Raw genomic sequence first — 144,179 nt, forward strand, 5'->3', positions numbered from 1 at the left:
AGCGAGAAAGTTCTGACTTTAAAGGGCAAGAGACAAGCTCTTATGATGAGAGGTGATTCTTCCCTCTAACTATTCATTTATTTAAATAGAAACAGGATCAATGGAAATAGCAATGGGACAGAGTCTACCTTCTTTGGTTGAACCTCCCACCTTGTGGCTTTCAAGTGTTAGAGCTCATAGCTGTGATATGGGTGGAGGGCTTGCTGAATTGAAATTGATTTGGAGAAGTAAGGCCATGCATCTATTGCCCATCATTTAGCGATGCACTGGACTCTGAAGGAAGACCACAGTAAGTAATAGTAACGCTACTACTACTACCCTACCCTTCTACCCAGCACTGCTGAGACCATACCTGGAGTCCTTTGTCCAGTTCTGGGCTCCTAAATTCAGTGGAGACACAGACATACTGGAGACAGTCCAACAAAGGGCCACTAAGATTATTAAGGGACTGGAGCATCACTCCTGAGGAATGGCTGAGAGCTGGGACTGTTTAGGCTTGAGAAGAGAAGGCTGGGGCAGGGAGCAGAATCTTATCAAAGTATATCAACACCTGTAGGGAGGGTGCAAAGGGGATGGAGCCAGGCTCTTTTCAGCGGTGTCCAGTAACAGGACCAGAGGCAGTGGGCACAAATTGGAACACAGGAGGCTTGAACTGGCATCAGGAAACACTTTTTCATTGCGAGGGTGACAGAGCACTGGCACAGGTTGCCCATGGAGGTTGTGGAGCCTCCATCCTCAGAGACACTCAAAGGTCAACTGGACTTGGTCCTGGGCAACTGGGTCTGGGTGGCCCTGCTTGAGCAGGGTTGGACAAGACAACCTGCGGAGGTCACTTCCTACAGCAGCCAAAAAGGTGAAAAAGGACTCTAGCACTCTGGATATGCTAACGAAGGATTATGCATGACATATTTGCATACTGATGTAGATGAAAAAACACTGAAAATTAATGACTCTATTCATGTCTTTGTCTCACATATGAAACGTACAGGAAAAGGACAGTAAGGTTGTGAAAGGAAGCACTCAGGAGTCATAAAATGGCAGAATTAAGATTAATGGTCCAAACTTTTTATTTTTTTTTTGTGCATATATATTATGGCACTGATTATTAAATAACATCATACAGTTTCTTCCCCACCCCCTCTGGGACTTTATATGTGAAAAGTACATTGGATTATTTTGCTCCAACTAGTAAAATCTGCTGGTAAAATATGGAACAAGAAAATGTTTTTCAAAGAACAATTATAAATACATAGCTTAGAATACAAGAAATTGTAGAATTGGTCTTGTAAACAGAATAAACATAATTTCCTTAAATACTGTAGCACTTGTTCGGTTTTTATTAACTTGCCAGCTTTTTCCCTTTCGGCTTCATCTCCCGAAATAGCCAGAGAAGTGGGTTCTCTCTGGTTTCCCCTAGAAGCATTAGGTTTTCCCCTGCATTTGTTAAAAGCTGGGTATATTTCACCTTCTGAATGGCTAGATTTGCTCTTCTGTGAAGGAACTGGTGTTTCAGTCCGATATTGTAAAATAAAACTCAAAGTTAAAACACACACTTGGGAAAATTAATGTTGTCCACACCATAAAAAACTGAAAGAGGGAAGAGGGGACAGGTTTTTCCCTTCCTTTTTGATTTTCCTTTAAAGAGCAACAAGATAGACCAAACCAAACCATTAAGCACAAAGAGTGGAAAGAAAAATCAGTATCTTGCTTGATTAGAAATCAAAGATTTATTTCAAGAAGGATGTGTCTGAACAAACCTCTCCCTTTTCTGTAGTACAGGATCTTGTTGGACAAATGGAAGAGTAAATAATGACAATAACCCAGTACTGTAGTAGATGTGAAGTATAAAAAAATGAAACTGTAAAAGCTACAGCATTTTACCTTGAAATGTAAAAGCTTTACAGTTACCTTTAAAACTGTGTGAATAACACCACATCTGAGGATGAGTCGGAGAGAAAAACCTATAGCATGCCCTGAATACAAAGAACACTAATTCTCTCATCAGGGAGACACAGTGGTGTTCTTCTGGAAGATAAGCATAACAAAAAATAAACTACTGAGGTTTTCAATAAAAAATAACGCTTTTGTTCAATGGCAAAATAGCTGATAAATGATGGCTATCTACAACATCATAGCGGCTTCGAGTTTTTATTGAGAATTACAAAGCTGATTTAAGAGTGTTCCCAAAACACAGGAATGAGATAATGCAGTAGCAGCTTCCTCTAAAGCTATAGATGGACAGCATGGCATGAGGTTCTGCCAGAGGAATGTCAGAAGGTCAGCAGAAAAAAGTAAATATCTTAAACCAAATCATAGAATCATAGAATCATAGGGTTGGACGGGACCTCTGGAGATCATCTAGTCCAACCCCCTGCCAGAGCAGGGTCACCCAGAGCAGGTGGCACAGGAACGCCTCCAGGTGGGTTTGGAATGTCTCCAGAGACGGAGACTCCACCACCTCTCTGGGCAGCCTGTGCCAGGGCTCTGCCACCCTCACAGCAAAGAAGTTCCTCCTCATGTTTAGGTGGAACTTCCTATGCTCAGGTTTGTGCCCGTTACCTCTTGTCCTGTCCCCAGGCACCACAGAGAAGAGCCTGGCCCCATCCTCCTGACACCCATCCTTTCAGTATTTATAAGTGTTGATAAGGTCCCCCCTCAGCCATCTTTGTTCCAGACTGAAGAGACCCAATTCCCTCAGCCTTTCTTCATAAGAGAGGTGTTCCAGTCCCCTCACCATCTTGGTAGCCTTTGCTGTCCCCTCTCCAGGAGTACCCTGTCCTTCTTGAACCGGGGAGCCCAGAACTGGACACAGCACTCCAGGTGTGGCCTCACCAAGGCAGAGCAGAGGGGGAGGATGACCTCCCTCCACCTGCTGGCCACACTCTTCTTGATGCCCCCCAGGATGCCATTGGCCTTTTTGGCCACAAGGGCACATTGCTGGCTCATGGTCATCCTGTTGTCCCCCCGGACTCCCAGGTCTCTTTCCACAGAGCTGCTCTCCAGCAGGTCAGCCCCAACCTGTCCTGGTGCAGGGGGTTATTCCTCCCCAGGTGCAGCACCCTGCACTTGCCCTTATTGAATTTCATAAGGTTCCTCTTTGATGATTTCCTCATCAAAGTTTCACTGAAGAAAAATACAAATAACGCTGCAGCCAACGGGGCAGCTGTATTGAAGTCTCTTTTAGTACAGCTAAGATCTAAAGAGAATGTTGCTCTTCCTTTGGTGTAGTGCGATTTTCCCTGAGTGAGCATGCTTAAAAATACATTTGAGGTGTCTGTTATAACACATATTAAATAATTTCAGCAACATTTTCACATTGATTAAACCTGAAATATTGTTTCTTTTCAAAAAGTTAAGTTTTAACTGCCAAAACCAGAAAATTTTTTTGACTTAAATAATAAAATAAATTTTTTGGTGCTAATAGTAGCATACAGATTTATAGCAGTTTATCCAACCTCCTCTTTCTCTTCCTCAGTTATCTCCTTTCTACATACTTTCTCATCCCCTGTGCTCAAAATGTATTCATAAAATCATAGAATCATTTAGTCATTGCTTATTCTCTCCAAATTTCCCTCAGCTAATTTGGAATCCCGAAATATTGAATACTTTACTTTTGTAGGCCACTGTTAGAATTCCTGGCATCATTAGAAAAAACAACTGATGAATGGATCCTTAATTCTTTTCTTCTGATATTGGATAGTAACCCTCAAGAGGATCTAAATATTCTTCAAAGTGGTTTCTCCAAAACTCCAGGACACTTGGGTTTCTTTCCTGTTCTGATAGGTCTAAACCCATCATTATTCAAGTCTTCTCACATACTGATTTCAGGGAATCTAACCTGCCCTCAGACGCACATTTGGGTAGACTTTAGTGTCGTATTTCACTGCAGAGCATTTGAGTGTTTTCACATAAGCTGTTTGGCTATTTTTTTCGTAGTTCAGTTGTACCTGTATCCAATCAGTGACCACAGACGTATAGGTGTTTGCAGTCAAAGAATTCAGATTTTTGAAGGAAAGACTGCGATACAGTAGTTCAGATGGAGCATTTGTACACTTTTCCTTTCAGACAGTACTTTGGGTTGTTTCAATCCCTGCTCTCACAACCTTACTTCCTTTGTTTTTATGTAAATGTTGGACAATTTGACATGTGCAAGAAATATTCATGGCGTATTACCAAGCAGCTTGTATTCTTTGAACGAGAGATGCAACAATCCTCATTTTCAAAAAAACCCAACTGCATAATTATACATTCAGAGGGTGCGATCAATTGTATAACACACATTCTCCGTAGCTTTGAGCCAAACTATATGTGGTTTTCATTACAGCAGACAGAAAAGCGTGTAGTGGATCAGAACCCATTTGAACACACAATTTTGAAACCAGCTTGTGCAAGGGTGGGGCTATGCATTTTTACCTGCAAAGGTTGGAAATGTTTCCTAAAATACATGGAGGCTTTGACATTTTGCTTCACCGCGAGTCAGTATGAAAACCTGTCTTTTTCAAATTCTCGGAGAGAGAAAATTCAAGAACAAGCTTGGGACTGACCAAACCCTTTTGTTCTGACAACATATTTTATTTGCTCTGCAATATGGAAATCAAAAAAGAACCAAACTATTTCAAATGAATACAAACATTCATTAACAAAAGCGACAGAACCTTGAGAGCAGTCAAACCCAGGGGGATTCAGTGTCCACCCTCGGTTACAGAGCACAAAGATAACAAAGTGCTCCCGGAAGCTTTTAAAATGGTTCAATATTGACCATTTTGCTTAACAATGATGTTCCACTGAAATGACACTTAAATTGAGTGGGTCTGTACTGCAACACTCTCAGCAGACTTTGTTCCTTATCTTATCTAAATAGGTGTTAAAGAACGACACTTCCCACCAGTATCTCTTACAGTCACCCTCATCTTCCATTTCTGTGAGTGGAGTGAAACACGCAGTTTCAGAAAGAGATTCTAAAACAGATTGCTTAGAATAGGTCAAAAACCCTACATCTTAAAAAGGCTGAGATAGTCTAGAAACTTGTTTAAATGGAAACATCTATGATACAATCCCACATCAAGTTTATGACTGGGGTGAGCTGTTTTCTCGTAGCTGATCTGGCATTATCCCATATGAGCTTCTTCTACACATTACCATGAATTTTATCTTTTATCTTTGACACTGAATTATAGCAGTGAAAAAATAAACAGTATTTGAAAAATAAGACTTGAAAAGTGCAAGTAGCTTTTAAAAGTGATTATTATGCTCATATGATTTTGTATTAGTTCATGTTTGAAATTCACATATTCCCATTTGCTGTGTATTAACACCTGAGAAATATTACATATATTATTATAAGAATTGTGTTTTCATCATTAAGTAATTTATCACTGAATTCTAAGTTAGAGGAAACAAATTACTCTGACTGTAAGAACGGCACTGCAGTTCTTCGACAGGGATTGCCTCTCCTGCTGTGGTAGGAGCTATGTAGAATTACATGTGACCCAAGAAGATAACTGAAGATTGTTTTTTGTACTTGTTTTCTGTATGCCTGAGAACTTGGAGATACACTTGAGGCTGGTGGTCTGTGCATTGTTTGAATCAGTTCCTTTGCACGCTGAAAGAGCTTTATTGAATGCATTGTGCGTAAACCTGAAGCACTGCATGGATTTTTAAGCAATTGTGTGAATTCTGCCTACATATTCAGCATTATACCAGATAACCCAGGGTGAAGAAATCCTAATACTCTATCCAACTGCATGACAGGCTGAGTGAAATTATTCTGTCTATTTTTCAATCTGACAATCGGAGAGAGATTACGGAAATGTATCAGATACGTCATTATAGTCAATTACACTATTATCTGAAGCGAAACTTTTATAGTATTTCTATGCAGTAAAAACTTCAAATATTTTTTTCCTTCTTTCTTTTCCTCTCCATTGTTTCTTCAACTGATGGTCTTACCATAGTTACAAGAGTATTTAAAAATGTGAGTATGAATGTCGGCATTTAATCCTAGCTGGCACGGTCCAAGCAAACAGCTGCTAAGAGTCATTGCTTACAAATGCAGGGTTTTTCCTCCTGAAGTACACACAAATATCATGAGTGGATATCTGATGACGATTGCTTCTAGTACATGTGTGTGAATATCCACCAAAATCTGGCCAGCAGCCCGTCTATTCTAGCACTGCGTGTCAAATTCTAAAAACATTATAAAAAGGATCTTCCTGAAGACCTGCATGAATTTTAGCCTACATATGACAAGAAGCCAATCTGAATCATTTATTGATTCAAAACTATTAGCGCCGAGCCCCTGACCACTGCTGCTGCCCAATAGGTACTGACCAATTTGACATGGACAGACCTGCTCCTGTGACTGACGCGGTAGGGTTGTGTGCAGCCACTAAAGAGGCAGTTTTCTGTTGTGAGGCTTTTAACAACTTCTATTTGTCAACAATAAGGGTGAGGGTGGTGAGCCCCTGGCCCAGGTTGCCCAGAGAAGCTGTGGCTGCCCCATCCCTGGAGGTGTTCAAGGCCAGGTTGGACGGGGCTTGGAGCAACATTGTCTAGTAGGAGGTGTCCCTGCCTAGGGCAGGGGGTGGCACTGGATGGTCTTTGAGGTCCCTTTCAACTCAAAACATTCTATGATTTTATGATTCTATGAATAATTTGCAAATATACAGTCCTCCAGACACATTCATGCAATTAACAGAACCCACACTCTATGTACAACCTATGCAAATCCTCATATATACTAGGGCATATTTATATAGAGTTCACATACACTAGGAGTTTGTTTATGAGTTTATGTAGGAGTTCATATATACGAAAGTGCATTTCGTTAATGCGTTCTGATTGTTAGCATTATTGCATGTCAGCCTAAAACCCCTGTGATCGGACATTTCCAGGCATTCTCACCTGTTCTTTGTGACGGAAAAAGAATGCCTCGTTAGAGAAAGTTGTGCTTTGGAAACAAATGGTGCTGGCATCCCTCCGCTATTCCAGAAGACCTGGCCTGTCCTTTAGCAGTAGGGCTGATGAAACCTTTTATCAGATTAGAAAAGAAATAATTGCCACAAAAAGGGAAGCAGAAAAGAACCTGGGGGTGTTGGTGGACAGCCGGCTGAATATGAGCCAGCAGTGTGCCCAGGTGGCCAAGAAGGCCAACAGCATCCTGGCCTGTATCAGGAACAGTGTGGTGAGTAGGACTAGGGCAGTGATCGTCCCCCTGTACTGGGCACTGGTGAGGCCCCACCTCGAGCACTGTGTCTAGTTTTGGGCCCCTCACTACAAAAAGACACTGAGGTGCTGGAGCGTGTCCAGAGAAGGGCAACGGAGCTGGTGCGGGCTCTGGAGCTCAGGTCTTGTGAGGAGCGGCTGAGGGAGCTGTGGGTGTTCAGCCTGGAGGAAAGGAGGCTGAGGGGAGACCTTCTCGCTCTCTGCAGCTCCCTGAAAGGAGGGGGTAGCCAGGGGGGGGTCGGGCTCTTCTCCCAAGTGACAGGCGACAGGACAAGAGAAAACTGCCTCAAGTTGTGCCAGGGGAGGTTTAGACTGGATATTAGGAAAATTTTTTCCACTGAAAGGGTTATTCAGCATTGGACCAGGCTGCCCAGGGAAGTGGTTGAGGCACCATCCCTGGAGGTTTTTAAAAGAAGGTAGACATAGTGCTTGGAGATATGGTTTAGGGGTGGTTTTTGTCAGAATTAGGTTGGTGGCTGGACTCAGTGATCTGAGAGGTCCCTTCCAACCTGGGCAGTTCTGTGATTCTCTGATAGATGGGTATGCTCCTGGGAAACGGATGGGTAAACAGTGAGTGTAATTAAACAGGGTAAACAGTGAGTGTAATTAATCAGGAGCCTCAGGCCGCAAGCAATACCTGCCCTGAATCATGAGCTCAGTCCCACGCAAGAGCTGAAAAGCAAAGGAGACAACTTTGCAGACCTGAGAAGATGCTTCTATGACAGCTCTCTCTTGGCCAGCCAGGGGTATGTCTGTGCACCTGCTTTGAAAAACGAGTGTGTTGCTTCATGCGTTTTCACAGAGTTACACTGTGATGGGCATTTATGGCATTTATTTTCTATGAAGTTTTTCCATTGAGTTAGCACGCCTGACCGTCTGCTGTGACTGAAGCAGGGTTTCAGTGAGGAAAATGGTGGAAAGTGACTGCATGGACAATATGCACAGACAACAATATTTACTTGCTGTGACTGGCACCCCCTGCTCCTGACACCGGTGGTGTGGTGAGCGTGACTCACGCCGTTCTACGAGGGAAGCAGCCATCCTCTGTGACCGCGTGGGTCACGCGTTTGTTCCCTTCCCCTCCTTATCAGGCCCTGAAGGTCCCGTGCACCAAGCAGACAAACCAAACAGCTTCTTCCTGCCCTCCCTCAAGGCTCCTGGTGCCAGGCCGGTTACTGCCCTCCTCACCGGCCTTGACGGTCCCCGGCACCCGCCAGCCCGGCGCAGGGGAGGGGAGCGTCACGGCACGGAGCATCGTCCATGAAATGAAGCCGTTGCAAGTCCCAAGGGGGAACCTGGCCCCAAACCACTACTGGAGAGTGAGACCCGGGACCCCCATGGCCAGGGACACCCCCGCCATCCTCGGCTGCCCCCGGATTTTAGGGAGTCTCGTCTGCGGTTGTGGGGTTTTCCAGTCCAGATTGCGATTGCCATATCGCTTCAGCAAAACAAACATTAAGATCCCACCCGATCCGCAGCGGGCCCAGGTGATTACAAATCATAAGTTAAACTATATTATAAATTCTGTATGATGCCATTTACTCTAGGAGAAGGACTTAGGGGTGTTGGTTGACAAGAAGCTCAACATCAGCCAGCACTGTGTGCTCACAACACAGAAACCCCCCGCAGCCTGGGCTGCATCAATGGAAGTGTGGCCAGCGGGGCAAGCGGGTGGATTCTGCCCCTCTGCTCCACTCTGGGGATACCCCACCTGGAGCACTGTGTCCAGCTCTGGGGGCTCCAACATCACAAGGACATGGACCTGTTGGAGAGGGGCCAGAGGAAGCCACAAAGATGGTCCGAGGGCTGGAGCCCCTCTGCTGTGAGGACAGGCTGAGAGAGTTGGGGGGTTCAGCCTGGAGAAGAGAAGGCTCCGGGGAGACCTTAGAGCCCCTTCCAGTCCCTAAAGGGGCTCCAGGAAAGCTGGGGAGGGACTCTGGATCAGGGAGGGGAGCCATGGGACGAGGGGGAATGGCTTAAAATTGAAAGAGGGGGGATTTAGATGAGATACGAGGAAGAAATTCTGTGCTGTGAGGGTGGTGAGCCCCTGGCCCAGGTTGCCCAGAGAAGCTGTGGCTGCCCCATCCCTGGAGGGGTTCAAGGCCGGGTTGGACGGGGCTTGGAGCAACCTGGGCTGGTGGGAGGTGTCCCTGCCCAGGGCAGGGGGTGGCACTGGGTGATCTTTAAGGTCCCTTCCAGCTCAAACCATTCTGTGATTCTGATTCTACTTATAAATAGTACTACATTGATTCTGCTTGCAGAAATCCTGTGCCATTCTAATGACAAATTCTGTGCTATACTAATCATAATATCCTGCCAAGAAAATAAAGCTTTAATTGTAACTACAATTTTGTGCCACTATCTTTCTGATAAGGATCGCTTCAGAAATATGTTGAATTGCTGAGCTAACTTTCCACATTCTTACAAGTTTTCAGTAGTTTTATTAACCTTTTATCTTATGCTGTTGCCTTTTTAAAACAAACAGTTCAGTGAGCAGCAGTTAAAATCAGTTTTTTTCAGGATCTGGACACTAGGGTGTTAGTCTGCAATATTAAATTTCCATAGCAATAATGACTTAGGCGAATGTTAGTACAACTTCTGTCTTCCCACAACCCCTTCTGTGTTGTTTGGGCTTTTTTAGTTGGATGGTTGTTGTTGGTTGTTTTTCTTTTTAAATATAGGAGGTACATCCCTTTCTACCTCTTTTTCTGCATACTTTAAAAACATGCTGTGGAACCACCGTTAGCAGGGTACAGCCTGTCTGCAATACAGGACACATTTGGTTTCAGATGTGCTGTTCTTCGTTTCGAATAAGGAAAACACAAAGGTGGCACAGGTCTTGGGGGCTACCTTTGAACTCAAAAATAATTAGAGCATGGCACAGAGTTAAGGGTAGCTTTTCTTTTGAGGCTGGTTTAATTCATCATTCTACAGCATTCTTAATGTTGAAAGGTATTTTGCTAATCCACGCGACGAAACAGCAAAGGAAACAAGTTGTGTTTCCTCTCCTTCATGAAGGCTAAGAAGACATGACAAAAGATTTACACAAAGACACAAAAATAAAACTAAGAGGATAATGGTTCCCATCTCCCTTCCTCACCCTCTGCTGGCACTGACCAATGCACTGATGGGTTTCATGACACAGCTGAGCAGCCCTCCTTCCAGGCATGGGTCTCTCCGTATTTGAGTTAGACCTTTACCGTACCTCTTCACCTAAGCTAGGATCATGGGTTGTATCAGAACGTATGAAGAAATTAAAGCAAATCCGACTGACCAGATACAGAAAATATTGCCCTTTGTGCAAATTCCTATCACCCAACAGAATGCTGACCTTCCGGGTTTGCTGGAAGGCACACTCACGTATTTAGGAAAGGAAAATGGAGATCGGCACTTCCTACAGCTCTATTATGGAATTTCTTGCTTCTAAAATATGATTTCTTGCATATTGTGTCTGGCTTAAAATTTGGGTTACCACGATTGCTGTTTTTCAATGATTTTCGCCAGTTTAGGAGCTTAAGCAGTTGGTAGCTTGTGAAATACCCCATGTTACACAACAGCAATATGAATTTTTCATATTGCTGCAATATTTTTTAGTAAGCTGAAGAAACACAGATGGGAGTTTCTGCTGAATAAAATAGCCTAAATTAGATGTTAATAAGAAGTAGCTTACTAAGATTTTACTGATAGATAAGTTTTTTTGGATACATCACAGCAATTAACTGAAGTAATTCCTTCCATGATTAAAAACATGCACGTACCTTATAAGCAAATAAGAGTACCTACAGCATTCAACGAACATTATTTCTAAAGCAATCCTCTTTAGCCTTGCTTTCTAAGAATATGTGATCATCCTGTATGTGTGTGTGAAAAACGTCTGCCTCCTCCAACAACCTTTGAACCTAACAGCCCAATGTTGACCAAGTCTTTACCAGGACTCGGGAGTAATTACCTTTCCACAAGTTTTAGGAAAATAAGGTAAGGTGAAAAGACTCTCCTCCCTCCCCACCGAGAGACAGGGCTCAAGTCTGCATGCGGCTTTCAATGAAATAGTCCACAATTGGTTCAGAACCAGCTGCATCTTATGCTTTCTCCTCCTCAGACAGCATTTAGAGAAGAGAAAAGAAGACATGGTGATGATGTGTGAAGATGCAGGAAGCATGGATGCATAGAAATGTACAGTACATATTCATAAGAAATTGCTGCCTATGGAATTGCTTGGTTGTTTTTAACTGTCTTGCTGGCACCCTACTTTCACTATGGTACCGCATAGCAATTCAGCTGAGACCTTGCTTCTCCCCTGTCACGGTACTACTCCCAAAAATGCCATATTTTCTGTATCTGATAAGTCATATTTGCTTTAATTTCTTCCTAGGTTCTGATACAACTCATGATCTTACCTTAGGTGAAGAGGTATAGTAAAGGTCTAACTAAAATAGCGTATTTTCTAGCTATGCTGATATCAAAGCCCCGCCATTCAGGCAAGGAGGTCATGTTGGGCATTTGTGTTGTCCAGGTGCAATAGAGGTGATAGGAATAGGTGGACTGGCTGGTTAGGACAGTAAAGTGGTTGGAAAGGTGAGAAAGCAGAGCAGGAAGGCAAATGCAGAATTGCTAGAAAGTTTGGCACAGACATAACTAAATAAATTTATGTCAATGCAAATTACTCTTCATTCCCATAAGAATAAATTTTCCAGAGGAAATTCACGTTAGAGAAATGTGAGTTATACTTAAGTCGTACTCTGGAACAGCCTCACGTGCACTGCTGTAAATCCCTCACATACAGAAGCCCATAACTTTTTCAATTAGCATCTGCTTTAACGTGGCATGGAATTGCCAGACATATAAAGGCAAGACAATTAAGGGCAGGAGGTAACCGTAGCAGGTGATCTGTCAGTCCACAATTCCCCTACTCGTACACAAAAACTCAGAAACACAAATGCTAAGAAGCATCCCTTGTCAGTGAGAAGGGACACTCTGTCTTCCTGTGCAGACATAACACAAGCTCATCTGTGGCTGAAGAGAGGTCTCCTCCTACAGGGAAAAAAACAGATTTTAAATGATGGCGCAGCAGGCTCAGGATCCTCCATAAATCCTCAAAAACCTGCATCCATGAAGACCCACTCCCACCGCCAGCTCTAATTCCATTAGAAAGGTACCTTTAACCTTGTTTGAAACCTGTCAATCTGACTTTATTCCGTTTGGAATTGCTGACCATCATCTTGCATGAATTTAGACAGAATCCGTAACCCTTTGCTCCCTAGAGAGAAAACAGCTTCTGATTTATTGCAGCTCTGTTGAAAATAGGCTGGTGCTTGTCTCACAAGCCCCGGAGGAAAACCTCCAGTCCCCAGCCTTCCGTATCAGAGAGAGGGCCAGTGTCCGCTGTGTGCTGCACTGGCCCCCTGCTAACCACCGAGTGCGGAGGTACCTTCGGCTCACAGCACTCTTTCAGCTGCACGCTGCTTTTCTCAGAAAGCAAAGCCTCTCAGAAAAACGACTGGACTGCACCAAGATCACCTGCTTCCTCGTCTCTTTGCAGCACCACTAAACTGCCTTCTTGGTGTTAGTGACAGTGGAACATTCCATCGCGTCCCCTCCACACTCCGCTGGTGCAGGGACTGGACACGCTTTTCCCTTGTGTGTGCCAAGGCAGCTCCTTGCTTCACAAACTCCTTCTAACCACGTGCGCTGCAGCTTGCCATTAGCTAGAATAGAAGCATGCGAGGACTCAGCCTTCCCTGATTTTCTGCTTACTGTGCTAGACCCTGCTCCTGTTACAAATTCCATGCATATACTGCGGCAAAACTTTCAGAATACAGCCAAAGCTTTGTGTATTCTTATTATATACTCTGTGATTGACATACTTCTCTAATATATGCAAATAGAAAAATCAATGTGTAATTGCTGATTATGAGGAAATGGCTATCCTTGCAAATTGCGCTACATCAGTGAAGGTTGCAAAGTTATTTGCAGCAGCTGCAAAAGCAGCAGATGAACTAATCACGTACCAGCACACCTTGGAAAATCCCAGATTAAATATAAACACCGTGTGTAAATGATCATTTGAATGTGAAGTGTAACTAATATTATCTATAACTAACTTTTAACTGCTGCTACATTAATTGTCCTCATGTAGCAGATGACATGCACCAGATGCAGCGTGTTTGAACCTCCCATCTTCCTAATCATCCAGAACGGCATGTTGACTTGCACATCTCACACTTATGCCCCTTTCAAAGTAATGAGGTTCAGCAGTGATTTCACTATTACCATTAGATCCTCAGGTATCTCTGACTTAAAATCAAACCGAACAGGGGGATGACAGCTAGTAATTTCCTATTTAATACCTCTTGGCATTTGACCCACAGTTAGTTAAAATCCAGTAGAGTAATCACTGTGTGATTACATTTAGGTTACTCTGGAATGAGTTATACCACACCTTAAATCCATGGACTACTTATGCTCCTATTCCTCATAGTTTCTTACTGTGGAACTGATTTCAAAGTCAACAACGGAAATACAACTAGCTTAACTAAATCACTTTCATACAAGTACATACTATCATAAGCAATAAATAGAATAGTAATGGAAAGAATAATAAGTAGATTATATGAAAAGTATACATTTAGATTAACACGTTAGAAGGCCAAGAAGTTTAGGGGTCTGGGTAATTCCATAACATAAACCACAGCACTTCACCTATTCATTTTTGCAATTAGATTAATACACCATGTCTTAATTAAGTCCTTGTATCCTATAACAAAAATAGCCAAGAATTGGGTTTAGCATATTGGATTTTAACATTTTGTTTCTTCTTTCTAATTTAGAAACATTTCTTAACTGAAAAGATCATCCTAGGACGGAGGACATATAGGAACTAACCTGTAAGCAGAACAGGACACTTAAACTATCCCAGTGTAATGCTTGAAGGAACTTGTTTCACAGGAGTATATACATAAGGAAACAGCAATCTTCATATATAGAATGGATACTTTAGATGCATAAATACGACCTCAGACACAGTTACCAATTTTGCAAATATATTCTATATGCCTCACATGCAAATACTGGTTTCTGTACAGTCCATAAGTGTATACAAATTTTTTTGGCACCGTACGAGCAGCCGTTTTAAAAAATTGCTGGCTGTATGCAGATCTGATGTCCCTGAAATTACATCTAGTTACATCTTAGCTAAACGCACAACTGTTACATGAAACAGTATTTCATTTCCTGATTTTTCAGTTTTCAATGACACCGTTCATGAAGATGTTAATTTAAAATATAGGTCAAAAAGAGGTGATCGTTATTTTCTGGTATCTGGGAACTTATGTGACATTTTAAAATTAAAAATTAAATAATTTCCATTATTATTATTTACGAGCACCACTATACAAATATTCCTTGAAAAGGCCAATATATAGCTATTTGTTACCTATACTACAGCTACATCTAGAAATACTCTTTTAAAATTTTACTCTTGAATTGTTGTATTAAGCAAGGATATAAATTTCTGCTACTAAGGCAGAATATGAGTCTGTTGAGTAATACATGCATTATAGTCTTTTATTGATTTTTATAGGTTATGAATGTAATTTCATTTACAGGAACACCTGTTAGCTATGTCTGACAGAAAATGTCCTTTATTTAAATACAAGATATAGGTAGGTGGCTTATACTAAGTCATTGCAACTCATTACCACAAACTGAGAAATTATTTTATTGAAAGTAATGAGAGTGATACAGCTTTGTTTGTTTGACGATACAGTTTGTTTAAAAGTGTCAGGGTGAACGGCACGAAAAATTGCCCGAGCTTGAAATGAAAGACAGTCCTCCGCACAACGGCTGGGATTACCCTGCATGCGTTACATCACAGGTCTCAGAGGAAGTCTGTAGGTATTATGAGTGTAATCACATTTTCCTGTTTGTTCATTCTTATCAGATTTTTTTCCTTTCCCTAGCTCCTGTGAAAGCACCTATACAAACATCCAAAGGATACCTAACCAGCTGCAAAAATACAAAGATACTTGTCAACGTGTAAATTTTTGTCCACCGACAGTCAGAGATATGCTGCATAAACCTAAAGTCATTCATTACTGAGAACCTTTATAGAAGGTAGCTGTAACAGAGTAAGCAGGGAAAATTATTACATACAGAATACTTCAAAATGGAAAAAAAAAGTTGTTTGTAATTCATTTTTTGCCTCTTCTTATGGAAAAAACTTAATAACTAACTAAATCATCTTCCAAAACTGAGGATACTTTTAGTATTGCTTAAAAAATAAGATAACTGTTGATTATATCTATAAATGGAGTCACTCAGCGCTTACCGGTTCAGGAGACAATCCATATGTGCTTGATGTGAGGGCACAAATTATAAATATACATAAGTATAAACTGACAGGTTTCTCTCACATCTAAATATAGGCAATAATATGGAACTGAAATTGAAGGACCAGAGTCTTTAAGGCTGACAGAGCATTCATGTAGCACTTGTTCCTGTGCTACTGAAGTTAAAGGGGTGTTTTGCCATGGGCTTTCAGGGACACAAACTTCAGCTCTCAGAATAGAGGAAAAATGCTGGTGCTCCTTTGTTAACTATTACACACTAAAAAAGACAGCTAATCTATCGGAGAGGATAGCGATATGGACAAAGACGTATATGAAAAATCACAAATGGAAAATCACAAGCAGTTTTTCAAAGCAAATAACATGAATGTTTTTACATACGCTCCCCCCCCCCCTTCCCCCCCCCCCCCATTTTGTTATTATGATTTGCCTCTTGCAACATTTCCTTTGGAAAAATACACTACTTGCATGGCTGGTCTATTTTCTGGGCCCTGTGTCCACTTACGCCCTTGCAGTTGCTGCTCTGTTTCGGGTAGAACATGCATTGTGGCAGCCACAGCTGTCACGCGGTATTATATGAAAAGCATGCTCCCACTTGCCTCCTATGTGCTCAGCCACCTCTGTGACTGAAACTTACCTCTTCGTCGTTTTTTTCATCTACAACACACTTAACGTTTATAGCTGACAATTATCTAACAACAGCCTTCCTGGGAATGCCAGATATACGACCTGCAGTTTGGGTTCCACTTAGCGATCAGTTTCATCCAGTCTCTGGACTAGTCCTTGAATTTTCAGGTTTGTCTGTAAAATTAAAATGCAACATTGACAATACCAAGTTAGTCTTGACCCAAGGCTGTGTAAGACCACGCTGCACAGTGCAACGCACTGAGAACAAGCCAGCACAGACGCACCTGGGTTTGAATGTGCTATGCCTGAAATAACAAGCCTGATCTCTGAAACACACTGCTTTGTCGATATATTTTGCCAGGTACAAGCTTAAAGTTATTGAGACATAACAATTACAACTAGAAAATCTAAATGTAAGAACCAGTGAAATTTTCATTATCTGTGCCCATTTTTAGAACATCTACTGCAGGAGGTTTACATGGAGTGCTAGGACATCAGCCTAAACCTAGCAGGTAAAATGGATCTGAAAGTCAAACCACAGTGGCTTTTCCAAAGAAACCCTGCAACACCGTAAAAAGCTGTAGCAAGGGGCATCTGTGAGCGTGCATTCTCTCAGACGCCTAAGAAATGACAGAAAAGTATTTGGCCACAGGAAAATACAAGTAAGTAGAACAATCCGAGTATCCCAATGCAGTACACCATTGCTTTTGCTCTACACAATTTAATTTTTCTGCACTCTTACACTATGTGTACTTTTAATGGCACTAGCCTTTAAAGGCACATTTTCATGGCACTTGGTTAGGATTTGTGGAAAGAAACATTGCCTACTTAGTCACTGCAGAAGGTCTGAAAGGCCCTTCGTTTTGAAGGTCTGAAAGAAAAAAAAATTGGGTACTGACTTACCAGGCAAAGGGCAACAGCAAACAAAGCTTCTGACTCTGTGTTAGTACAAGCCAAGGTGTGGCCAGGAGGCTGTGCAACGCCTACAAACAGAGTGCTACTGAATGCTGTTTTCTTGCTTAAAATGTTTGCTTCTGAATAATTCACTCGCTCATACACTGTACGACCTAAGATGACTACTCACTCAGATGAATAAAGTATGTTTCCATCGGCACGTCACAAAACACCATGCTAAACTTCAGGAAAACAGTAAATAGTCTAAAAGTAGAAATGTCTCAAACAAAAATACAGTAGAAAATACACAGTATTTTGAAAATTCATTGAAAATGTGGTAATAATTAGAATAAAATGTACACTGACGTCAGTGTAACACACTCAAAAAAAAATTGATTTTTTTAAAAGTCAACAGTAAAATAATTATTCTTTGATTGAACTACTAAACTCTGCACAACATTTAAATGGTATGGTACAGAAACTGCATGCTCTCTAATTCTCAAGAAAACTGCCACGCAACAGGTTCTGAGCAAATCTGTCAGGACGTACAAATGAAAAAGGAAGGTAAAGCATTTCCATCGATGTTCATGACTGGAACAACTGGGTTGAAGTATGGCCAGACTCAGATCAGCAAGGAAAAAGATTTTCCAAAAAGAAAAGATTTTTGAGCCTCAATGTTTTAACTAACATAAGGCTTCAGGCTCAAAGATGTGTCGTGCTGAGGCTGAGTATCAAGCGGTAACATCAAGTTGTTTCTGAGAGGAAGAAGATTTCCTGCGTGCACTACAGCCTCGTGAAAAGGGACCGAAATAGCACATCTATTTACTCCAGTAAACCCATGAAATATGCAAAATTAGAGGGGGAAGAAAAAAAAAGACTCCTTTTCCAGATGTAACCTGAAGTGAGACAAGCGAAGACCTCTGCCTCTATGTAATGGTGCTGTTCTAAAATTGAAAAGAGAAAGCGAACAATTACAGGCAAAGCCATTTTGGAAGGCAGACAAAAGAAACCAAGAGAAAGTATCACGTACTGATAAAAACCAATTACCTCAAGGTAGTTGTGCACACATATTTTTGCATCTGCTTAAGTGACAAAATTAAAGGTAGTGATTCAGTAGTAATTTCTTTATGAATTTTTAAGTCGTACACATACTGACTCTTAACATAGGATAAAATTTCTATCAGTATGGGGATTATTGTCTTTTATTTGGGTTTAATTCACCTCCAGCTTACACGTTTAACTGAAAGTATATCAAAGTACATGAGAACAAAAAGAGTAGGGACAAAATGTTACGAAAGAGTTCGGAGTTTGCAAGACATTTCTAACGTGATAAAAATGTACTTGAAAATCAATAGTAATCAGGAAGTCACTAAATAAAAATAACATTTGAAAACTGTTGATCTTTTGAAATGAAGGGAAAGATTTTAAAAATAGCTTATCATTAATGATCTATTCAGAGATTTGATACAAACAAAATGCAAACAAAAGTTTCTAATTTGTACCACGAACATGGGAGACTTGACAGCACAGACCCAAAATTAAATATGCAAACAGCAATGATCACTGTTCAATGATTACCTTACAATAATCAGTCTGGGAGCACAGCTTTATTCAATAAAAATAAAAGAAAATACAAATATGATGGAAGAAAGGATTTAAGTTACAGGAAATAAAATTATCAGTATTGAAGTTCTTGCCCTGACTCTGACCACCTTTCCACCACCCCAGCAGTATGTGTGGCCTCCCACAGGGTTATAAGATCTACGCAGGTGGGAAGACTTAGCACTCACTCTGTAGCTGTTTATTATATAGCTGCAGGAGCACAAGGGGAAGCGCTGGAATAGTTGGAGCATTCCGGGTTCCTCATTACAGGAAGGCTGCTGTATCACTCCATCCTGCGACAGAAGGATGGAAAATTCCCCTGCTGCTATTTGTTTCTGAGACAGGATAACACCTTTGGAAAAGTGGAAACTAACTGCCCTCAGGTAAAGGAGAGAAGCAGGTTTTTTGCTGAAATAAGGAATGAACGTGAAGGTTACATGGTGTTTGTATCCATGATCCAAGCAGCACATTCTCTATAAATAACTGAAATACTGTGTCATTTACTTTGTGTGGCTGTTCATCCTTATAAGCATTAATGTTTAACAGCTTTCAAACATTGTAAAAAAACTAATTAATCCTCTGACACATATGTGAAATAGCTTCTTACTTTACTGATGGAGAAAGTGTGGCCCGATTCAAGTGACTTGCCCAAGGCCATGCAAATCAGTGACAAACCCAGCCCAAAAACTTGATTCTTAATCACAAAGTCAGCTGCGTGGAACATCCTCACCACTGTCACCATTCTTAAGGTACATATTATCGTGTTAGTAATGTGTTCAAAGGCCTCAATGCCACTGTAATTCACCGGCCACTACACTGGAAGATAGAACTTCGGATGCCAAAGCCTTTGCAGTATGAACTAGACCTATGAAGGACACTTGTCACTATTAATAAAATAACAGCAATTATGGCTGAATCCACTCCACACGAGTGAATTGAGCACGCGTGGGCTGGTGCTCAGCTGGTACACACTGGTACGTGACTCCAGATGGGAGCTCTCCTGGTCTCCACAGTGGGGTGGCTGCACACTGGCCACCAGCCGGGAAGGATGCTCGCCCTACCTCTGCTGGCGAGCAACACCCAGCTGGTGGTTCGCTCACAGGCATGGCAGGAAGGCTGCTGCGCCCTGGGCCCTTCTGATAATCGTGTTCAAGCGCTGGGGAACACTCCATCTTATTTACGAGCACAGGCACAGACTGTGTTAGTCCTCCACAGGCAGGATCCTGTGCGAAGAATTTTGTTTACCATAAATCAAACAATGAACAGGTAGTTTTAATAGACTTCAATGTGTCAGACTCAGTTTTGGTCTTTAAATTAGGTGTGAAAAAATAATAATCTAACCATGCTGTGACATCAATACTAGACCAAGGGTAAGGGATACCAGGCCCAATAGCCACCGGAGAAGAAAATCCCGTATATCCCCAGATTCACCATCCCCCAAACTGACTCAAGGAAAAAAGCAAATTGTCTTTTCAGACAATCTCACCTAACACCATCCACACAGCAGGGACGAAGGACTCACTGTCCTAGCATCTTTTATACCAGGGACTTCAGAAAAAGGTGTATTTGCAAATGCGCAAGAAGTATCCCAAGAAAAATATCATTACACTTGTTCCTCATCCAAACACATTCACGTAAATAAAGCTGCATGAGGGCTTGTATAACGGGAGTCAACTTAAGAAAGAGGAGACGCAGGGCCGTGTGTGTTACCCACAGCACCAAGAGGCTTGGGACAGACAACTTTGCCTGCAAAATGAACAGAAACGGCATGTCAGGGGCAGCCGTGCAGCAGCTCAGTTGAACTTACCAGAAACCCTCTTTCTGTGGAACCCTTGTCAAATTTGAAATGTCCCTCCCCAAAATAAATCTCCCGGGCGCAGCCACATCCCCCTCTCCTGCAGGAAATTCTTGGCACAGCTGTCTTCCCAGTCCCCGTGCACCCATACGCATGCTGCTGCCCTGGAAGGCACTTAGAAAAGCCTGCCTCGTAATAGGAATTTTATAAATATTTACACTACATTTATATATTTAGGCATATCACTGCTACAATAGCAAAAAGGCTGTTAAAATACTTTTATTTAGAAATCTGTGAGGGAAAGCAAACAGCAGTAAACAGAAACCCACAGAGACAGCAGGCTACATTATTTGAAATTACGTTTATAATACTGAAGCACAGAAATGCGAAGAGTTGTAAGAGATTGCTGTTGAAGCTGTGATTTCTTCAAGAGAAGAACAGCAGGGCACGAACGTGTTACAATGCCGTAAACCCAGGGCTAAGCTTCTCCCTTCACTGACGCCGGGCACAAACCCAGCGTAACTCCCCGGATCCTAGTGGTGTAACTGGAAGCAAACTCTGCCTGTAGAAGGCAAGATACGAAGCTTCATTTCAGCAGATAAAAAGAGGTCGGCTGGGGAGCTGTGAAAGTGGGAGCACTAGTTTGTTTTGGTGGCCTCGGGAAAAATTCATTTAATACTTTTGGGTAATGCAAAGCTTTGAAAACCTGAATGTTTGGATGCCTTCTGAGAACTCTGGAGAGACATGCAAGTGTCAACGTGCTGCTATTTTGTCAGCTTTTAACGGATGGCGGGTAAAAAAAAAAATAAAAAAAATTAAAGATATCTACGTGTTATATCGCCTGGTAAAGTTTGTCGCACAATGCCTTCTTGACGGCAGAGGTACTTACATGACAGGTGAACCCCATGTGCCAGGCAAAACTCACTGAAGTTGGCACAATTATTAACGACAAAGGTAGGGCTGGGGGCGTGAGGGCTTGCGGGCTTGAGTAATAATAAAAAAAAAAAAAAGTACAATTTCAGGAAAGTGCAGAATAAATACCTTTTTAGTAGCCATGGTGCAAGATAAACAGTATCTTGTAGACTCCAGGATGCGGTTTTTTTATTCGAAATGGTAGAACAGCAGGTCTTTGCGACAATATACACGGGCAAGGGTCCTTTTAAAGTCGATTTCTGAGGAAACCGACCCCAGCGAGCAGCTCGGCCGCCCCGTGTGAGGGCAGCCGGGCCTAAACCCGCTGAATATCGGCCGCACGCGGCTTCCCGCCCCGCGGCCCTCGCCCCAGCCCCGACCGGCCTCCCCCGCCCCGGGCAGGCCCCACCTGCGCCCCGGGGTCCGCCAGCGGCCGATCCCCCGCCCCGGGGTCTCCGGGGGGGCCTCCCCAGCCTGCCCACCCGCGCACGCGTGTCCGTGTGTGTGAAGGGAAGGGGGGAAGGCTGGCGCGCAGGCGCGGTGCGGCGCGGCCCGTCTGGCTCCCGCGCCTCGCCGGGCCGGCCGGCGGGAGGGAGGGAGGCGGGGTGAGGTCGCCGCAGCCGCCGCTCCGCTGGCGGCCGCCGCCGTGGCCCTGCGGAGCTGCGCTGCGCGCCCAGCCCCCGCCCAGCCGGGTATTGTTCACAGCCCGTCTCCGCCGGGGAAGTTTTGCCCTCGTCCCGGCTCCGCTCCCCGCCGGGGCGGGGCGGGGGGGCGGGGGGGGCCGGGGCCCCTTTGTCGCCACCTCCCCGGCGTGCGGCGGCGGCCGGCGGAGGGGGGCCCGGGGTGGGGGGGGGGGGCGAGGCTCAACATGATGGCGGCCGAGGCCGGGTGTGAGGAGGGCGGCTCGGTTACCTCAGCCGGGGCGACGGGAGCCGGCGGCGGCGTGGAGCCGGGGCAGTACCCCACCGTGTGCCGGGGCAGGGCGCCGGGGCCGCAGGGCCCCTTCTCAGATGGCTCCGGCAGCCCCGGCGGCGGCAGCAGCCCGGGCGCCGGCCCCTCGGGTGGCCCGGCTTTGTGCTCGGTGCTGGGGCTCCTGGAGCTGGGCGCGGGGCCTGCCCCTCCGGCGGCGGCGGGACCCGAGGCGGCCCGGGCGGCCGATCTCGCCGCCTTCCCCCCGCTGCCGCCGCCGCCGCCCCCCTTGTCCGGTGGACTGGGCACTGTGGATGAAGGCGACTCGCTGGACGGGCCGGAGTACGAAGAGGAGGAGGTGGCCATCCCGCTCAACGCGCCCCCCACCAACCAGTGAGTAGCCGCCGCCCCGCCGGGGCCCGCCACGCCCGGCCGCTCCCCCCGTTCCTTCCCCACCGGCCTCCCGGGGGGGTGGCCGGGGGGGGAAGCAGTGGGGGGGGGACCCGCAGCGGCGGCCGCCACCTTTGCCCGGTGGAAAGTGTGTGTGGAAGCCCCGCAGAAGTTTTGCGGGCCCCCCACCGCCGTTCCCTCCCCCGCCAGGTTCCCCGGTTCCGCTCCAGCAGGAAGGCTGCTCCGCCGGGAGAGCGCCCGGTCGCGGCAGCCCCGGGGCGGCCTGGGGGGCAGCGCTCCTCCGCCTGCTTTCCTCCCTCCTTCTTCCCTTCCTTCCTTCCCTTCCTCCTTCCTTCCCTCTTCCCGGGCGATCAGCGGCAGGAGGGAGGCGAAGTTCCCCTTCCCCTGAAAGCGTTACTCCGGTCATAACTGGGGTCAGTTCCTGGGGAAGAAGGGCAGAGCAGAATTAGTTGGGGCTTGGGTTTTTTTTGCTGTTGGGTTTTTTTCTTTTCGTAAGTTTTCACAGCCATACTGTAGTCTGCCAGGAAGGGTGAGCTATTCCGGTTGTGGTTTAACTACCTGTTGGGGAGACTTTTCCAATCTCCGGTAGTGCTGTGGTCTTTCTCAGTGTAGCCATAAACTACTTTTTTTTTTTTTTTAAATGTTAAATAAAAGCTAACAAAAATGCTGCCCAGGGTATAAAGTAATTTCTATGCCGTATTGTCATTTAGTATTGTATTGCTTTCTGCTAAAAATATTTGTAGTATTTAGCTTTTCCATTTCATATACAACCATAGCTAAAGTAATGTGCACGTGTTTGGTCTTTTTTTTAACTTTAGGCAGTCTTGAAACGTTTATTTAAAATGAATTAAAATTAATTCTGTACTTTATAGTGTTAGCAGAGAGGTTATTTTTATAAATAGAATCACAGAATAATAGAATGGTTTGGATTGGAAGGGACCTTTAAAGGCCATGTAGTCCACCCCCCTGCCATGAGCCGGGACATCTCCAACTAGATCAGGTTGCTCAGAGCCCTGCCCAGCCTGACCTGGGATGTTTCCAGGGATGGGGCATCTCCCACCTCTCTGGGCAACCTGGGCCAGTGTCTCACCATCCTCATTGTAAAAAATATCTTCCTTATACCTAGTCTGAATCTGCCTTCTTACAGTTTAAAACCATTACCCCTTGTCCTAAATAATGTCTAACTGCTTTGCTGCCCAACCAATTTAAAATAAAGTTGTTTTTAATTAGGCTATGTTTGGAGAGAAAAAAAGAAACTGTAAACCTGCAGTTAGGTTTCATTATACTTATCCATCCATTAGGTTAATCAGGATTCCTGCAGTGCTGGTAATAGAAAGAATCTTGCACCAGAGGCAGACCAGTTCTGTGTTTATACTGTGTGAAATATAAGGTCAGATAATGATACATACAGTTTGTGTAATTAGTTAAGTAGTCTAAACAAAACCTTTGGATTTAACTGTAGAAAGTCTGCAGGTTTACATAAAGCTCTTGCAAGGCTTGTATTAGAACAGAAAATAGCCCTCGAGGAGGTACCTTGCTCTCCCCCAAATGAAATTGCTTCCAAGGCTTAAATTACTTTCATTGGTATCTAGAAATATGTTGTTCCTGAAGTTACAGTGAGTATAGTTGACAGTTCTGGCTTTCGAGGTACAAGGTGGCAGAAATAGTCAAGATATAGGTCAGAAAGTTAATCTGAAACCCCTCTAAATTAGTGTTCCTTTTTACATTCTGTCATAACTGCACTGTCAGAAACTTAACTTCTGCTCTATTTCAGGTACTTTCAAGATTTCAGGAGCCATTGTAGTTGCAAGGAGGACATAAAATGTATCATAGGATTTCTTTTAAATTAATGTCTGTAGCCTTGACAAGTTTCCTAGTCATCCTTTATTCTTTTAATTTCTGGACTTCTTATGGAAGTTTGTAAACATTAAGGCCTTGTTTTGTGAAGACAGTGTTTGAATAGTGTTGAACTTGTAGACTTCCCTAACAGCCTAGAAATAGGATTAGGTGGATTTGACAAAAGAATAAGGAGGGAAATGGAAGCACATAAAAGCAAAGTTACTTCTTCAGTGTTGTCTGCCAAGCTGATGAGATACAGAATTATGCTCTTCTGTTTTTCTCTCTGAAAGATCAGACTGCTGCTTCTGTTAAATTCCTCAGAGAACTGAGGAAAAAGCCAAAAAGCAAGCTTTTATGAAATATTTTTAGAAAGTGGGGTAATTATTTGTGAATAATCACCTGTTCGATTCTAAATAATTATTACTACATCAACAGTTCTGAGTGGATTTTGCAGCCAGAATGTTGTCTTGCGGGTCATTTGCAAGCATCATGGTTAACTCTCATGAAAGAGGATGTCAGATTTCTGACAAGGAGTACATGCTAGGGGAAAAGGCCTTGATTTTGTTTCGGTTGACAAGGCTACTTACCTTATTCAGGCAAAGGACCAGGGCATAGCTCTGTAGTTAAACGCTCTTCTCTTCAAGATTCTTTAATGTGGAAACATCTGAGAAATAAAACACACTTAAAAATTAGATTCAGAAGTCCATACCTCCATATATTTATCCTTTTTCTTTGTAATTGTGTCCACGTTGTGTGACTTTTCCATTAAAAAAATTTAAGTTGGCTGATTAAAATAATTAGAAGCCTTTTTCCCTTTCATTCATCTCTTACCTATTTTATACAGCGTCAGTTTTTACCATTCCCGGTTAAGTCATTTAAATTTGCCATATGTCGATAGTAAATTGTATCCTTTCGGTCCTGCTGTTTTATTTTGGAAGTGCCCTTTCTTTGTAGTAAGACCGTCTGCTTCAATGGAGTTGAATTCTTGGTTTGTTACCAAAAACAAAGATCAATATTATCTATCTTTAGTCTTTAGGAGCAGTAATTGATCTTGCAATTTAAACTCGGATTAAATTTCTCCAGTTGAATGTGATTACAAAACTGCGGTTCCATTTGTTTAAATATCACTGCCAGCTCCACCCTTCCCCACTTCCTTCTAATTCATTCAGTTTTTGTAGGAGGCATGCAGGGTTGGCTTGATGGATAATTCCAGGATTCAGTCAAATGGTTTTGTTTCTTTGTCTTAATTGCTTACAATATATTATGTGTACATCAGAAAATTAAGAGTGCTCTTCACTCCTGGCCTTGCTTTATGTGATACAGAATTACTGTTCTCCTGCATAAGAATGAAGAGGCATTACTTCTTTCATAACAGCTACGATTCACTAGGCTTCTTTGCCTTCCCATGGACATGCATCACGCTTCAGGATTTACGGAATGGCTGATTACTGACTCCAAACAAAAATACCTGGGAAAAGTTGCTGCTGGTGTTTCTAAGTTCATACTCCAATCGCAGATTAGACTTATAAGTGTAAAATAAAAAGGCTTATAAGTACTAAATAAAACGGAGCTTTCTGCATAAGCTTTGAAAAAATTTTCTGACGTTTTCATCTCCTAACTTGTTTTGCAAATTTAAAAAAAAAAAAAAAAACAAAATACAAACCAAACATAATCTGAGTGAGTTCCCAGTTTGCAAGTGTTAGGCTGTAAAAGTGTTACAGACCAAACTTTTTTTTAAACATGAATTAGTTTTTAAATACCATGTAGTTGACATTCTGTCTTTCACAGTAACTAACCTGAAGAGATGGGAAGTGAAGCACATGCAAGTTTTGCACTTCCCATCAGGATGCTGTAAATATAGTTTATTCGAGGTAGTCAGGATGTGTTGGTCTTTGCTAGCAAGCACCTAATATACTTGATTTCCTCTCCTCTTTTCCACATACGTAAGGAAAAGGGGAATATGTCTTCTCTTAGTGTGTTTTTTTTGTTTGGTTGTTTTTTTTTTTAACTTTCTAGCAGTGGGAGGAGATTGTTAGCATGTAACAGGTTCTCTTTATTCACAAACTCAAAATCCCCAAGTAGGGTTGGTTTTTATCTTCTTTGATCTGGAGTGAAACTGACTTAAGGCTTTTCTATTCTGTGTGCGTGTGTGTGGTTTTTCATTTTTCTGGAGCACAGCAGTAGCATGTTGATATTGTAGCTTAATGCTAGGTGGGAGGCACAGGATGCTAGAATGGGCATTGTGTTTGTTTTTGTCATTTTTTTTTCCTGTGCTTTCAACCCCACCTGCTAAGCTCACTGACAGAGGCTGAAATAGTCTAAGAAAATGCCTTCAGATTTAATGAATTAATACTATTTAATTCGGTTGTAAACAAGCGGTATGTGGAATAGTTCAGTTATTTATGTGTTTGATTAAAAATCTTAGTTGACAAAATTATTTTAGGTCCTAATGTTGCATTAAGGTGGCAGAAGCCATTCCAGTATATTCAGCAAAACTGACATTTTCATACGGTGTTTTTTGAGCAGTGATTATCAGTTTGAAATGGAAGTCAGTTGAAATTGAAAGCTATCAATCATAGAAAATGAAATAGGCGGTCAAAATACCATCTGGTTAAGACAGATCTTAGCCAAAGCAGATGTATTCTTACGGTCACTCTTGGTGCCTGTTGGGGCAACTTAACAGTGAGAAAAAGAGCTGAAGATAGAGAGATGGATAGAGAAATATTAAATATGCATGGATTGCATAAAAGTAGAACATTTTTCTGCCTGAGTGTAGTGTGAAGTTCTAGTTTCTTCATGTCAGTGTTGAAGGTGGCAAGTCCAGAGTTTTGCAGCATTTGTTTATTTCAGTAACTCATGAAAAGGAATTTTTTTCTGAAAAATGGCGGAGGACTTTTTTCCATACTGATGAATGAATCTGAAAACTGCAGGGAAATAGTATTGGCATGTTCAGTTAGGTACTGTATAAACACAAAAAGTGTGTGGTGTAACTTGGTTCTAGTGTATGAGGTTTCTTTTCTGTTTAACAATTAATATGGTCAGCAGGTAAACTTTTCTTTTTTAGGTAATGAATTTCTTTACTAATTCCTGTTCTCTACTGAAGGGAAACACCTTACTTTTCTAAAGTTGATGAGTATTGTACTGGTTTGGCCACTTACGAAATAGGGCTGAATATAAATCTGGTTTTAGTTCTGGCTGAGTGTGTGGTGTTGGAAGTGCTGTTTTAAATGAATGGTTAAAAGCAGCAGGTCAGAATTGTACCTAGCCATATATAGGAAGTGAAGCAGTAAGCAAGCTGAGTATGTTAGGTACATATATAAATTAAAGTTTCAGATGAAGAAAACCAGAAGTAGAACAGCATTTGGTGCCGGAAAAAGTTTGAGGAGGATTTTTCAGTATTTAAGTCAATATTTCTAGTTAACATCAGATGATGTCATGTTGTTTAAACAGTGAGTAGAGTCTCTTGACCTGCACTTTATCTAGATTTTTATTTTGTGTGTATATTGACTCCCAGAACTTTAGTGTGGGACTTACGCACTTCATCTACTGGCCTGCTCTATTGGGAAGCATAATCTTGTACCGTGTTTCTTCACCTTTTCTTGCCTTAATGTTTTGCAGCTGCGGAGTGGGGAAGAACAAAAATTTTACCAGTGGGGACATGGGGCTCCTCAGTGTAGGACCCCATCTGTTGATTCAGCTAATAGGACTCCCATAGTAGTTTTCCAGTTTCTCACTTATCTTTCTTTCTCCTTTAAGAAAACAACAAAAAAAAAAATCGTGGTATTTGTGTCGCTGGTAGGCACAGCAGGAGGGAGGAGAAGGTATCTTGTTTAACATTCTCGTTGTGCTGCATAGGAGTATTGCAGTGAAATGATTCTGTGTTCCTCTGGAGTTTGGTCAGTATCAATAAAATGTTACCAGTGCGTGACAAGTTTTATATACTATGTAAAGACTGCAGGCAGTATTTCGTATTTTTATTTTTATATATAATATGTGCTCTATCACTCTGGAGCAGATGACAGTTTCTGTTCTTGCATGAGTCTATCTCTGAGTTATGGTTTGTGTTGAAGGTGGTGAGGAGCAGTCAGCATGGATTTATGAAGGGGAAATCATGCTTAACCAACCTAACAGCCTTCCACAATGAGGTCATTGTTTTGGAGAGAAAGGGGGAGAGTTTACCTCAACTTTAGTAAGGCTTTTGACACCATCTCCCAGAGTCTCCTCATAGACAAGCTGGCAGTGTACAGGTTAGATAAATGGACAGTGAGGTGGATTGAAAACCAGCCCAAGTGCTGGCTCCAGAAGGTGGTGATCAGCAGCGCAAAGTCCAGGTGGAGGCAAGTCACTGGTGGTGTTCCCCAGAGTGTACCCGGGGGCCAGTGCTGTTTAACATTTTGATTAATGACCTAGATGCTGGGACAGAGTGCACCCTTAGCAAGTTCGCAGACGATGCAAAACTGAGAGGAGTGTCTGAAATACCAAGTGGGTGCGCTGCCATCCGGAGTGACCTGTGCAGGCTGGAGAATTGGCTGCGAGGGATCTCGTGAAGTTCAACAAAGGAAATGCAAAGCTCTGGCAGAGGGGAGGAATAACCCCAAGCACCCGATAGGGGCTGACCAGCTGGACAGCAGTTCTGCACAGAAGGACATCAGTTTGTCAGTGGACAAAGCCAGCAATGCACCCCCATGTCAAAGGCGGCTACCAGTATCTTGGTCTGCATCGGGAGGACCATTGCCAGCAGCTGAAGGAGGGTGATCCTTCAACACTGGTGAGACACGTGTGTTCAGTGCTGGGCTTGCCAGTACAAGAGAGGCGTGGGCTTACTGAAGTGGGGCCGGTACAGGGCCACGAAGATGATGAAGGAACTGGATCATCTGTCAGATGAGGAGAGGCTGAGAGAGCTGGGACTGTTCAGCCTGGAGAAGAGGAGGCTGTGTTGGGTCTTATCCATGTGTATAAATATTTCATGTGAGGGAATGAAGATCAGGGAGCCAGACTGCCCTTGGTGGTCTCCAGTGACAGGGCAAGAGGCAATGGAAACAAATTAAAAACCCTGAAATTCCATCTGAATATGAAAAAGTTCCTGTTTTTTATCGTGGGGGTGGTCAAACAGTAGCAGAAGTTGCCTGAAGAGGTTGCGGAATGTCGATTGTTGAAGATGTTTATTACCCAACCAAACATGTCCCTGAACAACCAGCTGTAGCTAACCCTGCTTGAGCGGGGTGGTGGGGGAATGCTGAACTGGATGATCCCCAGCGGTCACTTCCAACTTAAGTGATTCTGTATATGTGTAAACATGCTGTTCGTAGTTGAGGATCAGTGTTGTAGACAGGAATAATGTCAGAGGCAGCAGCTAATGGGGAAAACTTTAAAGGAAAAATACAGGAAATCCTTAGATTGGTAAACATATCATTATTTTCTGTGTTGGCAGATCTTGTAATTTCTTCTGTAAAAGCTCAAGAATTTTCCTTTTTAAAAAAATAAATTTTTCTAAGGTAGCTAACAGTGCTGCTTAAATATTTAATAAATTTGCTTGGAATATCTACCTTTTCCTTCTAAGACATGTTTTTATTAAAATTATTAATATGTGCAAATTAATATATACAGACCAATGTTGCTAAATTAACTTGAAAGCTTCATTCATATTTCAGGAATGGAGTATCGAGGTCTCCGGGACACTTAGTGTACCCAGTCAGTGTTCTGGTAAGTTAGCAATATCTGTTAAGATTCTTGTGATGATCATGCCCTAAAAAAAAGTAGTTTTTGTCTTCAGGTTTTGGTATTTTCAGCTGCTTCTCAGGCCAACTTCATACCAAATCAGTTCTTTTTGTTAGATTTTCTTTTTTTGTTAAACTTAAATAGTAATAGTCATTCATTCTCAAGTGCTAATTTATTTTTTTGTAAGTGTACAGTTTCATCAGAGTTGGAATCTATAGAATCATAGAACCATAAAAGAGCACAGGTGGGAGGGACCTTGAAAGATCATCTGGTCCAACCTTTTGTGGGAAGGGGAGCGTAGCTGAGATTATCTAGCACCCTGTCCAACCGCATCTTCAAAACCTCCAGTGAGGTTTTCCTCTCTCCCTGGGGAGGTTGTTCTGATAATGATTTTTCTAACTGTAAAAAAATTTTAACTACTGTAATTCTGTGATGAGGTCTCCCCAAGCTTTCTACAGGTGGAAGAGGCCTGACTCAGTCTTTCCTCATAGGGCAGGTTCTCCAGCCCTCTTATCATCTCGTGGCCCTCCTCTGGACCGTCTCCAGTCTGTCCACATCTTGAATTGTGGGGACCAGAAGCAGACACAGTACTCTATATGTGACCTGACCACTGGGTAGAGTGGGATGATCATGTCTCTATATCTCTGCTAGCAGTGGTCCTGCAGATGCAGACCAGGATCCAAACTGCCGTTGTTGCTGCAGCAGCACACTGCTGACTCAGGTTCATCTTGTCCACCAGGACACCCAGGTCCCCCTCAACAAGGCTCAACGCCCTCAACCGCCCACCAGCCACACAGATCCCAGCCTGGACTGCGCTCTTTTGTTATTCTGATTCAGATGCAGGACCTTGCACTTGTCTTTGCTAAACTTCATACTGTTCTTACTAGCCCATTCTTCCAGCCTGCCCAGGTCTCTCTGCATGTCTACCTCACCATCCATTTTGGTGTCATAGGCAAACTTGGTGCTTTCAGTCTCATTACCCAGCTCATTCGTGAAGATGGTGAACACCACGGGGCCCAATGTCGATCTCCGGGGGACCCCATTTGTGACAGGCTGCCTGCCAGAGTACAGACCACTGATCACCACGCTCTGAACGGCCCGTGAGCCAATTTCATACCGATCTTGCAGACCACCCATCCAGTCTGTTTGTCCAGTTAATGTTAGTGTTGAGATGTTAGCGGTATGTAATTGTATTTGAAGAAGTTGAATATGTAACTGCATGGGAATATTTAAAACCTTAACAGTTTTCTGTTAACGATTACTGTCATTGGCTCAGCAGGGGTGGATATATGATTTTCTTATTAATAGCTACTTACAGATACTTGGACAGGGGTTTCTTCTATGAACTTCCCCATGCAGAGTACGCTGCTTTTTTTTTCCAGAGTAGTTTCCAGAAACCACCTAGGTTTAGCCAACCCTTGATAATCAACTCAGGAACTATATGGTTTTTCTAAAATGTTGGTCTCTTTTTGTTATTTTAAGTCCACCTCTTGCTTTCCATAAAATTATGCATATGTGTGTAAATGTTCACCTGTATGTAGGACATGCACAAAAGGATATTCTGCTTGAGGCTTGCTCATTGGGTTTTGTATGGTTATTTTATAGATAAATTGCATCATCTTTCTCTAAAATTTGAGAGTAACCATAAATCAAACAATTATTCATATTGCCCTCTGTTAGTAGAGTAACACTGGAGACATTACAAGATTCAAGCTTGGATACTTGCTTAATCCTAAAGATTAAGTAATTGCTTGGATTGTCTTTTTCAAACCACATATTTTCCCGAGACTTTTTCTTGCATAGATTTTTGTGCTTTCTAAGCATCTGTGGAGAAATTTTCTTTTTGTTCTTTCCACTCCTTGGCAATAAAAGGGATGCTACAGAAAAGTCCTTATTCCTCCAAAAGCAAAATGTTACCAAGCCTCTGTACTAATCATCTTGTTCTATATTCATGTCTAGAAACAGGGTTGTTTTTTTATTTTCTTGTACGCACAATTCTTTAACATCACGCTGTTGGATTTGTTGTGTATGGATTATGCTCTCTAGGTTGTATTCCCCCACTGTTTTTCCGAGTGCATGTGGGAGGTATTGGACATCTTTTAATTCAGGCATTGTACCTATCTTTTGGTTTGTAGTGTATAACTGTCAGGGTTTTCTCCTTATAGAAGCAGTTCTCTCTCCATGGGCGCAATGCACCTCTCTGAGAGGCATTCCAGCTTGCCAGGGGAGGTGAGAGTGGAGCACAAAACGGAACCCTGTGCTTGGTTAGAGAGGGTGAGGCGCGAGGAGGAAGAGGAAGGTGAAGGAGCCTCTGGTACATGTAATGAAGGTAATGGCAGAGAAGATGAACAACATCTTAGAAATTCCTTAATTATCGCCAAAGAGTATCTGCTGATTTGTGTAGCAGTATTAACATTGTTTCTGTAGTAGTTAACTCTGGGTTCAAACCGAAAAAGGAGTATTTTGGATCTGAGGGCAAAAGTAGGAAGTCCGTAAAAATGGGAGGTTTCTTACTAAAAACTTTAATGAGTTCCAGAATTCCCTTCCTAAGCTGATCCTTCAGTGAGAAAGTGCAAGCTCTTTCAAGAGCTATTTTTCAGCCAGTTTAGCTATACTTTACGTGCTTATTGGTGGCATTTGCAAAAATTAGATAGGCAATCAGTCTTCTTTTCAGTAAATATGTATCAGGTAGGTTTGGAAGAAATCTTTTGGCTATATTATGCTGTTGTCAATCTCTGTCTCTTTTAAAGCTTATAGCATTTTTTTTTACAGCAACTGAAACTTTTAGGACCTTTCTTTCCTTAGTGAACGTATTTAAATGTATTCCTCTTTGACTGTATGCTTATCTCGCTCTTTCATCTTTGCATAATCTTTTTTGTAAGACGTACTGAGGTTTTTGGTCTGTCTGTTTTGTTCTAGCCCAGAGTTGATGTAGACTCTGCTGAAAGCATTTTAATGGCTTCTTTTGGAGGTGCGTGCAAGTCCTGCGGTTAACAGGTTGGCACAGCTGGTGTACTGAGGAGTCTCCATGGCAGACACTTTCCACGTTAGTTGGCTGGTTCCTGGTCTCAAAGTGAGCCGTGGTGGTTCAGTTTCCCACATGCTGTTCCTATGGGGTTTTGGAACAGTCAAATGAGAAAAGGAGAATTATTCTTCATTAGGCTTACATGGGTATGCTTGTCTGCATTGTACCGACTCTTAGAAAAATGCATAGGGATGGAAAAGGGATAAAAACCCCTCTCTCTCCCTTTCCTAGAATAGTGTGTAACACTTATTTTCATGCATTCTGGACAAAGAACACTTACTTGGCTCTGAGTTATTTTCAGTTCTTTTTTCATTATCTTAAAGGTGCATCCAGTGTAGTAGTTGATACATATTTGCAGAGCTTTTTCTGGCAGGAAGTTCTTTGATGTGGAGAGCTGCAAAGAGTTGGTCAAAAATTGCGAAGTACTGAATAGTAACTAACAAGGCAGAAGGAGGATGTGAATTTAGTAAAGTCTGAGTGAAACTTAATTTAAGCTCTACAAATAATGTGCATAAAGGAAGTAATGCAGCCTTACAAATCTTAACAGAGGTGGGGGATAAATTGTTAAAAGGCAGAGTCTGGTTAAAAATGGTAAAACTGAGAATGCATTTTAGGCTGAGAGAAGCTGTAAGACTGAAACAAAACTTGAACAGTGAGTAGGAGCATCAAGTCTTCAGACGGAAAGTTTGAGCAGGGGTGGTTGGTGTTAAGCAGAAATGAGTAAGAATACAGGATATTTTTTGCTGCTTTTTTTTCCCTCCTCTGTCTTCAGGAAACGGTACTTGAGATTTCTTCGTGCCATTTGAAATTGAGGATTTTGTCGGTTCAAGGTAATCACCTCTGCTCTCTTTTGCTTCTAGCGGGAACAGAGCTCATCTAGCCTCAGCCAGTGATAACAAGAATCTGTAACGTGTCAAAGGTACTAAATCAGTGGCTGAACTGATAGGAGGGGAGCTCTGACCCTGACTCCTAGAAGTTCTCTGTTCGTATGGGTTTTGTTGAAGCAGCAAGGTATGATTAAGAAGAGCTTTGAGTGAACTGGTTACAGCATTTGAGGACTGTTTTTTCTGTGCACCGTAACTTTTTTCTAGACGGAGATAGAGAGGTCTGCAGCTGTTACTGACATCTACATTTGTACTAAGTTTGTGAAAAACACTTTTACTCCACTTCGGCACTTTCTCCTGTGTTCCCTCCTCCCTAGCCTACTGTGTTCCTAAGGAAAAATTGTAGCGTACTGGAACAGCAGAAGCCTTTAGTGGAACAGCAAAGCTTCGTAATATTTGCTTTTCCCACGTGTAAAAAGGAAATATGTAAATAAAAGGATTTGGTTGAACAATGTGACATGCTTCCACACACAATAGCAGCTGCCTGCTTCCAGATGGTAAATCCACCATCTGCTGCCCCTTTGTGAACAGCCTGTGCCTTCCATGGACCTTGTGGTGTGTTCATGTTGGAGGCCAGAAGTCCTGCTACCGCACTGTGAGCTTGCTGAGGGATGCGATGTAGTTGCATTCCTGCCCACAGTAGAAAGTTTTAGCTTGGCCTAATGAGGCTGGTGTGACTGGGTGTCTGGTACCCAGTAGCTTCCATGGAGTGGGGGAAAATTGAGGAACTCTTGTTTGTGAGGCAGAGGTAACAGCCCTAACTGCAGCGCAGCTCACTGCATGAGGTTCATGGCTTGGCCTATTGCTGTCAGCTGGGACCATCCTCCTGCACAGCTGTATGTTGCTTCTGTGGATGTATAAGCTGTTTGTGATACTGTTGTGTCTGCATTCTGTCTGTTTGCTGTAATTAAGGTTGTGATACATAGGGTTGGAGTTTCGAACATGCTGCTTTTGATTTAAACTGGCAGATGGGAGTATTTTCTTGCACAGCTTCTGACTGGTTTGTGGAACATGGAAGCCTATTACTGGTATTCTCTTAGAAGCAAAATAAAGGTCACAATTTAGGTATCAAGTTTACAAGTTTGTAACAGCAGTTAACGGGGTTGTCATGGAAACAACCACTTAAATTGAGATCTATAGTTGGTAAGACAATTTATCATTGAATCACTCCATAACATTCTGTTGCAAGGCTACTTGTGTTTTCTCTTTTAATGCATCTCCTAATAGCTATTGTATTGTCAGGGCACTAGCTGTGATTTGGAATGTCATTTAATTATGTTTGTTTAAAACACTGTGAAAATAGTGGATTGTCAGCATTGAAAAATTTGCAAAGTTATAGAAATACAGAAGTGTTTCTATGTAGGACCCGGCAAGTAAGCAGAGGTGACTGACTAGAAATGATAGGGATCTTGTCTTTGGCAGTGATGGAGGATGCACATGTAAGTCGTAGTGAGTTACGGTTTTGAGCGCATGCATTTGATAAAACATAGCCACAGGGACAGCATTATATTTACGAACAGCTAGGCGGGTTTTTTATTTGATACCCTCCTATCCAAACCTCATGAGACTCGTAGTGCACTGTAGGTAGGATTCCCTTTTACATCTGTTCAATAGCTGTATAGGAGGCAAATCAAGATATTTGGTTAAGTGTTGCTTCTAACTGTGAGTGCATTAAACTTGAAGCTCTTAAAAAGTTGTTGATCTTGACCTATAAAACTCAAAATGGCGCAGAGCCTCCGAAGATGGAAAGGTAGTTTTCTTGATATATTTTTGCAGAAACACTGAACTCAAGCTTTTTTGAGATACCTGACTGGGGGTTAAAGCCAGAGGATCTAGGATTTATTTTATTTGAGAATTTGTGATAGCCTGGTCCTATCCTTTAGAGTGGTCTGCACTCTTTTTTCTCTTATGAAATTACAACGAGTAGGGCAGGTTCTGTAGTTCAGTTGTTTCTGTTGTACCTTCTTTGGGTACCACTGAGTATTGGGCGGATCTTCCTTTCTAACTGATTATACAGCATAAATCATCTTAACATTTTTCATTGGTATGAATTTGTGCTCGGTACATTAGCTAATATTCACAGAAAAATTGATCTATAGATGTATTTGAAAGCAAAAGAAAAAAATCCTACAACCTTTTAACAGAAGCATTAAAAAAAGATAATGCCACTCCTTAATTGAGCACTTGATATTCTTAAATAAGATTGAGTACTGCAATTTTGTAAAATAGTCTACAATTTGCTATCAAACTACTTGAAGATAATGATGCAGAGTTGCTGAGTGCATCTTCATATAATATTGAAAACAGGTGATAGCTGGATGAAATACAAGATGCATTTCTAAAAATGAAGTCTTTCAACGCTTACACTGTGTATTGCTTGAATAATGTGGTTTTGTCTAGTGATGAAACTGCTCTCTGGAAAAATGCAGTTATTTCTTGACAAGCATTTTGCATATTCTAATGGTATCTTAAAAGCTGGTACTTAAGTGTGTATCCTGTTTTTTGAAGATGTGTGCTATCTACAGAGGCTTCCTGAGGATATTACTTGAGCTGTTTCCTCATTGCTCAATATTGACTGTTTTACTGCCATTTGTATCTTTATATCAGTGGGTAGTTAAGTTCAGTGTTAATACCTATTTCTGTTGCTAGTGGTATAGAGTAGTTTGTACATTACACTAATACATAGCAAGCTGTAAAACAGTGTATTTTCTAGGAGCTGTTAATATTTCAAATATGTGCTCAGTGGCACTGCATTTAATTGCACTCAGAAGTTGACTACATGTTTGGTTTTTTTTTTTTTTGGAAAACCTTTTCTGAAATGGTGGAGTAAATAATTTTTAACCCTGCTTCTACTTTACCAGGTAATAAATGTCTGCTATTAGGCTTGATATAAAACTGGGAGAGAATATATATATAGCCCATTCAGTGTTACAGGACGTGATCTCCAATATGTGGGATATACCAATGTGTGTGTGTGTATATATATACACACATATATATCTATATATATATCTATATCTATATAGCTGTCATCGGCAAGGAGGGTGTCCTCTTTGTTCAAAGTTTCTGGTCTTAAAATTGAACACCCACATTTGTGCTATGGTCGTAAGAAATCCTGGTCCCTTACAGAAAAGTTGAATGTTTTGTTTCCAAGTAATCCTGCCTTTTTATTTTCCTAGTATATTTTTTATTAGTAATTTGCAGTCTTATTAACACTCACACCTTCCCCATTTGAAAAGCGTGCCTTTGGCATTGTAAGGCAATGTGTCTCTAAGTAGAGTTAAGATTATTTTTCTCAAGTGAGTGATAAATAGGAACAAATAAAAGCTTAGTGAACCTATTGTTAGTTTAAAATAGGCTTAATGGAATGTTGGTTTCAAAGAATTTCTTGATCAGGAAAGTTTCTTATGTCTCTGGGTAGTTTCTTACTTGGTGAAAGTCCGCAAAGCCCAGTTAATTGTGACGTGCTGGGAATGAACAAACTTGGGTTTCATCCACGCTGTGCATGAAGCAGAATATTTCATTCCAGGTACTTCAAAATAGATGGTTTTGTTTCATTTCCTAAAGTGACCCTCTGCAGACCGTCTTTGAGCGACAGGTTTCTTGTCTGGGAGGCTGCGTGGCACTGGGATGGGATGAGAGAGGATCTCGCTAACCGACCTCGGCCGGCAGCAGCATGGGCACAGCAGTACTTTTTCTGGTTTAGCTTGTTTTGATGCGGGTGAGGAGGAGAAGCAAAGGAGAGCTACGCTAGCAGGCATGCAGCTTTGCCAGGGTAACAGTGTCTACGCTGGTGCTGCTTCTGCTGGTATACGTGACGCTTACCGGTTTGGTCTATCTGATTTTCATTCTGATAAAAGCTCTCAAAACTTTTACTTCTATTTTGTCGGGAAAAAAAATGCTTCTGGTCAGATTTTATCAACAGCCCAGCTGTTCTTTTTTTTTTTAACTGTAATTTGTGCAATTTTTTGGTATTCTTGCATGTATTAGTTCAAAAGGTCATTTACATATCTCTTCCAAAATGCATTTTTGTGGCTCTTGCAGGACATATTTGAACTGTTAGAATTAAAAAGGCAAGTGGACTGAAGTGGTAAATGACTTAAATTGTCTCAAACAGTGCCTGTATGGAAGCTGATGTTTTCTTGAGTGTAGAAATTAAAGGTTGAACTAAGCATAGTTAGTTGATGGAGGCAGAGCTAATAAATTATTACAGTATGTAGCTCCAGAACATGCCGTGGCTTTGTGAAGGTGATGAGAACAATGCTTGGCTTTATATTTGAATGGTGCTCTCCTTTGCTACTCTTTTTTTTTTAAAAAAAAAAAAAAAAAACAAAAACGAACTATACTTGATCATTTGGAGTAGGAGGAGTGTTCTGACAAAAGCTATGTAAATAAACTGAGGTAAGGCAAATGAATGCTTGATAGTAACAGTCTTAACCTTTACTTTAGACTGAAGTGTTCCTTGGTCATATTTTGCAGCCTGTGATTTGCTACGCATCTGCACCTGCTTTTAATTGATCGGGTATGCGTTGTGATTAGGAACGACTGTTTTGGGGCTGGGTGTCTGGTGACTGCTGTTGCTCCAACTCAGTGCAGGCTTTGCTACAGCAGAGAAACAGGTTCTTACAATTCGCTTCTCAATTTATGCTTTTGGAAAATCCCGCCTGAACTGAAGCCTGGGTAGGCTTAAAATGCAGCAGTCTTCCAAGTCAGATCAGTCACATCCTGGTTCTGTTTGTTTAAAATAAGCAAATTAGGGAGGAGAGAAAAGGTAATGATATGGATAGAGCCTCCACCTCTTGGTATGGTTTGTTGGGAGATGTAGGTTATCTGAAAAACTATACTATCTTTAAAAATTTTGTTCATTGGAAATAAGTAAACTGGGAGGTTGAACATGGGAAGATGTGATAACTTTGAAACATAGGTTTGGAGTTAGTTACAACAGTTTTGACTGAAAGCTTTTGTTAATTTCATAGGTCTGTTCTGTGAGAATAAACACAAAACTCGAGTTCTAAGGACACCCATTGTTACTCTTTTTTCAGGTGGTATCATGGAAAACTTGACAGAACAATTGCAGAAGAACGTCTTCGACAAGCGGGAAAACCTGGAAGTTACCTTATTCGAGAAAGTGATCGGAGACCAGGTTCATTTGTGCTTTCATTCCTTAGTAAAACAAATGTCAATCATTTTAGGTGAGAATTAAATGTTTTATTTCAAAATACTGTAATATGGTTATTTTTTGTTTTAGAGCACAATACACTACAAACAGAAAACAATCATTGTATTGTAATTGAATATTTTTGACTCTTAATTCTTCCATGGTACAGCTTTTAACTTGTGTTTAATTGTTTTAAAATATGCTGCTTAAAAATTGCTTTATAGGCTAAAGAACAAAAATGCAAGGAAACCAACGATACCTAGACAGACAAACTTGTCTAAAGTGGTTGTGAATAGACTTAAAGCAACATGCAGGTTTCAGTAGTCAGTGAAGGAGATTGTTTTGGCTCTGTTCTGTAGTAGCCATGGTAGGTCACAGGACATACATAAAGTGCTCTCACATGTGGTTGCTTCCTTAATTTTGAGGGAACCACCCCCGAAAACCCAAAAAACAAGAAGAAACAAAGAGACCACACATTTAATAATCCGAAGGTTTACTAGAAACAGTTTTTAGTATGTGTTAGAATTAATTGTTCTAAATACAAGTATCTCTTCATCCAAAGTTGTAACTAGGATTATTTTACCATGGCCAAACTGTGTAGATTAATAAATTCATTTATTCTTAAGTGTAAATGAGATGGATTCTGAGAACAGCTGAAAGGTTAGTCAGCAAGTGAAGTGCCGCAGTGTAATGTTCATCTTTACGAAATAGCAAAGCAAATGTTTCTCCACAAGTAAAAGAAATCTTTATCAGTCGTCTTGATAACAGCAAACAAGTTCAAAGCAAATTTTTCAACTTCTGAAAGTGGGAATTAACCAGAATACCAACATTTGAGCACTATGTGCATGGTTTGCAAATGTTGGGAGTTTCTGGTTGCATCTGCTGTGTGACAAAGTATGCTTCAGAAGTCCTGCCCTGCCATTGACATGAAGGCATAATTCTCTTAAGTGCAGACAATATAGCACATAAATAGTATCTCTTGTTCACATCTTGCCATCTGAGCTATCAATTTCAGCTTCTCACCTATACTGGTACTCGTTTGGGAACTGGTTACTGTGAAGCAGTGGCAGAAAAGTAAACTATGCTAATACTTGCTTTCTAGTGCTGTTTTAGTCCTGGATTATTTTTAATAACTTCTCCTTTTGAAGCCGGTATCAGGCCATTGTCTATTGGTTCATGCCCACCATCAGAGTGTTTCTGGCATCCCAGGTAGAAAACAGTCTAATGATTTCCAATTCCCTAAGGAAAGGGTCCTTAATGATATTTTCAAACCTTAAAGAATCTTTCATTCTGAGATCCGTAAAACACACAAAGATAAATATCCAAGGGAAGTTAATTTGTTAGTTAATACTGTTCTTCAGAGATTGGATGGGTTTTCAGTTTCATTCGTTGACTGCCAAGTGTGTGTTTTTGTTTGGTATTAAATAAGCAAGTGTTATGCTCAAGAATAGTGTCAATCTCAAGAATGGCAGCCTTAAAGTGATTTCAGGCAAATCTAGGGATGGATCCCCTACGTCCCACAGGGTAGAAGTTCCATTTCCACCAAAGCTTGTTCTTTCCCAATTGCAGCCTATCAGGAACGGGTGAAACTTCCATTGCTAAAAAATGTCCCTCATATTTTGTTTCCTGAAAATGTTATTTTTCACGTTAAACCTTTCTCAGATTTCTGTGCAACTGAAATCCCAACATTTTAGATGAAAGTTTCTTAAACTCTTTTAATTCTTTCGGCACCTCATGAAAGTTGCATACAGACATAAATGCTTATGCAGCATATGATTAATTTATAGCATCTGAATCTGTCAAAACGCTCTTTTTTCACTGAAGTGTTACCCTTTTTTGGTGAGTCAGAGTGATGCAAAATATTTTGAAGGAAAATATTTATCTTTTAATCTTGTCCTTCAGAATTTTCTGTGATTACAGAAGTCTTTCTGTATCTGCTAGCTCAGTGTTCAGAAGAAAGTTTTCATTTAAGCTTGATGAAATAATAATCTGAAACAGTAAATTTCATTTTGAACCTAGTTTCTATTGAATAATTTACCAAGGAATCTTACAGAAAATATCTCAAAAAGATCTAGCCTATGTCCTTAAAGTTATATTATTTTCTGACTTCCCTTGCAGTTGCTATATGCTTAAAAACTTTAGATTTCATCTCTGAAGATTCATCTTTGTATACATGTTACATCCCTGTTTGGGAGAAATTATTTAGTTCAGATAACTGAACTGAGAAGCAAAATTTTTGGGCAGCAATGTATTGGAATATTGACCTGCTGAGGAAGAGTAAAAATGGAGGAGACCATTAAATAGCGTACTTATTTGGGATGAAGGATAAGTTGATTCGTAATCAAGTGTTTGGGGGCTTTTCCCCCCCCTTTTGCTTTTGGTTTGTTCACAAGCTTTGTGAAGAGGTCAAACATGAAGTAGAACACTAAGAAGATTCAAGTATGTTTATTCTTGGTACTGTAATTTATTTTGAAATAATCTTAGGATCATTTCTCTCTCTTCTGGAAACTGGAGAGACAATTAACACGAGCTTTTAGATTTTAAGTCCTTTTTCACTTTTCCAAATGACACTTAAGTGTAACGGGGATATTTTAAATGCTGTTAACTCTTTTATCTAAATAAATAATTCCTGACTGCTTCTAGAATTTGTATTGACTAGCAATGTGAACAGACATGGTAATTCCCATTTTTGATGCAGCAATGGATCTCTGTACTTTCAGAAAAACACAACCCTTAAAGAATAAAATGAACAGTTTTGTAAGAATCCTTTGTTGTGTTAAACTACTGAAATGGTTTTGTAAGCTTTTTTGCCATTAGTTAGCAAATTTTGAAATTGAGTATAAAGAGATACTTTGATCATTCCAAAGTAATTTCTCAATTTTTATTACGGATGCTAAACTAACTGTAAGAAAGTGACTGGTTTTTGAAGGTATATGTCTTCTGCATTTTATAATCAAGTGCAGTTATTTGTTGTTAAAATATTTTGATACTTTGTTAAACCTTTTATGACAGGCTTATATAAATTTATGTCCTGCATTATACAAGTAATAATGCTGTTGTCTACTAGTGCATTTTTTCAGTCTTCCATGACACTAACAATTACATTTTTCTGTTTAATTTCATTAGTTCCAATAAATGTACTGGCTTTTTTTTTTTGTGAATCAGCACTTCCTTTAGCCTTAAAATACTGGTGTATCAGGCTATATACATATACAATTTTTGATGAAATATTCATTACCTAAGATTTACTTGATGTTTATAGAAACCTTGTAATACTGCATTTTGCTGAACGTAGACACTGGTTTAAAAATTAAACTATCACAATTTCCTTTTTCTTAAAAGTTAAAAAAATTGGTAGCAAAAAGTTGTCTTAAGTCAAACTTTTTTTTTTTCTTTTAATATTAACAGGATTATTGCCATGTGCGGAGACTATTACATTGGTGGACGTCGTTTTGCTTCACTTTCGGACCTAATCGGTTATTACAGTCATGTGTCCTGTTTGCTGAAAGGGGAAAAGCTCTTATTTCCGGTAGCACCTCCAGAGGCAAGTAGTAAAATTTTTAAGTGTTGTTTACTTAAATGTTAGTAACTTTAATCGCCATACATATTTATTTTTTTTTTTTTTTTGGAAAAAAGCACTGTAGAAAACTTTCTGTAGTTCTGTGTATGCTCAGCATACTTTGAAGTATAAGGAACATAAAAATGCATTCTTACTGATACAAAGTAATGATTTTTTTAAAAAAGCAGCTATTTAATGAAAGTTTGTAGTGAGAAAGCTGCATCAGGCATTGCAGTTATCTCCAAATGTAGTAATAGCATTGTAAGTAAACAGAGACGAAGAAGAAAACGTGCCGTTCTTGCCTAGTAAAGAGCACCATTGTACTGTAACCTCTATACGGAGTTGTGATATTTTTGTCTTTAACAGTGGTTTCAATATATGCATCCTGGAAATAACAAAGGATTCTGAAAATGGTGCTTCTTTCACATGCCCATCCTTAAAACAATATAAGTAATTAAAATGAAAAAAACCCAACTGCGTAATGCCCCCTCCCCCCCAAAAAAACCCCACAACCCAAACAAAAAAACCCCAACAAAACCCAAAACTTCAGTAAAGATGTTTCTGAATGTTGAACTTCTAGAAATTTACACTCTAAATGGAAGAAAATTTAAAAGTATACTTCTATGAGAATTATCGTACTGGTAGTTAATTTTGAAGATGATAAACATACATTATCTGTCCTGCTAGAAGAAAAACAAAATAAGAGCTCTCATAGCTAGCTCTGTGAATTATGCTTTTCTGTCTCTCGGTGGTTTTGAGCTTTGAAAATTTAAAACTGGCAAGGGGGATATAAGTGGCTGTTACCAGTCCTTTGCTTCCAAATAGCCTAATTCTGGGGAGAAGGATTCTACAGTAGAAAGAGGGAAAAAGTATTGTTTGCTCTCTTCTCTTAAATTGTAGCCTGTGGAGGACAGAAGGAGAGTTCGAGCAATTCTACCTTACACCAAAGTGCCAGAAACTGATGAAATAAGGTATGTTTTAATAATAGGAGTAGTTGTGAAATTCTCAAGAGTATTTATGAATGATTTAAGTATGTGTTCATAGGAAAATACTGTCCAGTTATATCTTAAAACAGTTAGGTTAAAGGATGATGCTTCGCTGTTTATGTTGGATATAGCAACAAGACTTTTTATTCTTGGTATGTTTGTTTGTATTAATTGCAAGGGAAGTTACAAGGGAAATTAGATTCATAGAAGTAAAATTAGTAATGTTATAGCTTTGAAGTATGCTTTGTAAAGCTCTACGGTTTTCTCCAAGAGGGTAGATTTGTGTATAAAATAATTCTGTGCAGAAATGCCTCATGTGAGTGTGTGAAAGAAATGAGCTAGGCACTCTTCCTGAACTGCCACATAGCTAATAGCAGATAAATAGTTCAAGCCAAACCATTTCTGACCACTAGAAAGAGAATGTGAGCATTGACTACTCATAAGTGGAAGAGCAGAGTATTTAATGCCTTCTTTGAAGTAAGAAAAAAGAGTAATGCTGAAAAAGTTTTGCCTTTAATGTTCTAGTATTCATTTTCTTACCTGTGCTTAGAAACCTGGTGACCATTTTTTCTAAGTTCTCTTCACTTCTCTATTCATAAAATGGAGCAAGAATGATTCTCCATTCCCTTCTCATACCTCTCTCCTTTTGGAAAGAGTCTGTATTGAACAAATGATACTTTAAAATGTGTAATCTCCCATAATTTTAAAATCTTAAAAAAATTGCGGAATTGCAGGCCTATCTCATATTCACAGACTTTTCTGTTAACTGTTACTCGCTTCCTTTCCAATGTTGGTACCTCAGTAATTTCTTAGGGATTGTCCCCACCTTTCTTGCATTTTCATGAGGTGCTATGTGGAAAGGAAAAAAACCCTAACAGTCCCATATCCAATAGAAGAGCATGTGCTGGTTACTTGGAATTGATGCTGCTTTCTTGAGATGTCAGAATTATTATTTTTTCAGATGGAAACGTAGGAGGATTTGAAAGAGATCTGTAGTGATTTCTAATCTCTCTAACGAAACAGTCTTGGTTTCGTAAGTTGTTTTAACACGCCAGTTGGGAATTGGCTTAGGTTTGGAAGTATTAGCCTAAGCTATAGAGAAAGGTATGTGGAAATTTATCCCCAGGTTCACAGTCCAGTCCTGTCTGACCTCTTTAAAGAATGCGGTGAGGATATTTGTCTTTGAGATTATGTATCTGTCTCTCAGCAGATGAGAAGGGGGTAAGACAGGGAAGGGACTCTCTAATTGCATATTGCAAGTAAGGCTACCTACTATGCGTAAGAATAAAATGATGGCTTTGAGTCCATTAAGTGCCTTATTGCACCTACCAACTTCAGAGGAAAAAGCATTTTATTACTTTGCTATCATAACAAAAATTGTAGAAAACTATACCTTTTCTCCCTCATTTAGGATTCAGCTAAAATACAGTGTTCTGTGCTTGGGTTTTGAGATCCACATGGCTGAAAGGGTTCTGTTCGTGGCTTAGCTGGGACCAAAGTTCTCAGGTTGTTCTAGGTCAAAGGAATATGCTCTTGAAAGACTTCATGCATTTCAGAGAATCTTGACCTTAAATTTTAATATCATAGTTAATACTTATAAAGTTTGAAGTATTGCAGGGTTAACTTCAGCCTGTGTTCCATGCAGTTACTTAATGTATAGTTACGCAGGGGATGTTCTTTCTGTCTGTCAGCCATTCTTAGGATTCGGGTTCATTAGCAGCTGAATTTACTCTGCGTTTACAGTAGTCCTTTGTTATTTTTTGCTCTTTAATTCTTGCTGTTTCTTTGTGCGTGAGTTAATGCCTTTTTTGTTAGCCTACTTCAGATGAGAGAAATGCCATAGAAATTTGCTATGTAATTTTCGACTGAGATAGTAGTTAATGAGTTTCAATACTTTATTGCTATTTTCTGAACCCTGATGCATCATCAAACTTGACTGAGAAGTCTCACTGTGCTACAGTGAAAGGTTTTCATATGACCTGAGTTTGGGATAACACTTAAGGAGTAATTTACACTAACCTTCCAGAAATGAAACTCCCTTAGACATGTTACTGTTTCTTATTTATGCTTTTCTTGTAGCTAATTGCATGGCTTCTCTAACTGTTCTGTACTGTCTTTGTAGCACTTGTCTTCATATGTGAGAACATAAAGAAGAGATATTCCACAGGCTTTTGTTGTACAAGATTAATTTTTGATAAAAGGAATGTTATTTTCTAATAGACTATTAAGGGTATCTCTGGTTATTTTATTTTTGTTTAGTATTTGATCTCTCTTGACAAAAGAACAAAATTACTAACTTTTATTATTTCTGCGGTGTTACTTTTGTTTTATACATCCTCAGCACGCTTTGATGTTGACAGAACTGAAGTATGTATTAGATAGTAAACATAAATCAGCACTATAAATACTCATATATAGTAGCCACTTAACGGTGAGGAAGAATACACGTGATGTGCTTGGAGCATCAGTTCATGCATTTTTCATGAACAGGTTTTCTCAAATATTTTGCAGAAATTATACTCAAGATTTCATTGTGTTCATTAAACTTTATATTATGATTGTATCTCTGATCTAAATCTTGCTGTAACCCTCTTCAGTTTCCTTAAAGGAGACATGTTTATTGTCCATAATGAATTGGAAGATGGCTGGATGTGGGTTACAAACCTACGGACAGATGAGCAAGGTCTTATTGTAGAAGACCTCGTAGAAGAAGTGGTAAGTCATTTTTATATTCAAATTTCTTAAATTAATGAGATTTTTTGGTAAAACAATATTGAAATAAACCAAAACTAGTGACATTTAATTTCCTGTTTTCTAGTTATGTACTTTTCTAAACATAGTAATTGGAGCTGCTTGTTTTAAAATAGTGTAACAAACTTCTAAGCATAATTCAGTATCAAAAAAGTGCTCATTTGCGTGTTGTCCAACGAGAAGTACTAAAGAATGATACTGTGTGTTTACTAGGCAGTTTCCTAAACTTCACTGTCCTGGTAAAGAATCTGGTACTCAATTAATTGCATATTCGTTTTTTTATTTGCCATGAAACGTTCACAAACTGTACAGAATGTAATTTCACATTGTGGTAGGTCTTTATCTTTTTTTAAGGTTGAAGTGTGGGTTAAAAATCTGTTGATGAGTTAATTATACTTAGAAAGTCTTGTGTGGGCTCAAGAAGCTAGCCAGGTGACCTGCAGATAATTCAGTTACTGTAGGGGAACAGAAGGTTTAACATACTTCAGAAGGGGAAAAAAAAAAAGAAAAAAAAAATTATTATTTTTTTTTTAACAAGCTCACCATTGCTTTGGAGTCAAATATTATCAAACGTCTTTGATAATATTTTCCTGCATAGTACGTGTGTTTTGCTAATAGCAGTGTTACCTGCAGATGCTTCTCACAGGTCTGTGGCAGGATGTGAATGGCTAAATTGACGTGGCAGCACTAGATTATTGAACTGCAGACTGATGTATCAGTGATTAAGTTAACCTTAGGAAAGCTGAGATTTAAAAAAGTCACCACCTTTAAAGAAGGACTTGAAAACATGACAGGAGCAATCCTCTGAAATAACATATTTTGGCTGAATTTCCACTTAGTGATTGAAGAGGAAAATTCTTTTCATGGAACTGCAATGAGCCTGTTGGTTCAAGAATGTCTTAGACTTAATGCTACAGAAAGTCTTAAACTATGAAGTTTTTTTTTTTTAAAAAAAAAACTGAGCTGTATTGTTGACATGCACTTAATATGTTAATTTTCTTATTAGGGAAGAGAAGAAGATCCACATGAAGGCAAAATGTAAGGATTTTTGTTTTGTTATTAAAAGCAATCATAACTGTTTCTAAGCGTCAGCTATGATATTTCCCAACTTTTGGGAAGGTGAACCAAAGATACTTAATTTTTCATCTCAAGACTTTTTTCTATACTAGCTGCTGAAATTGCATGATAATTAACATGAAAGAGTCCTGTAATAAGTATACCTATTGCTAATGGGTTTTGCAGTGTTAAAATCTTAGATGAGTCCCTGTATGATCACTTTCAGCCAAAATATGCACAATGGAGTATTTCTTGAACATAGTGTTTGCCTCAGAGGTAACCTTTTTTCAGAGAGAGAGCAAAGTACCATTAGAAACATGATAGTGTGATACTTACAGCTTGTCTCTGTTAAATTTCAAAGAGAAAGCCGGAGGGCTCGTAAGATTTCTTCTATTTGCTTAAATACTTAGATTTCTTTTTTTCTTTTTTTAGATTGACTACAATTTAGAATCAACAATGTATTGATATGTCAGGCTGTTGATAGATTATTTTCAGTAGTAGTGACGAGTGGCATAAGAAAGTTCCAGAAAATTTCTAGTGGCTTGATTATTTCACCTGTCCTCCATCTGCTTGCCATATTTGCACCTGCTGCTTTTTCTCTGTTGCCCAGTTTGCAAGAAGCTGATGGCAGAAAGAGGCATTTCTTGTTACCTTAACGGGAGAAAGAAAATCGCTGGTGTATTTGTTGTTTATTTACTGCTTGCTAGTGTTCTGCTAGTCAATTCGGCCGTAGAGAAGGCCTTCAAATGCCGGGGTTTTTATTTATTTATTTATTTATTTAGTTATTTGCAAAGTAGTTTGTAGCAGATGCATGGAGCTTTGATACTGCCCGTCTACAGTTATTTGTGCCACTCAGAGGAATCCTGGGGAGACAGCGATTCCTTCGAACATTCCGGTAGCCAGAAATTATTCTCTAAAGGTAGTATAGAAAGAAAATTAGAACGGGGACTCTTTTTTGATACATAAAAAAAGCCATATTTTTAGATTTTCATTAAAGGACAGAAAATAAGCTATTAAGTTGTAGCATGTCAAGCTGTTCTGTGCAGTTCTAAGTATCGGGCTGAGACTGGAGGGAGGCTGCTGAACTTCTTTAGGACACTGCTCTGACACTGGTACTCTGGGAAGGTACTAACTGTGAGATCAAAGCAGTTTGTATTCAGTAGTCTAACAAAGCTAGGTTTTATTTCCACAGTTTCTGGCAAAATTCTGTTTTTCTGTACAGTGTTTAACCTCCTTGCATGAGCTTTGGGTTTCTTGATTCAAGTAAATTGCTCTATGAGACTGATGATTCAAATGATGATTCAAATAATGCCTGTCAAATTACCTACTGTTTAGACAATTCATTTTCATCTCTAGTGGGAGTTGGATTTGAACATCAACTCCCAAGTGCTGGACATTTTTACTAAAATTATTTATATACCAGTTCATGTTAGTTTTTTCATGCTGTTGTTAGAACAGAATCATTTAGTAGCATAATCATTGATTATCTCATCTATATGTATTAGGTCTTTTTAAATAAAGATCAATTCATAGGTGCCAGAGCCTTGGATGTCACCACAGCCAAAAAAGAGAGCTGGTAGTCTTGCTTTCTAATTTTTCTCTTCATCTTTGTTAAGATGGTTCCATGGGAAGATCTCCAAACAAGAGGCTTACAATTTGCTGATGACAGGTACTTGTATTTCTGATTGAAATACAGTGGTAGTGAAATGGCACAAAGTGATCCTATTCGTATTAAACTGTGGCAAAACTTCTTTTTATGTGTGAACGTATATGAGCGTCTTAGTCTGACCAGCCCCTGTGGTTGTTACCTCGGTAGAATACTACATTGGAAGAGAACTATTGTGGCTATGAGTATTGAGTATGTTCTGAAGTACAGTTAATAAATGTGTAATAAATTATTTCATTTATTGATGTCTTCATCAAAATGCTGTGGAGAATAGGCTTTTATATACCTAAAGGAAAACGTATTACATACTTTTTTAGCCTTTTCATAGAGCAAATACTTCTTTAAATGAAAGCATCAAGATTTCTGACCCATATTTTAAATAGCACATTTAAACAATTTCTGTTCTAATACTCAATTTTTGAAAACATGCTGTCAAACTCTTTTTTGTAAGCTCTTGTAAAGAAGTAATAATGATGTAGCTAGGTTGCCAGCTACGGCTAAACCATTTTGCATTAATTTTGGCAGTTTAGAACTAGTTCTTCTAGTCTGAGGTCACTATTGGAACTTACTTTATAGACTTTGCATTTCTTCAAGTGTGCAATTCTTGCTAATTTATGAGGAAAAAGATTTGATAAGGGCTCAAATCTAACACTGAGAAAATTAACACTTTTATGGTATCTTTTCAGTTGGTCAGGTGTGCAGTTTTCTTGTGAGGCCTTCAGATAATACACCTGGTGATTATTCACTTTATTTTCGGACCAGTGAAAATATCCAGCGTTTTAAAATATGCCCAACATCAAACAATCAGTTTATGATGGGAGGCAGATACTATAATAGGTAAGTTTTAATGGTAAAAGGAATTGTGCACATTTTATATTTGTGTAAAGAATTTTTGTAACTTGCTCCTGTTAATTATTTACTGCTATAAGACTGTAGTTTTCTTAATAGTATGCTAACCATTTTACTTAACTTTCTTAGTAGTTACTTGTAACTGAGACAGTTCTTAAACCTTACAGAAGGCTAAGCGTAGCTTCTTTCTTTTGAAGTGTTGTCTTTCTTCTGCAAACCAGTTTCTTCACACACTTCTTTCTCTTCCAAAAGCTTGTGGATCGTATGGATCATATGTGGATCTGTAATTGAGACAATGCTGTGTTGTCTTGGAAGCTACTATTTGTATTCTTGTCTATTTGAAAAGGGAAAATGTTAATCTGATCTGAGACACTCGATAGGATTTTCGAATAATACAAATGGATATTTACAGGAACAGGGAAAAAACACCTTCATTATTGGAAAAAGCAATTAAATTCCATTGTAATATGTGTGTAATACTTGGGTCAGAAGTACAGATCACTTCCTTTAGAGTGAGCAAACTTGAGATGTGTTTGTTTTCCCGTTGGTACAAGAAAATAGTAATTTCTACAAGAAGAAAAAGAAATAACAAGAAGTAATTAAGTTTTGTGGGAGAAGCTATCAGTGCAGCTTGATAATGTTGTCTTTAGAGTTGTCGTAGATGCAAGACTTCTCAATAATGAAAACTTGCCTCCTCCTTTTTAACAGAGGTGGTTGCCTGCCTCATAAACTCGGCACTTTTCCAGACTTGCTCACCTAGAACCAGGGCATTCTTCATCCCAATACAGAATTTCTCTCACTTCCAGCTTGGCTTCTGAGTGGTTAGAGATCCAGCAGCTGGTGTGGCTGACAAAATGTCGAGGTCTCCTAACTAAGAAGTTCAGTGGACTTTTTCATATGACTTCAAACGGACAATGGTGTGAGGCTAAACCATGGGAACCTTATGAACCTATGCATATCCCACACCCAGGCTGCTTGAATACCTTCTACATTAATCAGTCTGGCCTCCAGACATCCTCATTGAAAACCAGGCTAGCTGCTGTGTCAGCCTTTCGTGAAGGTAAATGCTCTTTTGCCCATTCTCTAGTTAAGTGGCTTACAAGGAGGATGAGAGGCTTGGAGCCCCCACTGTAGGTGATGTCAAACAAACTAGCAAATTAGCGGAACTGTTATTCATCTCAATTAGTTGAACTCTTATTAGTCTCAAATGGTTTTGCAGCATTAAATGGTATTACCTTCAGAAAATTACTGTGTTAAGTTATTCCTTTAAATTACTTTAGAATACAGTGCTGGATTCACCTGAAGCGTGTATATAAATTAGATTTATCTGAAAAAGATTCTTTGAATGGAAAAAAAGATTGAAGTTAAGCAGCACTAAGTTATGACAAAATGCTTTCAAACTTTTTTTTAATATTTTAGTACCTACTTTGAAGAGAACTTCCTCAGCGTGAAAGAAAATATGAGTAGCTTTAAAAAGCTTAATATTTGTTGCGTGTTTTGGAGAATTACTACTATATTCCTAGGCTCACATTCATTCCAACTTTAGTATGTGCTTCAAATTGTCAAACTTCCTGGAGGTTCAAGTATGCAATGCAAGATAAAAATGCTGCAAAATGATGAAGGTAACTGCCCAAATTCGGTAATGTAAGATCTACTGCAGAAGGCAATAAATAAGTAACAGGAGAGAGGGAATAACCTTGTGGGCTTTTTAATTCTTGTATTAGTTTATTTAATGGGGACACTGTAAGAAAGAAATCTTTAAACATGTGAAGGCTAGTGCGTTTTTGTTGTGTGGAATAATGGAAAGTGTCTGAAAAACAATAAACAAGGCACTGAATCCAGAACACAGATAGACAAAGCATGAATTTATGCAAGATAATGAAAGTATTTATAAGCATTTCTTGGTGCAGAGAGTTCTGTCTCTGCGGATTATCTAAGAATGTAGTGTTTGTCATCTTAAATCTGAAGTTTTCACCTTGGAGTGCTGCTTCTTGTTTTAATGCATCTGTTCAACAGTTTCCATTAACTCTAAGCTTTTTTTATATTAAGCTGTTTCAGTAAATGCTCTCAAGGTATCTCCTTTGAAATCTGGTACTAGTATTAGACTAGGTCTTTACAAAATGGTCCTTCATAGAAGACTATTTTTAATAGTCTCTTAAAGTTTTTGTGATTGTAATTGGGGTAAGAGATAAAATGAAAGCAATCTGCTCTTTGCCTGCAGAGTATCGATTACAGTTATAGTCTCAATAATTTATAGACCAAGATTTTCCATACAAAAGTAAGAAGAGAAAGAATAGTAAGGAAACACAAAGTGAAAGAAGTTTGTTTTATTACGCAGCTATTTTGATTATCCAGGTGTGGGACTGGAACCACGATAACCTGTATAAGGAAGAGTGTGTCTGCTTGTATTCCAGAAGGAGCTACTGCAGGTGATCACAGGGAAAGAGGTCCTGGGTACATCTCAGGAACCTCGTAGTCCGTGCTGCGCAGGAAGACTTATTTTTTTCCACCAGCCTGTTCCTTTTGTATGTGCTTGCACCACTCTGTATGTAAATTGCTTAAAATGTCTGTTGATGAGCATGACCGACGGGCTGTGTTTGCAGTCTGTTATAGGGAGATCTGCTTTCATTATTCGTTCTCTGGTATCATCTCTGCAGAACAGCCAGCCTGCAGTCTTTCAGCTGTCCACGTGAAGGTCCCAGTATATAGCACCTATATTGCATACCTATTGCGGGATTTATGTTGACTGTGTAACAAAGGAGTATTTTCCCATAGACTTTAGGAAAGCGTTTAACTTTTGTGGATTTTTCTGTTTATTCCGTGGATAACAGATTACTCCATTAGTCATCTTTCTACATTTTCATGGAAAAATTAGCAAAGCCGTTTCTTGGTGGTTGTACTGAGTCTCATTGGGGTGAAGATAATTTTCTGTACAGCAGCCAGTATAGCGCCATGATTCTGATTTGTGACTAAAACAGTGTTGATAACACCAGTGTTTTGGCTCCTGCTGAGCAGTGTTTGCTCAGTGTTGAGACTTTCTCTGTTTTCCAGAGATCCAAAGAGATATACTCAGCAGTAAAAACTGGAGGGGATGTTTCGTCTTCCAAGGTGGGTGTTGCTCAGACTGTGTGAGCATCAGTCTGCTTGTGAGAGGTGGTGAGCGATTGCTTTCACATCACTGGCATCCTCCCCCCTCCCTTCACTTATTAAACTGTCTTTATCTTGACCCACGAGTTCTGGCGGATTTGCTTTTCCTGTTTTCTCCCCTGTCCTGAGGGCAGGGCATGAGCAAGCACTGCAGAATGTTGGGCTGCCGACCAGCATCACCCCTCCACAGGTGTTTTAACGTCCCCCCCCCCTTCCTCCTCCTTTTCTTGAGCGTTTACTGCTGAGCGTGACACTATCTGGCAGGGAACGTCCCTTTGGCTGGCTCAGGCCAGCTGTCCCGCTGTGTCCGCTCCCAGATCCCTGCCCACCCCTGTCCTACTTGTGGGGTGGGTGCTGGGGAGCAGGCCGGGGAAAAAGGCAAGGCTCAACGCTGCAAGGATGGCTCAGCAGTAGCCAAAACACCGGTGTGCTATCAGCATTTCGTCGGCCACATATCTAAAATGCGGCACCACGCGGGCTGCTAGGAAGAAAATAAACTCCATGCCAGGCAGACTGTGTACGGTTGTGATTTTAGTAACTGTGTCATGAGGTCGCAAGCCAAAGATGTGCAATTAGTGGTGTACGGCTTTTACTACAAAGGTGAATCGAACACTAAAACAAGTTACCCAGAAAGGTGTGGAGTCTCCTTCCTTGGAGGTGCTCGGGATGGGACTGAACAAGGGCTGGAGCAACCTGCCGTCACTGACCCTGCTTGGAGCTGGGGGCCTGGCCTAGGTGGTCTCCAGAACTGCTTTCTGCCTTCACCCGTTCTGTGAATAACTTCCATGTGTGTTTCACAGTGGTTTTTACGTAAGATGGCATTTATTCCTGTTTCAATTCTGATTTTTGAACGTGTGGTAGGAAAACCATACCAGGCCATTTCTCCTGTCCTTTTCTTCTGTCTGCCTTCTTTCCGAAATTCTACAGGTAGCATTCCAAAAAACCTGTAAAATTAGGTGTTGTTCTTTGTTTCTAGTGATTCTAAGTCAAAAAAAAAGATAAGAAACATTGGACCAATGGTTTGTAGAGTGAACAAGCTTTCGAGTTATCTCAAATTTGAAAGACAGCACAACTTGCAAAGTTAGACAATTGGAAGATAATTATGTTTCAACTGGTAGATTAATCTGTATTGTCATAGGCTGAACAATACTGCTTTAGCATTAATTCTTTGTCTTCATAATTTCACAGTGTATAGGATGGTGGTGCTTAGTTCTGAATAATTCTCAGTTCACTCCAAGTATTAAATTACACTGCTCATGATGGTGAGATACTGTTAAAATCATCCAAGTAGCTGTAACCTGGGGAACCTAACAAGCCTAATGCTGAGCACTTTACAATTACTGAAGTAACTGTACTGTAGTATTGAGATCCATCTTTATTTCTGTATATCAAACCAAGTTTAACTTTTTTGGTGGTTTTGTTTTTTTTTCCCTCCAAATCTATGTTTATGTGTACTTACCTTGATGAGTTTTGTGTAAGTAGGATTGTTGTTGCTGTCAGACATTGAAGAAGGCTTTGTGATTCATTTTCCTGTCCTCTAGATAAGTTTTGTTGACCGTCTGATTTCATGCTTGACTTTTTACATGTTAGATAATGCTGATCACTTGCGGATTCACATTCTGTAGTGTACTTGTCTGGAGATACCGGCTATCTCTGTGTTTGCAGTGTTTGGTTTGTTCAGGCATTTGAGCCGTCGTAGTCGTAAGGCAATATAAAGGTGGCCATCTGAATCACCTTCACTTGAGGGAGGAGAGGGCTGCAGAGCCAAGCCCTTAGTCGCTCCATCAAGGCGTAGAGTCCCGTTCTGTACGGTACTCTAACTAGGAAAGGAGTTTTCAGATACAACTGAGTGTATTCTTCAGCCTGCTTCACACAATTGGAAGAAATCAGGCACCTGCTCCTTCTATTGAGGAACTCCAGCTGGCATTTTTAACTAAGGAAGGAGAGGAGGCATTGACAGGCAAGGTATTCTTGATTTGATGGGTGAAAAAAAATTATATAATGCTGTTTTACTTATTACAAGATGTTGACAGTAACTATTCGACATGCAAAAATATAATGACTGAGTCATTCTTTTCTGTAGTGTGGCAAAGTTTAAATTTTTATGCAGAAAGTGGCATATCCAGATTGCATCTCATTAAAAATTGAAATAAATTATTTGATTTCAGTAATACTGAATGAGAAATTCATGTCATTCTACATACTTGAGAAACAGACGTATTTGTGGCAAGATTAATTACTGTATTAAGTGTGCAGTAGTTCATAGCTTTAGAATGAGAGAGAGAAAAGTGAACCAAGATGTCTTGCTATAGCTTTATTTAAATGTTTTTGAGATTAGTTTTACAGTATCAGATACTGTTCCTGTGTTGGACACAACTGCATCCGGTTGTAACAGGTTGAAGATTTCATTGCTATGTGCCTTGTTGATTATCTCTGCACACACTGCTAAGCATGCATAAAGTGAGAAGACACATGCAGTATATTTTTATTTTCTACTTAACTATTTAGTTCTTTTTTTTAGGTTGATCTTTTGTGTACAAATGATTCATTTCTACTTATGTTCATGTTCCTATTCTTTATTACAGTGTGAATTTCAGTAACCGCAAAAAAATAAGTTACAGCAACTCCAGCGCCTTGAATTTCAGCTTGTATCTGTCACTACTTCGCTCCTAAGCCTTCCAAACGCAAATGTGATCTGAATCTGGTGATTAGAATGAATGCTTCCCTGTGGAGGAGTGCTAGTGATTGAGTATTTAATGTAACAGTATAGCTCAGTGATTCCCAAGTATTATCTGTATAAGCTCTGATACAAACCTTTTCTGTTTTCTATTCCTGTCTTCCTAGAAGGAAATTGCTCTGCACTGTGCTGTCTCCCATTCCCCTTCCCTAGTTACTCCAGGACTTTGAAAATTATTGCCAGTGAAATAGCAATTTTCAGCCTGGTTGGAGAGCTGGTAATGCACATCTGCTACTTGAATGTGGAAAAAGCAGTGTCCTCGATTGGCATTTTAAGCAACTAATTAAAATATTTTGCAGAGTTTAGAATTAATACATTCTGAATACAGTTTTGTGAACTTTCTTGACTTCAATACGTTAGTAAATTCTCATTGCTGCAAATGAGATTATGATGTTTAACACTTGATTTTATTAAAACTTTGTGAAAAAGTTTTCTGTGGTTGTATGGAAAAGCAAATTCTCTAACCTGCTTAACATTTGAATCCTCTTTTTCTTATTGGAACAGTATTGCTGACATCATTGAGCACTATAGAAAAGAACAGATTGTTGAAGGATATTACCTTAAAGATCCCGTTCCAATGCAGGTAAGATTTTGTCTCTGAGCGTTTGTTGTTGAAGACATAGACCTAATCATCATCAAATCAATTTATGAACTGAATCACAGCAGAGATACCAGTGGTAGTTAAACAGCGTCCTCTCCAATTCTGATTTTTTCAGCTCGTGTGTTTCTTTTGTTTTATCCTCAAATGCATTCACTTACCAAAGGTTGGCTTGTAGTCAACAGAAAATACGGTAAGCTCTGTCTGTGCTCTGAGGTGTTCCTCCTCTGCTGTGTGCCCCTGCCTCTGGTCCTTGGTTCAACCATGCTGTGCCTTAGTCCCGTGTTAGGGGGAACCAGGCTGCTGCCCTCCTGTCTTCTGTGTCTGGCGTTTTTCTTCTGCCAGAGGAAACCTGTTTGCACAGAAAAGCTTCAGGGATTATTGCAGGGCTTGTTCTGGAGCTCTCTTGCCCCACAGTAGAAGTTCGTCCTAAAATGCCACCAGTAATAAGCACACATCATCATCATCTAGCTTTTCATAAGCTTATAGCTAGTTATAAAGTACACATGTATATTTTGTTCCCTCTCTGTTCCCTAACTTTCCTGTTTCAATGGTTAGAAATTTGCCCTTAATTCCCTTCCTAAATAGAGTTATGGTCAATTCATGCACCTCTGTGAGATTTGTCATATTAATGTGAGAACATTTCTTGTGTTCTGCCTTAGCTCACTAAGCTGAGCATACCAAAGCTGATCTGTCCTTTTGTAATGTTCTCATAGTTGCCCTGCTGCCACCAATTTTGGTTCAAGCTTGCCTGTCTTGAATGTGGTGACCAGAACAGTTTAGAGTACCATGTCATGGGTAATTCCCTTTCTCTCTGGAAAATACTTAACAGAAATATCCTAGAATAGGTGTTACTTTCTGTGGTGGGTTGACCCTGGTGAGCACCTAAGGACCCCCACCTTTGCTTGCTCACTCCCCCTCCTGCAGGATGAGGGCAAAAGCAAAAACACTCCTGTTTTGAGGTAAATACAGTTTAATAAGTAAAGGAAGGAGTGGGGGGTATGATGCAAAGGCAGTCACTCACCACCTCCTGCAAACAGACTGGTGCCCGGCTGGTCTCTGAGCCGGAGACACACCCCCCCCCAGAGTTTTATTGCTGATCGTGATTTTATGTGGCAGGGAATGTCCCTTTGATCAGCTGTCCGGGCTGTGTCTGCTCCCAGCATCTTGCCCACCCCAGCTGAGGAGGGGGGCAGAGTGTGAAATGAAGAAAGTCTTGAGGTTGTGCGAGCACTGATCAGCAAGAGACAAAACACTGGTGTGTTACGGACACTGTTTTAGTCACAAAACCAAAACACAGTGCCGTGGGGGCTGCAGTGACAGAAGTTAACTCCGTCCCTGCCAGACCCAGTACGTGTTCATAGCCATGTTGTATTATAGCTCACTCCTCCTGTGAGCAACTCAGCTGTTCAAGTTTCTCATTTTGTTTTCTGGTGGTAAGTGCCAGCAGGTGTAACTTTTATGTTGTACTAGTAGACTCACACCTTGTTATTCCAACCTTTCCTATACTGCTAATTGTGTTGTGTCATCAGTGCTTCCCAGTTGTTTGCTGCTGTTAACTTCTGCTCGGTAATGCGGCTCGAACAAAACGCAAATACGAATCCTGAGACTGCTCCTTGAACTTTCCTCATGCTCCATCGTCCCTCTTGAATCATGGCAGTAGTTGTCTTCATTTTAGCTTTTTGCATGTGCACCTTACAGTTCCTGTATTAATAATCTCTGCATTTAATAATTTTCCGTGTGAGGCTAATTCAGATTCTTTTAACCTATTCAGAGATATTTGTGACTTTGTTTAAAAATTTAGTGGTCAGTGTTACAATTTATGTTCAGCTTTGTGTTATCTCCCTTCCACGTACTACTACATTTTATGGTTTTTAGGCGGGGGGGGCGGGAATCCAAGTCTTGCATATTTTTAGGGTCAGTCTGATTGACTTCCTGTGTCTACTGTGAAATTTACTTAAAAATATTTGTCACTAGATCTGTTCTTTTGTGCACCTTTCTTGTGTGGTTGTGGAGATTATCTTGAGCTTGTAAACATCTGGATGTTGCTTCCACTGTAGGTCCGGTGATTCCTGGTAGTAAAATACCGAAGTATTTTTCATCTTGCTTTTGTCATGTTGTTCAAAATCATAATTCTTGTAGATATAGGGGCAGGAAGAAAAGTAGAATGTTTATTATGCACAAGTTCATATGTCACTTTTCATCTCAATTCTGTTCGTACCACTTTACAGTCTTGCTTTTCATGTTTTCTTTCGACTAAAGAACTTTTGCTGATCAGCTTACTTGGTAAGATCAAACTTGGCTTGGCTTTTGGCCATTGTCATTTGTTACTTGCAATTCCAGATCCTTCACACAGTTTTCTGTGTGAATTTATGCTTTTCCTGCTTTCTGTTTCTACTTTCTTCTCTTGTCTTGAGTTCTACTTAATTAGGACATGTGTGAGTTCTAATGAGATTAATGAGGGACTGTGAAACTTTGAGTGAGTTGCTTTTAATTGTGATCTGCGCTATTCCTGTTGCTTCAGAGTTTATCCATCATTACTCAGTCCCAAAAGCTTTGTTAGAAGACCGTTAGAAGCTAGATTAATCTTTAAAGACTTGCATACATTTAACAGAAATCACGGTGAAAGATGCTGCTTTTTATTTAATATGAAAAAGACACAATGTTACTTTGTAGAAGTTGGTCTGTACTGAAAACTTCTGTAATGATTATGGAAATGTGGAAGTAGTTTTATTACATTTCTAGCAAGGGTGTTGTATGAAAAATGATATTGCTTTATTAAAATGCAGGAGAGAACAATAGTAGTGAATTGGTAGCATTCAGTGAGATGATCCTGGTTGCAGCTTCATAGTATGCAATTTTTTACTGGTGATTTCTTAGCTTAAAATATGTTTTTCTTATATGTTTACCAGCACCAAGAGCAAGTACTTAATGATACAGTGGATGGAAAAGAAATCTACAATACAATTCGTCGGAAAACAAAGGATGCTTTTTATAAAAATATTGTCAAAAAAGGTTATCTTCTGAAAAAAAGTGAGTTATGTTTACTTCTATATTTTTTATTTTTTTTTAAATAATGCAGATGTGGTTCATAGTATCATAGAGTATCTCAAGTTGGAAGGGACCCATAAGGATGATCGAGTCCAACTCCCTGCTCCGCACAGGACTACCTAAACCGTACAACTAAGAGTGTTGTCCAGATGCTCCTTGAACCCTGACAGGTTTGGTGCTGTGACCACTTCCCTGGGGAGCCTGTTCCAGGGGCTGACCACCCTCTCAGGAAAGAACCTTTTCCTGATGTCCAGCTTGAACTTCCCCTGATGCAGCTTCATTCCATTTCCTCATGTCCTATTGCTGGTCACCCAGGAGAGGAGATCAGCACCTCCTGCTCTGCTGGACCCCTTGATGGAGGTGTAGACTGTGATGAGGTCACCGCTCAGCTTTCTCTTCGCCAAGCTGAACATGCATATTTAGTGAATTTAGTATAGTAGTGGTACTAAAAGGACAAAACTGAAGTGGGGAGGAGGTTCTAGAACGTGTGTGAAGAGTATGAAAGGTTTCCTTAAGTAGTACATGAATAGAACAACATGATACATAAAATTGCATGCAGTGTGAAAATGCTGATTGGCAGTTTTCTGAAAAAAAACCCAAAACAGAGCACAGCACAAAAACTGGGCATCCTTGTCAAAGGTAGTGTTCAAACTTACTAAATGAAATATATTTTCATAAAACATAAAGTTTGTATTAATAGGAATAGGGAACTCATTAATTCTAGCTGATAGAGTAGGTTAGAGAGAGCTAGAATAGTATAAATGTGGACGTTTGCTGGAGTGTATATTCTGCTGTATGAGATGTATAGCAACTTTTTTAGGGTTCTAACACTGACACAGTCAACATAACATACAATAAGTACATTAAAAGATGACTGCTTGACTCATCTCAGTGTAACCCTGAAGAGCTGACACTGAGCAAGTCTTTGAAGCTCTGAGGAAGGCAGTCACTTCCCCAGTGTTACATTTCTACTTGTTAAAAATCAGCATTAATGGAAACAGAAGAACTATCAATAGTAAAATTTCTGCCAATGACAGAGACCATAACTAGAAGGGTAAGTTACAGACAGTAATCTGGATAGCAACCAAAAGTCAGAAAGTAAGTATGATTTTAAGTATAGCTAGCTATAACAGAGACGTTAAAAACCCCAAGCCACCCCAAACTGTAGACCCTCTGAACAGAACAAGGAATACATCCCTTACATTGAGAAGGCTGATTCTGAGAGAAGATGTAGAGGGGTGTTGTAGAGTGAGGTATCAAATAATGAATTGAAAACCTTTAGGTAAAAGAGATCATGAGATACTTTAAATGTGCAAACTGGAGTACTGAGCAGGTGTCGAGAGGTGGCACACAACTGCATATGGAACAAATTCAACAAAAATCACTCTTCCATCTCGGAGGCAGAGTGTAGTAAGTGGATTTAGATTTGTCTTTTCAAAACAGTGCTAGTATTCATTTATTTGAGGCCCATGGTGGATTTATGATGATCAAAGCATAAAATTAAGGCTGAAAGTTTTTTCTAAATGGTAGTGACTTATGCATTAATTAGTTGCAGAAAGTTCCTAATCCACTGTAGTTCAGAGAATGTTTTCTCCGAAACAATCAGCCAAATTCTCAGACACAGTTCTGTTGGGGCATGTTCTGATTTAGGTTTGTACGTAACATAATCCCATTTCTGTTCTTCAGCCGTACTGTTTTAAGATGTGTAATGCAATGTGTTAAACATGGTTCAGAGTTCAGGAGCAACTTTGTCATGTCAGGAGTCTGTTTCTTAATTAAAACTGTAATAAATGGGATCCAAAGCATCATTATTTGCAAACTGTGTAGATACAGTCTTAACAGTGACAGGAATTCACTGTCCAGGCAGCTCATACACACTTACTCAATCCTGTTGAAATTAGCGAAAATGTTTAGAGAACCTTTTGCAACTCTACCTGCATCTGTGAAGAGGGTCTAGTTATAGCTACATGTTGCATAAAATTGAGTATGTGTGTTGATACTATAACTTCAGTGTGATTACCTGTACATTTTTCTTCTGTTTGCAATTTGACAAAAACTTTACTGCCCTCTTTTGTTATCTTCATTTACAAAGTTTACACTTTATTTTAAACAATATCGTAACTTTTTTTGCTTGACTCTTCGACAGGTAAAGGAAAGAGATGGAAAAACTTGTACTTTATATTAGAGGGAAACGATGCCCAGCTTATTTATTTTGAAAGTGAAAAACGAGCCACAAAACCCAAAGGACTAATAGACCTTAGCGTGTGTTCCGTCTACGGAGTACATGACAGCTTGTTTGGCAGGTAGGACACTGGCTTTTAATTCTCGTATGTGCAGCAGCAGAGTTGGCTGCTAGTTAGAGGCATGTACAAGACGTGGGCAATATGTCACTAGTGAGCAAGTAGCCTTGGCTCGCATCGTGGCTCATACCAAGAGTCTGTCATTGGTGTGGATTGCAAGAGCAGATGTAGTTGATGAATAATAACTTGTTTAGCCGTGGCAACTCCATTGCTAGCAACCATACATAAAACAACTTCTCGTAAGAAATCTTAGAATTGACCGTTAAATTTTTATTGTGAGATGAGATGTGATGATGATTACAGCTTTTTTGCATTATCACTTTTTTCAATATTGAGTGCATTAGTTGCTCCATGTTTCATTTTCCAGACATCAGCATTTAGGAACTGAGGGTTTTAAACCTTTTGAACTAAGAATTGCCAAGATCAAGAACTTGTCAATTCTGAAAGGTCTACATTCTTTTGATAGGTTTTTGAAAGCTAGCTTCGTTAGACAGAGCCTGTAAGTACTTCTCTATTTAAGAAAAAGTACTTTTGTTAGATTAGACCAACTTAGCAGTAAACTAATTCATGTAAGTCGATATTCTCAGAAATTGTTTTTGTAGAGTTACTATGTGCAGAGATAATTTTCACATCAAATCTTATTTACTGTAATACGTTTGATATTCAAAATATGCCAACAGCAAGGAATGTGATTATCAGCAAAGAAGCTGAGAACCTGATATCTGAAGTCTTTCAGATATCATTGGTGCTCAACAAGAAAAAGTTTACATATTTGTTCATTGGTATTTACAAAAAAAAAAAGTCCACTGTTTTGTATGGAAGAAATAGGTACATTTACTCCTACAAACATTAGATGGAAATTCTGGTTATCCCATGGATCTTAATATTTATTAAAAAGTTATATATATAGTCAACTTCTAGTTACCTTTGTGAAAAAACTTCAAGACAAATGCTTAAAATTGTAGCATTTCTTAAGATGCAAAGACTGGTGCTTTTGTTTGATATGTTGTGGTTTTTTAATCTTTTTAATAATTTTGAAAAACCCATTAAACTAATGGAATGGGGAGCCTAGGTACAGGTAGAGTACCAGGACAGTAATAAAAAAATTACTGAAATGTTCCTTCTGTAAGTTGGCAATTATGCAGGAAGCTTTGGTGCGTATTGTAAACAAGGAACATTTTGGTCAACAGTGGCAGTCTCTTAATCAGCTTTTAGGAAGCGGTGCTCTGTGGGCTGAAGCGCAGCGGGGCAGTAAGTGGTACGAACTGTGGGTAGGAGGAGATGCCTGGTTGCACCGGCTTAGGAAGCTGCTAGTGAGGAAGCGTAGCTGAGATAAAGTTCCTCCTGCGTTTTAAGCAGCTGGTAAAAACGCCTTTGCCCCTTTTCTCAGAAGTACAGCGAAGTCTGTAGCTTTGCATAGTTCTCTGGTGGCGATGATTTAATTAGCCCCAGACCTGGCTGCTTCCTGCTCTCCCCGAGCCAGACCGGATGGCTGTTTTCTGCCTCAGCTGTAAGTCAGCATACATTCCTACTCAGTACACGCCATTCTAAAAGTTTCTCAGTATTTTGAAACAACCTAGCTGTACTGAAGTGAGGTTTTATTAAAATGACATAATACATTAAAAAAAAAAAATGCCGTTTTGAAGGACCTGAGAAATTTTCTAGTTGGAGTTCTTCCTCTTTCCATGTGTGATGATGCTACATGTATACAAACAAAAATCGATGCAATGTTCAATGCTCCTTACAGACAAACATCAGAAATGCATTAGTTCAGTGTAAACTTTGTTTTGGCACAGACCAACAAGTGAAGAGGTCTGTTAATATTACGAAGATTAATAAAACTTAACCTTTTTTTTTTTTTTTATTTTTAAGGCCAAACTGTTTTCAGATAGTAGTTCAGCACTTTAGTGAAGAGCATTACATCTTCTACTTCGCAGGCGAAACTCCAGAACAAGCACAGGTGAGAGCTTTTATTGGTAAATATAATTTAAAAAGTAATTTTTTTCATCTTGCGGTGCTTAATGATGTTGCCCTTCTTAAACAGGAAGCAAGTTGTTGTGGTTTTGGCCGGATTGGCCAATCAGAATGACAGATCCCCCCCACACACCAGAAAGGAGAGGAAGAAGTAAGGAGATTTATGAGTTCAGAAAAAGAACTAAACTACTTTAATGAAAATAATAATAAATAAGGAAATAAAAGATAATAAAATTTTTTTTTTAAAAAGTACACAATATATACAAAACCGTGTCCAGCTCCCAGGATGATGATTGCGTCACCAGCAGACACAGGGAAAGTCCCAGACTGGAGTCAGGGATGGACAGGAGCTGAATTCCAGAACTAGAGTCAGGAATGCTCGGATTGGGATCAAAGGCAGACGAACAGACAGGGTCCTTCTCAGACATCGGCCATTGAAGAAAGAGCGAGCCAAAGCAGCCTTGCCCCTTTGATCCCTCAGCTTTTATACTGAGCGTGATGCACATGGGATGGAATACCCTGTTGGTCAGTTTTGGGTCTCCTGTCCCGTCTGCTCCTCCCTGCAGGTGGGACCCCTCTATGCTTCTCCACCTCCAACCCTCCAACGGGGCAAACAGCGAAGTTATCTGACCTTGGTTGTTATAGCGATAAGTATAACCAAGAGCCTCTGTGCATACCGTCCCTTGGTATAATCAGGTCTTACCACTCTGAGAGTGAACAGTTTGTGAACAATGTGCTGTTAATTTCAGAGTTTAGTCAGTTAGAAGAGGCCCAGCTAAAAAGTAAAATTACAAAACAGAAAATTGGTTCTGTTTTACCTCAGACCAGGACACAAAGTCTATCACAAATAGTTAGTGGCTGTGTCTATATTAGCAGGTGTTATAATGGGGTAGTAGTAGATCTACAAGGGGAACGGTTGCTGCTGAGAACCCAGCACCTATGTTACCTGCACTTGGGGTTTTTACTTTGGACAAGCTCCAGTTGGGTGCCGTGGACTGAACTTGCTTTATTTTACACCGTATGTTTGCGGTGTAACGCAACATATTTTTTTGACATAGTACAATGCTGAAGAATAGTTTACGTTCCAAGAGTTTTGCAGGTTATAAACCAGAGCGTGATAAAGTGGGCGTTTTCCTTCAAAGGCGTATTCCTGATACGAACTAAAGTGCTAATGCACCTGTGTGTGCCCAGTGACCAAAGTATACTGAACAGCTGCCTCTGGCAGTTATTTGTCCTGTCCATGAACTGGTGGTTGTTCGTAGTCTTGGGCTCTGATCATGCACAAAAAGTGAGGTTTTCTGGTTTTAGTTGGTATCCTTTAGTTACTAGCTCTCCAGCGTTGATGTTTGCTGATTAAGAATTGAAGGATAGGAGCCTAATTCTCTGAAATTCACTCACCAGCAGAAGCGCATATCTAAGATGAGACAATGTCCTTGTTTATTGAGTTTATAGCTCTGAAAAACCACAGCTCTGAAAAATACATACTGCATCAGAAGTTAAGCTTTGCGTTTGGTTTTATTTGAATGGAATTAAAGCTGATTAGAGCACTTGTAATAGACTGCTGTTCACTAGAGCGTGAAGGCTGAATTAATTTAGTATCCTTCTTGTGCTGTATATAAAGGAAAGCACGAATTTTCCTGTTAAATTAATACAAATTTATGGAAGTCACTGGGATGACATCAGAATGATGCGGTAGCGTTTGCCACACAACTTTTAATGTCTTTGAGAAGCAGCACGCTGTACAGTAATTGAGGATCTATACATTAATTTCCACACGTGTTACTGTACATTCATTGTGTCTGCAGTCGGCATTCATGCAGTGTCTTTTGTGTTCAAGAAATTAAAAGAAGTAAAAATGTGCAGAAGGCAGAATATCCTGTCCTGTTCCCTGAACATTTGGTATAATCTGCTTTTGGGTTTGATCTGCTTAACAGGCTGTTCACTGCATTTATACAGAATACAGGGGGTTCTTATAATATGGCTTTGGCCCAGGAAAATTTCGCTCTGCAACATTTCATGGAAGAATAGTTTTATTTGTATATTGAGGCTCTCCTATAATGTGGCAAATAAAAGATCAGAGCAGTGCCATCCTATGGGCTGTGCGTTGTCTTTATGGTTTGTACAAAACAAAAGCGCATAGTAAAATGCAGCCTTACCTGCCGGTGCCACTGTGCTTGCTGTGCACGTTGTGAGCTGTGGCATTTAACGGGAAGGGTTTTCCTGCTGTGAGTGAGTGTAGAGGCGTACTAGGCATCCAGGAAATATTGCTGTTAAGAGTGTTTAGGAGGCATTTGTTTCTTCGATTGCTGCTCCTTCTGAGAGTAAGGAAACGAGCAGCTGAAACTTTGTGATGCACAGTTGAAAGCTTTTCCTTCTGTGGAAGGTTTTAAAACCTGGAACCCGACTCGCAAAGTGGTCTGTCAGAGAGCGGCTGCAGTAAGAGTTCCTGCATTTCTGAAATGTGGAAGGTATTGTGAAGGATAAGACTGAAGAGCGTCGTGGGTTTTTTAGTGACATAGTGAAATTGTACTTTGGGAATAGATGGCAGATCTTTGAGATACAGACTTAAAAAGGCCGTGGGTCAAAACCTAAGTTTTGTGCTTTGCAAGAGCTATAGAAAACGTGGTGGCTGGGGGACAAAAACTGGCGACGGAGGCTGTAACACATCGTCCACCTTCCGCAGGCCCATTGCAAAGCTCCTCTCTTGGCAACTTTCTCATGCTGCAGTGACTTTTTCAGAGGTGGCCTGTCGAGCTGGCAGTGCCTCTTAGCAGCTTATTTGTTTAAAAAAAAAAAACAGGCACAAAGGTTCCACAGTCAGTTTGATGTTAAACAACCTGTTTATTTCCTTGATCAAAACAGAATCCGTCTGTCCGTTCATCCACTCTGCTTTACGCGTTTGTGAGCAAAGTGGGGAATGTTGTCTGTATTCCTCTGTGTTCCTTTGCTGATGCTGTTTTAGTTTTTGTTTGAAGTATACACAGTATTGCGACTCCCATGCAGAAGTACCGGAGAGAATAATCAGAACAGTTTGGCTTGTTAAGTGTAATTTTCTTAGAAGCAAACAACTTTTGCTTCATTTTATATACCATTTGTAATTTCATGTAATATTACTAGACTGGAAAATTGGTAAAGGTCATGCTGTATATCCATTAGTAATGCTTTATATTTCTAAAGGAGAAAATGGTTCAGATTTGCAAATCCTTTATTAGGTTTTGCTCAGTACAGATAAGGATTTTGCTTTAATATTCAAACTTGCATACTTCGGAATTACAGAAAACTTAGGTTTTGCCGAGCTAATGGGAAAACTTCAGATACTCTTTTTAGATATGTCTGTTCCGCTGCAAGAAGCTGTATCTGACTTTGTTTTATTGCATTATTCTGCGTCCTTCTCTCTTAGGACTGGATGAAAGCTCTGCAGATGTTTTGCAGTTTAAGAAAAACCAGTCCAGGAACATCTAATAAACGTCTGCGTCAGGTGAAGCTGATATTGCGGGGTTGGCGGTGCATGTGGAGGATGTTTTGTCTCCTCATTGCAAAACAATACCGATATATCTCGGAATTTTACTTTCAACAGTAGTAAATCCTGCATGTACTTGCTTTCCTTTTCGAAGCTATGCAGTATCCTTATGAAACCAACCAGAACTGTGTTGTTATATCCGTATACGTAAAACCCAGAATGGCTTTAGGTAATCTGCACGTTCTTTGCTAGGTATTAATTTCTGACCACATTTGAGTAAAAGTGTAAAGAAGTCAACGTCTGTATTGTCCTAACTTTTAAAATTTACCACATTTGGGAAACTTTAAAAATTTGACAGACTTCGGTGGCGTGTAAACAAAATACTTGTTTAACTAATGTTACTTATTTTCAGCAACAAATACATGCAGAACCATGCTTGTGGCTTAATTCTCTTGGCCTCTTGAAAGCGCTGTGTTTGACAGAATATCCTCGGAAGTAGAGGACAGTTAGTCATGAACGGCTGCAAGTCTTTGGAGAATAACAGGGAAATACTTCAAGAATCCCTGATAGTTTTGAATGTTAGGAATATTGAATGCAGTTGTTACAACAGACAGTGGAGAAATGAATAAAATAGGATGTTTTTCATTATGCAGAACTGTTCTGTAGATAACATTAAAGGTGCTTGGATACTTCTGAAAAAATGAGCTAAATTAGGTGAGTTCACAGCTGGAGTGGTAAGCGAAATTGAGGGCGTCAAGCTGCAAAAGCAAAGCAAAAAGAGTGATAAGCTGAAATAATTCTTTACTTTAAAAAGCAAAGAAAATGCTCATCTACGTAAAGAAATAGAATGTGTTGCAGAAGGGAATTTTACATAATCTATTAGGAAAGCACCAAATAAGCCATTGTGTTTGGAATCGTCCGTGGCTCTTATTCAAGGTGCCAGTCTTTGATTTCAGTAAAATTTCCTGTGCATAGAAAAGTTAGTATTTTCAAATCCTAATGCCTCAAAGATAATTTTAAAATAAAATAACAAGATGCCTTAAGAGCATGGGGCTGGAGATTTTTTTTTCAGTAATTATTTGAGTTATTTTGTCACTGGTGCCTCTTAGAATGTTGTTCCATTACTTCTGTTCCTCGATGCTCTTATTAGAAAATTTTTGTTCGTATTCAGAACTCATATATAAACATTAAGCCTCCACACAGAGAATAAAAAATGATTTATTCATGTGTTTCGTGTTTCTATTTCAGGAAAAAAAAGTAAATTTTCTGTATTTTTTTTTTTTAGGTCAGCAGTCTTATTTTGCATGTAGAAGAAGCTCATACTCTCCCAGTGAAGCATTTTACTAATCCGTATTGTAACATCTACCTGAACAGTGTCCAGGTAGCCAAAACACACATCAGGGAAGGGCAGAACCCTGTGTGGTCAGAAGAATTTGTCTTTGAGTAAGTGTGAATCTTCTTCAATTACTGAATTTGACTTGTAAGTTGCATTGCATTTAAGATTCTTAACACTGTGTACTGTTTTGCATATGCTTTTGAAAAATACCGAATGTGTTTTTATACAGCCGCAACCTTTCAGCCAAATTCTGCATGGGCAGAATTGTCCGTAGGCACCTAAATGTCTTTGTTAATACAAGTGTCTTTGGCTGTTAATGAGAACTCAGGATTGAAATGAGTTTAGAATAAGGTTAAATTTCAGCCACATACAGTATTAATTGAGGCTTTCTGTGTTTTCTCCTAGTGATCTTTCATCTGACATTAATAGATTTGAGATAAGTCTTAGTAACAAAACAAAGAAAAGTAAAGATCCAGATATATGTAAGTATTTTTCTGTAAAAGATGCATATATATATATATATATTGCAGCGATGGATACTTTGTGTGGTTTTCATTACTCCTGTCAAACATTGTCACAAGAGAACAAAGTATATTTTCACGCTCACCATACTGCTGTGTTTGTGTGTTTTGGATGTCTGGTGCTGGCCTGCCATTAATGTTTTTACAATGAGAACGTGCATGTTTTTTAGTAGTAAAATGCAGAGTATTCCAGTCCCATGTATCTGATGGCTTTCCTAGCTCTGTGGTAGAATAGCCGTCGCGTTACACAATGACGGCGCTCACCAAAAAGCAAGGGGCAAGAGAAGCTGTCAGCGTTAGTCTGCTCCATATCCACGGAGATTTAAGTCTCCTTGCACTGAATTCTTTTCAGGTTTTTTGTTGCATCCAGTGAGAAAAAGAAAGGGAGGAAAGGTGTACTATTTTCATAATTAATTTTTTTTTTTTAAATTCTTTGTGATCTCTGAAAAAAATTTGCCTCATTTTCTTTCCATTTTACTTCATCCGTCTACTTTCCTTGTACTACTCTTGGGCTTAAACCTGAAGTTACCTCAGTATCACTTTGAATGGGAAAGGATCCATATTTTCTCCTGCCTTTTACAGAAGTTCCCAAGAACTTACTTTCCTCATGTTACCCAGACAGCTGCTGCTTCAACTGTGATTTTGGTTTTGTTCCAGCAAATTAGCAGCAAGCTGGTAAGATCTGTCAGCTTTCTAGGAAAGAAAGCGTGTGAAGAATGTGGATTCTGAGCTCTTAGGAAAAAAAAAATAGAATTTTAATTTCTTTTTTAGTTCTCTTCCCATGCAATGTGTTCTTTTAGGGTTGTTTTGGGGTTTTGTTTTTTTTTTTTGTCTTATTCAAGGTATCTTGTTTCCCACCATACTTGTGGAACAGCTTCAGCCCTCTGCCTCCTCTTTGCTGCCTGCAGGGCAGGACGCCCTCCGCGCGCTCTTCAGATTTGTTCCAAGATTGTTTTATTTTCCGTTGTGTTCAAAGCTGTCTGTTCCAGAGCCTGTCAGAGTATTTATAATCTATTGCAGTTCTTTTCGGTTTGCATGTATTGTATTACTGGCCTGTTACATTTGCCTCCGTGGTAATGTCTTGATTTTTTTTTTTTTGAGATCTGTAACGAAACCTTGACCAAAGCAGAAGAACTACTCCTCATTTTAAATGCTCTTGCAGAACCTAATTCAATTTCAGACCTCTTTCTCCTTTCTCTGACTAGAAAACTTTCTGCATAGCAGGAGGAAAAATACGCTCCCTCTGGGAGACAAAAGGGCTGTAATTGCAGTTGTGACCACCTTCTTGTGGTGTTCTTTTTTGAGCTGGAAAGCTCGTTATCTGTCCACACCAAAGCTCTGTTGGTAAAAGGATCTTTAAAAGGATAATTCTTTAATGGGATATTTTAGCAATGTCTTCAAAAATGTTTTTGTAGTTCCCTCCTGTCTGTCCAGATTAAGGAGGTTGTGTTGGCTTTGGATGTGTCCAGCTGATGGGAGGTGATAGAAGGTTTCCTTACCTAGGTCAGGAGCAGAATGGGTTGAGTTTATTAATTCTGTTAGGTACACTCTTACAGCATAACCCAACAGTCCTTCCGTTGTGGGATAAGGATTAGACTAAGTCAGCTTGAGTGAACACGTATCTTTGCTTACATCCCCGAGCCCTATTTAATATGTTAAGTGGAGGGAGGAGAAAAAAAGAGCTAAACCACACCTTATCTGACTTACCGATGTGCTGTGCTGCCTGCGTAACCCTTGAACTCTTCAAAAGTAAGAGAAATTAGTTCCTTTCCTGAACATTCTCCTTTGCAGCCACAGCTCTTACATGCAGACTGCTATGAAGGGAGCATCACGTGAAGCTGGTACTACTCGTCCTCCCAGTTAATTGGTTAAGTCAGCTTTTCTGATTACTTTTCCTGCCGTGTAATGCAGATTGAAGGCCCAAAATTCTATTATTGGCCTCACTGCTTTATTTCTTTCATCGTAACACACAGAAGCTAAATACCAAAACGATAATAGCATGGAAGCTATTTTTTCAGTATTTTAAAATATTGCCTGAGCTTTCGAGTCTTACACTTTGAAGTTTGCCTGGTATGAGTGTTCCATAATTATTTCAGTATTTTTATTTTTTAAAAGTATTTCAAATATCACACAGTATTGAAATGGAGTGGAAGTTCAGGTTTGGTTTTGCACCACGATAGTTGGTTAATTTCAAATTAATTCACGTTGAAAATGAAACATTTTTATAACGGCAGGGGTCACCTTATCTAGGCAAGCCTGCAGAGCAAAGTGTTAGCCACTGTCTTTCCTTTCAGGCACAGTTACTATTTGCAGAAATGCCAAAGCTTGTTTTTGAAACTGGTATCTGAGATTATAGGAGGGTGGGCTGTGCTAACGTGGCAGTGACTAGTGTCTGCGAAAGGCAGGATTTAGTATGTCCATGTATCGAGCGTTTTCTTCTTTCTCAAGATTTCAAACGGCTTTTATTCTGAATCAGTAATTAGAATTTTTTAGGATTTTTTTGATGGTTCCATTTTGTTCTGGCAGGGTTAGACAAAGTTTTGATGGTAAATTCGGGTTCATTTCCCATCTACAAAGTGGAACAAACCTAAGTTTGAACGACTTTCCACTGTGATTCCCAAATAAGCCATTAAAAGACCTCAGTCTTTTTTTTTTTCTTTCTTTTTTCGTACTAGCGTTCATCATGTAAAACATTGCAATTCTTTTTGGATCAAGATCATTCTAAAGAGAGTTCTACTTGTATCTGGAGAGAAGAGATCAACTATTGTTTTGATGATTTTCTGTATATTTGTTTCTCTTTTAAAATGTGCTGTATTGCAAAGTGTAAATATCCTGAATTTTTCAACTAATAGCATCCTCTTAGTTAAGGTAGCTTACTATTTCAGTGTGAGCTGCTAAATGGGAAACAGTCATGTTCCTTTAAAGTTATTGAATATAAATTATGACAGCAACTGTTCTGCAGTCTCTGTACGTATATTTTTCTTCTGGCTTTTTTTTTTTTTAAATCAAAGCAAGATTATAGTATTTCTATTACAACTATGCAGTGCTGCTATAACCAGAGGGAAAAATTAAATCATCAGTTTATTCTAGAGCCTGTATTTCATTCACCGTTCCTTTCTGCCTTACGTGTGCAAGCGAAATAAGAAGAAAACCACATTGCTCAGTTGCGGGTACAGGAGCTTCGATGCTGGGGAGGAATATTCTGGGAAAGTCAATTGATTATCTGGTCTAAAGACATCGTCCCATCCACACTGGAGATAAGTAGCAGCTGGTGATGAATTGTTTTTCACACTACTGGACTGATTTGAATGCATGAGCTTCTGTCAGGTCATCAGCTCCACATAATATGAATCAGGCAACAGGAGTGTCCTGAAGGAGAGCATTATAAATGGGATGGTTGTCTGTTCCGGTATCAAACGATACCCGGCTGCGTATGGCAACCCTGGGGCCACGGGAAGTCTGCTGGAACTGCTGACGGTTTCTGCAGGCGGTGTGGTGTATGGGCTTTGTAGAAACATGAAAAAAAACCCAAAACTCCTGGTTGTTCTTTTTAATGCGGGGAACTTAAAAGCAGATCTCCCTGAGAGGCACGGAAAGAAAGCTTGCTTGGACAATCCAGACTGACAGGCTAAATGTGAAACTGGAACCGTGGACCCCTCCCGGAGCGTGGGGGGTGTTTTGCAGGCACAGTGTCAGCTCTGACGGTGTCTGAGCACTTTTTGTGTGAAATAACTCGGCTCAGGAGCGCGTCTGCCGGTGGTCCGGCTGCTGCAGCCTGCTAGCCAGACGCGGGGCCAGAACGCAGCTGTGGTCCGGGGCACTGCTGGCGATTGCAAGGTACCAGCACCACTGAAGGATGCGTTAATGGTTTGGCCATTCTTGAGTTGACTTTCATCGTTATCCAGGCAGCAAGCTGCTTGGGAACACTTATTTTACATAATTTGCATAAACTGTTACAGCCTTAACCTGGGAATTAGTATAGAAGAAATACATATTGCAATATTCGGGAAAGCCATAACAACGCTATAATAATGAGTAGTAAGGAGTAACAAAGTGGTCCAGGAGCAAACTCGATGGTGGTGTCAGCCCAAGGCTGGAAAGAGGACAGTGAGCCCTGAACACTTTATCTCATTTTAGTTTCTGGCTGCTGCCTGGATTTGCAGAGTAGCATTTGTTTACTCACTACGTGGATGTTACAAAGAGAACTGTGCCAATATCCGTGTCACTTTTGAACATTTGTTTATACATTCTTTACAGAATGCTTTCTATTTCTTCAGTTTACAGGAGTTTGTTAAACCATTGAAGAGAGAATCTGTCAATATATTGATGGCAAAAATCTTGATTACTCTTAATAAGACTCTTGCTGAAACAAAATGACATATGCTGAAAATAAACTGTTTTTTTTTATTCAATACTAGCACTGTTTTGCTGGAGATAATTTACTTGAACAATGCTTTTTTTCCTTAAGTGTTCATGCGCTGCCAATTAAGCCGATTGCAAAAAGGACATGCAACAGATGAGTGGTTTCAACTCAGTTCCCATGTACCACTAAAGGGTATCGAGCCAGGATCTTTGCGTGTTCGAGCACGGTATTCTGTGGAGAAGATTATGCCAGAAGAGGAGTACAATGAGTTTAAAGAGGTATGAAGTTGTTTAATTTTCCTTGGTTTATCTGTCAAAAATGATTTTGTTGTTTGAGATGGGTCCTAATAACACTGGTTGACATCATTAAATAATATTTATAGTGACATCTATATATCACTACAGATGTATATCAGTTTTTCCACAGCTGTTACATGTTAGGAAAAGCTTCTGAATATCTTAAAATTCTGTTTTTCTTTCAGCTTATACTCCAGAAAGAACTTCACGTAGTCTACGCCCTATCACACGTTTGTGGACAGGATAGAACTCTGTTGGCTGGCATTTTATTGAAGATTTTTCTTCATGAAAAGCTTGAGTCCTTGTTGTTACGAACACTAAATGACAGGGAGATAAGCATGGAAGGTACTGTGCTAAATTACGCTAAAGTTTACTGGAACTCTGGGCAGGTGGGGAGGGAAGGGCTTCGGCGCCTTCCTTTTTTTTTTTTTAACCTCATTCAGTTACAACATATATCAAAGTGTAAAGACAGCACACTTATCCTCTGCTTTTTTCTCAGTTTTCACTTTTTTTTTTTTTTTTCCAGATGAAGCCACTACCTTGTTTCGTGCCACCACTTTAGCAAGTACACTCATGGAGCAGTACATGAAAGCCACAGCAACAAGCTTTGTTCACCACGCACTGAAAGACTCTATATTAAAGATAATGGAGAGCAAGCAGTCCTGTGAGGTGATACCTTCAACTATGCTTTTAAACATTTTGGTTTGTTGGCACAATTAATACTAGCTTCAGAGACATTAATCTCTCAGAGCTAAAATTAGTTTACATAAGAAATAACGGAACTGAATTCATGAGATATTTTTTTTTCCCCCCCTAGATTTTGGCTTTGAACAATATTCATAGTAGAACTTTATAAGGTTTTTAATTAAAATTTCTTTCAATTATCTATTATTTAGCAATTGTCAGCTGTTTTGTAGCAGTTACTGAGTGTCCTAACCTAAGTATCTTCTGGTAAACTCAAGATACTGTAAAGCCAATGTCTGAACTTTAGTTTTAATTTAAAACTTCCTGATATTAAACGATTTCTATTGATCCTGAAACTGTTTTTAAAATGACTCTCGTGACTTCTGTGTTTAACTTAATTGTGGAAAGCATTTGAGTCCTCAGAAATTTGGATTGAGAGAGACAGAAAGGTCATGCAGAGGGATAGTGGCGAATATCTGAGCTGTTAAAAGCCTCATGTATTAGAACTCAAAACCATTGCTGCTTCGCATTTCCTGAGTAGCCATTGAAACAGACTTGTGAGCTTTAAGAGAACTGTACAGCAGCAGAATATTTAATTTACTCTGAAGTAGTATTCAACTACATACATAAGTTGGTTTCTTAATATCTAGTTCTAGTTAGGAGAAGAAACATAATCTTTTTCTCTTTTTTGTTTCAGTTAAATCCCTCAAAGTTAGAAAAAAATGAAGATGTAAACACTAATTTGGCACATCTACTCAGTATACTTTCAGAACTGGTGGAGAAAATATTCATGGCTGCGGAGATACTGCCTCCGTAAGTTTGCACTTTCCTGTTCAGATTTGTATTTGAAAATTCCTGTTTGTGTGAATTACGTTGCACCTTAAAATGATGTTCGTACTGGTTCATCTTCTGCTAATCAGTCATAAGGCCACTGTCATTAGGGTTGGTTGCTGTATGCACACAGAGAATACAGACAGGGGAAAAAAAATAACTCTCAGGAATTAATAGTGCTTTTTCCAAAAGTCTCTGTCTAGCACATGTGCTTTTCTTTAAAGGAGAAGATACTAGACCCAAGAGGTCAGGGGAAGAAGAATAATCTCATATTTCCACAGAAAGGTAGAAGAAGGTAGTAGTTAGCAGATGATTATATGTATGTAAGTTGATTACAAATTATTTCCAGTCCCCCTCCTCTGAGAAAGAGATGGAACTACTAACAGCATATTAAAAATACAAGCAGGCAGTAGTAGAATGGTACCATGGTGTGACTGCTTCTGTCCACTAGGGAAATGCAGAGGTTATGTATTTTTTCTTTTTTTAATTGCTAACATTACTTGTGTCCATCGTTTAGAATTCGAACCATCTAATAAAAAGAGGATAGTACTGCCAGTTTTCTTTTGCTGTGTCATTAGCTTTTAAAGTAAAAACCTTCAGTTTTGAGGTGGCAAAGTAGCAGAAAAGCCTTCTGTGTTACTGCTGGCAAGATTAGCATTAAAGGTTGCGCTTCTTTTAAGTACATGATGCAGCTCTCAACATTTTCTAAAATACACCACAACTTTCCCATTTTTTAATGCAAGAGGACTATTGTTGTGGCTGCTTAACTTTTAAATACCTAACCCTCATTTATGTAAAAAATAGTTGTTTAGTTAAGAAGAAGGAAAAAAATCAAACCCTAAACATTGTCTTTTTTAAAAGGAGATGCTACTTAGGAAACAGACAGTTATAAAACATTTAATGCACATCTGAATAACCACCGAATTGCGTATAGAATTGTGTATTAATGAAGGCGTTCCCTTGCCATTCATAAATTTACTTTTTAATATAGAGATTGACTTGATAAATGTATTAACTTATAAATTAACTCTTAGTTAAAATTAATTTAAAGCTTATAAATGTAGTATTAATAATGGCTCTGCAACAAGTAAGGGGGTTGGTCCAGATCCTTTCTGACCAGCTGTTTTGGTTTTATAAGTTTAATGAAATGAGTAAATGGGTATTACTTTTGCAGGACATTGCGGTATATCTATGGGTGCCTACAGAAATCTGTTCAAAACAAGTGGCCAGCGAATACCACCATGAGAACCAGAGTTGTTAGGTAAGTTACTTGTCACTTTATTCTGACAATAGTCTTCTCAAGTCTTGCTAAAGAGATACTTTAATGTGCTTATCTATGTTTCTTTCAGTGACAAGACTGTATAGTACTAACATAGGTTACAGCAGTATTTAAGATATTTACGATGCTGAGGCATGATATCCCAGTTAATTATGAGCTTGCTAGGTTTTTAATCATCGTCTTAGAGCCTTGCCAAAATAAGATGATGTACTATAGAGGTCGGTATAGCTTTACTTAATAGTTTTAACTCTTAATTTACTTGTGTTCTGTCAAGTTTTACAAACTAATTTAGAATAGCAATTCCCCTTTTTGTGCTGGAAAAGAAGAACTTCTGTGGAAGCAATAGTTAACCTTTGTGATACCTGCAGAGAGCAGTGACCGCTGAAGATCATGTCCCTGTCATATGCCATCTGGGAGGACTGCGCCTTACCCAGGGACTATTATGTAGAGTGCGTTAATTGCTGGAGAAGTCTTAGATGGTTTAAGGTCTGTGCTCTTTAAAATGCAGACCCCACACGGTAAGGAAGCTAGTGCCTTCTCATGAAGACAAGTGGACTGTTGTGAGATTTTGCTGAGGTGCTGAGCGCTTTCTTCCCCAGCTTTCTAGATGTCAGCAATTACTTCATGGAGGAAAGTAGTAGATCCTGTATTATTTTTCTACTGTAGCGTGCCGTCATCAGGATGTGGATCGGCTTAAGCTGACCTAAGGCTGCGTTGCTGCCAGAAGAGAGGTTCCCTTTGCCCTCCTCCTCCATACATTGGCCGGGGGGAGTGGGTGGCTCGGTGGCTCCTGCATCCTGTGGGATGGATGCGTGGGATGGATGCCGTGAGGTGGCAGACAATGGAAAATCTTTGGGAGGTCAGAGACCAAGGGCGGCTACTTTTTGAAGCCAATGTGGTCTGAGATCAGCTTTACAATTGAGTTCTCCCCGCGTGTTTTCAGCGACTCACCTTTAATTGGGAAATCAATATGCCAGGTTTTTTCAGCTTTTATCATAGTTCAAGTCATAGCATGATATTCTTAATTTGTTAACGTATTCACAGAGCGCAGGGCTGGTTGGTTGGTGTCTGTCTCAAAAAGATTCCACGCTAACTTGAATCCTTAAAGACTACACAATATCTACATTAATTCTCTCATTTTATTGAACAAAATACAATTTCCTTCCCGTTTCAGTGGCTTTGTTTTTCTTCGACTGATTTGTCCTGCTATCCTGAACCCAAGGATGTTTAATATCATCTCAGGTGAGTATAGGCTTCAGATTGAATTCATACTTTATATAGTGGTAGGCATGGAATTACTGTAGTGTCTAATGTAGCAAAATACGACGCTTTTTTGAATGCTGTGTCCAAAGTCATCTTATCCACGTCACTTGGCTGACTTCTCCATAAGGCAGCCAGCGTATGCTTTTCACCCTGAAAGGTTAGATTGTGGTTAACCCCAGTGTCATTTTACAGTCCAGAAAAACAGGCATGGTAGTATTTAATAATACAATTTTGAGTTAAAGTCTAGTGTGCTATGTGGAATATATTCTACCAGTGTGAAAAATCTAAGCATGTGATCTTCAGCTGTCACTTTGAGTACAACGTGGTGCCAAAGTTAATGGCTGAAACTCAATGGTATCTCCTAAATAAACAAGATTTATAAAGTTGAAAATGTGTCTGCAGAGCTTGGAATACATTTGTGCACCTAGAAAATTATGCTGGAATATCTTGTTCAAATGTGCTGTTTCCAGCCATTGGGGAAGCCTTTACTTTCACTCATTAAGTATGGTTAATCCCAAAAAAGGAATCTTAGAGATGAGACGGGGGTGGCATTTAGAAAGGGTGCGTTGTGCAGGCTTGAGGTGGTAATCCTGGTTGACTTAAAGGCCATATATGGGAGAGTTCCCATGGGCTTGCCTCAGGGAACGTTTTCACTGTGTCAAGTCCTACCCTGTTTTTTGATGCTCTCTTGGTGGCATCCATAGCAGCTAACTAAAGCAGCGGCAGGGAACGTGCCTGTTTGCAAGACCGGGGTTGCGGAGCTGCTGTGCTGCCCTGCGGCACAGTGCTGGACGGTACCAGATAGCTGCTTTTTTTTTTTTTCCTCCCCTTTGTTCACTTCCTTTTTTAAGACAATGTAGCCTGTTTTCTGTAGTATCTCTTTAAGCTATACATAATGAGAAGGGCTGTGTTGAACAGAAAGTTCCTTTCTCTCACCCAGTAATCATTTCCATCCGTGCTTTGGAGAAAGCAAGCATTTGAGAAGCAAGGGCTGGTACACAGTGACACTTTCTTTAGGATTACCTTATCTTCAGGTAATTTCCAAGTTAGGTACCTCCTAACTTGGGTTGCACTGTGTCTGCAGGTGTAAAAGGTTACCTATGAATTTGAGTAATCCCCTTTAAGCTTGTCTGTCAGTGTTAACGTCTTGTTCTGTATGCAACTATTACACAAAATCAGATGTTCGTATTGATATATTTTTGTGGACGTTACTAAAGCAGTATCAGTTTTACTTCACCAAGTGATATTTTCCACATGCACTTCTGTTATAATATTAAAAATATTTTATTCCTTAAAATTGTGACTTGGAGAAGAGCTTTACTTTAATGTATCTGCTGTTAGTTTTAAATGGAATGGTCAGTAACTCTCTACTTTCTTTTCCTGCCAGATTCTCCTTCCCCCACTGCTGCAAGAACACTGACGCTGGTCGCCAAGTCTGTGCAGAATTTAGCAAATCTGGTTGAATTTGGAGCTAAGGTGAATATAATTTTACACACAGAGAACAGCTCAGAACTACGCTTCCAGCACACTTCAATGTTTCTGTGTAATACAGGCAAAAATCTGTTGCTGTCTTCTCGTGCAAAGCCCAACGTGTGACCTGTTTGTCCTCATCAGCAAGGAGGCCTCGTTACTGCAATGGCTTCTGTCCTCTGCATTTAGAGCTAAACAGGGTGTTGATCTGAACCAGAGCAGTAGCATAAAGCCTGGCCACGTTGGGAAGAAGAGCCATCACCATTTGAGAGGAAGTGATCTAGAAACTCACGTTAATGACTAGGTTGAACCCATGAAGGTTTTGAATCTGGTAGTAGGAACACCAGCAATGGTCTGTTAAAATAACTGATGAACAAATGACCACACCAGTAGGTATGCAGGGTGTGATGCAACCCTATACTGATGCTATGAGAACGCAGCAAGCAGTTTGCTCCAGAGACACCAGTGGAAGTGGCAGCCACCCCTCCACAACAGCAGTGTCCGTGATGGTAAAACGGGCACGTTTTCTTTTGGAATATCCGTATCAAGAAAGACAACTGAGAATCGCTGGAGCAGGAACCTGCGATGGGAAAGAATTAAAAGGATAAATATTCTGCCTTAAATAGATGATGAGAGGGGTTTTTTTGCATTTCCATTGATTATTTGATGGCAAAGGGGAGGCATCTTTCAGTAATATCGGCATGCTTCTCTACACAATCTTGAAATGCATTCCATGCACATATTCTATCTACATAGTAATTAACTTTCAGATTGAGACTAATCTAATTCTCAGTGTGGTATAGATTATCCAATTCTGAAACAAATGAAGAACTGCCAACCTCTGATGCTTCACCCTGCATCCTTCGGTTGGTGTTTTCTGTGGTAGAGCACTTCAAAGCACCCCTTCTATTTGTACTCACTTCCATATTGCTGGACATAATTAATATTGTACATCAAGCGTACATATTGTACTAAAAAGCCCAGCTTTCAATAAAGTTTCTATTATAACATTAAGAGAATGCCAGCAATGGCCTGTCTCAGTTCCCAGGCCGAAACTTGGTTGGAAAGTAAATCTGCTGACTTGAGCATAATGAAAGTGACTTTAGGCTGGCATTATGAAGTTATTTCTCTGACACACGTAACTTGGAATGTAAGCGTTAATGAAAGAACAAGAAAGAGGGCACTTGTTCCTGATCATACCTTTGAAAGCAGAGCATTTGTTCATGGCAGCTTGGTAGCAAGAGACGTTGGTCTTAATGCAAATTCATGTCAGTATGGATGTGTAAGAAAACCTCTGAATCAGAGATTCTGAATGTAAGAAAATACCAAATTCTGTAGTCTTTCGACTGGCTGCACACCAGACATTAGAAATTCATTTGAAAAAATAAAATCACTGCAGATGACATCTGTTTTGCAGTGTCATTTGTCTGACTGCGCATACTTCAGGTATGATAATTATCTTGGCATTGACTTGTTCTAATGAATACTTTTAAAAATTACTAGGAACCATATATGGAAGGGGTAAATCCATTCATCAAGAGCAACAAACATCGCATGATCATGTTCTTGGATGAACTCGGGGTAAGTGGTTAAACAAGTCTTTACTGGAAGTTACATAGCAACATTGAAACTGAAAATTCTTTACACTTACTAACTTGCTCAAAAGTGCATCAGCTGCCGTACAATTTTGAATTCTTCTAACTGAATAAATTTTTCTTACGCGTGCTTAGAAACTGCAGATTGCTGGCCTGCCATACGGAATTAAAACCATCAAATGTCATCTTAGACTTGCTCAAATAAATTTTGTAGCTGAGGATTAGAAATTTTGGCCAAAAAAACACATCTTTAAAAAGATATTTTAAGAGAAGAGTTCTTATATGTAATTCGTTGTATGGTTTTGACCAGAGATTGAAATTATTTTTTGCTTTAAAAAGCATTAGGTTTCATTTCAGGTACGCATTAATGCATCACTCCATGCATTGTAGATATTGCAGTTTGAAAGTGAACTGCAGTTACTATATTCTTTTAAACTGTTAGGGTTTTATGTATGATGGCTACAACAGGACTAAGGTCCTTATGTTATATATGTGTATTTTTAAACCAAGAATTCATTTTAAAAACCAAGATGAAAAAAACGTGCCAAGCTTCCTGAGTTGATCCCTTAAAAATGACCTAGCAGATATCTCAGAATATTTTGATATGATATAAAAATAAGTGTGGCATTTGGGTAGATTAAGTGTCACCTTTTTCTTGTTAAATTGCAACTCCTGCATATGATGATACGTCACTTTTCTTTAAATGACAGATTTTGCATGAGGTCTCTGAAAACTCTTAACTTGAAAGTAACTTTTGCATTAATCTACTGTTTTAATTACAACCTTATTGTTTTATGACCAGTGTAATGAGTTACTTGGTAGTCACAGATTTTGCTGAATTTTCATTGCTGCTGTTCTCTCATTTAGACTGAAAAAAACCCAAACCTATTGGATGGATTCCCCCCCACTTAGGGCAAGGTTATGAGTATCTACATGCGGTAGCTTTCTGGTCCGCTCAATGGTAGTGTAGCAACATCGGATCTTTTAGGAAGAATCCTTCTAGCCAGGAGTAGAAACTGCAGTATACTCATAAAACGCATGCTTCTGGGCGGGAAAAAATGTGTAAATTGTAATAGAGAGATGGATTGGAGACTTAGCTGGAAAGATGAACATTGCAGTACTTGCTCGTGGTATAAAACAATTGTGTCGGCAGAGCTGTAGAGCTGTAATTTATCTTCCTGTGTGCCCGGCTACTCAGCACCCTAAATCTGCTCTCATCCTTTGTGTTGAAGAACGTTCCTGAGCTTCCAGACACTACAGAGCACTCTAGAACTGACCTATCTCGTGATCTGGCGGCCTTGCATGAGATATGTCTGGCACACTCAGATGAACTCCGGACGCTCAGTAATGAGCGAGGTGTAATGCAGGTAAGCAACAAACACAGGTACAGACGGTACGTCTTGAGTTAATCCTTCGTATCAGGATGCTTTGGTAGTATTTCTGGCCTGCAGTGTGGCTGATAAACATTCTAAAATACGTGCATTTTACCAGGAGGTTATTAGCTGTAAAGTAAGTATTTAGTCCATAGTTTTCTTTCTTCATGCAGCAAAACCAAAGAGGTTTTGTAAAGTTTCGAGAGGAAGTTTTAGTTTCTGGAGGAAACCTAGACCCACAACATTGCTGTCTCCTGGCAGGCTCTCTGGGTCGTTAGTTTTATGATCTTGGTTTTTTTTCAGTTGAGAACTAAATTTACTTCCATTAGCTGTCGGTACCTCATTTCTGCTTCCTGATTTCCCAGTCCATTTGTAAACCAACACGACAAACTTTTCTAGCAAAGCCCACCAGCGTTAGCAGCACGCTTTCATAGCTTCCCTGCTAAACCACACAGCGGCAAAAAGACCCATGGGTGGAGAGGCAAAGTTCGTAATGTTGTTTCAGACTTCCCTTTTGAAGGTAATGTTTTATTGATTAGGGAATTGCCCGTTTCCTTTTTTTGGTTTTGCTTTAATATACTTTAAGCTGTGTAGCAGGTGTGATAGGCTAATGCTGAAAAAGCTTCTCAAGCAAGACTGTTCTGTTTAACATATGGTTTTACCGACTGTCTCTCTACAGCATGTTCTTAAGAAGCTTCTGGCTATTACTGAACTGCTTCAACAGAAACAAAATCAGTATTCCGTGTCTAATAGCAACAGGTAGCAGCCCTCTACCTGAATTCTGCATGGATCCAGCATGCCCAACATGGTGACTCACACCAGTATCACTTTCTTCTTGCTCTTGCCAAAAATAGCACACCCTGTCACATTCCCAGTGATGTGTGAACTATGCAAAAAGAAAACAAAGATCCTGTTGGTGAATGATTGTACCAGCAGCTTTTTTTAAGCTATCTGTGCAGGACATTTGCACTTTTTTTTTTCCACTTGGAAACAGTTTTCACAACCTCTGAGCCTTGGTGTACAGTTCACCTTCCGCAAAGAAAATGCTGTGACTCTGTCTTGAACTTTGAAAATTATTTTCAGCACCTCTAGTTGCCAAAGTTCTGCTGTCTTGTTGGAAAAGAATTATCAACTGACATAAAAAGAAATCTGTTGTTTTGACAGCTACATATAACTGGATAACATTTCTTACTGTAATTTCTGACTGGTTACAATAATTACGACTTTTGACTGTTTCAACCACTTTAACTTGTATTTACAGTTTCCAGAATTTGATGTTATGGTAGAAACAATCTTTACTGTACACTTTTTATACCATGCTGTTTCTCTTGCTGGAATCATGTTGAAAGAGAATATGCAGAATGCGTCTTGTCAGCTTTATTTTTTGATGTTCCACTGATTCAGTCTGAATAGTTCTTCCATCAAGAACTGTAATATCCAGATAAATCACAATGCTTTTGTAAAATGTTTACAAAAGTAAATAATTATTGATCGTTGTATCAGACATGCATGCATTCATTAAAACATTTTATAAAATATGTATTGGTTGGTCTCTTGTGTACTGTAAGTCTAGCATAAATATTTTTATAAGTGAAAAAATAAGTTTTTAAAATAAATCAAGCTGCGGATCAACTCTTTACAGAAACTGGCTAACTTTGGCTGCTGTGGAAATTTTTTACAGTGTCTGCACACATGATGTACTTTGAAATGTTCTGTGGCGTCACTTTTTAGCATGAATCCTCCAAATGGCATTACTTTGTCCATATGCCTTAATTTGGTACTTCTGTCTTGTAGGATAAGAAAGTAGATGTTAAAATTGTTTAAAAAAACATTAAAATATGCAGTTGATTCAGAGGGTATTTCAGCATCACCATTCGTAACTTTTCTAGGAGGTGATCTCATAAGGAATACAAGGATGCTGAGATTCACTGACAAGACTAATGTGATAATCCCATAAATAAATGTGTAATATGAACATGGCTGTTACACCCTTAGAACAACTACACAGTCTCTCACGTCCAACAGAACTGCGTTTCCCACTCACTGTCCACTAAATTGTGTAGACTTTATCTTTGGGTCTTTACGGTAATGTAGTAATTTACACATGCAGTGCATGTTGTTTTAGGTTTGCGTTTGGCTCTTGCTGCGCTGCCCTGGTCTCTCCAGTTGGGGCAACTTTCTCAAAGGGGAGTGCCCAGGGCTGTAGTGAGAGGTGTCGTGGCTGCTACACGTAGTAGACAGAGGTGATGCTGTTAATGCAGCCTAGGGAAGACAAACCTGTTTGCAAGACCTTGGTATTACCAAGTTCTTCTTTAGATCGCCGCATAAAACCACTGCTTGACCTGTTGCTGTCAAGCTTGTATTAAACTGTATCTATCTATCTCAGACAAAAAGGTCACTAACAGTCTTTTTTTCAGCCCTATTTAGTTCTCTCTCTGTATAGTGTTAGGTCACGCAAGTCACAGCCCCAGTTTATAACTACTGCGGAATGCTCCACCTACAGTTTCCAACCAGTACACAACTTAACTTAAACCCTGTTAAATCAGACTGTCTTCACTTGATTATGGAGGTGGTGTGCAAATGGTGTCATGCTTTCTGAAGTGGAATTGCGATACCTGCTTTTCTTCCCTGACAAGTCAGCAGCTGACCCTGATATAAAAGGATTTGTCAAAAACAGAGTGGATAAAGTGGGTTATTGTGTAGCTTTAGTTGGCTGGGTGTAGGTAGTATAACATGGTAAAAATACAAACTTTGGAGAATAGATTTGGCTGGCTACATACAAAATGCAGTGATAAGAATGAAACCAGGACGCTCCCAAAGTTGCATTTAGGTGTGCATATTACAGAACTGATTATGTTCTAAAACAGGATATGAAAAGGGCGTACATTTTTGAGCCATCTAACTACTTAGGAAGATTTTTAAAACATTCTTCTCAGTTGTCCCCTGCTAAATTAGTCACAACAATCTAGTCTGCAACCACAGCTGCAGAGTAAGTCAGTCACAAAGGTGCGATTATTACTTTCCATATTGTAAAATATGTTGCTGCAGCCTGTCGGTACGCCTGAGAAGAGCTTCCCCCATGCACCCAGTGTTGTGGGCATGGCTGTATTCTTTTAGCTGCTTCAATGACAAGCTTGGGAAGGGAAGAGAGAGCACATCCTGCTGTAAAGCACACATGGGTTTGTTACCAGATCTGTCTCCTGCTTGCATTTATCCGCTTAATAAATGGCCAGTTTGACATTAAGTGTAGGATGACAGCATGGCAGGAGCTGTTCCTGAACCAAAACTCTTCCCCAGGTGACAAATGTCTTAAAGCAAACATTTCTTATGAATGTTTGACCTTGAATGGATGGGAGTTTAACAAACTTAGCGAAGTCACATACTTTATTGCAAAGATATTAAGAACTGACAGAATAAATACCTCATGATACAGAGCAAGGAACCTACTGCAGACAGGTTCACACTTGACATCGAACAGTAGTTTCCGTAGGGGTAGGATTCCATCTTCCTTCAAAGTTACACCAAATCCATAAGATCATCATCCGTCCACTCTTCCTAATGGAAGGGAAAAATATAATGCCTTGAGCAATGTCTGAATTCGGTGTGTTTTACAGCAAGGTGGGCCAGGCAATACGTGACTCTAGTAGGTACATACCCCTATGCACCTGCTGCCACAGTAACTGCCACTACACATGCCAGCTGAAGAGAATTTAAGTAGCCCATAACTTTTCACATCTCTGCACCGTGTCTGCTATGGGTAATAGACTCAAATAGCAAGTTTAAACTGATTTTAAACATAGTGCTTGTCCACATTACTTGAGAGATGAGCACTTCTGCCAGGACAGTTGACCATGCTTGTCTGGCGCGCTCCACTCATCCACTCTGCTCCTGACAGCCAGGCAGCAGCTGCCAGTCCTGGCTGACTTACAAGGCTAGCTCAACGGGAAATAAGAATTCATGCAAAGCATGCACACAAGTCACTTGATAAAATGCTCGTTTGTTAAGTTTCCCTTCAGACTAACCTTAAAGTCATGGAGGCCCAGCCATTTCAGCCACCCCTTTTTGAGGTTTAGTTCATGCTTATTCATTATGGACAACAATGTAGACACTTCCGTAAGAGCTCCTATTGCAACCTTTTACTAACGTCTTGTGCTTTTTACGGCTGTGCTCAACCAGTACCCTGTGTGTTTGTTTCTTCTATCAATCAGTTCACATTTATGAGCTCTCCATACCAGTTACAGCCTTGCTATTGCGTTTAACTTCAGCTGCAAACTATTAAATCAAGAAAAAAAATACCTTACAAGTAGATTAGAACCAACTCAGCACTTCTACATTACAGCCTTATTACTTAAAGCTATAAATACTGTTAGTATCAGCTAGCTACAGGATTAGTGAGGTCTCAAGGTCTGAGCACTATGCACATACATACTATAAGCTTTTTTCCAAAAAATGAAGCGCACTTTTTCCTTTATGTCCTGGACAGCTCAGATCTACTCTTGTATGTGATAATTACTCAGAATTGAGACTACAGAAGTACAAACTCTTGGCAGTTCATATACATCAGTATCTAAAAAGCCTTAAGTTTCAAAAGCTGTTAAAACTCTGCAAGAGCTTATTGTGAAATGCTGTAGGCTATGTGAATTCATCCAATCAGTTTATTCCTTTGGAAAAAGAATTGTGAATGTAAATTAATAACAAACCCCCAAAATCAGAACTTTCTTAAACCATAGCAGCATAACTAAAATAAGACCATCTTCAAGTTAAAGTGGGGTTGAGAAGAGTTGAGTCTCCAGAGCCTAGGTGGATCTGTTCTCTTAAGTCATTTTATGAGAAAGTAAAAAGTTATGAAAGTGCTAGTTTTACACAGTTGCCAGTTTCAATATGCTTTTTAAGACTGGCATTTGGAGTCAACACTGATCAAGTTTCTACAGCACTGAATAGTTAACATAAAAATATGCTTGAGGTGCCACATTTTGCTAGAACATGCTTTCAACGCTGATTTTATTATAATCTAGTTCAAAACATTTTTTAGATTCTAGTTTGACATCGTAGCATCAACCTACTATGGTAATTTATAAGAGCAAGACCACTTGAATTACAAAAAACCCACACATCCTGCATTTTATGTTAAAGATTTTGACAGACAACCCTCTTCAGCTGCTCGCACGCTTTTCTAAGTGCCACACCTATGGTGTCTTAGACTATTAGGTTATACAATGTCTTCAGTATCAAGAGGAGTCCAGTCAAAAAGGGTTCTTCACAAAGCTGTTCTCCACCAGAATGTATTCTCTACAACTTTCAGTCAATGTTACAAATGAAAGCTCTGAAAAGTATTCAGATTAAGTCTGAAGGATTACCTTAATTCTGTTTTGATTGGTTGAGTCCCCCTCCTCAGTCTATCTATCTGCCTTATTTATACTTGGTCTTACAACCTCAGGTAACAGCTACACATCTCTAATTTATGCATGCCTCGCTAGCAATTTGGCTGATGTAGAAATTTAATCCAGCAGTTGACTTCTCCTTTGTGCAAGAAGACAAAGAAAGTAAATGAAAACAACTCTGGCTCATGTTTTGTTTGTTTTGTTGTTTTGGGTTTTTTTTGTTCTTTTTTTTTTTTTAAAGTAGAAGAAGATTCTGTCTGAGCAACACATAAAAGAACATTAACATACGCAGAAGTTTGTCTCAGTAGCTATGCCACTTTTGTCTCAGCAGTTATGAATGGAAAAGCAACTACTTGTACAGTGCATTTACTGACCTCATCCATTTTAGACTTCTTTGCAACATATTCATCATCTTCATAGCCTTTCCTCTTCTTCCTAACACCCAACCAGGAAAAAAGTGAAATGTTTAGGTATTTTTATAACTCAGAGTCTCCTTATTTGGCGACAAGATTAGATTATGGACATATTTGTCACATAAACTACCAAAGCCTCAACTAGCAGCTTGCTGGCAGTTCGCAGTGGGTACTAAAGGGAAAACTAAAGGGAAAATGGCAGAAAAGAAAAACCAGGAAGTCCTTTGCCATCCACACGTTTCAAGAAAACATTACCCCTTTAATCATGTGATTTTAAAGCCCTTAATTCTCATAGCATATGACATCAAGCAGCCTTAGAAGCCACACAGGATTCCAGTTCTGTGTTACCAAATAATCAGTATTACAGCTTGCAGTGCAAATCAGCACAAAAGAACATATTTGTGTATTACTGAAAGCACTACTTTGAGTCTCGGTTCTCAGCTTCCAGCAGACGCTCACATAGTAAGTGAGCATGTGAACTGACATCCTTGGGTGTACATTTAGATCTTTTCATTTTCAATCACTCGCACAGATCAGAGAAACTTAATGTTTCTATGTAATAAAAAAAGGCAGAAGTTTGACATGTCAAAGAGTAAGTATCTACTTACGGGTTCACATTAAGCGAAAGTTCCGAGCCGTGACACTTCTCTAATTTCTGTTTTAGTGCAGCAACCTCTTCAGGCCTCGGCAGTTCGTATTTCTTTATGAGATTTTTCATGCCTACAGTGGCAACAACACAGCTCTAAGCAAATTGAATCATTTCTGATCTACCTTGTGAATTACACAAGCTTACCAATCAGTAGTACAGCTACTGTTATTGCTTATCCCTCACACTTAAACTTGAGACAACAGTTTACCCTCCCTTCCCTCATTCTAACAGGACAACAGTATACAATTTCAACATTTGTACTAGGGAAAAAAACACCTACACAAAAATAAAAAAAAATCAGAATGTTACACAGAGAAAAAACAGAATGTAAGAAGTTTTCAAGTCCACACCTCTGTAAGGTTTTGAAAGCATCATATCTAGTTTTTAAACAGACTCAAAAGGGCACTACAAGGCAACATACTGCAAACAGTTGAGACAGAAAGCTTAACAAGTAAAATCCTTGTATTTTCAAAGCAGGTATTAGACATTCCAACTCCCAAACTCCCCAAACTGCTTGCTTACAAAAATTCCCATTCCACATAGCACTCAAATTTTAGAGGACCAAAGATCACATGTGTTAAGACTCAACTATCATCTTACATCCAAGGATTAATTCTAAATAATGTCAAGGTACAGCAGAAACTGAGCACAAAGAACTACACCGAAGGTAAATTAGAAGGTAATTACAATACTGTAGAGTTCACATTACTCTTCTAACAAGCTGAAAAATACACGGGGATTTTTTGCTTACAGCATTGTAGCTCAGTCTTAAAAAAAGAAAAGATTGTTTTCAGTCTCTGTTAAGACTGCAAATTGAATTTACCCTGCAAGAAACAAGACTTTTTCCTCTGCCACCAGTTCTCTGTAAAACTAGTCATTTATAGATGCTTCGAAATTTCCTTCCAGCCATCATATGCTTACAGAAGAGCTACCTTTGGGCTAAAGCTACCTTCCAGAATAATGCAAGTGCAGAATAAGTGATCCCAGCTTTCCCTTTGCATCTCAGCAATGGAAACCTGCAGACACTGGATTTGTTAGCAGGAAGAGAAAAGGAAGAGCGTCTTTAAATTTAAATGGAATTTATAAAACTTATTGTAGACGCTGGTGACTTTTATGGTGTATTCACTACTACAGTCAGCTTAGTCAAAGGACTGAATTTTTAATGCTACTATTCTCCCATTTCAAATGTGTGCATTAGTTTAAAGCATTAAATAACTGATTACTTACTGGAAATTTTGTATCCCAGCCTTTTCATGTAATTAAAAAAAAGATAATAATCAGTGTACTACATTCCCCATTTATTTTAGCTAAACCATGCTAGCATTCTTGATATTATATATATATATGTGTTTGTTTATATATATGTTAAAATGTATATATATTTTCTCACACTAGCAAACCTGAACAACTTTTAAAGCATCTGTATAGCTGCAAAACAGAACTGAAGGATAAATCCTGGCCTGTCACCTAACACGAATCATTTAGCTTAGAAAAGGTACCCTCTGGTGGTAGAAATACTTACATGCAGGTTTTTGCCTGAAGCTAATTTTTAAGTCACAGTGACTGAAAAGAGGCGTTTCATCCTGACTTACAAAAACCATCATCTAGTTCCCAAAACAGATTTCTCACTTTTGAGTCAATCAGTAGCACTTAATTGAATGCAACACTATTGTTCTGAGAAGCATCAGGCTCTTTGCCTCTTACTTTAATCTCTTTGTATCATAGGCAAATCTCAGTGTTTTCTCCCCCTGAGTTCACACGCTAGGTAGTTCGTTCTACTGCCCATGTTTTACTTACCTCATGCCAGCCCTGAGGTGAAGAAAACCACTTGAAGCACACCTTTCTGCTTAAAGCTTTTGTTGCTTGGAAAAAAATGGCTTTCTTCCTTTAAAGATAGTATTTATCATATTTTTTCCAATGTTTACTTACATTTCATGCCATCTAGTAGCTTTGCTAAGGATATTCTGTCTTCTTTCAGCATAAGACTTTCTGATAAATAACTGCAAAGAGACACGGAAGAGTAAGTTCTTAAAATGAAGTGTCATAATTATTTGTGACAGCTACCATTAGTTGACAAAACATGTATTACTTATTATTTATATCTGCTAGAGCTTTATGATTAGACTTAGTAAGGACGCTTTGGTTACATAAGTGCTATAAAGAGATAAAAATCTAAATCTGTCACTTGGAACATCCTTCTTCTGTAAAAAAATGACAGAAGTATTCTCTGGCCATCTGAAGAACTGAAGTTCCAATGTTGTAGAATTAAACATTTGTAAGTGAGCCTCACTGAGTTAAGTCAACTTAAGTTTAAAGTTCTGTGAAGTGTCATCACACTAGTGCACAGCATGACTGCTGGAAAAGCAAATACTACAGAAGGGTAGCCTTCCAACAGACCAACAGTCAGCAAAGCTTGCAAGATGGGACTGCTTCTTTTGGCAGCTGGAAGCAAATCCTAAATGCTGTCGAGTCTCTTAGTCCCTCCCTCTTCCCTCAGAGAGTCCAACTTGCTTTTAGTAAGAACATTAACACACACACGCACGACCTGCACAGAATTCCAACGCATATAAGCAACAATCCTCACCAAGACCCAAAACAACCAAGTAGTTTTATCCCTTCCCGGGAATTGCACTCATGGATGAATTACAAAAAAAACCAAAGACTCTAAAGTACATCAGTCTGTTCTAGCTTCAAACTCACTTCATAGACATACACAGCTTTATCAGTTGCAGCTCCCAGACTGAGGCACCAGCCACCACGAAGGTGGTAACTGCTAAGCTAAGAGCTGCTCTGTTAGCACCACTGCTCTTGTAGTGCTCAAGTTTAAGAGTATTATTCAACCTTGTGCTGATACCAGATCTGAAGATTAATTTGGAGCCACCTATTCGCCAGAGCAGTGGCACTTGTTTATTCCCGAAGCTTGAACTTTTTCAAGACTGACCTATACACTGACATCATGGGAGCAACAGGTTTTCACACCTTCCATGTCCCATCCCACCTACTCACAGGTCCATGAGACCCAAGCTGCAGCATTAGTTTCTCTCGTGTCCGGCTGCTCAAACTTACGTAAAACAGTAAGTGACAAGGTTGTAGCAACTGTATGGTGCCAACATGGTGACAAATAACTAAGTTCTTCGTGAATACACAAAGATACATTCATGTAGCTTGATTCACACGCTATCTACAAATTATTCTAGCTCTTTTTGTAAGCATGCTTTTCTGAATTTTGGCACAAGTAGTATACAATATATATTCAGGAACGAGATCAACAAGTTTCAAGTTATAGTAAGCATCTGAGCATTTTTACGCTACTCCGAGAGGGCGTGAACCCTGTAGAGGATACTACCACACTGTCTCATTCTTTTAGGACAGGAGAGATCTGAGATACATTATGGGCAGGTGGAAGGAAAGCTTCTTTAAAGAGAACTATTCGCATTTACCAGTAGCCCTTGTGCCTGTAGGCATTACACTCTAAATGCAAAATGCTCACATGGACTGTCATGCAATTCAAACGCTCCAGATCCAGCTACTTACAACTACTTCAGTTGTTTTTCTGAAGAAAAGAGCATGTTTTGTCCTTAAATAAAACCAAACCAAACAAGCCATGCCTTTCAGCAATGATATCGAAGTGTTTGATAATGCCTTTGCAAACACCAGTAGCTAGACCACAGAAAGGAAAGGAACTGATTTAAAAGAGCACCTTATTATTAGTCCATCAAAACTGAACAGTTTTACCAGCCAAATACATCACTTTGCTTCAGCATGCCTAGTAGCTGTCAGTTCACCGTAATTTCATTTGAGTCTGTAACCTCAGATACCTTAAAAATCTTACTTTTTCTATAATTGATTCTTTAGGTGTTTCATACTCTCAGCTTCTACTGCATTTCAACTTTCTTCGCTCTAATCTCAAGATAAGTCTGAAAATCCTATGCTATTCTAATTAGGGAAAAGTCATTGGTTTGAAATATTATTTTTTTTTCCTTCTTCCGAGGGAATATGAAAAACAGACCCAAACTAAGTGCCTTTATCACCTACGTTTTGAACATGGAGAAAATTTTTTAAAAATGCCACTTCAGTTTTGAAACATAAAGAACATACCAGAGTATTAACAATCTGTAAATTCACGCTTCTACTAGTTAAGAATGTCTGAACAAAACAACTCTATACCAGAAGCAAATGAACTGTTTAAATCATACCCATAACAAAAAAAGACTACCTTTCCATATTAATTCCTGCTCTTGAACCACTAGATAATATAGCAGTGAGAGCTATCTGTGAGGGAGAAAAGAGCAGATACGCATCTGTCAGAGCCACTCGACTGAGGAAGTCATCAGCTGTTTTCCTTAAAACTTCAGGGTTGTCCAGCACTGGATAACGAGTCTAAAAAGTAAGAATTGAGGAAAGTAAGTAGCTGTTCTTCATGCTCTGCTTCATAAGGTCAGAACACACAATTCAACAATATTTTGTAAAACTAAAAAGTAGCAGGCCATCTTCTTATTCCAAAAATAATCTAAAGTACCTAAAGACCACAAGTAAACCGCCTTCCTTTCAGATATTTGCCTATCACTTTAGAACCTAGGTCTTTTAAGATCACAGGCACAAAAGAAAATCAAGTTTTCTAACACAAACCACAACAGATTTGTATTACATTAGAATACGGAGTACACAGCGTATAAAACAATACTACCTTCAAATCAATTAGAAATCCCTCAAATGGCCTGTATGGATTGTGGACAATAAGGTGGAAGTTCAGTTGCTGAATAAGCAGTAGTTCATATTCCAGTATTTGTTCAAGAGCCTTCTCCTGTCCAAGAGGGCTTTCTCGAAGGTTACCAACAAACTGTGCACTGGACACATTAAATTCATCTACTTTACAAGCCAAAAATGCACATGTGAGCCTTGAGGAGGAAAAAAAAAAAAAAAGCAATTGACATTCGCAGCATCAACCTTATTATCAAGAGTTCTGTTCAGAAAATTTGTATCTTCAAAACACCATGTTCTGAACACAGCAAACTTTTCCAGATGCAAACCGGAAGTAACCATACTTTGTCTTTACTAATATTTCTCAGGTGGCCTTTCTCATTTTTTTCAAGTCTTTACAGATATGAAAATTATACTTCCAACGCTCTGCTTGACAGAATAACTCAAGATGCATTGATAACTCACATTATTATCCGAGGATGATACTCCATCACTGAGTTATTGAGGTAAAAACGTTTGAAATACACGCAAGCTGTTCCCTAAATAAAAAAAAAAGGTAGGAGAAAGTAAGTATAGAAACAAAAAGGCATTAAGAAAAATAATTAAAAAAATAACATCACAAAACAGAACCGGAAAGTCTGAATATATACTGTAGACATACAGGATACATTAAGGCACTAAGATGCACACAATACCATATCATTAAATATTTCAAAGTCTAACACATTTATGCCTGCAAAAGCCCTACAAAGTGGCAGTTTAGTTATCTTTTCATCCATTTTTATACATATATTTAGGAAGATAATGCTCAAGAAGTGGTCAAAAATATCTTCCAGAGAAAAACCTGATACTGAAATTAAATTTAAAAACCAAAGACTGAAAAAATTACCCTGAAAGTTGTGAGTAATCCCAGCCAAAATATCTGACTTTTTAAATCAATTTCCCCAATATGTTCAACATTTATGCCTCTCTGTGTGCCTAGAAGTACTGCAGTCTGTCAATGCCACATTTCCAAGTTGATCTGAACGTCATTGGCATGAAAGCAGGTGTTTTCCAAAAACACTACTCAGTGAGTCTGACCCAGCACAGACACTCTACAGGGGCCATTTTTGAAACAGAAGGTCTGGTTCCACAGAGCATACAAAGGCAGCCTACTGCTATGTTTCAAACACGTCTTTAGACAAAGCAGTCTTCATCTCTGTTATTCACCACACCTGCCAGAAAAAGGCAGGACTGACAGGGGACAGTATACACTGAGCAACAAAAGAAGCACAAATTCATTCCCTGCTTCAGCTGTTAAGTCCCCACTGCCTCTCTTCTGAAACACACTCTTAAGTCAGTTCAAAGATTTATTTTTTTCCTTTGTAGGCTAGTTTACTGCCAGTACAGGTGCTTGAAAGAGCTTGCTTTGTGGTCAGACAAGCACCAATGCTTGAGAAACAAATGGACCAGACAGCCCAATTTTGGGACTGCCTTCAGTAGCCACAGCGAGATCATTTTATTGTATCATCAAGCCATACATCTTTAGGTTTGTTTCTACTTTTTCCTTAAGGGAGAGGAAAGAAAAAGGCTAAAAGTCATCCATGCAGGTGTAACAGCCGCAAGAAATCAATGAAGTTGAGAAGTAACTCTGGTTTTGAAATAGCTGCACTGCCCAGAAAACACAAAGAGAAAAAAAGGTGGCAGACCACAGCACTGGAAAACAAAAAACTTGAAAGATATCCGTGGCCTCAAGGACAAGACAAGTAAGCAGCAAGCGAGGGAACAAGAGGCAAGGAGGGGACAAAGCCTACAGCTCCGTTAGCTCTCAAACCGTAAGTGCATCACATTGTCTAGGTTGGAAGGGACCTTTAAGATCATCGAGTCCAACCATCAACCTAAAACTGCCAATTTACCACTAAAACAAGCTGAGCACCACATCTACCCATCTTTTAAATACCTCCAGGGATGGCAACTCCATCACTACCCTGGGCAGCACATTCCAATGCTTGATAACTCTTTTTTGGTGAAGGAATTCTTCCTACCATCCAATCTAAACCTCCCTTGGTGTAACTTGAGGCCGTTTCCTCCTGTCCTATCGCCTGTTACTTGCCAAAGCCACAGCGAGCGGGCACGGCTCCTTACCACCACGGATCTCGGCATGGCAGGCTTGAAGACGGCGCAGAAGTCCACCAACCGCTTTTCGTAGTACTTGCATATCGCTAGCTCCTCGTGGGGCTCCAGAAGGATAGGGTCGTTCTGCTGGACCTTCAAAGGAGCAAAGCGAGCCTGACGGAAGCGCTGGGCTCCCCCGTTCCCCCGCAGCTCTCCCCGTCAGAGGCGCAGGGACCGCCGGCCGGGAGGAGGCCGCAACGCTCCCCGTCCCCCTCCCCGCCGCCCCCTTCCTCACAGCCCCCCCCTCCCCGGCCCCGCACCTTCCCGCTGGACACCGCTTTGAAGCGGAACTTGCGGTTAGCCTCGGCCCGGCAGCGGGCCAGGTCCTCCTCGCTGCTGAAAGTCCAGTGCCGCTTCTGCGTGCTGCTGTGGTACATGATGGCGGCGGCTGACCGACCTCCGCGCTTTACGGCAGCGCGCTTTACGGCGGGCGCGGAGGGTGCCGGGAGTTGTAGTTCGGCGGGAAGCGGGCGATGGGCTGCCTGAGGGCGCGGAGAGGAGGACGGCCGCGATACCGGCCGGGGGCTGCGGGAGTCGGAGGGGCTGGAGACAGCTCTGGTGGCGGGGGTGAAGGTAGCGAGCCCCGCGGGAGGGGGCGGGAAAGGCCCCGGCCGCCATTGGGTGCAGGGAACGGCTGGAATAGGCGGGAGTGATATGCTTCTCCTCAGAGCTGGGATGCTGCTCTTCATGCAAAAACACCGCCATTAATCTGTCGTTGGGCCTTTTAATGTAATGAAAAACTAGCTTGTACGAGTAAGGGAGCTGGGATCCATCCCAGAGGGAGCACATGGTGGAAAACCTTTCGGTGTAGGAAAGCCTGTCAATGAGGAATGCTTTTTTTCTTGTGAAAATGGTGTAGCAAGAGGACTTGCAGCCCAGCATGAAAGCTCTGCGTGGCATGGAGAGACAGAATCCGCGGCACCATAGTGCCAGCAAGGGCAAAGCGTCTGCTCCTCGTACAGGGAGTGCCCTTCACGATCGTCTGGGAGCGCAGCGGCCCCGTGGCCTGTCGTGGATGGGGCAGAGAGCTGGGCTGACAGTGGTCCTTCTCACAGCGTGTTACAGTAATGCACGGCCATAAAATGCGGCTTCACAGTTTTTCAAGCTTCTTGAAAATTCCATGAAGCGTGCGGACCTCAAAAAAGAAGTTCACTGTACAGTTTCCATCCATGTCGCTATGAAACCATTGTAAGAAAGGCAGGTATTGTTTTTGCAGTGGAGAAAAGCCGTTTCCATCAGAGGTGACATGATAAGGGAATGACTACAACAAAGAGGCTCCAGCAAAGGCTTGTAGAACATCTGTTATCACACAGACAGAACTGATTCATACTGGATTAGTGACTAGAAGGCTAGTCAAACATTTAACCAGGGCTAATGACATTGAGCAATTTTACCAAAAGGAAAGAAAGAAACTAGTCAGATAATCCCTTTAGGTGTAGCATAAGGAGAAGTAAACAGAGGCAAGATATCAGGGAAGGATTTTAGGCGCTCTGGACAGACTGTGAACCCTGGAGTACCTAACCAATGGGAAACGGGAGGGAAAATTCGGCTGGGGATTAGGAAATAAAAAGGTGTGTTTCAAGAACCAAAAGTGTGCCTACTTGCTAGGTCACCCGTTCTTGCAAGACTGCTCAAATAAAATGTGCTTCGTATCGTTCACTGCCTGAGCCGTTGTTATTGGATAAGGAGCGTTTCTCAAACCATGTTAATTTATCAACATCAAATAGTAATACTGTTTGAAAAAAAAAACAAAACGGCAGGAAATCCTTTATGTTATACCAAATGAAAACAATCTTGGGGACTTTTCAAATGAATATCTGAGAAGAAATAGTCCTGTAGCAGTTCTTCTAGTCTGTATCCCTATCTCATGTCAGGGTTGATTTCATTACTGTTAATCTTAGGCTGTCAGTTGATGTATGGTTTCCATGAATATCTCTATAAAGGTGATTTAACAACTTGTCGGGGTAGCTTGTCCCATCACTTCACCAATCATATGGTTCTTTCCAGTATTTTGAATATTTTCCTTGTTGCTGCTTTCATTGTTGCTAATTATTGAGCTGTTTTCATAGAGGCACGCCAGTGGCTTTGACATTTAGATACAGACACTCGAGTTTCTGTTCAGTCTAATTTTCTAGACAGTTCCTACCCAGTTGTCGGAACTTTCTTTATTCTGGTCTTACCTTGCAAAATTTTTACCATTCTTATTTCTTACAATATTTTTCACTATTGTTTAAACGAGAAAGTTAAAAAATGAGTTACCAAGTGACTGTGGCCTCACATTCTGCTCCTGCTACAGTGTGGGTTGACCCCAGCTTGTTAGGGTCCACGTAGCCACTTGCTACCCTCTCGTCTGGGATGGAGAGAAAATAGAAGAAGGGCTCGTGGATTATGATCCATGAGTAATGGCACATTAATAGCGAAGGCAAAAGCTGCACATGTGAGCAAAGCAAAAAAAAAAATAATTTAAAATAGAATCATAGAATGTGTTGGGTTGGAAGGGACCTTTAAAGGCCATCTAGTCCAACCCCCCTGCAGTCAGCAGGGACATCTTCAACTAGATCAGGTTGCTCAGAGCCCCATCCAGCCTGGCCTTGAATGTCTCCAGGGATGGGGCCTCCACCACCTCTCTGGGCAACCTGGGCCAGTGTCTCACCACCCTGAGTGTAAAGAACTTCTTCCTAATGTCTAATCTAAACCTGCCCTGCTCTAGTTTAAAACCATTGCCCCTCGTCCTATCGCTACATGCCCTTGCAAACAGCCCCTCCCCAGCTTTCCTGTAGCCCCCTTCAGGTACTGGAAGGGGCTCTGAGGTCTCCCTGGATCCTTCCCTTCTCCAGGCAGAACAACCCCAGCTCTCTCAGCCTGTCAGAGCAGCCTCTGCACAGGAGTCTGTGGGAGTGCCCCGTGCACTGGCGAGTGTTCTGACAGAGGTAACAATCCGGCCTCCTCTTCGGGCGAAGATATGTGACTTTTTATTACACAAAATAAAAGGCACCACGGTACGGGAGGGAGGAGGAACCTCTCCACAGATGGAGAGTGTCTGTTCTGCAGGAGAATCCATCAGAGGTCCGTCTGATGCTGTGTGAACTCGGGGTTCCCAGCGTCTGAAGGGACATTAAGATTGAATCACTGCCATTGCCACTAATTATGCAAAAAGACCCAAACCCATTGATCATGTGTTCCTCTCCCTACTTCACCTACTTCACCAGGAATAAATCTTAAAGTGTGACAACTCTTTCAGAAAGTCAGAGTTATTACCAGTGATGTATTTTCTATATTAGAACTGAGAACGCACAATTAATTAACCTTTCTTTTTTTTTTTTTTTTTTGCCTTTATCTTTTTGCACACATATTCCTGTTTACAGCAGTAAGAAACAAATATCATTTGCAAGAAGCTGGTCAGCATTTTTGTTTATCATTTAGTCCTCTTAGCTTCACAGACAATGAGGGTGTGTTCAGCCAAGCACGGTGTCAACACGCTGTAAGCCACTACACAGCACATAGCTGCGAGCTTTCTTTGCTTAAAGTTGGGAAAGATGTACCATAAAATTCAGCGGGTACAGCTGTGGATTTATCTTCGGCGCATGTAGATATCAAGAAACGCTGGTGTGTTATCAACACTGCTTTAGTCACAAATCCAAAACACAGCACTATACGGGCTGCTGTGAAGAAAGTTAACTCCATCCCAGCCAGACCCAGGGCGTATGGGTAGGGTGATTTAGAGCTGAGATTAGAATTAAAAATTCAAGTCTTACCTGAAAAGTTCCTCAAGGAATAATATGAACCTTGGCAAAGAGCATGTGATAGACTTTTGCGGAATAGCAACACTCTCTCTTTCAGTTTTATCCATGTACACCTACAGGTTCCTACTGCTCCCTTTGGTTTCTTGCTCCCTCAAGATAATCGTTACACAGAAGACCCAATTAAGTTTGGAAGCAGCATGTCATAGCCTCCGTGCTTTAGCAAGTGAATTTTAGATATTACTGCACTTGTATTTGAAGTATATAAGATAAATATGTTAGGCACATGTGGGTGTGTGCAGGGTTGGTAGTTAAAATGCTTTCTTTTAGTCTGAAATGTCAAAGGTCCTTTTCCTAAACTACACAGGAAATAATTTTATTCTCTACGTAGTCTGACTCTATCATTTCTTTGCCTTAATTGCAGCAATTGAATGTCTGTAGTTTGAAATCAGAACAAATCTGATTTTTAAGAATTGCTGATACCAAAAATACCAAGACAGGTACAGGTTTTTTGTTGTGCATCTAATCATAACAGTTCCAGAGCAAATTAGAGAAACCTAGTGAGATAGCAGAGCAAACCTTGTGAAATAATAAAAGTTATCCGGTTGGCTAGACATTTGAAAATGTGCGTAGCAATTTCTCCGAAAAATTACCTGAAAGCATAAATAATGTCCACCACCTAAGTATTATAAACAGAGCATAATTTGTTTCTCCCGTATCTGTTTGTCAAAAGTTAGGAGTTTCCTTGAGGACAACTCTGATGAGCAGTGTGTGACGGGAGGTAAAAGGTCTGAAGCTTGCCTGTGGTTTGATGACAGGGTGGGCTCGTCAATGTGGGTACAATTTGCTGAGCAAATGTGTGTATTTGCTATATATAGTATATAGGGTAGACCTATCACAGCGCATTTATCTTTGATGGACAGGTTTCCCCAAGGCTTCCAGTGCTCGGTTGTATGGCAAGGAGGAGCACTGACTTCTGCAGGAAGAAGTTTTGGAAGGCAAGAAATGGTAATCCTCCAGTCAAAATGAGACAGATCGGCATCCCTGGGACAGCATCTCTTCATTTCTCTTTCTCTGGCCTCTTCCAGGTTTGCAGTGCTCTGCATCCTTGGACTCTTCTTTTGCTTCTGGTTCCTGGGAGCTCTCCCCCTTCAAAGCAGCCATCGGTTGAGCTCAGTCACATTTCCACATCTGAGGCCTTCATGTGACTCCCCACTCCACCCATTCCCCAGGGAGGTTCACACTCACCAGCCAAGTCTGACAGGATTTTCTGTCTGTGATGTCCTTTTTGCCTGAAGGGAGATAGTTTGGAAGGGGCCTGTGACACGGGACTCTCATAAAAATAGCTGTTAAATTTCCAGGATCCCGAAAATATTCTGCCTTTGCTATATACCAGGAATAAGTGAGTAGCCCAGTATTTAAATTCAGAATAAAGCTTCCATTGCCTTCAGTGTCAGCCAGCTGGGTTCTTACTCTATGTATAACGCATGGTATCAGGTAGAGCATGAGGATTTTGCAGACCGCAACTGTGCATTTTTCCATTCCTCGTTGCAGTTGGCTCACATGTAGCTGTGCTGTTGTTGGTGCTGTTGTTACCATAGATATGGCCTGGACAGGAGGCGACAGAGCTATATTCTTGGGACCACAGGGAAGTTTTTTGTACAAAGGAAGTGTCATCAAGGGGTCCAGCCTTGCCCAACTAAGTCCAAGGTGTCCTTCAGACTTGTGCCCCTCCTAGCCCGAGAAAACCTAAGTGCTGCAATAATGGCCATGGCTGCTCTAAATGTTCTTGGTGTTGGATGATACAGAGAACCAGGATCTCTTGGAACAGGTAAAGGTGGCTGAGCAGGACTGAGCAGCACTGCACACAGTACCTAAGAAGAGAAAGGTACCTAAAGCCCAGTGGCTTGCCCTGTAGAGATTACTGATAAAAAGAAACATTCATAAAACCTTTCAACTTTGTTGTTGGTAATGTCCTTTTAAAAAAATACAGGTGTGAGTCTTCTAAAAAGTTTGATTAGCTGTGGCCACGGGGAAAACTCCATATTCATTTTTTACAAAATGCATGAACACGTGAATGAGTTTTTAAAACCACGATGAGTTGTTAAGACCATGCCATCCTCATTAGGATGAGTTTTTAAAAGCTGTTCTAAAGGCAATCCCTTGTTACAATGATGTGTGAAAGGGACACAGCGTGTATTGGGTTTGCATGGCAAGGTTTTGGTAGCTGTGGGGCAACAGGAGTGGCTTCTGTGAGAAGCTGACAGAAGCTTCACCCATGTCCAACACAGCCCATGCCAGACAGCTCCAAGATGGACCCATTACTGGCCAAGGCCAAGCCCATCAGCGATGGTGGTGGTGTCTCTGGGATAACATCATTAAGATAGGGGGAAAAAACGTGCTAGGGAGCAACCAGAGAGAAGAGTGAGAATATGTGAGAGGAACAGCTCTGCAGACACCAAGGTCAGTGAAGCAGGAGGGAGAGGAGGTGCTCCAGGCGCTGGAGCAGAGGTTCCCCTGCAGCCCATGGACGTCCATGGTGGAACAGATATCCACCTGCAGCCCGTGGTGGACCCCACATTATTTTTTCTCTCCCCTGTCCAGCTGAGGAGGGGAGCAACAGACTGGCTTTGGTGGGCACTGGGCATCCAGCTAGGGTCAGCCCACCACACAGGGATATCCAGAAGCCGTGGAGAGGGGATGCTGCTGTTCTCTCTAAAGTAATTCCTATCCTGTTTTCTCCAGAAGTCCTCCCCTGACTGAGCCTTCAATACAGCCATATCTGATATATTGTGGGGACCCTGAAGTAAGGTCAGGCAAAGTGTCTGTCCATTGGACAGAATTAATTTAGCCCTGACCAGTGGGTGTGTATCATATTGAAGCCACCCCCAAAACTGTAGGGAATATGTCCCATTCATATAGAGAGCCTAATTGGTAGAGCAAGTTGTTCTTCATCTCAGTTGAGGTCCAGAAGCTGTCATCATTTTCATTTAAAAAAAAAAAAAAGGCATGTTGCTGAATCAAAGACTAGAAATGGCAGGAATTTTGTGTAGAGCTATTTACAGTGGCACGGCAGTCCCCGTGGCACTAGTGTAAACTGCTGCAGTACTCATGCGAAGTGGTACAAGGAAAATGATGATGACAGAGTAGTCGCACGGCTGAGGATCTTTTTATTCTGACAATAATATGTTGCTCTTTTCTGTGACGGAAAACAAACCATATCATTCATAAGATTCTGTCGTTTTTCAATCTGCTGATAGGTATATTATTTTTTGATAAATTAAATATAAAACCCTATTGAATTTATTCCTCTTCTATATTACTTTTAAAGTAATAAATACACCTTCTACTGATGAGAGAGTGTCACCAAATCCAACAGGAAAAGATTTGGAGATCAGTTTATGCTTGGAGAAGCTCCTCTGAAACCATTATTCCTTGAGTGCTTTTGGATGTTATCTTCAAGGTTCATCTTTCTGAAATACTTTTCAGCTTGTTATGTACTGTGTTTCAATTATACCAGATGTAAGTTGTTGACCGTACTGGAAATTACAAGCACACAGCAAATACAGGTCTCCAAGTTACCCCTCTTGAAGTTCTTTTTCTTTTAAGAAAAAAAAGACATTGCTGTTCTGGGGTATGTCCAGGGATATATTTCAGATTATTTTTCCTCCAGTCACACAGTGAATTCAATAATTAAAGCAGAGAAACTGCTTTAACCAATTGATTTTCTTTCTCTTGCATCTTCCTGATTTAAATCTGTAAATTCAAGATGGTGAGAAAAATGTGACCAAGGCTGCATCTAGAGTGCTGTGTCCAGTTCTGGGCTTCCCAGTTCAAGAAGGACAGGGAACTGCTGGAGAGGGGACAGCAAAGGGCTACCAAGATGATTAGGGGGCTGTAACACCTCTCTTAGGAAGAAAGGCTGAGGGAATTGGGTTCTTCAGTCCGGAACAAAGACGGCTGAGGGGGGATCTTATCAACACTTATAAATACTGAAAGGGTGGGTGTCAGGAGGATGGGGCCAGGCTCTTCTCAGTGGTGCCTGGGGACAGGACAAGAGGTAATGGGCACAAACTTGAGCACAGGAAATTCCACCTAAACCTGAGGAGGAACTTGTTTACTTTGAGGGTGGCAGAGCCCTGGCACAGGCTGCCCAGAGAGGTGGTGGAGTCTCCAACTCTGGAGACATTCAAAACCCGCCTGGACGCGTTCCTGTGCCACCTGCTCTGGGCGACCCTGCTCTGGCAGGGGGTTGGAATAGATGGTCTCCAGAGGTCCCTTCCAACCCTATGATTCTGTGATTCTGTGACTTTGTGACAGTAGTTTAGTTACTTAGGTATTTTCTAAGTGACTATAATGTAGAAGGATTAGATAGCTAAAGAGAGGCAAACGGAGAGGCAGGAACCCTAACCAGTCCATCCTAATTCTTTTTATATGCTGCTCAGCCATTGCACATATGTAAAACAGTAATGGAAAGCAGAACAGGACCAGTGCATGTTACCAGGGGTGACTATAAAATTATGCCACAAAAATACTTAGTCTCTGAGCGCCAGCAACATCTTCTCTGTCATTTACTGCTCACAACGTCCCATTATTTTATTAGCTGAAGTACTGTGCAGTTCGTATGTGCTGCATACTGAAAGCACCCAGTGACAAAATATCTAAATGTTGCCTGGCAAGCATCTTCCTGTACTGATGTAGAGGTTAGAGAAATAAGATATCTGTAATGCAGATCCTGTGGAATATATTTATCGGGACTACCTAAAATCTCTAATTAACTTCTACCACCCATGTGTATGCATCCATGCAGCAATTCTACAGTGTTACAGTATATTCATTTTCCTCCTCATATAACAAAGCTGTAAGGGTTTTTTTGGCATTTTTTGAAATAAAGAAAGAATAGACATATCTAATTATAAAAATCTGTAAAAATATTTACAGATTATGCAACACCTCTTATCTGATGATTTCAGAATGCTTCTCAAAAAATTATTTATGGTTCCATCGCTGCCCTGAGCCATATCCTGGGAGTTTTATGGTTGCCACTCATAAAGCTCATTCATAAACTTCTCTGTCTTAAACTTGGTAGGTTGTTTGGACCCAGTGTTCCAAGCAGAAGGTTGTCACAGAGTATATTGTCCTAGAAGTCATTAACGTACTTTTCAGTCTCCTTGTATTCATGGCTACGTTAAGCACATCGGGTTTGTGGCAGCGCACTTCATTGGCTTAAGCAGATCTTCTCCCTCACCCTTAGCCCACAGTTTGTCAGGCTCAACATTTTTAGTGTCCCGTAAGACAGACTTTCTGTTTCTCAGGTCATGCAAACATACTTTCTCTTCACTGACCCCAGTTCCAATTTCCTTTGACCGGAAATGTATGTCCTGGTAAACATCTTATCATTGCTCTGGGTAATGGAATTAACTTCCCTGTCTGTGCTGAAGAAGTTTTCCTGCTATGTATTTAGATTTTCTTTGTTTGGGTTTTTGTTGTTGCTGTTTTATCTTTTGGGGGTTTTTTTGGTTGTTTGGTTGGTTTTTTTTGTCATGGCTTCATTATATCACAGTCATCCTATCATCAGCAGAGACCTCAGCTTTTGGTTTTGGACTTTACTTTTGCCTCTCATCATTTTCAATGTGGACTCAATATTCCTAGCGCAAATTCAGGTTAACAGCTAGACACATGACGTTGTATTTCAGCCTATTTAATGTAATCGTTTCTCTGTTATTCTCTCCCCAAGGTCACCTGGTTATTGCTAGGTGATATTCTGACCCTCTTCAGCCTCAACGATGCAACGTCACCCAGCTTAGGTGCTTGGTTAAGAAGCTTCATCATGTTCTCCAAGAGAACATATAAGGTGTAATCCCACTCTGGACCATCTTTTTAAAAATGCTCTCTGATTCTCTTCATTGTCTGCGAAGAGATGTTAAATCATGGTGATTCTTATGCACAATGACGTGAATATTCCTCTTTACACTCTAAAACTTTGTCCTTAGCAAGTGTGCTTGACATGCTCTGATTTTTTTTCGTGACAAGGTCACTGATGGAAATATCAGAACAGATTAGTCCTGAGGAAGTCCACTAATAAATTCCTTTCTGACACCCTTTTGTTACTAATCTATTGTTCATTAACTATCTTGGCATTAATCCTCATCCTTTCAGTTTTAAGCTCCCATTTGATATCATATCAGATGCTTTACTGAGAAAGAGATGCTTCACTGGGATCCCTGCTGAAATGAGATCCAATCCAATTCCTTTGTCTGGGTAATGGATTGTTAAATTCACCATAATATATATTGGGTAATCTTATGTTGCAGTTTGGCCTATATCCCACTTAATTTCCTGAGGATATAATAAATGCACAAGTGTTTTCATAAGTATTTGTGCTAGCCTTTCTGTCCTCTTGTCAAAAAGTCTCAGATTTCTGTCTTTGTCTCAATAGATAAATTAAAAAAAAAACCCTTGCAACTGAACTTTAAGTTTTATTAGTTCTTTTGGGAAAGAGATGGATGCTTATTTTAGCATGTGAGGATATTTATGTCTACCCTACACGTAATAGCTGTTTTCCTGTCTTTTACTCATGCTAGACCTCATCATTTTCAGTCTTACTGAAAACTCAAGACTCGTTAAGATTTGGGGCCAATTATTCTTTATGCTTCTGCTGCCCAGGAAAGTGACACACTGTAGTCCTCGGGTGCAGGTCTGTCCTCATCCCTGGCAATGCAGGAAACGCTGGATAGTCAAGGAAGTAAATCACATTTTCTCATTTAATGCAGACCCCAATTTCAAGAATAATTGTAGCAAAACCTTCTACTGTTCAATGTATTTCTCTTTGCCTATTGTTGACAAATGAATATTTGAAAGACTGATTGTTGTAACCTGTGTGCAGATTTCACAAATAAAAGAGGATTTCACAAATAAAAGGGTGTTTTCCCCTTGAAAGCCTAGGAGACAGTTTTACTCTGCAGAAGTTAATACCAGTACATAATATAAAACTCTCTGCAACCTTGAACTTCCACAGGTATTTTTTCCCTTTTCATTTTATTGAATGTCCTACAACTACTCTCTATTGTACAGACTACAACTCAGCAGGCAGAAAAAATGAAAAGCAACGTCTAGTGGTTTCTGCCTTTGAAGAGAGAGAAAGGTGATGGTACTGTGTATAGATAGGTGGCTCTCATCACTCCTGTCTTAGGAACCTCCTTCTGCGAGTTGTGATCTCTGGAAAACTTCATTCGAGGTATAGCAATGTTGGCAACACAAGGGCAGTTAAGAAAAGAAGAATAAAGTAGAATGCTTTAAAATAATTTTGTTTGACATTAAGGTTTCCTACCTAAATTTTTATCCCACTTACTTTTCTTCCCAGGTGTTTCTTCGGGAGAGAAGATTTCTGTGTCTCTAAGGACACATAACTGTAACCTGTTGAGAGCACATGGAAGCCAAATGGGGTTTCATCACTGTCACACTCTGTCTTATGAAAATTAGTTTTCGTAAGGACTTAGAAGGGAATCAGTGCCTGTTGCTGTGCAGATACGTTTGCTGCTGCTGCACACAGATTGGTGAAGCCAAGGTTTAGTGTTGTGTTCTGGAGCCGTGACAGTGATTGAATAGCCGAGGCTGTTTAATAGTTCCCATTATATCCCTGAGTTCACCTGCCCAGCTGGTTGGGCACGGGAGAGCGGGGAAGGGAAGATCCGAAAGTACTGGCAGGAAGGGAAACGATTTTCTAGCTGAAATTTACTGCTGATTACTTCAACATTTTTTCATTGTTTGCTGTGATTTTTGTCAATTGGATGCAAAAGCTGTGGTTGAGATACTACATTTCAGAGAAGATGGGAAGTAGGTGACGTATAATGGCAAAAATCTACAGGATACTATTCACAGAGAACTTCTCTTTCTTCAAAACAGGATCTTTAGAAAGAAATGGAAATCAGTAGGGGTTCTGTTGGGATCATACTTTCCTTTTAAGATGAGATTTTGAAAGAGGGAAAGATATTATCTTTTTACTATGGATTTTTTTTTATGTGGGTCTTCTGTATGGGGGGTGGTGGGCTTACTTTCCTTGCCTTTGCATGAGTATGCTGATTCTGGCAAGAAGAATTCTTTTGATTTCATTTTCTTTCTCTGTATTCAGCACCTATTTGACTTTCTCTTTTCCAAGCTCTTTCTTCATTTCACCTGTTTGCCCTGGGAACATGGATTTCCTCTTCAAGTACTTAGCATATGATAGCGTATAGGACCACTCAGGAATATGATATTTCTTATCCATTTTTTTAAATACTTAAAAATTAATAAAATTGCTTTAGAAATATATTAATCTGTCAGATTTGCCAAGTTTTCTATTGTGTACTGCTATATATACTGTATTCTGCCTGATTTACACATTTAGTGAAAGCCCTGCAGAAATAATATATAGTCTGTAGAAAGAGTAGTCCTTAAAAAGACCACTAACTCACAACGTCTTGTCCACACTGTTGCCTGAAAGGATGACCTGAAGCTTTTGGGAAGCTTAGATTTAAACTAATATTTTATATCTTTCTCCAATGTAGGAGGAGATCCTCATGTCTCCCCTTCCTCTAGATTAATTCTGAATTTCTGGTTTCCATCAGGATTGCTTTATGACACTCTTATTATATGTGGTCTTAAAATGGGCATAACTCATTCTTTTGGTTTTGCATGAGCATTGATTTACAGTCTCAACATGTGTCTTCACCGGAGAAACGAGAAAACTAGAAGTCCGGTTTTCTCGTAACGCAGGGTTTGCCACTGCCACCGCACCACCACTCACTCTGACACCATGGCAGCGTCATGCTTTGCTGTTGTAAGTCAAAATCAGATGCACTATTTTTGGGCAGCTGGAGGAACGAAAATTATTTGGCAGCTGTCTTAATTACAAACACAGAAGGAAAACAGAAGAAAATGTAGAGAGCCAGGACTGAAGTCATATAACTGTGGGGTGGGGTGGGGTTTTTTTCTGCTTTTAATCAAGTCATATCATCTTGCAAAACCTAGTGATTTGTTTCGTTTCAAATGGGAAGATACCTGTGATTTGATGTATGGGTTATCGGTGAATTGGCATACGAGTGAGTTTGTCCTTCCCTGGAATTTCATCAATTGTGCTCTCCTTTTACTGTCTTGGAAAAGCACTTTAGACTGATTGAATTATACTTGGTGGTGGACTTGGCAGCGTTAGGTTTACGATTGGACTTCATGATCTCAGAGGTCTTTTCCGACCTAAATGATTCTGTGATTCCATGGCCTTAGTAGTATTCTGTCCATCATCTGCCCTTGCTGCAAAGCTTTTAGTGCATCCACAGAACAGTGAGATAAGATTTTCTCGAAGAGGGAATTGGCTTTCCAAAATGGAAAACTTGCAGAAATCTGAGCTATTAGAGACCTGAGGAGATTCCAGCCGCTGTGTGTTATTGAAAATCAGCAGAAACAGGTTAGGAGGCAGTTACGTTACAAAGTATGACGGAGCATATTCACAGATATTCAGAAAAATTCTCTTCACTTTTTCTCATTTGGTTAAAATTCTACTGTCTTCCACTTTTTTACGGTCTTTTCAAAAGAAAAACGTGAAAGAGCTAGTTTGTTTCCTACATATAGGTATCTGTCACACGAAGGATTTTGAAAAGCTGCATTTTGCAATGGTTCTGTTATGGAATTTGTAGTTTACTGGTCCTGTGAGTAAAGCATAACTTAGTGGAAATTAAGTTCTGTGTAACAGAACTATTAAGCCTGATACAAATCTACTTCAAATCAAATAAAAGCTGTGATTTCTGCAGTCATACTATCATTCTGTATTTTTAAGTGATTGAGATAACTGCTGATATAAATGTTCTGGTAATTAATTATGCTACAAACGCCTTATTTTGATACAATGAATTCAGTTTAGCCATTCCTGACACCCTTTCAGGAGCATTTCTACGACACCACGGACTGCAGTAATTAATCTCAGACTCCCCAAACTATACGTATTTCCTGACAGATTTGCTGTACAGCACTGGATTTTATCCCTGCCCTCCCCTGAAGAGGAGATCTCAGAAGAACCTCTGGCCCGTCCAGAGACAAGAAGGATGAAACAGCTGGGTCGGGTCCCTGGACCAACTGCTGCATTGGTCTCCAGCCTCATTTGTGGTGGCGTTGGGTGTCCAATGTGTCCACACAGGACTAGTAGATGGGACACAGCACCTATGGGAGAGTTTCAGTGTTCCGAAACATCAAATGGAACACAACCAGAATAAACTGCAGCATCTTAAATGGCACTGGACTCCAACATGCAGCAGATTTCAACCAAATCCCCTCTTTCTTGTCAATTTTTTTGCAGTTGCATAATTTGACATGCACTGGCTTCCTTTCACCCTTACCAGTCCGTGCTGGTGCCGTCATTTGGAGTGGTTGGAGTCTGGAGTATCGACATTGTTAATCAGTGTCACATCTCTATTAAGATGCTGTTTGAAAACAAACAAACAAAACACCCTCCAAAATCCTTAAAACAAGAAAAGGGAAGAGCTTATTTCCCTTTGGACAGAAGTGACATTTTCTGAATTGTGCTTATGGCATTAGAGGCTGCTTTTATTGTAGCTACTGTTCTTTATCCCCAAATTAAAACAGGCTTAGGTGAAGTGAAAGCACAGGGTTACTTTTTACATGTTGAAAGTCAGGACTGCAGTGTTATTGGTCATCCCTCCTCAATGTAGACTTATGTGCATGTTAATCAATTAGTAATATTCAGGAGGTACCGTAAGGAATAATATTCTTTGATAGAGAGCTGTGATAGATGCTGCACATTTCTGTCTCTGTATTTGAAATTAATTGCTGAAACGTGGAAGACTCATTGCCAAAGCAGGTAGTACACGGGATAGTCCAGGAGGAATAAATTTTAGTCGTCACAAGTGTCTTGAATTTATCCTGGAGGAAAAAGCACATGTCCCTGAAGTGCTGTTGGAATCCTTGGGCTGAAGACTGTGTTCCCTAGTTTTTGCTGAGCTCCTGCCTTATGCTGTTGCCTAAATCCCACCTCATTCAGCAGCAGCAGCAGCAATGGCGGTGGCAGCCAGAAGGGCTTGGTCATCCTTGCCATGTTCGTCCTTCCTCCTCAAAGGACCACAAGTGCTCTTCTCACTCCATCCTTACTGCTTTTGTGCCTGTTGATATGTGCCATGAATATTTAGTAGCTGGGTGTACCTGGCTCATTTACTTGGGAAATTAGGAAGATTTGACACTGGCAAAATCTAGAAATAATTTTTTTCAATTTATTTTGTAGTCAAAGTTCTCCCATTCTTCTTGACTACCGCTACCACCAGAATTAGTGATCTCCATAGTCTCAGTTATATGTGCTAATACTAGTAAGAAATCATGATACCGCTTGTTTGCTATCAAATATAGAGCAACAAATATCATCTAGCATCCAACACCAAAATAACACATTGTATCTCAGATTTCTGTGCCCATGGCATCCAGGATCGTGCTCCCATTTCATCTGTTTAGTTTATCTCCCTGGAAATTACCTTAGAAATCATAGAGTAACTTCTGCGTCTACCATGGCTCTACTCTGGTATTTTAAGAGGTAAAATTTATGTCTTTTTATTGTTGATACAGCATCGGTGTTACAGCATCCAAGGACACTTAACCACTTTCCTAAGACATGATTTGAAGTAGACGGTGTTTTGTATAAAAATATCAGCAGGTTTCAAACAGGACATTTCTGTACAAAGACATGGAAATAATTTCTTCACAATGTGTGAGTGCAGGCAGAAGCTGTTATTGTATTAATTTTGTTTAAATAACAAAATAAGCTTCATGTATGTGTTGTTTGCTCAGACTATCAAGTCCCTGAGGACTTTTGTCCTTTCACTGCACATTTTCTCATTCCATAAAATCCTGGCAGTTTCATTGAAAATACAGATTTCTCCCTGTAATAAACTTAAAAGGGTGTTCCTTTAGTTTATTAAGGAAACTGTTGTCTTGTGATCTTTAATTTCCTAGTCCTAATCTCGTTAAAGAAAACCAAGTATTTTTAGAGTTTCACAGTGAACACTAACAGCTGCAATGCTGCCTTTGATCTATAAGTGGCAGTATGTGTTTGTTGGAGCTGGTAGGATTTGTAGCAGGAATGTCTGATGTTTGTGAAGTCCTGTGTGTCACGTTGCTTCATTTCCAACTCTGCTGTATGTAAATCAACTGCAGTTTCACGCCAGCGAGAAGCACAATTTACAGAATAATTGCTGGCGTTTTGCAATGATTTCCATTTTTGTGCTACAGCCCAGTTAATACACATTTGAGAGGTTTTCATAAACAAAAATCCCACAAATATTCTGTAACCACCCCAATTTTGATATATTTGTCTTTATCCATGTTTAGAAATACCTTTCCATCCATTTATTATTCATTCAGTCAATGACTGTGTAGCAAGTGGAATACATTGTTGTAATGCCATTGCATGTGTGGTTTGACCTACCTCCATCCTCCAGTTTTGGCTAAGCTACAGTATCTGGATCCGATCCTCACAAATCTTATGGAAGGGCTTGGAATATGAGCCCCAATCCCTTCTTCATCTGCTGTCTCACCAAGTGTTTACTGCGCACAACTTGAGCTGAAGTTATAATGCAAAGGTTTCCGCTTAATTTGGGTTGTGCCTGTACACAGAAGATCTGAGGGATGGCTTGAACTGGCTGGGTCTTTGAGAGACTTAAGTGACGGCTGCCAAGTGCTCTCCCATTGTCTAGCACTTGCATTTTTTCAGCATGTTGCTTTGCCACCCTCACAAAGTCATTCTGCACCGAAGGCGTATCTTTGAGTGGTCCAAAAAAACTCATCAAAAAGCTTCTAAAAAGTTTTTAGAAGCAGGTGTGTGAAATCATGCACAGATACTTTTAGGTTGCATCACTCCCTCGTGAGCACGGAGGTGACTGTACTGGAGAATCGTTGCGCTCCATACAGCCCCCCAGGGTCTGCCTTGTACTGATAACCGTCTTGTTGGGTGTCTGCCTCTGATGGGTATCCACTGTAACTGTGTTCACCATAAACTGAAAGAGAACCATTGCACAGTACGTGTTTAAGTATTTCTGTGCTAAATTTCATTAATTTAAATGCCTCTGCATTGTAGTCAACTATTGCCACCTTCCAGAGCTACATGCTGGATACCAATAGGACCTTTCTGAAAGAACAGAACTTCTCCTTCTAATTTGGCAGGCCGTGGTACTTTTCAGCTGTGACATTCAGAGCTAAGGAGGGTGTTAAGTTTGGAGATTGAGAGCTGCCCTTCCTGAACCATGATGAGTCTGCTAAATTTGCTGCTCGAGAGATTATTTTCAGAAACATACAAGAGACACAGCCATTAACTTTATCGCCTGAGTCAGAAAAAGAAGCATGCTGAAAGACTCTAGGATATCAGCCTGGATTATAAGCCTCTTAAGGGTTACACTGATAATTTTTCTCAAAAAAATCCACGTGCATTCTAGTCAAAACAAAACCTTTACTGTATTCCTTTTCCTTAGTTCAGCCTCAGCAGGGGGTTAAATACCTATATTGCTTCCTAAAATTGCCTAATGCAGTTTGATCTCCTTACTTAATAGGATCTCACTTGGTCGTTTCAAAGTCACGATATTTCCAGAAAGGCATAAGTGTTAATCTTTCTGATAATACATATTTATCTGATATGAATAGATTTGATGTGTGTGTGTATGCAGGAGATATCAGGTAAAGTCTGTGGCCTGGTATTCCAGGTGTGAGAGATGCTGAGTGCCATATCACTGAAACGTGGGAAGGTACCTGTATCAAACAGGTGGTGTCTGGGATTACCAGACTTGTTTGGTACAACACGTTCCTCAAAGGCACAAAGTCTTTTCAGGGAGATCTGAATGCAGAAGGTTCTTCTCTGGACGAGTCTTTTCATTGGATGCTGCTTATCGTTGGGTTAACAGCATAAACTAATTACAGCGCGCTCTTCTCAGACTTCATGGCGTTGAACATTTCTCACTACAGCCTTGAGAGATGAGGACTGACGTAGTAATACAGGTCCTCAGCTCCTTGCCCTGAGGGATTTTTGACATTCACAGCAACGTTGCTCAGATACAACAACCTTGCCCTCGCCTACGTGTTTCATTATGGGCACTAAGATCTGTGTACTACACAGGTAGGAAGAAAGTGGTGGAGATCTGTATGTGTAGGGAAAATGAGGGACGGGCTGGTGTTCTGGAGGGAGGTGTTTGGTATGGGAAGTCAGTTATTCACTCAGTGTTGCTTGTCCATGTGGGATTATGGGTCCAACTGCCTCCCACAGTATTTTCTATACCCCAAAACCAGCTCAACAAGGGAGTTTCTCAGATATTTTCACTTTATGATTCTGGTGTTATTTGCTCGAAAATCAGCACTGTGGTAGAGTGGAAAAATGTCTTTCAAAATCGTTCTTCCTTATCAGCCGCCTTGACGCTAAGTTTCCTCTGTTTCTGCCTCTGGTTTGTGTGGGGTACCTCAGGATTTACTCAAAATACCCATATTTTTTAGAGGAATATGGATTATTTGAGGTGCAAGTTGTAAGTCTGCAGTATTACAAGAGGTGTTCATTTTGTTATAATACATTACAAGAAAATTGCAATATAGAACAGGAAAACAATCTCCTGCTCACACTAAGTGTGCAACTATGCAGCTGTTGTCACTCAATAAATTATGCTCTGAGCTTAGGTCAAGCAGCAGTTTTATTTAAAAGATGAAAAGTAGAATGGTTTCACATAATGTAACATTCATGTAATGTATTATGTGTTATATTCATTAATATTGTATAACATGTATAATAGATAGCATATACGTATGATGTATATTTTCGAAGTGATATAACGCAAAATTTAAACACTTTAGAACGAAGTCACTAAATTTTGTATGCAAATATATGAAGCAAGAACAATATATTTGTGCTATGTGTGCTACTCAACTGCAGAGGGCTGCAGAGTCGACCTGGAGGTAGAAGGCTCTTCTATGTAAATGCTCCTCCTCCTCTTGTCACTCATAATGCCTGAATGAAATTAGCATTTTAACCCGTGCCTGTGCCTTTGCAATGAATGTCGTCTTCTCTAAAACTCTTCCTTTCAGAAGGTGGTATATGTGCTGTGCCTTGATAACAGCTGATATAAATGGGTGGAAAGAGGGGCCTTGACCTAGAAATGTTCTAGGTTTGTTGGCAACATTAAGTTTAATCTTTTTTTTCTGTTTTAGCAAGTTTTCAGGTGACTGTTCCAGCAAAGATCTCTCCCGTAGTTTTAAGTGTGTAACTTCTGTAGAGGTGGCACTACCAAATCTCCCTTCTGAATGACCGAAAGGCTCACATACTTTGTTTTGTATTTATATACTTGGTCCAAAATAAGTGTTGAAAAATAAGTCTGTCCTAGAAGCCAGAAAGTATATTTGTTTTCCATACAGGATACAGCACATGACTGCACTCATTTTTAACGAGGAGGTGTAGAAGATGCATATCTATATCTATCATCTATCTATCTATCAATCTATGTATCCCCTGATAAGGTACAGTTTAAGCAGAGTATTTTTAGCATCACTGTTTTACCTCATATTCTGCTTTAGTATACACTTCCGCCTTCGGTAATTTACATAAACATACATAGTCTATGAATAATGCATAAGACTCACTTTAAATGCAGGGCTTCCAGCTCCCACAGTGCAGCAGTGTATACAACAATTCGATTGGCTCTGCTCTGTTTTCATTACTGGCAATTTCTGGGAACACAAAAGAGGTTGAAAAGGCTGACAGGAATGGACAATATTTATTTTGTGAGACATATTTGTAGCCTTTTCAAGGCAATTGTATTGCAAAGTTTTGCCTGCCATTGTTGTTCCTTGAATTTTTTTTTTTTCCCCCCCCCCCCCCCGGGAAGAATGCATTAAAAGGTTTGTGATTGCTCTTTTGTAGATTCAGTCAGATCTGTGATTTTTTTATTTTAAAGGATACTGCTGGATTTTTTCCCTATTTGCATAAATGTGAGCACAAGCTATAAATAAGTAAAGAACCATCAGATTTCTTAAGGTCTCTCAATTAAAGTAGCAAGGCAATGCTAAGAAACACCTGAAGAAGAACTTGAAATATCTTAAGATAGAGAAATTAAAATTTTTAATTTATAGTATTCTAGTTTTTAGTTTAGCCATTTTAGTTTAATATTATAGTTTTCAGTTTATATTATTCTAGGATTTTTTCAGGACAATGAAATGGCTTCTAAAATGTACATTCATTTTTTTCATCTGAGTCAGCTGATGCTGTTACAATGTACAGGTTATCCTTACCTTAAATAGTCACATGTATTTTTAATAGAGGACAAAGACACAGTGTTAATTAACGAAGTTGCACAAAGGTTTTACTTTTAGCAATATCTTAGTCAAGTCATTATGTTTATGCAGCAAGAAAATTGATTCTTTCTCTTCCTCTCCCTCCAAAGAACCATCGTTCATTAATAAGGTTGGGGGTCCTTATGCTTCCAATGATTTGATTTGACCAGTAATTTTCCAAGCACTTCAAGCATGTTCAGGAAAGTAAATAGTATTTTTCCTGAAAGAAAATGAAGGTCAGTTTGCCAGCCTGACTGTGCACCTGTAAGGATCCTTTGGTTTCATCCAGATACACGAACCGGGTTGTTTTAAAAATTCTTCTATCTATAAATCACTTGAAAAAAAACTTTTCTGATTTCTTTCAATATTATGGGGAAGTATCGAAGGTTACGATAGCAAACAGTTTCACAAGGTGTTTAACTGGCACTGTAGATGGTCAGGCCATGTACAAGTTCTCACAGTTAGCTTTGATTAATATTTTTAATAGCTGAGGATACTGTCACTTCACCATCTGCTGCTGATATTAACTGTCCTGTAAATGAGTTGTTTTTAGCTGCCGATAACACATCACATCTGAACACACACACACAATGCTGAAATGTCTTTTTTTCTCCCTTTAACAACGACAGCTGAACTTTGTCAAGCAGTTAGTATTTCAAGTCCATGACTGCTTGTTTCTGATAGGTTACCTGAGCAAAACTTTACTTTTCTTACTCCTGACCTGACCAAGACAAATAAACGAACGAACGAGCAAAGGGACAACTTCTGAGGAGTAAATAACCTGTATAAAGGCAAGGCAAATTGCAGAGCCTGCTCTCCTACACTGCTAAAATGTAAAGCACCTTTTCGTGTTGCTGATCACCACAGAAGAGAAGCATTTTTCCAGAGACGTGCAAACGTCTGGACAGAAATCCCGAGCCAGTGAAGCTGCCAGATTGCATAGTTCTCTACAAACAAAAAATTCAGATAATTTTCTCTTACTTTCACAAACTGAGGCCCTCTTTTTAGTGAACTTTGCACTAAATTAGCTTTTGATGAGTTTTTTTTTTGTGATTGAACTTGGCGGAAAGGTAGAAAGTTAAGTTGCAGGATTTGGAAGGTTTTGGGTTTTCTTTTTTGTTTTGTTCTTTTAATTTTTTTTTTTTCCTGGTTGAGGGGCAAAGGAAGGCAATTCCTGAGCATTGAATAATTCTAAACAAAAACGAGAAAGAAGAAAACCTTTGGTTGGCTCTGATCTTCCCACAACTACTGTAAATTTAATACAGTGGAATCCTAATCAAGATGCCCTGGCAGATGGCCCTTTGTCTCCATTAAGAAGAATACTTGATTAACTGAAGACGTTGCTTGAATAATGATTTATTTGGGAAGATACAGTGCCCATCAAATGACTGAGAGGCTCTCAAGCCAGGTCCTCGGTGGGTGCAAGTCAGAAGGGCTCCACTGGAGCCAGCAGAAATGTCTGAGCCTGCAGCCGGGCTTCACAAAGTTAGAAACCAGCGTATCTGAGTACGAACACAACTCCGGGCCTGAAAGGTATTTTGGCATATTGATTCTATGTACATGGTGAACTGCAAGTGGCCAGCCAAATCACTTTCCAAATCAAGTCTATCAAGGGATGTGGTCAACATCAGGGTGGCTGTGAGATACCTGCCGTGGTACCAGCGACGTGCAGCTGAGATGAAACAAATCACTGAGATGCAGGAAGGAATGTTGGAATTATCGTGCACCGAAGAAGACAAGGCAGTGGACAAAAATGCTCACCAAGAAATCAGAAAAAGGAATTGGTGAAGCATGGAAACACCAAAAAAATCGCGGATGCCACTGTGTCATTAGGTCATGCCCCTGATGTAGAGAGCAGTTGTCTTTATTTCACAGTGAACACTGAGAATAAGAATTTAATTTAAACTTATTCCTTTCTCATAAAAAATATGATACAATAGCAGTAAGCAATCTCAGCAAGACAGTTTTCCTTTAACAACACCTTTTCTTGGCTAGTATTCAGCAACTGTATCGTGCAAATCACTTTCTAGTCCTAATGACTTGAGAAGAGCTTAGCATCCTACAAGCGTTCACTCCCATCAGAAGTGGGTCATAAGGTCATCCTGATCACATCTGCCTTTTGTATACCTGATACTGATCTGTCGTGCCTCACCTCCATCCTGTCAAGACACAATCAATCATGAAACAAAAATGAAAACATCTCGTTTTGGTGTTGAGTACCTGAAATCGGTTTTCCTCTTTTTCTGTAATCACCGGGATTCTGATTCTTGTGGTCCTTTCCTTTCTGAGAAGACTATTCAGTGTGTGTCGTTTCAGCAGGTGTGCAATTATTTCCATTGTTGGTGTATCGCGCTGGTGTCAAAGTGCTCTCACACCATTAACATCAGTGCCAGGGCTGGGGGCTGTTGGGTCTGGGGCAGACCCGAATGCTGAACAGCTCTGCGTTGCCTCGTGTCAGGGTGCAGGACAGTGGACCAGGGTGGAAGCAGTTTCCGTGCAGAAGAACAAGATGCAACCAAGCTTCCAGAGGCTGGGCAAACTCATGCTGTTTCAAAATCTCTTGCTCAGAAAGGTCTTTTCATGGGCACACCGGTCCCAATACCACTCAGTCAAACTGTTATCACTAACACAGAAGGAAGGCTAAATCACAAAAGCCAAATGCTAATCCTGAATCTGGTTTTACCATGAGTGTACCAGAGATATGAGAAGTTTTGTGAAGTCCTCAGTAAATTTTGCCAATGGTTCAGTGCCGGTGTGCAGCCATTTCCATCATGATAATTGAATATGTGGGACAGGTGGTGTTCTTAATTTCTGAGTTTCTCTGCTGTTTTTCTTGTAGACAGTTTGACTTCCTATAGTTACCAAAATTTTGAGATCAGGAGAACTGATGGCATCTGTTTTATAGTGCCTTTCATGCACCTTAAATGCACCACCTTCTGGATGCGGGGAAGGCTGTGGACGTTGTCTGTCTGGACTTTGGTAAGGCCTTTGACACCGTCCCCCACAGCATTCTCCTGGAGAAGCTGGCAAATCGTGGCATAGACAAGTGTACTCTTCGCTGGGTTAAAAACTGGCTGGATGGCCGTGCCCAGAGAGTTGTGATTAATGGGGTGAAATCCTCTTGGTGGCCGGTCACCAGTGGTGTCCCCCAGGGCTCAGTTTTGGGGCCAGTCTTGTTCAATATCTTTATCAGTGATCTGGATAAGGGGATTGAGTGCACCCTCAGTAAGTTTGCAGATGACACCAAACTAGGCGGGAGTGTTGATCTGCTTGAGGGTAGGAAGGCTCTACAGAGGGACCTGGGCAGGCTGGAGCGATGGGCCAAGGACAACTGTATGAGGTTTAATAAGGCCAAGTGCCGGGTCCTGCATTTCGGTCACAACAACCCCAAGCAACGCTACAGGCTTGGGGAAGAGTGGCTGGAAAGCTGCCCAGCAGAAAAGGACCTGGGGGTGCTGGTGGACGGCCAGCTTAACATGAGCCAGCAGTGTGCCCAGGGGGCCAAGAAGGCCAAGAGCATTCTGGCTTGTATCAGGAATAGCGTGGCCAGCAGGAGCAGGGAAGTGATGGTGCTTCTGTACTGGGCACCGGTGAGGCCTCACCTCGAGTACTGTGTTCAGTTCTGGGCCCCGCTGTACAAGAGGGACATTGAGGTGCTGGAGCGTGTCCAGAGGAGAGCCACCAAGCTGGTGAGGGGTCTGGAGACCAGGGCATATGAGGAGAGGCTGAGGGAGCTGGGCATGTTTAGCTTGGAGAAGAGGAGGCTGAGGGGAGACCTCATTGCCCTCTACAACTCCCTGAAAGGAGGGTGGAGAGAGGTGGGTGGTGGCCTCTTCTCCTGGGTGAATAATGACAGGACCAGAGGAAATGGTCTGAAGCTGCAGCAGGGGAGGTTTAGATTAGATATTGGGAAGAATTACTTTACTGAAAGAGTGGTCAGGCACTGGAACAGCCTGCCCAGGGAGGGGGTTGAGTCACCATCCCTAGAGGGATTTAAGAGACGTCTAGATGTGGCACTTCGGGGCATGCTGTAGTGGCAGAGGTTGTAGGTTGTTTGTTTGTGGTGAGGTTTTTTGTTTGTTTTTTTGTTTGTTTTTTTTTTGGTTTTTTTGTGTGTGTGTATGGTTGGACTCGATGATCTCAAAGGTCCTTTCCAACCATGAAGATTCTATGATTCTATGATTCTATAAATCAAGCCAAATGGTTACCTGGATGAAATTCAGTAAAGCCAATATCCCAGAAATCCTGATCTGATGTCATGCTTCAGGCACTGTTCAGCATTATCGTTTTTAATTGGGAGCTGAGCCGCGGAAATGCTACGTTACAATTTTTGAGATGCCTTTTGAAGTTCAGTTTGAAAGTGTTAATGTCGGTATGAGCAGGGTTTTTAGACGCTGTTGTTGTTTTATGCCTTGCCTGTTTCATGAAGGAAAATGGATAAAATCAGGGTACCGCTTGTTCAACTATGAGCAGCGACACAGCGATCACATGAAAAACACTCCGCTTCAGAGCAATCGAAGAGAACACATCCGTTGGTCAGTCCGGTTCACACGAGGGGGACTCCATTAATTGCTGTGAGCACGAGAAGGGTTACCTGACCCTGCCGGAGAGAGCTGGCTTCTTTCTTCTGCTGTGAAGAAATTGCTTTGCCACTTAGGTCAGCATCAGGGTGTAAATCTTAATGAAAGATTCTGAGATGTCTGAGCAAATCAAGCCACTTGGCCACCCTGGTGCTCGTTAATCTATCTCCCTGCCTTTTTCTCCTTGCACTTTTTATTTTTGAGGTAAGTAGTAGGAGGAAAGCACAGTTTAGTCATAGAGCAGTAGCTACTACAATCACTTCAGTCTTTTCCTCTCTTGCAGCTTGGGCAGGACGGGCATCTTGATTATTATTGTCTTTATCAGACTCCCTTACTGTAAGTAAAGCAAAACTTTAATATTTTGAAAATTATCCCTATCAATTCAAATTTTAGTCTTCCAGGGCTGCGTCCTTAAGTCCTGACGCAATCCTTAGTCAAAACTCTCACTGCAGGTGTTTGCCTGATTAGGAGATTTTCCTGATCTGCAGGGACGGTATTGCAGCAACTGTCAGCATTGAGCCTGGCATCTGTTCTCTGTGCTGCAAGAAAAGATGCATTTCTTCCCTATTGGGGAAAAAAACCCACCCACCTTTATATATTTCAATATACTGTAATAGCCATCAAACTTTTGTAGCTGTTTTTCAAAATGCTGGGAGACAGATTTTTAGCTGATACGAATCTGCTTGGTGAAGCTAAATTTAATGGAACTATATGTTTTTTACCTTTGCTGGTTATATGCCCTTAGATCTATTGAAGAGCTACAAAACTTTTCTGCTGGTTCACTGTTACACTCATCTGGAAAGATGTGACATCCTAGAACTTCCCTCCCTTTTGGGACCTCTTTGCTCTCCTTGTCTTGCTAACCAAAATGTAAATGGATGAGGCGTTACATCTGCATCCAAGAAAGGCTATCCTTACAGGTTTATCCATTCAATATCCAATTAAAATTCCCAAATTAATTCTATTAACCACCAGTTGCCTGAACTTTCTGAGGTTCCAACTTTTTCTCTTCCTCTTCTTTCACAGATTTTAATTTTGTAACATCCTGGTTAGTTGTCAAGGAGACTGTAGTGGAAAAAGCCGACATTCCCGGGGATATTTCCTTGCATGTGTCTCTGTGAACAAACTATGCTTTGTAAATCCTTTCAGAACCCTAGTGTAAGACCCAGTATTTCTTGGCGGGTTCATCGTTTCCATGTGTATGCCTGGTGATGTAGGATGTATTTTCAATCAAATATCAATGATTTCCTGACATTTGCTACTGCTGCTTTAGAAAGAAGTTGTGGATGGATTCTCAAATCTCAAAAACCTTTTTTTTGGCAGACAGATGCGCATGTTATCTGGAAAAGCTTATCAGGAAAGTAGCTGAAAACCACTGTAATCCTAGGAGAAGATCAATTACCCTGAGAAAATGCTGACAAGGATGGAGGTGAAGGTATGAGAAAGATTCTGAACAGTATCAAACTTTACAGTGCAATCCCAGAGCCCATATGTGTGCAAAAATATAATTTAGATTTGCATTCTTTCTCTCCTTCAGCTCTTTTTTTTGGGTTAGCTTTTAGATCTGAAAAATAAATCCATTTGTGTCATTCAAGAAACAGAGATCCAACAGAAGTCTGGGCTCCCTTCCAGCATCCACAACATGCAAATGTAAGTTGGTTTATTTGGAGAACTATTTATTTCATTTAGGATGTCCAAATCTTGAATGACACCTGTTCATTAGATTACCATCTATCACCATAATAGCTGTATGGTCAAATAAATATAAGAGTTTCATTGTCCTTGTAGACACACCAGAGGGATGACTGTGCCTGAAGGCTGCCTGCACTCTGTTACTCTTTTCAAAGTGCTTCTTTAGGTCTGATTTTCATAGAATCACAGAATGGTTTGGGTTGGAAGGGGCCTTAAAACTCATCTTGTTCCACCCCCCTGCCGACACCTCCCACCAGACCAGGTTGCTCCAAGCCCCCTCCAGCCTGGGCTTGAGCACCTCCAGGGATGGGGCAGCCACAGCTTCTCTGGGCAACCTGGGCCAAGGGCTCACCACCTTCACAGCAAAGAATTTCTTCCTCATATCTCATCTAAATCTACCCTCTTTCAGTTTAAAACCGTTACCCCTCATCCTGTCATTACACTCCCCAATCAAGAGTCCCTCCCCAGCTTTCCTGGAGCCTCTTTAGGGACTACAAGGGGCTATAAGGTCTCCTCAGAGCCTTCTCTTCTCCAGGCTCCAGTGGGCTTGAGGCAGCCTTTGGGCTACATCACAAGAGAACGCTTGTATGTGTTTTACCTCTTGGTGTGGATGGGATGGGTTTGTCCCAGCCACCTCCATGGATTTCATCCGTCCTTGGGACAATGCGAGGAGGTGACAAACACTTTCCTTGATGGAGCCTGAACTCGTTGGCATGAGTATGAAAATCATGCAATCCAATGCAGCAAAACAAAGCTGAAAATGCAGCCAGTGCTAGTTCAGTTTTGCTAATTTAAGTTAAAAAATGGAGGCAAGCATGGTGACATAGGCACAACATAGTGATATCCAGGGGAATATTAATCCACAGTTCCCAAGGTGTCATCTTCCAGCTACATTGGCTGAAGCCCACCTTAACACATTTTTGTGTTTGCCACAATCTGAACCAGCCAGATGGTTAGATCTCTGTCTGCTGTCTGTGTTTTGCCGCATAAGCATGTTCTTGATCTGAATATGACTTCCCATAAAGAGATGATGATAAGGGAGTTCCGTTTGGTTTTAAAATCCATTCATCTACAGAAGACCATTTCCTTATAAGCATGCACATTTTCCCTACTTACCCGGGAGCTATGGCTGAGAAACTTTGAGTAATCCGCACCATTCCCATGCTTGCCGTTGTTTTGACACATCTGATGCAATTATTCACATTCTGTCTCTGCGTAGCTTGTAGCACGCTGACACAAAGCTGTATGTGAATGTATGTCCTTTATGTCCTCCTGTTAAGGCCGTGCCTACTGTGACCAGTGCTGCTTCTATTCATGTGATAAACAGAAAGCTGCAGCCACTTCACATTATTATGTAGCCTATTAGTTTTCAGGTGGTGCCCTTGTTGGCTACAACTGCTGTGGGGGAAAGGAGCCTCATTACACAAAACCAATCGCAGATTTTACATTTAAAAAAAAAAAAAAAAAAGACAAAAAGACAGCAGCTAATCTGCAGAAAAGATAAAGAGAGTTTGAAATGAAGTTTTACAGTTGCTCCGGGCCACTGGAAATCTCAGCAGATAAATCTGATAGTTCAAAGTCTCCAGCCAGGGATTAGCAAAGAGCGTGAAGTGGGATTAAGACGTGGGAGGTTTGTCACCTGCTGTGATCCTGCAGGTCGTGTCCAATGTAATACCAGAACTTTGGGTTATAAACAAACTATGTCCGATCCTGCTAAAAAATTCAAAGCGGAGGCTCTCATCATGAGCGCCACAGTGATCCTGCCTTCTCGGGCAGCACAACTTGGGAAGAACCTCTTCGAAATGTCACGATCGTCTGCTTAATGACTCATTAATTTTTTTGCTCTTTGCACATTCTTAAGAAAATGCTGATGTGTTCAGGCTCCCTCTTTTCCTTCAGCAGAAGTGAAATTCATTGATTACGAAAGGCCTTTAATAGCATCATCCAAGCAGAAAGCTGAGAGATTATGTGTTAAATCAAGTCTCTGTGTTGGCCTGTACTGTGCTTTGCAATATTTGTGTCCTATTTCTCCACTCTTTGTGCAAGAACGGGAAGAGGAATGTATTTTCTTTACCTTTTATCTTTTTGTGGCAGATGTCCTAGGCATCCAAGTGCTCCGGGCGTTCCCGGCAAGACTGGAGCTGTGCCTGCTCTGAAACCTCTCCTTGTACAGCCAAATACTTTAAACTTTCTTTTATTCACAGCCATTACTTCCCCTTAAATCTCAACAGCCTCAAATTTAGCCGCAGTTTTGAAGGTAAAGATGTTTCCCCACCTGCCCTTACTATTAATGCCTTTTTTAACTTGCCTTTCTCCAGTCCATTTCCATGTAAATGAAGTGGAAGAGGACTTGGGCTGACAAAGCACATGTTTCTCCTGACGCTCTATTTCTAGAGAGACTACCAGGACTCGGTGCTGGCAGCCCCTTGCCCTTTGCTTAAAAAATGAGTCTGCGAATGCAGCCGTGAAGAGTTTTTTCATGACGTGTAAAATGTTGTCAGGAAAGAACAGTACTTTCCAGGCACATTCCCAGGTGACGAGTTGATGTGTGCGTGTTGGGCCATTGTCTGGGCCATTGGCTCCATGGCTTCGCCAATACTTGATACCATGTTGGCTACCAGCCCTCCCATTCTAAAAGACGTTTCTGTCTCGTCACTGACTCTTGTCTTTTACAAAAATGTAATTTCTTTCTTCAGTGGGTAAGATTTCAAGAACATCACTACTAAATTCCTCAGAAGCTAGAGTAAAATTGATTTACCTGAACTAGTCTTCACTCAGAAGCATTTTTCAGGCATAGTGGTGCAGGTAGAGCTACCCTAATAGCTTATTAGCTAAGCCAACAAAAGCTTATTAGCTTATGTCTATGAAATAACTTATTTCCATTCTACACCAGTTTCCTGGTTAAAACATTAAAATCTGCCATTTCTGACCATTAAGATTTGTGCAATGGCAGGGTTTTTGCTGGCCACCTGGCAATCTGTAGAATCGCTGGCTTTTTTGGTGGAGCACCAAAATCGGGCTCACGTGGCAGAGGTTCAGACAAGCCAAGTGCGCAGCAGGCTTCTGCAGGGTGGTGAGAGGTCCTGGCTGCCACCAACTGAGGTCGGAAGAAGTGAGGTACTTCGTGGGCTTCACTCTTGTCTTACGGGGAATTTGACACTATCGATGTAATGATGGACATCAAGTCAGTGAGTGGGAACTAAGAAACAAGAAAGAAGAGATGTCTGAGAAACAGACAGCCCAGTACTTTTCTTCCGAGCACCTTGTGTAATCGCTATCAGCTATGCAAAGTGTACGGTGGACAAAAATCCCATCCGTGTGCTCCATCATCATTTTGCACCACACTGGAAGTGATAAGGTAAGGTGTAAAGTCATGGTAAATCAAGGATTGTTTAATTGCAACAAACAATATACCATCTCAAACTTTGCATAATGGGCATTAAAGGACTATTAGAGGTTTTCTAGGCTTCAGAGTTTCTGATTAACGTTATGGAAATAAAACTGCCAGCCCAGGAACTGGGCTACATTTCACTGTGCATATTAAAATCTTATTTCAGTCGTTCTTGTTGTACTTTTTCTAGCGTGCTGTATTTATCTGCTTCAGATCTTGTTGCTGTTATTCCATCATTGTGTGCAGTCCAGAGGAGTTAGTGTTTTGCAAATGTTACAAAAGATGTAATGGTTTACTACTGGGTGCCTTGCAGTTAAATAAATTACCTGTTGGAAGGGAGAAAAGGATAAGCCTTTCAAAGCAATATTTTAAGAAAATTAACATATTTATTGTGTTTATTTTGTGCATCAAGGTCATCTTTGGAATTTTTTTTCTTTCCTTCAGCTAAGGCCATACGTTGCCTCTGGAAGTTGGGCTGGGGTCACTGTGCCACGTAGCAAACATCAATTTGGGAGCGTAAAAATATACGGCAGGTCTGCAAAAGCGTATTTTTTTCCTCCAAAAATTGCTTTGTGTTGAAAAAAATCCACTGGCAAAACGGAAGAAAATTGTAAGTGAACTGTAATGAAGTGGAGAACTCAGACACAAATCTGCAAAGGTGCAGGTTTGTAGAACCATGCTGAGGTTTTAGCAAATAAGCTTTATTTTCACAGTTGGGACAGGGTAGCTGTGTGCACCCAGCTGGTTTCTGTGACTCATTTGACAGATGGTAATGTATGACATCACCAAAACTCATGTTTTATCCTGTATTTTGAACATTGATTTTGCCCATAAGTGCAGTTATATACATTCTATCAGCCCAGCTTTTTGGGAAAATGATACATATTTGATCACACTACCTGTCTCTTAGAGTTCAATGAATAATTTTTAGACTTTTTAGCCAGTTCTGACAGACAGCCGGAGGGCTCAAAGATATTCATTTCTTGTGAATGCTGTAAAGAGTTGGCAGCTAGTCACAGAAAGGGACCTGTATTGAGCCGTGACACAAGTGGAGATGTGAAGAACTTGGCCATCCTCTCCTAGCTGGCAGCAGCCAGCAAACTGAGGGCTGGGTGGAAAATGCAAGCTCCAATTAGTGCTCCCCGGTGAGGCAAAGGCAGTTATAATTCAGATCCTTGTCCTTTCTAAGAGGCAACAGCCAGCTGGTCAATCAGCACGCTCGCAGTGGCTGATCCACCAGCACACACATAATATGGCACATGCTGCCAAGCATGGCAAACAGGGGATAGGAGAGGGATAAACAGCAGGAAAAAATTAGGGGGCACAGGGCACACGTCCTTAGGAAAACGGTCCTTCTTAGTTCATTTACTATGCAGTAAGCAACTTTTTTCCTCCACTGTCACCACGTGTCCAGGCTGGAGAGACTGGCCAGCAGCACGAGAAGGAATATTTGAAGGACAAGATGCTCTTCAATGTGCTTGTCACTGCGTCTCCTGTTGGCACCTGGTTGTCTATAGCATGATCAGCTGTATGTAACAGGCAAAAATAATGCACACAAAGGGTGGCGTTTTTTTGGTGGGATTTAGGGTTGTCGGCCTGAAAGGAATGTAACAAAAGCCAAAGATCACTCTGGAAGACCCCATGAGTTTGTTAGAATATGGCTAAATCTGCACTTTGAAATTCATTGTTGGCTTTAATCAGACTTATCCAGGCTTATAAGTCTGATGACTTTGGTGACCTTTAAAAAAAGATCAGACTTGCTTGCCAGGTAGATTTTCTGCATTGGAAACATGTGTAATTATCATAAAAATTATGAAGAGTGTAGACCTTCCGCAAACTCAGTGGAAGATTGTTCTTTTATTCTTTGTCTTCAGCAGTAACAGCTGAGGGCAGTAAATCCTGTGATTTTATTAATATGCTCTCTTTTGTTAGGCATATTTTGCAAAATATTCAGTAAAGTCATATTTTTAGAATTCTTCTTTTTGTGAGATGATTAGACAACATCTTTGGATACCTCCTTTTCCTTCCGTAAGAACAGAAAACCTGAGTCTAAACGTAGACCTCTGATCCATCTGCATTCAAATTTCAGCAAGGTACTTAAGACTGCTGCTTTATTTGTATTTCAAGAGTTGTTTTGGACAGAAACAACAAAAAAAGAGGATCTGATACCACTAGTATTTCCTTTAAAAAGAGAACAAGGAGAGTGCTCCACTGCCTATTTCTCTTGAATCATTCCCCGCTCCTCAGAGAAATGCAGTTAGATGGGGTCACATCTACTGACTCAGTACGAGGCAGATGTCTTAATGGTATGATGCTGAGCAAACATCCTTTCAAACATTTTTTATCAGAGTGGCTGTCTGCTGTCAGATTTCCTCACTGTGCCACGTAGCACGCGAAAGGCGGTGTGAAAGGAAGGGTCTTTCTTTGGATGTACAGGGAGGAATTAGAGTCTGGGTACAGGGGATGCCTTTTTTAAGACTTTGCAATTTGCCAGGATGGGAATCTGTAAGACACGGTATAGGAGATTGGATGGTGGAGAGGAGGCATCTGGAGACTCATGTGATCAAGGGAGGGAAAAATCGCATGGAGAGAAATTCCTGTCAATTGATCTCAGTTCATCTGCAAAACCAAGGGCTGAAAGGAACTGAAAAAAGTCTACCCCTTCTCCAAGGGCAATCACCATGCGCTGATTGTGGTACAAGCTCAGTTTAACTGTTCATAAAAGTCTCTGGAGATGGAGAGTCCATAACATCCCCAAGCAATTTGTTTCAGGGTTTCGACACCCTTACTGTTTGAGAGTTTTTCTAATAGTGAATCATCCTTGTTCAGACATGGATGTAGAATCATAGAATGGTTTGGTTTGGAAAGGAACCTAAAGATCATCTAGCTCCAACCGCCCTGCCATGGGCAGGGACATCTCCCACTAGACCAGGTCGCTCAATCGGTTTGGATCAAGCACTAGAGCCTTTTAGATTAGGTCAAGAATAACAATGTTAAAATTGCTGGAGAGAGATTGTTTTTGATATTGTGACAGCATTTTCTTAGAGAATATTTGGATCACATTCATTCACAGTGATGTTTGTCTAGTAAAAGCAGGGAACTTACTATTTGAAGACACGATGTCTAGATTAAAATATGAGCAAGCTGTAATTCAGAGGAAAATTTTCATTACTATTAAAATAATTCTAAAGGTAATAAAGAAAATAGCCCACTCTTCTAAATTTAGTCTGTGGACCATTCCCAAGCAGTCCAAATTGGGAAGCTTGCATCTAATTTTCATTGTGTTAGAGTGGAATCCTGCTTTAAAAACAAGGAGTTGGAAGAACAGTTGGAAAGAGATAAACCAGAGCAAGAATATTGCCAATTCATCCATTCTTGCTTTTGAAGTGGATAACATATTCCTTAAGTCAATAACACTATTGCTGTCGGGGAAAAAAAAAAAAAAGAAGAAAAGTGATAGGGACTTTGTGTTGGAATTGATATAAATGTTGTGTTTTGTTATGTCTTGGATGAGGATTTAGCTTTGAAAGCCGTCTCTCTTGGATAATTTATGTTGTTCTCCATCCAGAAGCGTTTGCATGTTCATGTTTACAGTGCCTTCATACTTGTGCTATGATAGATATATATATATTCATACATAAATATGAACTATACTCCAACTTCTGGATTTAAAAGGGCACAGCTGGGAGCCCCTCCAGGATCAGGGTCCCTGATGCTGGGATTCAGGAATGCTTCTGCCCAGGTTAGGCTTCTTTTTGCGCTGTAAACATCCCTATCATTTTGAATCATCTTTGAAAGGTCTTCGGGATGCTCTACAAGCTTTAGTTCTCACTGTTTCCACGACATTTTACAGGCTATAACTTTAACACAGAGGTGAGGCCTATGAAGAGCAGAACTACAAAACAAAAGCAAAAATGCACAACAATGGAAAGGCTACTAAGCCTATTTACCATCAAAAATATTCTTTGAAAAATTATTCATTGCTTTTTAAATTTCAAATTCAACCATGCACCTTAATAAGCCAGGGAAATCGCAGCTCAAGATGCTTCTTCTCTAATCAATACTTCAAATTAGTCCCTTTCAAGGTTTGTCTCTTCTAGAAAATTAGGTCAGGATAGAACATGTACTTGGGAAATGGTGTCAGTTAGCTGCAAATCTAACTTTAGTAAGGTTTTCCCTGTGGGAAATCTTTTCCCTGCCACAATATTAAGTGACAGCCTATGTCTATGTGAATGATAAAATTATTTTAGCATCCTCTTGGTAAATGAATGTCCTAGAGTTCATGTCCTAACTTGATCTAGTTTTCTAACAAAGGAGCGGACGGACTTTGGCTTCAGATTGGTATGTGAAGTGACATGAAGGGTGCTGTCAGATTATTTTAATTTTCATTCTAGCAGAAAGTTTTAGTTTTTATTTCAGCAATATCAGACAGTATTCAAGAGGGACAGTGTCATGACGCTAATCTGTGGGGAAAAAAAGAAAAAAGATGACAACCAAGACATTGATGGTGTAAAACTTGGAGGATCCTCGATTTGTCTACCACATTATTTGAAAAGTTGGAGAAGTCATTATTCAAAATCATTTGAGGGAAACAAAAGTATGCACTATAAACTGAACCTGGAAACAATGTTTTCATACAGTGTTTAGATAATTTAGGTAATTCCAGGAGCTAACTGCTCCTGGAAGTAAGTACTCTTATTCACTGCACACAAATTAATTGCACTGTGATAGAAGGATTCAGTGGTCAGAAGGTGAAAGTAAAAAAAGTTCAATTAAAAGTAAGGCAAAGATATTCATCGCTGATTAATGAATGAAAAACCTTCCCTAGGGATGAGATGGGTTCCCCATCGTTGGAAATAATGAAAACATGACTGTTTATCTTTCTAAAATATCTGCTATTGTTCTACTATAAATTATGGGTCAATGTGTAAATAGTGGTCGAGTTTGTGTGCCCTGTGACGCAGAGGAGGTCAGATTTGGTGATCACAGCAGATCTGTCAAGGCTTAAAGCGCAATTAACATTGTTTTTTAGACAAAATATAAGATCAGGCTTCTTGGACATTGTTCTGTTTGAAATGATGGACTTTTAAAGCAAGTTGAGAGCACAAAATAGGTAACACTTTAGCAGCACCAGGTTGCATTTGGAAACAATAACATTTTACTAGACTTTCTGTTGAATTAGTTATATAAGAAGTGGGTAAAAAAAGCGCCTTTCTCCTTGTTCTCTATCTAAAATAACCACACTCTAAGTATTTTTAATTCCTTGAGCTTAAAAAGAATAACTGAATAGAAAATTATTTCAGGTCCATTTTTTTTCCTTTTCTGATGCATTCATATTCAGGAGTATGTATGTGTGTATGCATTTTAGGTGAATTTGGTTTACTCCAAGTTATACTTGATTGCATAAATTAGCAAAACTTTATTACAAAGTCAAATCTTTTCCTGTTTCTAGGAATTGCAATGTTGTTGCTTTTGTAATTGGGCAGTAAGTTTCTTAGGGGACAGGTACAAAAAACATAAATCAACAGTCAGACTCTTTTTTTTATGGTCTTTTTGACTTCAGAGTTGTGATGCCTGATGAACATGACAGTAATAAATTTTGCAGTATAGGGGAGAACACTTGTAATGTATTAATTCATGGATGCCTGGCAAGGAATTGGGACAGTCTGGCAGGGTAGAAGTGGTTGTGTGAGTTCTGCACGGTGCACTTTTGTGTTTTGGTTGTGTTTGTGTGCACGCCGATGTTTGAGCCTATGTGCATGCGTGTTAGATTTAGAAATCTGTAAAATGCAGGTAAATAAGATAGCAATCTACACATGCAATTATCTCATGTAGACTTTATTTTTTTTCAACTTCGTAAAAACTTTTCTGTATTAAGTACAGGTCAGTCATGTAACTTCTACAGTTTGCTATTATAGTATTTCTTGAGCACAAATACTTTTTTTCTCCCTAGCACATGATAGTCAACGAATCCTGTTTTATTACGTAAAAAAAGAAAATTGCTTTTCAAGCAGGTACTGCTTGTCCACCTCCCTTCTCCCTGTCTTAACTGCTCCCCAAACATCCCTCCCTGCCACATCTAATTCCCGACTCAGCATGATGTGCTGCTGCCAAACCAGGTCTTACCTCCCCTAGTTGGTTTGGCCGAGTAAAGCATTTCCCGTGTCCACAGAAGTTAAGTCCGAAATGTGCCAGATTTGTGTTTTCAGTCTTTGAGCCAAACTGAAAACCAATACGAGCAATGTACGCCCATAAAAGTCATTGTAAATTTTCTCTTAGATTTTAAATAAGGTTTCAAAATGTAATTAAGCTAAATCACCTGGTCAGCAGATGAAACCTTATCTATAAGCTATCTATGCAATATACTATATATTATATATCTATACAATATATTATATACTAACTACTTCTTTTGTGCGTGTGTGTGTAGAAAATGGAGTCATCAGATGTTATTTCTTCAAGATAATTTGAAAGGCCAACGACAGATGAGAATTCAAAGCAGGAAAAAGGCCCCCAGTTCAACACCCGCTAGGTAACTCAGCACTTTGGAAATTTTTAGGATTACTTCAGCAGAAGGCTTTCAAAACCATCGTTGGCTTAAAATGGCTATTGCAACCCTCAGTTCCCTCTTGCCTTGCATGATGTTCTGTCTGGGATTGGGAAGGTGAAACCTATCAAATTAAATGGCAAATTTTCTCCTTAGCTGCTGCAGGAAGCCCATAAACAGAGCTAACCAGAAAGCAGGATACCATTTCAATCAGGGACCTGGCGTTCTCATAGCCCAAATAAATGTCCTGAGCAAAGTCTGTCTCTTTCTATTGCTGAGTTCAGGACATCATAGCACTTCTGAATGAAAATACTTCAAAACAGGAACATCACTGGAAGTTTGTTTGTTTTTCTCTTTTCTTCAAGAAGAGTTTTAGTCTCTTTTTTTTTTTTTTCTTTCCCTTGATTTCATTCAATGAATGCTGACTCAGCCACAAAAGGCCCTATTTTCAGAAAAAGCTTGGCACCAACAGGTGGGCACCAAACTGTCAAAAGAACTTGTCCCAGCGAGGGACCAAAATTAGTAACCACGTTTTCAAAAGAGATGAGCACATTTTAGTGTCTCTTCAAACCCTGGGCCGTGTGTGTGACAATGAGAGCCGGGCTGTTGGGTACTGAGCTCTTCTGAAAATCTGACACTCCTTTAAGAGACTAAATTGGAACTGAGTCTTTTTGTAAGTTTGGACTCAATTGTGCTGTGCAGAGCTCTTTTTAAAATAGAGATCTGTACGTGCATCTCTGAGAGGGATGCGTTACGAAGGCTGTCTGCGCTAGGCAGTGAATCACATGAAATTTTGTATGGAAGGCTTTCTTGTTAGGGAACACTATTAATAAAAACTGCACAGTAAGGTGTAGTGAGAGGAGGATGATTTAGGGTGGCAGAAATCCCCAACCTTCTTTTCCTTTCCTTTGAGAATCTACACTGACATGACATTTCTCTTTCCTTTATTAGTGGAAGATAGGTGAGTAGTATTCCCCCTGTTTCAGGCCAGTGATTGACACGATATCTGTGCATTGAAAAATACCTGCCGGCTGCAGATCGCTATTGCCAAACTGAGGAGAAGTTTTGAAGAATGAGAATTTTTTACTAACTTTGATCTAGCTGAATTGTTTTATAAATGCCGCTAAGGTTGCAAAAGAATAGTGCAAATTTTTCCATTGAAAAATTCCAGTTCCTAAGAAATCTGTGTCAGTATTGTGCTGCAAATGTGTTCCAACCTGGGCTGGTAAGTTGTAACCTGACAAAGCGATGTGAACCAGCTTCTTGGAGCCTAAAAATGTTATCTGTGCCAGAACGAATGCAGAGTTGCATTTCATGTGGTTTTATTTTTTCCTCATTACACATCTTTGTCATTACTGCTGCTGACTCCTGGTTTGCACTGTAGAATTTCACAGTCTCGGTTTCAGGCACAGTTTGTTTTGTGCTGAACGGGGCTAAAACCATGCAACTGGTCGGGTGCAAAACAGTTTAGGGGGAAATTTCAACTATCATAGAATCATAGAATCATAGAATTAGGCTGGAAGGGACCTTTCAGGTCATCAAGTCCAACCACCAACCTAACTCTGACAAAAACCAACACTAAACCATATCTCCAAGCACTTTGTCTACTGTCTTGTAAATACCTCCAGGGATGGTGCCTCAACAACTTCCCTGGGCAGCCTGGTCCTATGCTTAATAAAGCTTTCAGTGTAAAAAATTTTCCAAATATCCAGTCTAAACCTCCCCTGGTGCAACTTGAGGCCATTTCATAGAATCATAGAATCATAGGGTTGGAAGGGACCTCTGGAGATCATCTAGTCCAACCCCCCTGCCAGAGCAGGGTCACCTAGAGCAGGTTACACAGGAACACGTCCAGGTGGGTTTTGAATGTCTCCAGAGTTGGAGACTCCACCACCTCTCTGGGCAGCCTGTTCCAGTGCTCTGCCACCCTCAGGGTAAAGAAGTTCCTCCTCATGTTTCCTCTTGTCCTATCACCTGTTACTTGGGAGAAGAGACCGACCCCCACCTCTCTACAACTATGGATATGTGCATGACAGACTGTCATTTATGGAGGGATTTGCATGGCCAGGTATTTCTATTTAATTTTTTTAAAGTTTGCAATGCATAGAGTCATGAAATATGGCTAGAATAACTGATACTTTTCCCTCCCATCAACATGAATAGATGCTTGTTGGCCACCATGACAGGGATGAACGAATGGGTGTGAACTGTTTAATTACATCTGTGGCATTTATTTCCTTTAGCCACATTTTGCTAACTTATTCAGATACTGCACAGCTGCATCTTGGAGTGAATTCATCATGATGTCATCAAACAGCTTTATTCTAATTATGCATAATCATATCTATTGAGCACGAGTGATTACAACAGTTTCTAGAGAAAAGATATTCTTAGCTTCATTTAAAGGAAGGTGTACAAAGTTAAGAAATATCACAGAATCACAGAATGGAAGGGTTGGAAGGGAGCTCTGGGGACCATCCAGTCCAACCCTCTGCCAGAGCAGGTTGCACAGGACCATGTCCAGGCAGGTTTTGAATGTCTCCAGAGTTGGAGACTCCACCACCTCTCTGGGCAGCCTGTGCCAGGGCTCTGCCACCCTCACAGGAAAGAAGTTCCTCCTCATGTTTAGGTGGAACTTCTGATGCTCAAGTTTGTGCCCGTTAACCTCTTGTCCTGTCCCTGGGCACCACTGAAAAGAGCCTGGCCCCATCCTCCTGACACCCACCCTTTCAGTACTTATAAGTGTTGATAAGATTCCCCCTCAGCCATCTTTGTTCCAGACTGAAGAGACCCAAATCCCTCAGCCTTTCTTCATAAGAGAGGTGTTCCAGTCCCCTCAGCATCTTGGCAGCCCTTCGCTGTCCCCTCTCCAGCAGTTCCCTGTCCTTCTTGAACCGGGGAGCCCAGAACTGGACACAGCACTCCAGGTGTGGCCTCACCAAGGCAGAGCAGAGGGGGGGGATGACCTCCCTCCACCTGCTGGCCACACTCTTCTTGATGCACCCCAGCATGCCATTGGCCTTTTTGGCCACGAGGGCACATTGCCGGCTCATGGTCATCCTGTTGTCCCCCCGGACTCCCAGGTCTCTTTCCACAGAGCTGCTCTCCAGCAGGTCAGGCCCAACCTGTCCTGGTGCAGGGGGTTATTCCTCCCCAGGTGCAGCACCCTGCACTTGCCCTGGTTGAATTTCATAAGGTTCCTCTTTGCCCAGATCGCCAGCCTGTCCACGTCTCTCTGGATGGCGGCACAGTCTTCTGGTGTGTCACCCACCCCCCCCAGCTTTGTGTCATCAGCAAACCTGCTGAGGGTGCACTCCATCCCTTCATCCAGGTCATTGATGAATATATTGAAGAGGAGTGGACCCAGTACTGACCCCTGGGGAACACCACTCGTCACTGGCCTCCAGCTAGACTCTGTGCCCCTAACCACAACCCTCTGAGCTCTGTCTTTCAGCCAGTTATCTATCCACTTTACTGTCCATTCATCTAGCCCACTCTTCCTCAGCTTCCCTATGAGGATGCTGTGGGAGACTGTGTTGAACACCTTGCTGAAGTCAAGGTAGACAACATCCACTGCCCTCCTCTCATCTATCCATTCCATCATGCCACCATAGAAGGCTTGTAGGCATGGAGGGTGTTTAACACATTCAAAGGTGTATGCTCCAGGCAACAAGGAACCCCATACTGGGGCACTGTGAAAAGCGGACTTTAAAGAACTGGGAGGTTTGCAACTGAAGAGCCCTGAGTGCCTAACCGTGTCTGAAGATTTGGGTGTCAGTCCGCCTGGAGAGTAGTTCTGCAGCTGGCGTTGCCCTACAGGGACCATCACGCTCTGGAGAGCGGTGAAGTTTCACATGAATCTGGGGAAACATCATCTGGTTTCACAGCAGATTCAGAGAGCGGCAGGTTTCATGAGGGAGGGGATGCAACAAGCCCTCCTTTAGCACCCTGCGTCAGCACCTGCTCTTCAGGCAAGAAATGCATATGCATTACCTCATTTTAACCGGGGAGTATTGCTGAAGTATAGGAGACCTTGGGAACTTGCTGCACCCCCCTGCTCAGGTTTAATTCTTTGTAGAAAATATTGAGCAGAAGGCACTCTGAAAATCTGCACTGGATAAGTGCAGTTCTGTGTATCATTGCACCATCTTAAAACCATGTGCTGAAAAACAGTGCTTTTTGTAATAATCCATGTGTTCAATAAGAATTTATTTTAAAATGTTCCTGTCTTTCCAGTGTAATAGTGTATTGAATATTGCAGCCCTAGTATAAACCATATACTCTTTCTAATAGGGAATAATTCTCTTCCATTCTTTGTAGTAGTCACTGCTGACCACTGATAAGTAAAAAAAAAAAAAAAGTCTAATTGTCTTTTTCATTACTGATTTACACTAAAGTAGGGAAAACCATGCTGCAATCAAATTATCGAGAGTATCAGATCAGCTTCTGAGTTTCACACCAAGAATTCAGCTGGGTGAAAAAAAGGACATTAAATTTCCTGCAACACCGAAGCCATATAAAAGCAGGATGGAAGACTATTTGCAGTCCCTCAAACTGCGACCTCCTATTGCAAAGCACCTGGGGCTCTGTTCTTATTTGTCTTATGGTGATATAAATTTGAAGCAGCCTCACTGCATCCAGTGGCATCCCTCCAGAATTAGAGTGAGGAAGGGACAGAGAGCCTGCTCTCAATAATGCTTTTTTTTACCAGTATTTTGGAGTCTATATTCGTTACTTATTCTTTGTAAATTCTCCCAAGGCTAACCTAGCATATCTATGACACTTGTTTATGTTAAAGTCTTGGAGGTGGATTCAGAGCGGACAGCAAAGTGATAGGAGATCAATGGTATGGATTAGGGGAAACATTACACTTACAAATTCAGTGGTGGACATTTGATGTCACAGATTACAAACTTTAGATGTCAAAGACTACAAACTAATCTTAAATGACTGCATTTGATCAATGCGCTGCCTTCTGCTGGGGGATTTTCTGATTGCCAAAAATTATAGTTTTTGTAAGAAAACCTCCTTGTTCCGCTTGACAGGTGTCCTGTGAAATAGTATCTGCTGATTTAATTTGATGTGCTCTGAACAGTTTTAGCATACGTTCCCAAAATATCCCCAGGAGGATGTTGCTGGACTATTGAAGTCTCCTTCAAGCAGCATTATAAAAATCTTAATAGTGTGGTATGTACAGTTAGGTTTAAATGTTGTTGCATGTTAAATCAGCTGATGCAGAAAAGGATGGTGATTTTACAGATATTTTTGTCTCAAAACTCATTGAAAGAAGCATGCTTAAGGATCGTTTTCTACCAGTGCTCTGTATATATGACAACCACCTGTATTCCAGCTGTTACTAAAGAATTGGAGTACATTTTGGACAAGGACAAATTTTCATTAAAAATGCAAAAAGAACGATGATCTGAAGTTTAAAAGTTGGAATCTTGCAGTAAGACTTCACTCACAAGAATTCAGTGTAAATGTTTGTGACTGCCCCAGGGAGAGCAAGAACAGCTCTAACAGCAAGAACAGCAGGTCCTCAAGCACTGAAGGTTACAAGTGAAAATGGGTAGAATATTAATAAAAATTTTAAAGAAATTCAGTCCTGTTTTGAAGACCTCTGCCACTACCCCTGCTCCTGCAAGCCGAGGTCTCATCCTTGCATCAGCTATGTGTTGGTCACCCTCAGTGGGAATACTGTCCTGGGCTTTGGACAGGTGGTACCTCAGGGAATGGTGGAATAATTTTCTGTTATTCCTTGATCACAAGACAAAATGAACAATTTACAGAACTTTGGAAGGACTCTGGGAAAGCAGAGTTGTCCCTCTGCATTCATTTTGTATTATGAAGCAGGACAGATGTAGCTCCATCCCATTGTAGCTCAGCTGGTCACATCAGACATGGAGTCCCTTTCCCTCAGGGGAAGGAGCCGAGGGAAGTTCTCAGTGTGGATGTCTCTCAGTGTGTCTGAGCCTCCGGAGCGCGGGACGGCCGGCAGCCCCCATCTCCTCCCTGCCTGCCACGGGGGATGACTGGTGACCGGCAGGAGCAGAGCGGAGGCAGGCTTTCCCTTCCTCTTTTACGGTAGGGGATCCGGGTGCGAGACACATCTGGAGACAGCCAGGGCTCACTGTGTTGGCTCAGCATCAGCTCTGGCTCAGCAGGGTCAACACAGGCATGTTCGTGTGCATTCCTCCTTCATGATGAGTATATCGGAGCTTTAAAATAACGTGTCTTATCCATCACTTTGTGACATAGATGTACACTTATATAGTTTATTTATAGAAATGGTTAGTTGCACCTTAAACTAAAAAAAAAAATATATATATATATATATATTGAAAGAAAACACTGTGAAGGAACTTGATTACTGTAAATGTTTTATGCCACAAACAGTTAAGTGCAAGCAGCTGCGGAAGTACATAGGATTATCATAATAACATTAGCAGCACTGGTTTATATTCTACCTTTCATCATTATGGAAGAATACAGTCCTTGGGGGATAGATGTGAATAGCCCTATTTATTACCTTTTAAAATGGGTTAAAATAGTTCAGGGTAATTATTCTTGCAATTTTATTTGCCCTTCTTTTAATACTTCTACTTCAACACCACTTTTATTATTTTATTTTCCCCCAGCAAAGTCTGGCTGTTTGCTGGACTTCTCAATTGTAGATAATAAAGTGCGTCAGAGGAAAGGAAGAAGAGACAGAAGGATTAATACTGCCCTCTGACGCAAGAGCTGTCTTGTTAAAAAAAGAATAAATAACTGCTTGGCGGTAATTATTCAGCTCTTCAGTGTGTAAAAAGCGGTAAAATACAAGATGCAGGTGTCAAATGCTGCCACTGAGCTGGTTAAACTCAGAGCCAGGCTATCAAATGTGTTTAGGTGCCTACAGGATGCAGATGTGGGCGTGTGGGGGGTTTTCAGAAGCATTGTAACAAATTAACGGGTAAACTACCACTGAGGTCAATAGACATCAAAGCTGTGTGGGTGAGTGTTAAGTGGCTGTAGTATCAGGTGTCTAATCTTAAAGAGCAGTAAAAAATACATGTGAGCCCATCGGTGCAAAAGGATTCTTTGGCTCTTACCGTTAACATCCCTGAACCAAACAGGTATAATATATGTAGCTATGGGAGTGTGTCTATCTCCCTTTTTCAGCCAAGGTTACTATCTGCAGTAGATGCATGGGAAGAGGACCCCAACCAACAAATACAACAGGAACCTGCCCCGATCTGTTTTTGTAAGCCAGGAGGATCTCCTTGCAACCTTGGTCTCCTCCAGTATCTCCTGATCTGGAAATCCCAGATGCCTCCAAATGACTCTGTTGCACCTCTTTTCTTAAAGTTACAGAACCCATTGTTTTACTTTTCATAACCAAAATGAGAATGACTTACAGCCTGCGGATCCCCAGCTGTTTTAAATGGCACCGACACACAAGGGCTGCCCTTATAGAATCATGGAATGGTTTGGCATGGAAAGGAGCTTTGAAGGCCATCTGGTCCAACCCTTATGCAATAAGCACGGACATCTTCAAGGGGATCAGGTTGTTCAAAGCCCCATCTAACCTGACCTGGAATGTTTCCAGGGAAGGGGCATCTACAGCTTCTCTGGGCAACCTGGGCCAGTGCCTCACCACCCTCACGGTAAAGAATTTCTTCCTAATACCTAATCTAAATCTCTCCTCTTTCAGTTTAAAACCGTTACCCCTCATCCTTTGGCTCCCCTCCCTGACCCAGAGTCCTTCCCCAGCTTTCGTGGAGCCTCTTCAGGTACTGGAAGGGGCTCTAAGGTTTCCCCGGAGCCTTCTCTTCTCCAGGCTGAACACCCCCAGCTCCCTCAGCCTGTCCTCATAGCAGAGGTGCTCCATTCTTTCTGGTCCCCCACCTCATCGCTGAAACGGGGAACATAAATCCTGCTGTGAACTCCTTGCAAGTATGAGGACTGGTATGGGAGAAAATGAGAAAGAATTTGAGTGATACACAGGGAAGTGGCTTCGTGGACTGAGAGTGAGATCTAGCTTCCCAAGTCTGTACACAACTTTGAAAGTGGGAAACAAAACTAGTATTTGAAAAGGGGAGCTAAAGCAGGAGGCCATAGAAAAAAATGATGTGGTCAAAAGAGTAGAGCAGAAGATGAGGTTTGCAGCAACGTTTTACTGTCTCCATAAATCTGAGGATGCTGAGCAATGTGACCCATGTGAAATGAGAGCAGGAAGCTAGTTCTGCTGTGAAGGACTTGAAAGCCTTCCAAAAAGTCAAGGACTTTGAAAAAGGTTATTGAGTTTCTGTTCTCACCCTGGCCGCAACACAGAAGCAATATAAAAATGTAGCAATGGCTTGTTCTCTGGTCTGAATCAGAACCAAGGGATAAAAGAACATTTTCAGGATTTAAGTCCCTGATCACTGGCTGGCTAACAGAAATGAACAAATAGTAGAAAACTGTTTCACAAATATGTGCTTTACTTTGAAAAATAAACCTTGATTTAGTTCAGGTCTGTATTCTTTCGTCTTCTCGTAACATTGAATTGAATAACATTGAACATTCTCATAAAATTGAACACTCAAGCTTCACTAGTGAGGATATGCAGAAAGAGCAGAGTTTGAGCTCAGATATTTAGTTGTCCAATTTAAATTTTGCTTTTGGCCATTGTAAATTCACAGCTTGATATAGCACATGAGCTACATTAAGTTGTTCAGTTTTTTGTTTGGTTCATGCAATAAGATTGATCAAATTGCCGAAGCTACAAGAAAGTAATGAGTGCTGGTGCTGTCTAGATTTACAGCACAACATCCTCCTTATGCTTCACGTCATACAAGAAGGTAAGAAAAGCTTGCAGACCAAAGAGTTGAACAACACAAATTATTTTGTAGGGATTCTAGATAACACAAATAATGTTAGGGATATGCAAATGCAGAGTGAGGACTTTGTGAAGGATGGCAAGTGAAGGTAACAGAGCAAAAGATCTTGTTCAAGTAAAAGTAAGGAGCTAGTGCGAGGTCAGAAATTGGTGGTGAAGTTATTAAAATATGTGGAAAAATAAAGGGTGAGGAGAGGCAGATTTCCCAGCTGACACCATTCCCCATCAGGCTGAGAGGTGACATGAAAGGGACAACAAATCAGTGGGAAATCAGCAAAGAGAAAATAAAATCCAGACATTCATTTCCAGCACTGTCAATTCATCTCAGCAGCTTCTTTCCAGGTACAAGCCCTGTTTCCCTGTGAAAGAAGAAGGAGTTGATGGGTTCAATAACCAAGTTATAGCCTGCTGGGAAGACTACGGTGGTATCTACAGAAAACATGACCATGTATAGATAACTGTTGTCTTTCAGGTGGTATCCCTGACTTGTACCGACTTATCGTACACTCTTCTGAGGCAGAGATTTTTTTTTGGTTCTTCTTTGCTCAGCACAAAGCCTAGATCTGTCACTGTGACTATTGCTGCTACGATAGTGCAACTAATAACAACAGCAGTGAAAAACAAAGAGTCATTTGGGGCTTGATGATTGGACAGAAATGTTATCAGCTGGGTGCCCTCAGTTTTGCTGGGCTATCCACTACTGAACTTCGCCAAGAAGATTGCCCCAGACAACACCTGGCATTTCCTGGTCTCCATGAAGTCCTCTCTGCCATGGCTCCATTTCAGCAGCCCATGGTAATAAATTTATTCCCATTTTTTCCCATGCTGGTTGTTCTAGGAGGTCTCATGTGCCCATGCTTTCAGCCTCCACTCTCATCTTAGGGCTTGCTAGGACCATGGTGATCTGTGACCATATCACCTTAAGTGTGGAGTCAGCGTAAGCAGAGATAAGTGTGGTTTTTTGATGCTGGCAGTATATACTTATCAGAGAATGGTTTGGGTTGGAAGGGGTCTTAAAGATCACCTAGTTCCAACCCCTCTGCCCTGGGCAGGGACACCTCCCACTAGACTAGGTTGCTCCAAGCCCCATCCAACCTGGCCTTGAACACTTCCAGGGATGGGGCAGCCACAGCTTCTCTGGGAAACCTGGGCCAGGGGCTCACTACCCTCAGAGTGAAAAATTTCTTTCTGATATCTAATCCAAATCTGCCCTCCTCCAGTTTTAAGCCATTATGCCTTTGTAAGAAGTCCCTATCGAGCTCTCTTGTAGGCCCTGTTCAGGTACTGGAAGGCCGCTATAAGGTCTCCAAGGAGCCTTCTCTTCTCCAGGCTGAACACTGCCAACTCTCTCAGCCTGTCCTCACAGCAGAGGGGCTCCAGCCCTCGCATCGTCTTTGTGGCCCTCCTCTGGACCTGCTCCAACAGGTCCATGTCCTTCTGATGTTGGGAGCCCAAGAGCTGGACGCAGTACTCCAAGTGGGGTCTCACGAGAGCAGAGTAGAGGGGGAGAATCACCTCCCTCAACCTGCTGGACACGCTTCCTTTGATGCAGCCCAGGATGCAGTTGGCTTTCTGGGCCGCCAGCGCACATTGTTGGCTCGTGTTGAGCTTCTCATCCACCAACAGCCCCAATATACACATACAGCCAACATACTGTTTGCTCATAGGAACATCACGAATATTGTACCACTTTTTGAAATATTTTACTTTATATAAAAATGTTGGGATGAACAACAACAAAGATTCAGTGGTCTTAGGAGGGAAACCTGTCTTCATAAAGAACCGAAAAAACAAGTGCAAAAATCTCTTCATCTTTATCAGGTAACATCTTAGTGTTGGCTCCTGGGAGGATGTCTGCTCCCAGGAGAAGGGTCATTAGTTTTAACTGTGTGTTGTAGCTGTACAGAAATTATTCCTTACCTCCTTCAGATAGACTGAATCATCGACCCAAATCCTACAAAATCAAAGGTAATCTGTTTTTTTATGTGCTTCTGCTGCTGTTGCTCCTCTTGAGGCACTCTGTCCCTCTGGGTGGTCAGAAAAAGGAGAAAAATTGACTCCCGAAGCACTTTGTAGCTTTGGTAGAGTTAGCAGAAACTCCTGCCAGAGTTTTGGTGTCTCTTGCTGTTTGTGTTCCCCTTTGTCCATGCCACTTTTCCTTTCCACCTTTTGAGTTTCTCATAGTTTAACGCAGGGACGTAAAATAAGGCTCTCTATTTTTGCTCTTTTTCGAATTATTTTAATGAGGCAACTTTTCTCATCTCACGAGCTCTGCAGCATCCACTCAAGCTACCCCTGAGGTGAGTTATTTTATTAATCACACGGGTAATATTATGGTCACAGCGAGCATATTTCCACCTCTGAGTTTTGACCCTGCTGCAGAGCATCTTTAAACACTGGAAATCAGAGGGAAAACGCATAGCTCAGATCACAGAACAAATGGGATTAGTCATATGGGAGCAGGGCTGAAGTCTGGGCTTCAGACTTAGCCTGCAACAGCAATACTTCTGACCCAAGGCCATCCACCATCTGAGTCCCAAAATCACAGGAGCAGCTGGAAATATATATATAGTCATCTTGGGTTATTTTTATTTGCCTTCTGCTTTAGAAGTCTTTGTGCAGAGGCTCTGTGTTTGCACTCTCTTCATATCTGCAAGCTTCTCTCCAGAGTCAGGAGGGATGGAAACTTGGCTTTTCATTAGAAAAAAAAAAAGGATGTGGAAAGTTGCATGCAATCTCTTGATACCAGCCACCGGCTCTTCAATGAAATCTCCAAATAGCGGGAGACTTCTGATAAACTCGTAAGAGTTACAGCTGCCACTCCAAAAGCTGCAAGATTTGGCCAGAAGTAAGGACTTCAGTCTGTTTCCTCTCTCACCTTTACAGCTCATTTAATCTTATATCAGCTTCCAGAAACTCTGGTAATTAAAAAAATCTGCTCTCATCTTACCCTCTGTCCCTAGAAAAATGTATGAAAGACCCTCTGATGAGGACAGGAGAGAAATTCTTCCATCTTCCTCTTTATTGTGGTACCCTAGCACATCAGTGCTCTGCTATTTAGACTATTTTTGAGACTTCCTTTTCCCTTGCAGACATTTCTGACAATTTTTTCTCATCGCTGATGCAAAAGAAAAGTTGGGCTGCCAACTTCCTGAAAATTGTTTTTATCACCACAAAAAAATATCAATAGCCTTTCTAAAACATAAAAATACAATATATGAAACTTCTACTTAATATAAAATTAACCTTTT

At 40.6% G+C, this 144,179-nt stretch overlaps 2 protein-coding genes across 5 annotated transcripts; one reads left to right on the forward strand and one right to left on the reverse strand.

The window, feature by feature from the left end:
- The first annotated feature begins 22,255 nt into the window (after window positions 1-22,255).
- On the forward strand, window positions 22,256-84,028 carry RASA1 (RAS p21 protein activator 1). Its single transcript, XM_074568785.1, has 25 exons — window positions 22,256-22,701; window positions 39,228-39,377; window positions 42,752-42,887; window positions 43,803-43,873; window positions 46,486-46,603; window positions 47,646-47,677; window positions 49,312-49,364; window positions 50,048-50,198; window positions 56,599-56,677; window positions 59,605-59,725; window positions 61,890-62,046; window positions 63,916-64,003; window positions 67,418-67,495; window positions 68,763-68,920; window positions 69,219-69,295; window positions 73,803-73,975; window positions 74,179-74,338; window positions 74,520-74,662; window positions 75,375-75,490; window positions 76,683-76,769; window positions 77,962-78,029; window positions 79,438-79,526; window positions 81,024-81,101; window positions 82,348-82,482; window positions 83,168-84,028. Exons 1-25 carry the CDS (start codon window positions 22,268-22,270, stop codon window positions 83,249-83,251), a joined length of 3,036 nt encoding a protein of 1,011 aa, XP_074424886.1. The 5' UTR covers window positions 22,256-22,267; the 3' UTR covers window positions 83,252-84,028.
- On the reverse strand, window positions 66,830-96,193 carry CCNH (cyclin H). Of its 4 annotated transcripts, none has more exons than XR_012584824.1 (10): window positions 96,047-96,193; window positions 95,757-95,879; window positions 94,098-94,171; window positions 93,619-93,829; window positions 93,148-93,311; window positions 90,861-90,931; window positions 88,891-89,002; window positions 88,244-88,304; window positions 85,910-86,043; window positions 66,830-68,235 (listed from the first exon to the last, which is right to left on the reverse strand). XR_012584824.1 is itself a non-coding variant. In XM_074568786.1 (9 exons), the coding sequence occupies exons 1-9, from the start codon at window positions 96,161-96,163 to the stop codon at window positions 86,005-86,007; spliced, it is 972 nt and encodes a 323-aa protein (XP_074424887.1). In that variant the 5' UTR covers window positions 96,164-96,193; the 3' UTR covers window positions 85,855-86,004. The 4 variants fall into 4 exon arrangements, 1 of the variants encoding a protein (XP_074424887.1); XR_012584823.1 differs by lacking the exon at window positions 66,830-68,235 and adding an exon at window positions 77,729-78,200; XR_012584825.1 differs by lacking the exon at window positions 66,830-68,235 and adding an exon at window positions 79,972-80,100.
- Window positions 96,194-144,179: the final 47,986 nt, after the last annotated feature.

The sequence above is a fragment of the Larus michahellis genome, chromosome Z (assembly GCF_964199755.1).
Source record: "Larus michahellis chromosome Z, bLarMic1.1, whole genome shotgun sequence".
NCBI lineage: Eukaryota > Metazoa > Chordata > Aves > Charadriiformes > Laridae > Larus > Larus michahellis.

Bases quoted from the DNA above. Each gene is read 5' to 3' on its own strand.
- RASA1 (XM_074568785.1), top strand. From the start codon at position 22,268: ATGATGGCGGCCGAGGCCGGGTGTGAGGAGGGCGGCTCGGTTACCTCA. The intron at 42,888-43,802 runs GCAAGTAGTAAA...CTTAAATTGTAG, and splicing joins TTCCGGTAGCACCTCCAGAG to CCTGTGGAGGACAGAAGGAG. The intron at 73,976-74,178 runs GTATGAAGTTGT...TTTTTCTTTCAG, and splicing joins AGTACAATGAGTTTAAAGAG to CTTATACTCCAGAAAGAACT.
- CCNH (XM_074568786.1), bottom strand. From the start codon at position 96,163: ATGTACCACAGCAGCACGCAGAAGCGGCACTGGACTTTCAGCAGCGAG. The intron at 93,312-93,618 runs GTAGTATTGTTT...CTTACTTTTTAG, and splicing joins GATTTCTAATTGATTTGAAG to ACTCGTTATCCAGTGCTGGA. The intron at 86,044-88,243 runs GTCAGTAAATGC...CCCTTCCATTAG, and splicing joins AGAAGTCTAAAATGGATGAG to GAAGAGTGGACGGATGATGA.